The sequence below is a fragment of the Diadema antillarum genome, unplaced genomic scaffold (genome assembly GCF_040938485.1).
Source record: "Diadema antillarum isolate AM-2024a unplaced genomic scaffold, OU_Dant_1.0 seq00000810_RagTag, whole genome shotgun sequence".
Lineage (NCBI taxonomy): Eukaryota > Metazoa > Echinodermata > Echinoidea > Diadematoida > Diadematidae > Diadema > Diadema antillarum.
Genome location: NW_027271690.1, coordinates 1,876,683 through 2,005,000, shown reverse-complemented (window position 1 = coordinate 2,005,000; position 128,318 = coordinate 1,876,683). Strand labels below are relative to the sequence as shown.

Here is a 128,318-nt window from a genome sequence, read left to right as displayed (position 1 = left end):
TAGAGAAGTAAGTTCAATAAATGAGTTAAAGTTTCATACCCTGATCGGATTAATTCCCTGTCTTTTATCGTTGCGGAAGGTGACGTTGTATTTTTTGGTTGGGGGGGGGGGGGGGGGGGGGGCTACGGTTTGTAATCTATTTTTGATACTGCCGCCATCCAAACAACTGAAGAATTAACGCTGGATGAGCTTTAATAGGTTGCCTTTAAATAGTATCATACTGTACTTGTTATTAACATAACATAACATAACATGTTTTTCATTATAACTTGTTACAATGCGTGTGTGTGTGTGTGTGTGTGTTTGGGGCACATGGGGCAATATCCCTGAAAACCTCATACAAAATAATGAAACAAAAAAGATTTATCAATTTGCAGTTACCCAAGCACGCGGGCACACACACACACACACACACACACTCACACACACACACACACACAGATACACATCTAAAGTAATAAAGTATCTTGTTTTTTTTCTCGAAACAGAAAATGACGTTCTGTAAATTCATGTTGCTGCCTTCAATCCAGTCATAAATATCCAACTTCATCCATTCTGCAGCTGTTGATTTGGTGACCTGCTAAATTGCATTAAATTTTTGTTTTTTATATGGTCCCATGGAATGTCAATCCGTCAGTTCATTCTAGCCGTTCCTCCAAAATTTGTACTCCAGCTATTATAGACACCATGGTTACCTATGACTGCAGTGACTGTAGAAAAGCAGACTATTTTAAAGCTTGAGAAAAAGCGAACAATTCGTTCAAAAGTTATCCATTTTCAACAGAAAATAATGGTTTACATAAAGATAAATGTGCTGATCAAGAATATTGTTTTGACTCAATCGGGGAAAGATGTCACGAACACGAAAAGGCAGAGGATTGAGGGAACGTCACTATTTGTTACTCTGCTAACAAAACGAAAAAGAGCATAAATATGCACTCACACACACACGCACACACGCACAAACAAACACACACACACACACACACACACACACACACACACAAACAAACAAACATAAGCAAACAAGAAATAGAATCGCCTCTTCCTGGAAAGAGGTCGACACAACGTAGGTCAGTTACAAAGGAATGGATAAATGAATATTTTGAAGAAAAACATTGGAATCTTGTGAATTACACTTTTATCATAATTCCCTTCCCCAGGCCAAATACAACCTCGTCTGCCCTTGTCAGATTGTGTGATTATGTGGGGTGTATTTAAGTGACCAGATAATCGTTAAGACGTGTTTATTGCTTGTGATTCTTTGATATATCGTTACACTCTCGAAGTATAATTTGTTTCATGTTTACTTGCATTCGTTAAAGTTTCTGTATTGTCCTGACATTCCTTCATTTCATTTTTTTATCCTGTGAATTCTTAGGATAAATTTTGCTGCAAATCTACATTTTCGTCGTGCGCATGGCAGATTGTCGTTAGCGCGCTTCCGTGCGCATGGCAGATTGTTGTTAGAGCACTTCCGTGCGCATGGCAGAATGTTGTTAACCCTATGCGCACTCCCACACCCTAACGACAATCTGCCATGCGCACTCCCACACTGTAACGACAATCTGCCAGGCGCAGGGAAGCGCGCTAACGACAATCTGCCATGTGCACGACGATTTTCGTCTTGACTTGTACATTGTACTTTCGTTGTGACATATTTCTCAACGGTTAAAAAGTGATGACGCATTAGAAGATACTGCCCATGGTATGCATATTATTTTTCATTTGTTTTGAACTCAACTGAAAACCAACTATTATATTGACATCCAGCTTTCGTAATTTCTCTTGTTTGGCGAAGTTGTGTAGTTCATTATGGGCACGTCGTTGATCTCAGAGAAACATGTCCACAATACAGACAATTTTTTCCTTGAAGCCCTTTCTCCTGGCTTTGAAAAAGGCGTACCCTTCAGTTCATTATATGCTACTGATTTCAAACTATGCTATTAAACTTTGCAAAGATACATGCCGCCTATTCAATAGGGAGTTTTCGCAAGCACGACGCGGCCGGGATTTGAGCATACCATGTGCAAATTTGCATCTGCGCATGATCAAATCCGAGAAACGTCCCGTGGGGAACACTGGTGCGCGGGATTCAGCCGAAATAGCGTTCGGTCCCGACGCTGGGCATGAGTGAGCCAGTCAGCCAGCCAGCCAATCAGCGATCTTGTCCCCACGCCTCGTCCTGTACAGGAAAGCGAAACTGCTATGGTGACGGGAGTCCGAGTACGGGTACTTTCACAGTTGATTGCTTCCGCGTACTCTCGGTCTGTCCTTCGTGTAGCGAAAACTTCCTTATAGCTGATCAACGCCTTTCAAATCAGCAACAACACGTAATCTTCCATCAATACATTTTGTCTCGATACGGAACAATACGCCATGGCAAGCGATTGGTACAAAAGTGCCAATGTATTGAAAGCACCAAGATTACCACTCACGCAACCTTTTGGTAGAACTCGTCAACACATCATTACAGTGACGAGAGGGAGAGAAAAAAAAATCGATTTTGGTAGAACTGAATATATCACATCTCGTCATTTAGATCCATGGTGGTGGAAATTAGCGTAACAATTTAGGTGATAAAATGCTACGTTCAATCTGTTTTCAATATAAAACAGCAGAGAAGGCGTTCACGCATGATGGCGTGAACAAAACGGCTTAGGAACAGCATGTCACACTGCACGGCTTCTATTACAATCTTTTCATACTAATTTTGATAGCTGTACGTCGTGCCAATCATGACTTCGTGAAAATGAATTAGGGCTATTACAAATGAAGACAGTGTGTAATCATACGGTGCTTCAGCAATTCAGAAGGAATAACAATTAAGCTGAAAGATTGTAATACCTTTATATGTAATACATAATACCACTCGAAGGCCTACTTCAATTTGTACCATCATTTACAAGTGCTACCTCTACATGCATGTTTTAGTACTTATCGTCTTTCAGTGTACAGAACAAGGCAGATTTTTCTTTTGTTTTCAATTACACCCTTACGAAAAAGTCCTGTGGTACTCCTGTGGTAATTACCACAGGACGGTACCACAGGACAGTACCACAGGAAAGTACCACAGGACAGTACCACAGGACAGTACCACAGGAATTGTCCTGTGGTATTTTGGGACATACCACAGGACAGTACCACAGGAATTCCTGTGGTATTTTGGGACGTACCACAGGGCAGTACCACAGGAAAGTACCACAGGACCGGTACCACAGAACAGTACCACAGGACAGTACCACAGGAATTCCTGTGGTATTTTGGGACGTACCACAGGGCAGTACCACAGGACTAGTACCACAGAACAGTACCACAGGAACTGTCCTGTGGTATTTTGGGACAGTACCACAGGACAGTACCACAGGTCGATCATTACCACACAGCATTACCACAGGGCAGTACCACACAGCATTTCCATGGTACCACAGGAGAGTACCACACAGGATAGATCGAAAAAAAAAAATCTGGGAGACTTTTAGCCACATTTCAAGGAATATTCCTGATAGGTGAGTGATGGATTTTAGGACAAACATGGCCCTACTTAATAACCTGTCCTACTCCTAACATATAACCTCAAACGAGAGTCTAATGGCCAAGTGCCAATCTGGTCCTATAATAGATCTATATAGTCATATTCTATTCCTAGGTAGCCATCGACCCTATCAGTACATATATATATGGCCGTCTATCCGTAAAGCATTAAGGCATGGTTACTAACTCGATTATACTTTATTATCAAGATATGAAATTACACTTTCATAACAATATCTATGATATTGGGAATAACATAACATAATTAGACAATCTTTCATAAAGTTCAAAGTAAGTTCCATCATTAATACTTTGACTTTTTAAGTCATATATGTATTTTCTAAAATCTAGAGTGCTTTTTATGAATATTCATGAGCTTTGTAAAAATTTGTACCACAGGAGTACCACAGGAGTACCACAGGAGTACCACAGAAATCCTTATGAAATTTCTCATGCTTTACATCAGCACTTTCACTAAATAGGTAATACTGTAGGAGTATAGGACAGGATAAGTAATGGCAAATCAATCGTTATAATTCACAGCATAACTCATCTATCAATTAATTGAGGAATATTAATATGTGCTTTTTTGTTTGTATTTTTGTTATAAATTTCAGTTGATTCTGCCTTACAATTTTCCTGTGTGGTACTCCTGTGTGGTACTGCTGTTTGATATTCTCCTGATGTGATAGTCCTCTGGTATAAAATGTTAAGAAAAAAAAAAAAGAATATCCTGTAGCATTTTTCTGTGGTACTTACGAATTTAATTTGCTGTGTGGTACTTCTGTGTGGAATAGCACCATATTATGATTTTCATGTGGGATTTTGGACAGTTCCTGTGGTACTCTCCTGTGGTATACATCGAAAATTACCACAGGAATTCCTGTCGTACTGTCCTGTGGTACGTCCCAAAATTCCACAGGACAATTCGTGTGGTACTGTCCTGTGGTACGTCCCAAAATACCACAGGACAAGTCATGTGGTACTGTCCTGTGGTACTATCCTGTGGTACTTTCCTGTGGTACTGCCCTGTGGTACTGTCCTGTGGTACGTCCCAAAATACCACAGGACAAGTCGTGTGGTACTGTCCTGTGGTACTATCCTGAGGTACTGTCCTGTGGTACGTCCCAAAATACCACAGGACAAGTCGTGTGGTACTGTCCTGTGGTACTATCCTGTGGTACTGTCCTGTGGTACTGCCCTGTGGTACGTCCCAAAATACCACAGGACAAGTCGTGTGGTACTGTCCTGTGGTACTATCCTGTGGTACTTTCCTGTGGTACTGTCCTGTGGTACTGCCCTGTGGTATTGTCCTGTGGTACTGCCCTGTGGTACTGTCCTGTGGTACGTCCCAAAATACCACAGGACAAGTCGTGAGGTACTGTCCTGTGGTAATATCCTGTGATACTGTCCTGTGGTACTGTCCTGTGGTACTTTCCTGTGGTACTGCCCTGTGGTACTTTCCTGTGGTACTGCCCTGTGGTACTGTCCTGTGGTACGTCCCAAAATACCACAGGACGAGTCGTGTGGTACTGTCCTGTGGTACTATCCTGTGGTACTTTCCTGTGGTACTGTCCTGTGGTACTGCCCTGTGGTACGTCCCAAAATACCACAGGACAAGTCGTGTGGTACTGTCCTGTGGTACTATCCTGTGGTACTGTCCTGTGGTACTGTCCTGTGGTACTGCCCTCGTACTGCCCTGTGGTACGTCCCAAAATACCACAGGAGAAGTCGTGAGGTACTGTCCTGTGGTACTATCCTGTGGTACTGTCCTGTGGTACGTCCCAAAATACCACAGGACAATTCCTGTGGTACTGTCCTGTGGTACTATCCTGTGGTACTTTCCTGTGGTACTGTCCTGTGGAACTGCCCTGTGGTACTGTCCTGTGGTACGTCCTAAAATACCACAGAACAATTCGTGTGGTACTGTCCTGTGGTACTATCCTGTGGTACTTTCCTGTTGTACTCTCCTGTGGTACGTCCCAAAATACCACAGGACAATTCATGTGGTACTGTCCTGTGGTACTGCTGTGTGGTATACTTCCCAAAATACCACAGGACAATTTGTGTGTATACTGTCTTGTGGTACTGTCCTGTGGAACTTTCCTGTGGTAATGTCCTGTGGTACTGCCCTGTGGTACATCCCAGAGTACCACACGAGCCTGTGACACAGTACCACACAGTTCCTGTGTTAACATATATTTGTGTGGTACATTGTGTGGTACCAACCAGTACCACAGGGAGTACCACATGAGCCTGTAAAACAGTACCACACAGTTCCTGTGGTAACATTTATTTATGTGGTACATTGTGTGGTACTGACAAGTACTACAGGGAGTACCCTGCAAGCCTGTGGTACAGTACCACACAGTTCCTGTGGTAACATTACAAGTGTGTGGTACATTGTGTGGTACCGACAAGTACCACAGGGAGTACCACAGGACTTTTTTGTTAGGGGTGGGGTGCAGAGCTAGAGTGTGCCACACCCAGGGGGTGGGGTGCAGAGCTAGAGTGTGCCACACCCAGGGGGTGGGGTGCAGAGCTAGAGTGTGCCACACCCAGGGGGTGGGGTGCAGAGCTAGAGTGTGCCACACCCAGGGGGTGGGGTGCAGAGCTAGAGTGTGCCACACCCAGGGGGTGGGGTGCAGAGCTAGAGTGTGCCCGCGATCGTCGTCAACCCCGTCATCGTGATCGTTGTCGTTATTGTGATCGTCGTCGACGTTGTCGTCGTCATCGTGATTGTCAACGATGGCGTAATCGTGATCGTCATTATCGTCGTCACTGCCACTATTGCCTTTGTGATCGCCAACGACGTTGTCATCTTCGTAAGCACTATCCACATTGACCTCGTTTTCATCTTCATAATCATCGTCGTTATCGACGTCTTCATCATCATTATTGTCTTCATGGTCATTGACGTCGTCTTCGTGATTATCGACATCGTCATTGTCATCACTATTATCGCCTTCGTGATCATTATCGTCATCGACATCGCCTTCGTGGTCGGCATCGACATAATCATCTTCTTAATCATCATCGTCATCGACGTCGTCTTCGTGGTCGACATCGACATCGTCTTCGTAATCATCATCTTTGTGGTCGACATCGACATCGTCTTCGTAATCATCATCTTTGTGGTCGACACCGACATCATCATCTTCTTAATCATCATTGTCTTCGTGGTCGACATCGACATCATCATCTTTGTAATCATCATCGTCATCAACGTTGTCTTCATCATCTTTGTGATCTTCGCCATCATCGTCATCATCGTCGTCATCGTCGTCATTGTGATCATCATCATAGATATCATCCTCATTGGCGTCATCATGATCATCATTGTCGTTATGTCTTATATTTCAAAGATGGGAGTATACTCTGCATTACCACTTGCCCTCAAACTAGAGAAATTGACCTAAAAGAGTCAGCTACTTCAGATACCATATTATGTAATATATTTCGATGTGCTTTTATTTTCTCAATAATTCGCAAAAGTCAACCCTGTAGCAAAAATGTTGCCTTCTTTAACACATTGAAATGCACTGTATATTGTGTGAAAGCTAAAATATTGTTATCTCTTCCATTTTGAAAGAGATGCATGGGCGTCACCAGAGGGGGGGGTGCGTTGGGTGCGAATGCACCCCCTTCAGATTCTTTAAAAAAAAAGCTTCAGTCTGCAAGCGACCTCAACGCCGGACGCTAAATAATTATTCTTTTCTATTTTATTTTTAATTTTGCACCAGGGACATTAAAAAAATCGTGGGCAAAAACAATTCGCACCCCTAGTTCTGGCAGCACTGATTTTATACATATCTACTAGTATTCTATACAGTGTTTACTATGTATCGACCGTACTGTACATCCGTACGGTACGGAACACGTACACGTTTGCATGTACGTGTGCTACTTACAAGTATGTAGGGTCTATGTAGGTTACTTCTGACCAATCCATATTGCCAGCCCAAGAGCGAGCCCTAAATTAGCCTCATAAAAAAAAAGAATGGAGGGGCAAGCATATCATTTTGCCCCCCCCCCCTCGAGCCCCTCCATAATTCCAGAGACGAGAAGATTTTCTTACCTTTTATTTGACAGAAAAAAAAGTTGCCCCCATAAAAATATTGGAGGGGCAAGCATAATTATTATAATTTCGCACCCCCCCCCATAATTAATAATTCCCGAAATGAGAAGATTTTCTTGCTTTTGAAAGAAAAAAAAATGTTGCCCCCATAAGAAATATTGGAAGGCAATTGCACCATTTGCCCCACCCCACATGCTCATAATTCCCGCGATGAAAAGATTTTCTTGCTTTTTTGTTAGAAATCTGTCCAATTATTTCACCCAAATGCAGTGGCGTAACTACGGGGGAGGGGGGGGGGGGGAGGGGGGGAGGGGGGGGGGTAAGAAAATCATCTAAGGTAAGAAAATCTTCTATGATTTCTTTTAACCATGAAATAGGTGTATAGTGTGAAACATTGTTCAAAAAGCCCGGAGCCGACAAAAGATTGTGATTCAGCGTGATTCCTGGGGCCCGTTGCATAAAACTCCAACCAGATTTTTTTTCCGGTTGAAATCACAAAATTCCGGTTGGAAGCTCCCAACCAGAGTTTTTATGCAACGGATTTTTTACATTCTTAGGTTAGCAACCTTAAAAAATTCAGGTTGGGCAAATCCCAACCTGAATTTTCTAAGGTTGCTAAAAAAGTTTTATGCAATGGGACCCTGGTTGGCATCCTGCATAAAAGCAGTATGTGCGCAGTGTGTACTCAGAATATCCGAACGGCAAAAAGAGTCGCTACAATGTTGCACAATGTGATGTAGAATTTACACCTTTGTACCTTACGCTTCGTTATATCAAAGCTAGATCATTGATTTTGCAGTGTTGCTTTACATATATACTATAGTCTATATAAAAATGTCTTGCATTGCCAATAAAAAGACTTGACCTTTATGGGTTAATTCCTAACTTTTCCATGTATATAATACACACACACAAACAAACACTCACAATTAGGGGATGCTCTAAAGTGCAGATTTTGGACATCCTTCCCCCGCTTGGTCACTTCGACGCCACCTCGCTGGTTATACCTCCCCCAGTCACGAACATAAACCGACACCCTTGACTACCAGTGGCGGATCCAGGGGGGGGGGGGGGGGGGCACCGGGCGTTCCCCCCCCCTCACAATTTCCAAAGCGAAAAAATATAGCTTCAAATGGCAGTTTTTGTCCGCTCGCTCGCATTTAGTCGTATAATGCCATTGAAGTTGCTGCCAGTAATTGCCGGCAGTTGCACCCGGTGCGCCCCCCCCCCCCTCAATTTCCAAAGCAAAAAAATATAACTACAAACGGCAGTTTGGGGACTGTAAAATAACACAATTTTCAAGCTCGCTCGCTACCGCTCTCGCATTTAAATTCTCCTGATATTGCTGCCAGTAATTGCCAGCAGTTGCGCCCGGTGCTCCCCCCCTTAATTTCGAAAGCAAAAAAAGACATAGCTTCAAACGGCAGTTTTTGGACTGTAAAATGTCAAAATTTTCGAGCTCGCTCGCATTTAAAATCTTTATGCAATTCTTCTGATGTTACTGGCAGTAATTGTCAGCAGTTGCGCCCGGTGCGCCCCCCCCCCCTTAATTTCCAAAGCGAAAAAATATAGCTACAAACGGCATTTTTTTTTTTACTGTAAAATGTCAAAATTTTCAAGCTCGCTCTCTTCGCTCGCTCGCATTTAATCGTTATGCAATTCACCTGATGTTGCTGCCAGTAATTGCCGGGAGTTGCGCCCGGTGCGCGCCCCTTAATTTCCAAAGCGAAAAGATATGGCTAAGAACGGCAGTTTTTGGACTGTGAAATGTAAGATTTTCAAGCTCGCTCGCTCGCATTAATAATAATCGTTATGCTCTCCTGATATTGCTGCCAGTAATTGCCAGCAGTTGCGGTCGATGCGCCCCCCCCCCCTTAAATTCCAAAGCGAAAATATACAGCTAAAAACGGCAGTTTTTTTTTACTGTGATGTGTCAAAATTTTCCAGCTCGCTCGCTACGCTCGCTCGCATTTAATTGTTATGTCATTCTCCTGATGTTGCTGCCAGTTATTGCCGGCAGTTGCGCCCGGTGCGCCCCCCTTTATTTCCAAAGCGAAAAAAATATGTCTCCAAATGGCAGTTTTGGGACTGTAAAATGTCAAACTTTTCAAGCTCGCTCTCTTCGCTCGCTCGCATTTAATTGTTATGCCATTCACCCGATGTTGCTGCCAGTAATTACCAGCAGTTGCACCCGGCGGCCCCCCCCCCTTAATTTCCAAAGCATTAAAAAAAAAAAAAAAAAATGACTGTTTCAAGTCGATAAAACATGCAAAAAACTTGCATCAAATTATTTACTATTTACAACATCAAAATGCAAAAAGTGCTCACCGTGGGAGGGGGACACCCACATCCTCCCACTCGCTCACTCTTATCGCTCTTGCTTGGCCGCGTTCATGATATTTAGTGTAAATATTAAAACAGGAAGTTTATTTGGATGATACTATTTTACGGGCAAATTGTTCATTAATAATCTACATCAAAATTTACTGCTACCTTAAACAAGTGGGACTGTTTCAAGTCGATAAAACAAGCAAAACATGCATCAAATTGCACCATTTACAACATCAAAATGCAATTTCAGTTCTAAGAGTGGGAGGAGGGGGGGGGGGACAACAGGTACTTCTACATCCCCCCCCCCCCCCCCAAAGATAAAATCCTAGCTACGCCGGTGCCCTTTCCCCGCTTGGTTTCCCTCAAAAAACAGTAAAAGTCTAGGGATTGAGAGCTTCCTATCATATTCCAAATGTCTGTCCAAAAAATATCGTTACATTTTAGTGTCAAAACGCACCCCCCTTGAAAAAAAGCTGGTGACGCCCCTGAGATGATACAACCGTACGTGTGATTCTCATTCAATCAATGTGCTTCTCAATCATGAATTCAACCATTCTGCATATATCTTTTCATCTATCTCTCTTTGTATGAATATATGTACTGCTTTATGTTTCTCACTGACAGTTTAACGAGTTATTCTCTTCTTTCTTTCCAGGAAAACTTTAAAGGGATAGTACAGTTTTGGTGGAGATGAGAATTGGGTTTTTAACTTTTTGCGAGATACAAAGAATATGCTTATGATATAGTACAGAACATACCATTTTAAAAGGAATTCAAAGTTTATTTGACGAAAATCGGGTTTGGAATGACTGAAACATCAAAAAACAAAGTGAAACAAAGCGATCGTAATAAAGTGTGGGTCACACACTTTATTAGAATCGCTCTTTTTTGATATCTCAGCCATTTCAAAACCAATTTTCATCAAATAAACGTTGAATTCCTCATAGAATTACATGCTCTTTCACATTTTATAAGAGGTTTCTCATTATTTCACCGAAATATGTTAGAAACCTGAAATTAGGTCTCAACCATAACTGTACAATCCCTTTAACACAAGAAAAACAACACTCATAAGGACATGACGTTGAGGATGAACTCAGCCGTCTTGCTATAGTTGTTCTGGAGGAGGTTGGCAGTCCAGCATTGTCCAGTGGGACGCCATCATCAGCCAGCTTGGAGCACATCGTTGGCTGGTCTATCGGTCTATATTGACCTGGACCAGATTCCTGGGACACCAGTCTATCACCTCATACCTCTTCGGGTCTCTGTTTCCCCAAACATAAAAAAATACATTTCATGTAACAATTATTAAACAATCACAAAAGTGTGTATACTTTTTCTCTGCCAACTCTTGCATTCGGGGAGCATTTCTTTTTGCTTTGGGCTGTGCAAGACAACCAAATTACATACAAACTGGACTCATATTGTACATTGTTACAAATACAACGACAAAAAAGGTGTACATATATATTTCCTGAGCTACATCTTGTGTTCCTAGGCCCCATTTCTCTTTGAATTGGTCTTTGGAAAGCTGTCATAATGGATATACAAACTCTTTTCCAGGCCATTTATTTACAAAGAGAGCACGGCACATGGTTGATTGTGCTTTTTGCTCTCTCATATGCTTTGATTGAGTCATTCCACTCCTGATTGCACAAGATACAATACAGCTGATACAAATTCTACAAACCAAAAACAGAGAATGTACGACGTACAATGACAGAATACACACTGCCCATAATAAAGATAATAACAAAGCAATTTTTGTGAGTACCCACACCTCCCTTTCTTTCCGAAGTGTCAAACAGAGATAGAGCGGGCTAGAGTGTGCCACCCCCAGGGCGTGGGGCGCAATGCTGGTGCAGAGCTAGATCGTGCCACCCCCAGCTGGTGGGGTGCAGAGCTGGAGCGTGCAACCCCCAGGGGGTGGGGTGCAGAGCTAGAGCATGACACCCCCAGGGGGTGGGGTGCAGAGCTAGAGTGTGCCACACCCAGGGGGACCCAGGGGGTGGGGTGCAGAGCTAGAGTGTGCCACACCCAGGGGGACCCAGGGGGTGGGGTGCAGAGCTAGAGTGTGCCACACCCAGGGGGACCCAGGGGGTGGGGTGCAGAGCTAGAGTGTGCTACACCCAGGGGGACACAGGGGGTGGGGTGCAAAGCTAGAGTGTGCCACACCCAGGGGGTGGGTGCAGAGCTAGAGTGTGCCACACCCAGGGGGTGCGGTGCACCGATATCACCTCAATGCAACCTATGACGTTGTTTATTTAAATGAGTGAAACTCCTGACATCATTATGAATATCAAAATTAGTAATGTCATTCATTACCCCTTTCTCATTAATACTTCCTAATACGTTATTTTGTTTTTTTTTCTTTATTTCATTTCTCATTCATTTTCGTAATTTCTTTTTTATGTATCCTATATTCATGTTTCATAACTCATCTATCGTTTTCATATTTATATTATAGGTTTTCCCGGTCAATTTCATACTTTTGTCACTCAAATTCATTAATGTGCATTCAAATTCACGCAGCGCACGCACGCGAAAATATTGGGGCATTCAAATTCAGAATCCGAGCGATCAATTTCATTTATGAGCGTTCTATTTCGTTTTCGTGAAATCAAATTCACGATTGGGCATTCAATTTCAAAATGCGAGCACCGACTTTCCTACTCGTGCATTCAAATTCATACGATAGTCACGTGATAGTCCCAATGAGCTTGTTTGGAGCGTTCAAATTCATTTTTAGGCGATCAAGTTCCTACTTCGTGCAATCAATTTAACGAGGAAAATGAAGGAGACTTTTAATAAATAAAAAAGGGCCAACACAACCAATGAATGCTTGCATAATATAGTGTAATTAGGATTGTTTACATGTTCTACATTGTTCTCTGTTCATGTATTCTTTGTTTTTCATCTCAATGAATTTCAAATTGCAATGTCCAATCAGCAGTGCATCCAAACAACACAACGACTAGTAATCATATTTCTTGATGATACTGCATGCTGACAACGCCCCAACACCAACCATATAATGACAATTCATCAATTTAAGACAAACTGACACACAATGATCTCACATAGTCCCGCAAAATTAAATCAATAAGACAGCAATACATACACAACAGACAACACGTATAAAATGCTCATGTATCAGTTTCAATATAGTCGAAATTGTTTTTTTTTTCCTCGAAAGTGTCAACCAACTCTCCGTATCATGCTCGTCTGTAGGCCTATACAGTGCCTAATTTTTGTTTGCTTGTTTAATTTTCTATCAAAGAAGATGGCTGGATAACCCATATTCAGCTGCAAAAGCTGGTCTTCCATATGGGGTCCAGTTAGATGTTTTGCTCTTTGCGATGAATAAATGAAGTGGGATCTTTTACATGCATGAGTTGTGACTCTTTTACACGTGGGACCTCCATTTTATGTCCAATCCCAGGGAAATGTGCCTGTATATTCCTATTTGCTTAGCGCGAATCAAAATTGTCAATTAACAGGTGGACCTCTACTGCAAAATAAATAATCATCATAAATCCCAATATATTCAAAGCCAAGTGAGAAACACATGCATACACGGCCCCAAACTAACTAAAGTCAGGACTTCTTTTAAATTGAATGCAGTTATTTGGAACATGGTTGCCTATTCACGAATTTGAATGACCGACGAGATTCCGTCCCCAGCTTGACATGAATTTGAATGCTCTTTGATGAAATGCGTGCTCCTCTCATAAATTTGAATGCTCCGATAGTGAATTTGAATGCTCCGATAGTGAATTTGAATGTTCCGATAGTGAATTTGAATGCTCCGAGAGTGAATTTGAATGCTCCGAGAGTGAATTTGAATGCTCGGATAGTGAATTCGAATGATCGGATTTTGAATTTGATTGCTGCTTCAGTGCTGCGAGCGTGGAATGCCTGAAATCGAATGCTCGGAATAGGAACTTGAATGACAAAAGTATGAAATTGACCGGGAAAACCTATAGTAGAGGCTACTTTGTAATCCCGTGAGTTTTTTTTTTTTGTGTGACAGAATTGATTTCTTTTTTTTTTTTGGGGGGGGGGGGGCTAACTTTGTCAATTTTGGGGTGCTGAATTCAAAAGAAACTTTGTTTCCATTTTTCTGACCACGTCTTCAGCCGCCATTTTGAATGTCAAAATGGCCGGCATAGAAAACTGTATTTTTATCCATATCTCATTAGGTGAGCATTGTAAAAGCTTCAAATTTTGGTGCAAAATGCATGGTTGTGATGTCAGACACTCTGATATATCTTTTTCTGATATTGTGGATTGTTTTCATACAATTTGTAAGCTGCCATCTTGAATTTCAAAATGACCATCATAGCAAACAGTATTTTGAACCATATCTCATATAGTGAGCATTGTAGAAGCATCTTGATGTCAATTCATTCTCCGAAATGGCTCTATAAGCCATAAATTCAAAATGGCTGCCATAGCATTTTTACCCATATCTCAAGTTGCAATTACTCTAGGAGCATCAAATTTTCAGTAATGCACATGCTTGTGGTGTCCTTTCCAGCTTTCCAGTACAGCTGTTTCCTATTGTGGATCATTACATAGGCAACCATCTTGAAATTCAAGATGGTGGCCATAGAAAAGCATGTAATACTATGGTAAACGCCTAAATGAATATGCCAAAATTGTCCTAGTTAAACCGATTTTCAGGTCACGCAGAACGACAACCAAGCAAGAGTACACAGACCCAGGGGGTGGGGATGTAGAGCAAGAGTACACAGACCCAGGGGGTGGGGATGCAGAGCAAGAGTACACAGACCCAGGGTGGGGATGCAGAGCAAGAGTACACAGAACCAGGGGGTGGGGGTGCAGAACAAGAGTACACAGACCCAGGGGGTGGGGATGCAGAGCAAGAGTACACAGACCCAGGGGGTGGGGATGCAGAGCAAGAGTACACAGACCCAGGGGGTGGGGATGCAGAGCAAGAGTACACAGACCCAGGGGGTGGGGGTGCAGAACAAGAGTACACAGACCCAGGGGGTGGGGATGCAGAGCAAGAGTACACAGACCCAGGGGGTGGGGATGCAGAGCAAGAGTACACAGACCCAGACCCAGGGGGTGGGGATGCAGAGCAAGAGTACACAGACCCAGGGGGTGGGGATGCAAAGCAAGAGTACACAGACCCAGGGGGTGGGGATGCAGAGCAAGAGTACACAGACCCAAGGGGTGGGGATGCAGAGCAAGAGTACACAGATCCAGGGGGTGGGGAATTCCCGATGCCCAAGACGATTCTCCGATATTAACCTATGACGTCATTTATGGAAATGAGTGAAGCTCCTGATGACATCATGAATATCAAAATTAGTGACGTCATTCATTTTTACTTTCTCTCGTCAATACGTCCTATTATGTTATTTGTTTTTATTTCATTCCTTGTTCATATTCATATTTTTTATGTATCCTATATTCATGTTTCATAACTTAACTATCACTTTCATATTCATATTCCATATTCTATTGTCCTAAACAATACCCACAAGTTATGACACCCGAGACATACTAATACAAAATGTACTACTTCCCTTCCCACCAGCATCATTAAAACGGATCGATGCCCCTGGGATCATTGCTTTAATTGACTGAAATCAAGAATATTACAGGGGCGTCACCAGCTTTTTTTTTTTCAAGGGGGGTGCGTTTTGACGCTAAATGTAACGAGATTTTTTTGGACAGACGTTGGGTTGGAATATATAGGAAACTCTCAATCCCTATATTATAGACTTTTACTATTTTTTAGGGAAACCAAGCGGGGAAAGGGCACCGGCGTAGCTAGGATTTCATCTTGGGGGGGGGGGGGGGTGTTAGTAAGGGAGGGAGCGAGCAAGGGAGGTGTGGAAGTGCCTGTTGTCCCCTCCCTCCTCCCACCGTGATAACTTTTTGCATTTTGATGTTGTAAATGGTGCAATTTGATGCAGGCTTTTGGCGTGTTTTCATCGACTTGCAAACAGTCCCACTTGTTTAAGGTAGCAGTACATTTTGATGGAAATTGTTGTTGAACAATGTGCCTATAAACTATATCATTTCAATAAACTTCTTGTATTGATTCTTGCGCTGATATAATGAACGCGACCGAGCCCGAGCAAGCGGAGCGAGCGAGGGGGAGGGTGTGGGAGGGGGCCAACCCCCTCCCACGGTTAGAACTGAAATTGCGTTTTGATGTTCTAAATGGTGCAATTTGTTGCTTGTTTTATCGACTTGAAACAGTCCCACTTGTTTAAGGCAGCAGTATATTTTGATATAGATTATCATTGAACAATTTGCCTCTAAAATAGTATCATCCAAATAGACCTCCTGTTTTAACAACTTGTGTTTAATATTTACACTGAATATCATGAATGCGGCCAAGCAAGAGCGAGAGGAGTGAGCGAGGGGGAGGATGTGGGAGGGAGTGTCCCCCTCCCACGGTGAACCCCCCCCCCCCCTCCGTGGTTACGCCACTGCTTTTGGGTGAAACAATTGGACAGATTTCTAACAACAAAGCAAGAAAATCTTTTCATCGGGGGAATTATGATTATATGGGGTGGGGCAAATGGTGCGCTTGCCTTCCAATATTTATAATGGGGGCAACATTTTTGTTTTCTTTCAAAAGCAAGAAAATCTTCTCATTTCGGGAATTATTGATTATGGGGGGGGGGGCAAAATTATTATGCTTGCCCCTCCAATATTTTTATGGGGGCATTTTTTTTTCTGTCAAAAAAAAGGTAAAAAAATCTTCTCGTCTCTGGAATTATGGAGGGGGAGGGTTGGGCAAAATGATATGCTTGGCCCTCCATTTTTTTTTTTAATGAGACTAAGGCTCGCACTTGGGTTTGCAATATGGATTGGTCAGAAGTAACGTACATAGACCCTACATACTAGTACTTGTAAGTAGCACACGTACATCCAAACGTGTACGTGCTCCGTACCGTATACGGATGGTACGGTCGATAAATAGTAAACATTGTATAGAATACTAGTAGATATGTATAAAAGCAGTGCTGCCAGAACCAGGGGTGAGAATTGTTTTTGCCCACGATTTTTTTTTTTTTTTTTTTTGTCCCTGGTGTAAAATAATAAAAATAGAAAAGAATAATTATTTAGCGTCCGGCGTTGAGATCGCTCGCAGACTGAAGGTGTTTTTTTTTTTTTTTTTTTTTTTTTTTTTTTTTTTTTTTTTAAGATCTCAAGGGGGGTGCGTTCGCACCCAACGCACCCCCCCCCCCCCCCCCCGGTGACGCCCATGCTCCACAGACTGTAACTTGGCTTCAACAATTGAGGGACATTATTTAGCTGCTGCTGCCTCATAAGCAAGAAGAAGACATAGAAATTAGTCAATAAATGTAAAAACACCCAGCTGCCAAATTATTTTGCTTAAAACCTCTTCGTTCAAAAGTTATCTTATATCTTGAACAAGGAAAATAAGTTACTTTTTTGTTTTGTGGTAAAGCTAAGGTGGTTTAGGCAAAAAGTATCTAAACATATGAAAAACCTGTAATGTTCCCAGAGACAACTGTACAATATTAGTAATTCACATAAGGCTTCCAAGCTGAATCTTCATCAAGAGTAAACCTAGAATTGAGTTACTCTATAGTGGTAGGGGCATATAGGCCTATATAGTGTAATACTCCATTTCTTAGCTTGGAAATCAATCTATAAGATCGTGGTGAGGGACCAATTCAGATTTTCAATCTACTGTAATTTTGGATTGGTCCCTCATCTCAAATCTAAAGAATTGTGAAAGAGTTGCAGCACACCTACGATCGAAATAAGCGGACTGTTTTGTGGTCGTCATGTCTGGTTCCCGTGGATTGCCTAGTCTAGATTCTAGATATTAGTATTTTACAGGACTACCGTCAAACTGATTGCAACCCCTATACACAATTGTTGTGATATAAATTGTCCGAAAATTATTTAGTATGGATGGGTAAATAACGTGCTAGCTTATTTGATATCCTGTGGCGAGATCTGTGGAATCGGTGATCGAAAAAATAAATAAAAAAACATATAAAGTTCAGAACATAGAATAGCCTACTTATCGTGCCGAGCACTGTGAGCACTACACGCCGACCGCACAGTCTTGCGCGCACGTGGGTTCCACAACGTTCCATACATAATGCACTCATTGCATCACGACTGTGTGTGTGCATGCTGCTAGCTGTACTGTGTATATATGCAGTATGATCCTGCAGAGATACTTCGGAGTTCATGTAGGTGGAGTGTAAAGTGTTGAAGTACTACAACTCTGAATTACTTACATTTAATAAACAGTCAAAATGTCGTGGCTTTTTGGTATACGTAAAGATCAACCTCTTGCTGAGGCTCCTCAGTTACCCACTAATCCAGGTGAAGGTGCTCAAAGTGGAGAAGGGAAAGAAAATGACGGCAGACGTGGAGGCGCAGCTGGTGGAGGACAGGGAGGTGGAGGCAGTAGCTGGAGTAACTTCGACCCCACAGGCTTGGAGCGGGCTGCGAAGGCTGCCCGTGAGCTCGATAAATCAGGTACGTGCACTGATTCACACGTAACTAGACTTGCTCTACACATATGACTCTGAGCACAGCACAACTTCCCCAGCAGGCAGTTTTACTAATTTATCAACCGTTCAGCTATTAAAACCTTATAACACTATAATCATACTTGACAAAGACACCTTAAAATGGGATGAGGCTATGTTTGTTTGTTTGTTTGTTTGTTTTTCTCAATTCAAATGGACATCCAAAGCAAAGGCAGAGCTCCACAACAATAGAAGGTGTAGGCCTACCGACAGTGTATAATCATCTGCAGTCTTTGTCACTACTTAAATGTAATAAACTTACTACCACTCAAATGTGCAGTGACAGTGCAAACATGACAAATTGAGATCTATAAGTTAAATGACAACATAAATGCCTGGAAGTGAATTTAGTGATGATTGATTATGACTTGTGTGAAGATATGAACTTCAAAAGTTCTGTTTCTGGGAGACCTTAATGAAATATGTCAGTAATATAGGTCAGTCTGCTGCTCCAGCCTGAAGGAGCATTAAACTCTTTTTGCACATTAATAATAATCAGCCGTATTTTCTGCACCACAATTACCAATTCAGTGGTCATATTGACTTTCCTTAAATAAAAAGTTAAAGCAATTCCTTAGAGTATTTCAATTGTCATTATTAAGAAACAAATAATATACACGATGTAGTCTAGTAGGAGTCAGTAGGACCGGCTGTTCAGAATCAGATATGTTCTTATGAATATGTAGAAACAATTAAGAAACCCACAGGATAAGCTTTAATTTGAAGGGAATCTGGCTGTTCATAGATTATATATGAAAGTTCAAATGCTTTGGTTACCAAAAAATCCAGTACATTCTTTTTTCCTTGACTGGTAAAACGAATATAAAACAAAAGTTAGGCAATAAACAGGTCCTTTGTTTTAATGCTTCTTTCTTATTGAGCAGGGCCAAGGAGACCCGTATGTACTGTTATTGGTTTTTTTTTTCTTTTTCACTTGTATTTGATTCACAATGTAGCAAATGCAAAAGGAGCTCTTGATCTTGCAAAGATGCAGGAGCAGACCAAGCATATGGAACATCAAGTGAAAATAAAGGTGAGCTATACTGGTAGTTAAGCCTTTGAGTGCCATTGGCATGGAAAACCCCAACCATTATACACAGCATACAAAAGTCCCTGGCACACGAAGGGATACATAATCTTAGCTTGTCTTCCAAGAAGATAGCAGACAGAATGTAGATACGTAGTTGACATTTTCAACAGTTTTTACCCAAATTTAAGGGCCAGCCGCTACTGTGATTGTTGTAAAAGACATCGTTTGAACATATCACAAGAGGCCAGAGAAAGGTGAGTTGGGGATTTGCAACAATGCAGTTCACATGAAGCTACTTTGTACCTCACAAGCTGATCGTAGAAGAGATGAAAACCAGATTTTGAGTGTATGATCTACACTGAAGACCTTGGATTGGTTTATGTGTTTGTAGTAATGTACTTTCACCTGTAGGTTAACATGGATCCACTTTTCATGTAAGGAATCGGTATGATGCCTGAAATGAATATGTGGATGTTTTCAGCCTTAGCCTGGATAATTGTCTCCTCCCATACTGGAGATCATAAGAGTTGTATCTGCTACAACCCTAACAATTGTGTTCTTTGTATTACCTACTGATTTCAAAGGACCAGAACCCAAAGTTGCCAATGTAGGGTTTGAGAGGAACAAGGAAAAGCAAATGCCTGAAAGCTCATGCCAGAGTAGATAGATGTAGTGTGCTAGTACTAGAACTGGGTGAAATAAAAATAACAGTCTAGCAGAAATTAGGCTTAATATGTTTCAGAATTGAATGAAAAGCAACTGAAACATGTGTATGTATAATTTATTGGAAAATTGACAAGCTGTTAGATTTCAAATGGATTGATTATGGCGTGATTATTAGTTTTGACAAATGAAATGGAACGTGACATTATTTGGTATGGATTTTAGACAATAATGAGAGCATTGGTACTGCAGTGTCTATCCATGGAACCATTTGCAAACATTTTCTAGATGACTCTTCCAACTTCTCCCCTTCCTCTCTAATAGGAGTACGAGGGAGCGGTGGAGCAGATGAAGATTGAGCAGACAAGAGTCCAGCAGGATGAGAAGAGGAAGACTCTGGCCCAGGAGACCCAAGAGCATCAGAGGAGAGCCCAGTACCAGGACCAGCTGGCCAGGAAACGCTACGACGACCAGCTCGCCCAGCAGGTCTGTTGACAATTTAGAGAACCGTCCGCCGTGACTTCATGCTGGAAGAAATTTAATGGTGTTAATGATTGTCAAGATGATGATAATGTTGATTAGGCAGTGACAGGGATACTAACAATCATTATGCAGCATGACAGCCCCATTCTAACCCTTCTTCTATCAAGCTGCATACATGGGGCTCCTTCTAGCTGATACATTTCATATGATCTGATTAATTGGTGTCATTTTTAATACTTGTAAATTAACAGTCTATTCAGCATTTCTAAGAAGTTTTAGTCACATCTAATGATGGTCCTCTCCTCTTTAATTCAGCTGTAGGTACAGCGTAAGCACTGATGATACCCATTATTTGCACATATATGAAACAATAGTGATTAGAAGTAGAGATTATGTTTTCCATGCCCAGGACTAACAACTGATCTGGAACTTGACAGAAAATGTATATGAATGCTACAGAGGCTTATCATTATTTCACTGTTCCATTTTGAAAATTTCAGAAACGAATGAATGAGGAAAACCTGGCAAAGCAAGAAGACTCTGTGAAAAAGCAGGAGGCCATGCGGAGATGTGAGTACCAGTATTATAGTGCATTATGATGATCATCTGATGACACAGGATACTCATTTAAACTACAGTATTCCTGATATGAATCTATCATTGGTTTTAGGAGTCCTCTCTAATATCACTTTGTTTCCTTTCTGAATCACTTGAGTCAGATGTCATTGCAAGTGGAAGTAACATGCTCAGTTGGCTCATCTTCTCTTTTTATACCCCCGCCAAACGAAGTTTGAAGGGGGTATATAGGAATCAGCGGGCGGTCGGGCGGTCGGTCTGTTGCAAATCTTGCGTCGCGAACTACTTCCTCAGTTTTCAACCGATTCCCATAAAACTTGGCACAGATGTGTGCCTTGGGTTGTAGATGTGCAAGACATATTTTTTGACAGTACCCAAAAGTACGTTGCCATGGTAACGGCATATTATGGGCAAAAATGGGTACAAATCTTGCGTCGCGAACTCCTCCCACAGTTTTTGATCAATTTTTATGAAATTAGGTACAGATGTTCATCTGAATATGTTAATGTGCAAGACACATATTTCCGCAGTAGCAAAAAGTGCGTTGCCATGGTAACGGCATGTTATTGGTAAAATATAGGGCAAAATGCTTCATGGCAAAACTGCTTCATCAGTGTTCTTCCAATTCTCATGGAATTCATATTGAATGTTTGTCTTAGGATATAGGTCAGCATGACACATTTCTTGACAGTGACAAAAAGTATGTTGCCATGGTAACAGTTCACATATTATGAGCCAAAATGATGGAAAATTTTGTGTTGCAAACTACTTCCTCAGTTTTTGCCCAATTTCCATGAAACTTGGTACAGATGTGTGCCTTTGGTTGTAGATGTGCAAGACGCATTTTTTGACAGTACCCGAAAGTACGTTGCCATGGTAACGGCATATTAATGGCAGAAGATCAAGGAAAGATCTTGCGGATTGAACTACTTCCTCTGTATTCGACTGAAGCTCATGAAATGTGGCACACACATTGGTCTTGGTGGGAAGATGTGCAGACATATTTTTTGGACGTGTTGGAAGCTGCGTTGCCATGGTAATGGCATATTAAAGGGGCATAGTCCCGGTAGTGTAGATGGCGCTGTTGATGATACTGCCGAAGATTACCGAAGTAGAGCTGTCATCAAGAGTAAAGTGCGTAGGTGTTGCTAAGTAACGTTGCCTTTGTTGTCTTCTCTGCGCATCGCGCAGTCTGTAGTAATGCCAGGGTGCGTGCATATGTGCTTCTTATTATGACATCACAAAAGAAGTTTGCTAAAGCTGTCATCCCCCTCAGCCGAATCATGAGCCGAAGTGTGATCGGACCACTGACTACAGAGAATCGGACTTCTTCGGACTCGGGAAAGTGGGCCAAAGCGTAAGCGCCAAAAGAAGTCAATAGCGTAGGTCTCTATAGGAAACTTGCGCCGTGCGCCCGCGTACGCATTTGACTAAAACACAGGGACCATGCACCTTTAATGGCGGAAGATCAAGGAAAGATCTTGTGGATTGAACTACTTCCTCAGTTTTTGACAAAAGCTTATGAAATGTGGCACACACAATAGTCTTGGTGGGAAGATGTGCAAGACATATTTTTCGGACGTGTCGGAAGCTGCGTTGCCATGGTAACGGCATTTAAATGGCAGAAGATCAAGGAAAGATCATTCCTTGGGTAAGACTGTCGTCACGGGGCGGGGGCATTAATCACCTTAAGTGATATTTCTAGTTTTTTTCAATTTTACAATTTAGGCACAATGCAGGTGAAGTGGCTTGATAAAATGCTAGTTTGATTGGACCAAGAGTTCCTACTCACATTCTATACGTGCGGTCTGCTGAAGCTGAGGATCATTGCATTCCTTCCATATGTACATTAAAATGTTTCATTCAGTGCCTTGTGTGTATAATTCCATGTGTTTGTGTTCATATTTTTGTATTGTGTTATACAATGGTAAGATTCTTTCTTTGTGCATTTATTCATGCCCTCATTTTTCTTGCTATACCCAAATTAAAGTCTATTTATTCTTCTTCCCCCACCCCCCCCCCCCCCCCCCACCCCCAGCTACTATGGAATATGAGTCAGAGCTGAGGCTCAAGAATGACATGAAAAAGATTGAAGCAGAGCTGAGAGGCAAGGCTCAAGTCGAGAGAGAAAACAGAGATATCCGTAAGGAGCAGATCAGACTGGAGGCTGCAGAGTACAGGGAAACAGTCCTCCAATCCATCAAGTGAGAACATGATAATTTATTTTAGCCTCTTAAACTCTTGTATGCTTCTTCTTGAAATGTGTGAGAATATGACATTGTTTTTTTTTTTAATCAGTCTACCCGTGAGATTCCACACTTATCAACTTTCAGGTCATAACTTTATTAGATATAATGCCATATGTACCAGTATATTACTATGTGGATAAAAGTTCATCGATTGTCATTACATGTCATTTATCAGACTGAAAAGAAGTTTGTCCCTTCATATATTGTGTGATGAGATTGCATAAATGATGATTTACTTTTTGAAAATATACCATGTGAAGAAAGAATAAGATACCAATATCAAATGTAATGACTGGATTCTCAACTGTTGTGTTACTTCCGAACAGAACTGCTGGAAATATACTTGGCGAAGGTTTCAGAAGCTTTGTATCTGACTGGGATCGTGTCACTGCAACGGTAATGTAATGTTTATTGGCATAATGGCTCTCACTTTGTTTTAGTAGAATGTATTAGTGTGTCTCAAAGGTACGCATGTAGGCCTATTATCAAATCTTGAATAAATGCTAGACACATTGGGTAAACAGAGAAATACCACAGAGGGCTTTTTAAAGTTCTGACTAGATTTTAAAGGCATGTCTTTAAAGGGACTACAGTTCTGGTTGAGGTGAGGATTTAGCTTATAACGTTTTGAGAGATATTCAGAAACCACTCTATGAGATGTCAAAGAGCATACAATTCTAAGGGGAATCAAAAGTTTATTTGATGAAAATTGGTTTTGAAATGGCTGAGATATCCAAAAACAAGGTGAAACCAAGAGATCCTAACTAAAGACATGGCCTGTCGCCTTTTATTAGCTCACCTGAGCCGAAGGCTCAAGTGAGCTATTGCGATCGCTCTTCGTCCGGCGTCCGGCGTGCGTCGTGCGTCGTGCGTCGTCCGTCGTGCGTCGTCCGTCGTCCGTCCATCGTGCGTAAACTTTTTACATTTTAATCTTCTTCTTGAGAACCCCATGACCGATTTTCACCAAACTTGGCAGGTAGCATCTCTAGGGGGATAGGATCTCAATTTGTTCAAATGGGCACCATGGCCCACCTGGGGGGCCCCAGGGGGGCCCAAACACCCTAAAATTAAGGAATCTTTAAAAATCTTCTTCTCTAGAACTAGAAGTGATAGGGCTTAATTGATACGTTGAGTAAGTACATTGATGACTGTAGTTTCAAGTTTGTTCATGGGGGAATCAGGGGTGCCCCCCTTGGGACCCAGGGGAGGGGGGTGGGGAGGGGTCCTAATGGGGCCTAAATTGTACATTTTCATCTTCACTTTGAGATCGCCATATCTGATTTTCACCAAACTTGGTAGGTAGCATCCCTAGGGGGATAGGATCTCAATTTGTTCAAATGGGCACCATTGCCCACCTGGGGGGTCCCTAGGGGGCCAAACCCCCTAAACTTAAGGAACCTTTAAAAATCTTCTCTAGAACCAGAAGTGATAGGGCTTAGATGATACTCTGAGTAAGTACATTGATGACTGTAGTTTCAAGTTTGTTCATGGGGGAATCAGGGGTGCCCCCCTTGGGACCCAGGGGAGGGGGGGTGGGGAGGGGTCCTAATGGGGCCTAAATTGTACATTTTCATCTTCACTTTGAGATCGCCATGTCTGATTTTCACCAAACTTGGTAGGTAGCATCCCTAGGGGGATAGGATCTCAATTTGTTCAAATGGGCACCATTGCCCACCTGGGGGGTCCCTAGGGGGCCAAACCCCCTAAACTTAAGGAACCTTTAAAAATCTTCTCTAGAACCAGAAGTGATAGGGCTTAGATGATACTCTGAGTAAGTACATTGATGACTGTAGTTTCAAGTTTGTTCATGGGGGAATCAGGGGTGCCCCCCTTGGGACCCAGGGGAGGGGGTGGGGAGGGGTCCTAATGTGGCCTAAATTGTACATTTTCATCTTCACTTTGAGATCGCCATGTCTGATTTTCACCAAACCTGGTAGGTAGCATCCCTAGGGGGATAGGATCTCAATTTGTTCAAATGGGCTCCATTGCCCACCTGGGGGGTCCCTAGGGGGCCAAACCCCCTAAAATTAAGGAACCTTTAAAAATCTTCTCTAGAACCAGAAGTGATAGGGCTTAGATGATACTATGAGTTAGTACATTGATGACTGTAGTTTCAAGTTTGTTCATGGGGTTGGCGGAATCAGGAGTGCCCCCCCCCCCCCCCCCCTTAGGACCCAGGAGAGGGCTGGGGAGAAGTCCTACAATACAGTTGTAATGGAGCCTGAATTGTACATGTTCATCTTCTTCTTGAAAACCTCAAGATGAATTTTGACCAAACTTAGCAGGTAGCATCCCTAGGGGGATAGAATCTCAATTCCTTCAAATGGGCACCATGTCCCTCTTGGGGGGGGGGGGGGGGGGACTAGGGGGCCCTTCTGCTCTAGAACCAGAAATGATAAAGCAAAGTTAATACCATGAATTTGTACATTGATGACTTTAGTTCCAAGTTTGTTAATTGCAGATTCAGATCCAGGACTGCCTGCCCCCCCCCCCCTGACTTGAGGGGGGGGGGGGGGGGGAGAAGGATCCATATGCAGACCTAAAGTTTCCAATGTTCTCAGGTAAGAGTGTGCAAGAATGCATGGAAGGTGAAATTGCGATACTCAGGTGAGCGCGTGACCCGCGGGTCTCTTGTTATTATAGCTTTTTTGGAAATCTCAGCCATTTGAAAACCAGTTTTCATCAAATAAACATTGAATCCTTCTTAAAATTACATGCTCTTTCATATTTCATAAGAGGTTTCTCATTATCTCACTTAGGAATGTTATAAACCTGAATCCTCACCTCCACCAGTACTGTACAGTCCCTTTAAAATCTAAGTTGATCAAAAGTATAAAGTATCACACAGGATTTATTTTGAAAATATTCAGTACTTTGATATGATTTTTTTTTTAATGATGCCTCTTCACTTGCTATTGATTTTACATCTGTGCTAGTTTTTAAGCTTGTTATTTGTGGATCAATATTTGTGGCTAAAATGCAGTCAAAGAGAAAAGAGAGAAGTGTATGTTGTAAGTGCAATTTTTGTTTACATCATATAGGCTGCAGGAGTTACCTTGTTAGCACTTGGTGTGTACTCTGCCAAGATGGGAACTGGCGTGGCAGCAAGGTACATTGAGGCTAGGTTAGGCAAGCCTTCACTGGTCAGAGAGACATCAAGGCTAACACCGATTGAGGCTGTGCGGCATCCTATCCAAGTGGCCAAACGCCTGTTCAACAACCCAAAGGATGCCCTAGCTGGTGTGGTTTTAGAGGTGAGTATTAAGATGCTTAGCTGGCATACAAGTTAAGTGCTAGAGTGAGAGAAATATGCAGAGTTATTGTGTGTCAGTCTTGTCTGTAGTCTTTAGGCGTATCCCCTTCTTGTTTCTGCAGTTTCCATTTCCATAGTATGTCAATAAGACTGACATCCAAGGTATTACATATTTTGTGTGTGTTAGTGATACCTTCTTTTGGTGTAGTGTTTCCTCTATCTCAAACTATTTTGGTGTGTGTGTGTGTGTGTGTGTGTGTGTGTTTTTGGGGGAGGGGGGGTTGCAGTGATGTCATTCATTGTACCACACACATGGGTGTATCCAAGTTGAGGAGGTTCAACATAGCCATTCCTGAATGCTACAATGTATCTGCTGTTCAATTTGATATCACGACTCAACGTTGCCTTGGAGTCTCTATCTAGAGATGTACATATTGTATGGATATGCTCACCCAACTAAGCAATTTATCTTGTTGTGGACATGGTCACAGATTGATACTCATTTTCCGTGTTTGGACATAACGTCCTCCTGACAGCCCAAGCTGGAAGAGCGTCTACGAGAGATTGCCATCTCAACGAGGAACACCAAAGCCAACAAGGGAATGTACAGGAACATCCTCATGCATGGACCTCCAGGCACAGGCAAGACCTTGTTTGCTAAGGTAAGTGGCATATGATTCAGTTTTAACATTTTCCTTTACCTTTTCCTTAAGCTAGAGTGAAAATGAAGCTACACTTGCCTTTTTGCCATTTGCTTGTATTCAGTAAAGCACTTGGATCGCTTATTGTGTTTACAGTAGGCCTATGCTTTCCATTTGGTGGAACATTTTGGCTTTGAGTCATTATAAAGCTTGTTGAGCTCTGCCAAACAGCCATCCAATTCCACCGGTAAACCAATGGAATTCCCTGTATCCTGCTAACATGCAGTCCTATTGTTCCTTTGTTTTAGGTCTGATACAAAGGCAGTGGGTAAATATTTTTATGTTAGATGTTATTCTACCGAAGCACAAGATTAATTCATCAAATAGGAGAAACGTTCAGTATCTTGGTATACTTCTTGGCTTTACAGTTCATTTCTTATATTTGTTATGTAACAAAATTAATGTTGTTAAATAATATAATATGTTGCATAATGCATAATATATTTGTACATGTTTTTAATGCAACTATGGTTTATTTCTCAGAAACTGGCCATGCATTCTGGAATGGACTATGCCATTATGACCGGAGGTGATGTAGCACCAATGGGCAAGGAGGGAGTTAGTTCCATACATAAATTGTTTGACTGGGCCTCAACAAGTAGAAGAGGGTGAGTATAAAAGTGCAAGAAAACTATGCAGGTTCTCTAATGTACACTTCATGGATATTTCTTTTCCTGCAGCCAAGTAACAGGTGGTTTCATTTACATATTCCTTCCAATTAAGTTCCTTAGGCAAGAATTCACTTGGTTGTTGCTAGGTAGGGCAAGTCTCTGGCAAGCTTTCTGGTTAGGGACAACTTTTGTGAACAAACCATGCATAGAATACAAGTACGTTATTGAAATGGACTGTTGGTGGTCAGAAACTCTAGTCTCTTACTAGTCCCATATTTTTGGTATTTTGTATGCAGGGTCTATGGTGAAAGCACTACATAAGGGTCTTATCTCAGTCACTCATTCAAAGGGTATTTCATAAATGCAAGCTATTTTGTTATTGATAGGAAACAGTTTGCCCTCTGATTTACTCAGTATATTTGAGTGGACTCTCATTTGCCCTGAGTTGCTCAGAAATTGAACAAATATAAATAAGCATACCTATATTACTTTATACTAAATCCAAATATAGTGAATCCCAGGTAGAGGATAGCTTGTGTGCATATGAAAATATTGTAAACATGAAAACATGCAAGTGAGTAAATGTGCAAATGCATTTCATTTTCATACCTTTATTTTCAGGTTATTACTCTTTTGTGATGAAGCAGATGCATTTCTCAGGAGAAGAAACACTGTAAGTCACTATCTGACAAATTTTTATTGTCTTTCAGAAAACATTGCCAGTATAATGGGCATTTATCAGGCTACTTTGCCAGTTCTCGTGTAGCTTACCATGACTTGCCATGGTATATATCCATTGTCAGACCATTTCTTCATTTTAGTGATATTGATAATTCATACATCTATTCTTGAATGATAAATACAAGAAGATTTGGATGAATGAATTCACATGTCACATGTACATACTATATGTTGTTCAGTAACATTTGTGTGTCCACTGAAATAAAGTTATTATGCCTGTTTGAGACAGGATTGTGAAATGCTGAGATTCAGAGCCAAAGGTGATACAGTGTACATTCAGAGGATGAAAGTAGGCAGAATACTGATGCTGGAAAAAATCAAATACTGTAAAAGTGGTTATTTTCGTGCGACCAATTTTTCGCGCTTGGCCGGGTAAGAAGAGTTTCGCGTGTTTTTAAATCTGTGGAATCAAGACATCACGCACAGGACAGTATGGGAAGCAAAAATATTCGCGTGCTTTTATTTTCGTGCTAGTTTCTGGTTGCGCGAATTGCGCGAAAATTGCAACACCGCGAAAATTTCCACTTTTACAGTAGTGGGGGATTAAGATGCCATACATATCTGTTCAACTCTGAGGATAAAAGATAACACTGAGGGACATCAATCATATCATGTATGTCATGACAAACATCAATCTCTGTGTCACTTTGCTTGTAATGTTTGTATCCATGTCTGATGCTTGCTGTAATAATTGATAATGTAGTAGCTCATCTTTACTGCTTAAAAACACATCTTGGGAGAGTCCCAGACAAAAGATAGAAACAAATAGAAATCTCAATTGTTACCAGAGAAGATGAATTGAACACACATGAGGACATCAATTGGTTTATAATCTCTGTGTAGATTCAATATTTTGTCTGTAATGAAAGTCATTTAATGTCAGATTTTTTTTTTTCTACTGGTTACAGGAAATTATCAGTGAGGATCTTCGCAGCACTCTGAATGCCTTCCTGTACCGCACAGGTGAACAGTCCAACAAGTAAGTCAGCGTTCAATGTGTAAATGCACACACTGAGTATGTAAATGATAATCTATATCATAAATCTGTGTCAAATAGAATATGAAATATTAAAATGTTCAAATATGATACATGTACATATACTGCAGTATCCATATAAGTTAGTAAACAAAGACACAGTGGGTATTAAATATTTGTCTTTTTGTTTGTGGAAATTAATATATGTATAGACCTGTGTATACTTGTATTGTGGTGTATATGTAATGTGGGGCAATGAAAGTATCTAGAGCAGTGGTTATTGCATGGAACCTGTTTACAACAATCATGTGCTTAGGATGACCACATTTTGTGTTTCTCGTCGGCAGTTGCTGTAGACCGATTTGACTATATATGAGCCATCAATATATATTTTGCTTATATACATTTGCACCTGATCGACAAATTGCCCTTCTTTGACGTGAATAAGCACTAATCATTTTGTATTTAAGTAAGAGCTTACTTTGTTTGTTTTTAGTTTGTTGTTTTGTTTTCTGTATGATCTGTAAAACACCATGTTTGATTTGTTTGGAAACAGGTTCATGCTTGTGCTCGCCAGCAACCAGCCAGAGCAGTTTGACTGGGCCATCAATGACCGTCTGGATGAGATGGTGGAGTTTGACTTGCCCGGTGCTGAGGAGAGAGAGAGAATGGTCAGACTCTACTTTGACAAGTATGTCATCCAACCAGCATCGCAGGGCAGGAGGTAGGTGGCAATCTTGTTTCCTCCTCATAGGTGGTGGTCTGCATTTGCATCCCTCATGCCCATTGACTGAATAATATTTGTGAAGATATTATTGCTCATCTGAACAACATCAAAGTTTCCCACTGGGACTACACACTTTCTCTGAGAGAGTATCAATGTGATGTACTCGCACTCTTCCCACTGTATCACTGTCTATTCCAAAATACACTCTCCTTAAGAGGCGTGCTCTTATGCTTGCTGCAACCAAGATGGAAAGTTGTCTTCCTCTGTTTAAGTGTGCACTTAAGACCACAATTATTATTCTTTTAATCTTACGTAGGTAATGAATAGGGAGAGATTACCCTTGTAAAAGCAATACATGAATTTATGTTTTCTTCATTATGTACTAAATTTACAGTATGTATGTCAATGTTTTAGTTGTTGTTGTTGTTTTTTTTTTTGGGGGGGGGGGAGGGATGTTTTTGTGATGAGATAAAGTGTGAGCAGCAAGTCTTCATTCCATCATCGAAAGCAAAGTTGACAACAATATTTTCTGGTACCTTACAATATATGCTTGTTTATTATGTTGAGTCTTTAAATGGTATCATATCTGTGCATGACAATGACAATAGCTTCAGAGTTTTGGCTTTTACATTGAGTCAGTATAACGTTCTTAGCATTTATTGCTACTGGTGCCCTTTGTGGTGATGATGTATTCAGTTGTATTTTATTCACAAGTCTGTTGTAGCCCAGTAAGAAAAAATTGAATAAACAAATAAAGTAGATGAAAATTTATATTTCTCTCCCTTTTCAGGCGATTGAAGGTTGGCCAGTTTGACTTCAATGAGAAGTGTAGCCAGATTGCAGAGATGACGGAAGGTCTGTCAGGACGTGAGATCGCCAAGCTGGGGGTGGCCTGGCAGGTGGGTACCTCATCAAATCCTCCAACAACTGTAAAAGTGAAAATTTTTGTGATGTGGAAGTACCTGAATGTTTTTTGCTTCTCATATGTAATAATGTGTCAAATCTTTGATTTTGCGGAATTTTAACATGCTAAATTCATTTTATCTTGGCTGATTGTAATAAATCACTCACATGAAAACTTCCACATCCACGGTATCACATTTACAAAGTCAGTGAGGCAAAAATTTCTACGGAATTTGATTGCTTTGATGGGAGACATGAAATTTAAATGTGTATTTGTTGAAACACAAAAATTATGAATTAGATGGTCAATTTTATGGGCATAACAATCACGACATCACACCCACAAAGATGCAATGAGGGAAATGAAGATTTGACTCATGGAGATCTTAGTTAGTTTGAGTAACAAGGTATGTAATATGTAAATCATTATTTCGAAGATTTGCTCTCTGTAGGGGAGAAACTGAAGACTGAAAATCATATCTCTCTTCTTCTTGGTGTATATAAAGCATTACTTTAATTTACCAGTGCTGTATAAGCTTATACTCAGTATATGATGCATTTCAAGATTTTCATGATTTTCAATTTAGTGTATCTTGTGCTTTCCATGCTACTTTTCATTATCCTCCAGAAGGTTTGAAGGAAAAGCCATTAGCTGCCCCAAAATGTGACAAACTATTGGACAAAATTTATGTAGTAAAATGTCAGTGAGACAAACAATGCTTTTGTTGTCAGGGTATCTTGAAAGACATGATAGTAATTATTTGTAGCTCTTATCAGTGATCATGGTCTCTTCAGCTCTAAAGCAATGAAGAATAAAGAAATTATCATGATCAGTGACAGTATATCTTCAGTGACCACTTAAGGTAAAGGGCAATGGTGACCGAGATCAACAGGTGACCAAGAAATGAAGACTGAATACTTTGAGCACCCTCTGAAAAGAGACCCTAGATACTTAATAACAATTCTGCTTCTTTGTTTTATCTTCAGGCCAGCGCTTTTGCCTCCGAAGATGGCATCCTCACCAGTGAGATGATCGATGCTCGTGTCTCGGACGCTGTCAAGCAGCACCGGCAGAAACTTGACTGGCACAAGACAGAGGAGGAGAGATACGAGAAGCTGGAGAAGCTCCACAATGTTAAATGATTGCTAATTGGACAGAGGGTTTAGATAGAATGGAATCATTCAGTTTATAATGTGAGGTCTTCCCTTCCTTGCTCTCTACTTGCCTAAGGGGCTTTGGGACAGTGGGAGTAATTCAAGGGTTTAAAACCCACACAACATTATTGGAAACCTTTTCAAGAACTTGTGCCAGATGCTGCTGCTTTTTTTGCAATTACCTCAAGGGAGAGAGAATTTGGCATGGGCGTGAAAATGTGGCTCAGATATTCATCTAAGGGTAGAAAGACATGAAACTTGATATGTAACTGATGTAATGATTCTTTCACTATCTCCTACAGATATATGTCTGTTCAGTATATTTTATAAGTGCACATGGTGTCAGATAATTCTTCCCTTATACAAGTATATATACTTTTTTTACTTTGTATACTTCACGGCAGCCTGTAATGTATGGAAATGTGTTGTGGTTGAGACCTGCAATGACACAAAAATATCAAACAATTTTTCTTTAAATTTGTGGTACAGGCGACTCCCATTATGATGAAGTCCTCAGGAATGGCACATTTCTTTCTTTGTATCACAATTTTGTTATGTCCAAACAAATAAAGTGATAATAGAGATAATAATTTTGGGCCCTGAATCTTAGTTGTATCTGAAATTTTGTTATAACCGTGTGCGTTATAATGGGAGAGCATTATTTGTGATTCCATGTTATCAAAGGTGCCCAGAGCATTGGTTCATTCAGGATGGCCGTCCATTGAATTTATTGTTATGTTTTAATCACATTTTGTGTTAGTGTAGCATAAAATCGGACAATCCACCAGAAGAAAAATCCCGAAATAATCAAAAATTGTTCGGAAGGTATGGAATCTGTCTATGGTCAGTATTCAAAGCTGAAATTCCATGTTTTATGCATTTGTAATTGACATCGATATCTAACATGGTGCAGTATGTGAAGGAGAACAGGAGATTAATTAGATGTGTTTGGTTTTTTTTGACAATGCATATACTGTAAAACGAGGAATGTTCGTGTGCATTTTAATTTCGCAAATTTCGCGAGCGCCAAGATTCGCGAAATTAAAATGCACGCTAAATTTCTTGCTGACACTATATGCATCGAACGCATGGCAATTCGAGAAAATTTCATGCCACGAAGAAGGCCGTCGGCTCCAATTCGCGAAAATTTCGTGTCGCGAATATATCATGTTTTACAGTGTAGGCAAGAATAGGAAAATGGCCATTGTCACTTTTGAATTTTTTGTGTTCATACAATGACATCAAAGTTTCATTATCATGGTACATTGCTGAGGTATCGTAGGACACATTATCCTTCAGTGTTTGGGCAAGGGACAGTTCATGGCTGTAAAGTAAACATATTAAATACAATGTGTGACAAAGATATAACCCTTATCATGATGCAGTTGACATGATAATCTTCAAAATTTTTTTTTTTAAATTGAAATTCTCCCTTTTTTTAAGATTAAAGGGATGGTACAGCTGGTTGAGATGAGGCTTCAGGTTTCCAACGTTTTCTGATGATTTTTTTTTCTTTTCTTTTTTGAGATAATGAGAAACCTGTTATGAAATATGGAAGAACATCTAATTTTAAAAGGAAGTTTATTTGATGAAAATTGGTTTTGTAATGGCTGAGATATCCCACCCAAAGCGATCAAAATAAAAGGTGGGACCCATTTTTTATTAGGATCGCTTTGTTTTACTTTGTGTTGGATATCTCAGCCATTTCAAAATGGATTTTCATCATTTAAAGTTTGAATTCCTCTGAGAATTGTATGGTTGTTATATAGTTATAGTTAAAGCTGAATCCTCACCTCAACCAATACAATACCATCCCTTTAATTGTGAAGGCTATGCTGACCATTTACACCTTTTCGACAATCTTGCTTTGTTCACATAAGGGGAGACATACTGTTGCAAGTCTTCATACAAGCACAGTTTGTTCATGGAATCTGTTACCTTGAAATTGTTACATCATTGAGCAAACTTGTTTGTGTTGCAAAGAAAAGAATAAATTTCCAGATTATATCCTTTGCAAAATGGTGTATATATCTGTTAGCAGGCATTTATGGCTTCAGGGATGAGAAATCATGTGCAGTGGTAACATAGGTATGAATAAATCTCATGGAATGAAACACCTGATTTATGTGTATATTTACTTTGGTCTCCATAAAGCTATAATTTTCATAAATTTTTATGTTTTTATTCCCTAATATAGCAAAACATCTAAAAACAAAATTTTGTCACCCTCGAGGATGACTTCAAACAATTTCAACCATATTCACAAGGTCTTGGCCTGCTGACATACCAGCAAGCCAATGCTGGTTGAAAATGATATGTAATTCACTGCACTACGTACCAGTGACAGGACCAGCAGTGTATAGACGTCTTCGATAGTGTTGGTGAATGTCAGTGATTTTGTGTCTTTTTATGGTTGTGTTGTGGCAATAAATTTCTATAAGCCGATAATTTGAAGAATGGTACTTAAAAATGTACAATTAGTACTACAAAGTTTTTCGTGAGGAATTGATTCGGATGTTTATCTAGATATATTTTGGACACAGTGTACCACAATGTACAATACAATGTGTACCGATCTGTTCATGTTGTCTCTGGTCCAGAATTATGCAGCTATTAAAGTATTAGCAACCAAGAGGTATTCAACCTGACATTGAAACTCATAGAGCTCTTGGATTTTATTGTCACTTGTTGATGGTATGAGAAGCCTCGTATTGAAATAAAATACATTGATGAAGAGTCAATGTCTTTTGTTTGTTTGTTCTTCAGCAGAAAGCATGGTTCTCATCATTATAATGAAAAGATATTCATAAACTTATTTTGTTCATCTTTATATTGTCTCTTTTGTTGACTTCTATTCCTATTTCTATTCTATTTCTATATGATTTCTATTGATCCCATAGAAACAACCTGTGGCTTACAGTGGTCATATACAAATATTTGTACAATTTTGATAGGCCCCATAGACACCTGTTTGATACATTGTAGGTTCCAACATCATCTCTCCCAGTCCCTTTGACACCGACAGGATTTCTGTAGGTCCCCTATTGACCCCTAGGCTCACAGACTCCTCTAGAAAGTCTTTTTGTGTTTTCTGTATCACCATTTTCCACATTGAAAACAAAATTTATATTGGTTTCTATTGGACCATAGCCTATATGTTCTTTGGGATTTTTACCTAGGTCAGAGCACTTTCCCACCAATTGATCCACATTAGCTTTTATAAAACACTTACCGGTACCCATTACGCTGCCTGCAGTATATCCCCACAAATTCATCAGCCTGAAAAGTATGTGTGGTGATAATGATCTCTTCGAATAAGGCAATGCATATACAGTTACTTGGATGAAAAATAGTTCTATAGTAGTTTATGCAATGGATTTAGCTGAACTATGCTGTAAGTCCTACATATATAGCAAAAGGAAGAGAAAGAGATGTAGGCCCCCTATTATATATAGGTCTATGCAAAAAATTATTAGAGATTATATTTCATTTCCCCCAGTGTTTCTGTGTATGTGTGTACATTTGAGCATGAAACCAGGTAAAATAAGAAGTCGTATGATGTATTGTAATGGACATACCAACCAACATCAAGCTACACTATTTTGGAGCACATTCATTTGCCATTATATCTAATGACTATAGGCCTACCTATACATAATGAGCTATGATAGTACCTATAGACCGGTAACTAAATGTTTAGAATCTAGTTTACAATATACGTAATTGAACATGTAGGATCTTTGAACACTATACACCACAGTAAGTGGGTTACTACAAGGAAATATATTTAAACTCTTTTAAGGGGTATATTTGAGAATGATTGAAATGTAACCAAAAAAAAAAAAAAAAAAAAAAAATGCAGAACAATATCCAATACCATTGCCTGATAGCTTGTGTACTTTTTTCAAACTATGTACATAATATTTATATCAAATTTTTTCACAATTTGGAGCAATAAAAATCATGAAAACACAATCGTGCCTTAGGAAAATCATGGAAGGGGTGTGGAAATGCGGAGAAGCCATATAATTGCAGGAGTTCCGCTGTAAAGTTGAAATCCGAAAATATTATGACCAGACAGCGCCCGAGGGCGAGCGCACATGGATGCAGAGTTCTGTGGCTAGGGCTAGCATCCAGTTACTTCTGTGCCACGCAGCCATCCAAGCTAGCCGATCTTGACGCTGCACTTGAGTTGCGCGCGCTCGATGAATGCACAGCGCTAGCTACGGCACGTTGTACGTTCATCACACTCGGATTATTGCCTCTCTTCGTTCTTCAGATTCACTTCCGGTTTCGGCAAGGATACCTTCAACATGGCAGACTACGAACGAGTCATATGTGTGAAACCTGAAGTTCATGTGTTTCGGATTCCACCGAGAACAACAAATAGAGGATATAGGTGAGTGAAAAATAACCACCCACCGTTATCTGTTACACCCAGACGTGTGTTAGGTCGATGGTGTGTGTGACAGAAATTCAGTAGTTGGGCAATGCCCGAGGGAGAGAGAGAGAGGTTGAATAGAGCCAGTACAGAGGGGCGTGTGTGTAACGGACGGACCGGAGCTCGAGTTGGTGAAATGTACAATGTTGTATGTGGGTTACGTTGTCGGCCGAATCAATCAGTTCGGCGCCAGGCGGGTGACGTGAAGTGGACTGCAGCACTGCTGCACCGACTTGTACTGGTGCATGGTAGATCTAGATCTAAGCTAACTTATACCCCTTTCCCGCTGAAGAAAATCTTCCCCGGGGGCACCTGGGGGCACCCGGGGAACCCCGCAGTGTGAAAGGTCACTCGGTTGAAACCTAGGGGAAGCCTAGGTGAAACACCGATGAAATTTTGGGCAATTTTTACCCGAGAAGCGTCCTGGGTGAACACCGATAGTTCAACGGGAAATCACCCGGTGGTTCACCGAGAGCGCCCAGCGTGAAAGGTTGTCTCGGTGAAACACCGGGGAAAATATGCAGATTATGTCAAAGGTCATGTTTTGTTTCTGGTCATGCACACGTTTTCAGCTAGCTAGCGCACACTGGACCTCCCAAATCCACACGTACAGGGTACTAGTAATTCGTGTTTGTAAACATACACACTACGACACTATGTATGTCGTTTCGTGTGCAATGTGGCGTACACAGTGCGACGGCATTGTTTTGCATCGTGCTGTGCATTATTGTTTAATTAGCACGCCGTGTATACAAAGCTGATACTGTATAGGTTTACAGTGTACTTGATCGATTTGATGCTTCCTCCTTCTTCGTCTTCCTCTAGTGTCTAGCGCTTAACTCTTCCAGTAAAGTCTGATACAGTCCGCCTCTTGCTTGATTTTTTCGTATTTTGTGCTTTTCTCGTTAAGTACTGGGTTTACAGTGTGCAGGAGAAATCCGTTGACGTTTTGTGCTGTTGAAATTTGAGGGAATTTTGCAAATGGCTGGAGCGTGGACCAAAGACGAAGAGAGACTGTTAATTATGTAGCGAGGCAGCAGTAAACGAAGAACTGAGCGGGACGTCGGCTGACGCTGCCGCGTACGAGTCCCTCCTCCGAAAACTTGCTGAACATGGGATCGAAAAAACCAAATCGCAGATGCACAACAAACTTAAGTACATAAGATCACCCACGTTGCGAGCAGAAAACCCGTCTAGGGGAAAGTTTCACCGAGAGCAGTGTGAAACGACGGCACTGAAACTTTCACCGAGAGGTTCCACGGTGAATTCACCGGGGAACCTCTCGGTGGTTCACCGAGACGGGCAGCGGGAAAGGGGTATTAGTTACTTTAGGGGTCTAGTACTACTGTTCAGCATCTCGCATGCTGTGAGAAACGTGCAGTAAATACTGTGCTATGTCATTGCAGTGTACACTAGAAACCTACTTAACGTTAGATATTAAATTGGTGAATATATATAAAGCTTAAGAGAGCTTGACCGAAGTGAAAGATCAGTCTGTATCTGGTCTGGTCGTCGGGGATATGTTCCGCGGAGACTACATCTGGCTTCACGGGAAAGTCAAAAAATTATAAAAGACTCCTCTGGACAGACAGACTTTTCTGTCTAAAGTCCACAGAGAGCATTACTGCCATAAGTGCATTTAAGATATTCCTGGAAATAGATTTTTCTAGTTGTTTATAGGGTCTAACGTTAGACTATCTAATAGTTAGTAATATAACGTCAGATTATAGAAAGCTTGGCGCTAGAAACCTCTAACAGTTAGTGTACTTTCGCACCTCCTCGTCGCGCAATTGATCTCCAAACATGCACAAACTCACTCTAAATATCCAACACTAAAAAGCCACAAATATACCATCTGAGTGAAACTCAAGTCAAGTAGAAATGGAATTTTATCACTTTCATCACTAGTGTCTACATATGCACAACCCTGTCGCAGTACACAATTGTCGCAAAATCTTACTCTGGATTGTCTACGTCTAGAATGTAGAAAGTGTAGATCATACGTGTAGCATTAGATAGCCCGACCAGACGCCGTGCGAAGTTAACGTTGCAATACTTGTGTGTACAGCGACAGGGCTGTGCATTATAGTTAACGTGTAGAGTAAAAACCACCAGTTTTCAGACACTAAAGCTTTTCTGCAATATCTGTTCAACTCAGATACATACAAAATCATATTTACAACAATTTATGTTAAAGTATATTAAACTACTCTACATTATCGTCAATGTTGATGTTGTTAAAAACATCATAGAATTTCACAGGATCCCCCCAAATTATCACCTTGATAATCCGCCAGAATCTGTCCGGCCTCTCCAGAATCCGGACGCGTTCAATGTCAATGCACGTACAAGGCTGCTGAAAAATGTGCCGCGCCATACCTTGTTGGGGCAAAGTTGCATTGGGGACGTTGTGGGGCATGTTGGTGTCCGAATTCTGGCGTGTTGGCACTTGCATTCAACCTTTGTACATTTAGTCACTGCTTCGGCACGTACAGAGACTTTCTTTTCTTTTATGTTTTTGAGGATACCATCACACTCAGAGCTTGTGATATATACGAAAAATCTCGCAACAGAACGACGTATTTCTCGAATTTTAGCGCTTTTCGGCGAGCCTCATTCTTAACACAGGACTTAATTCGTGTGGGCTTTGGAAAAGTTGCGATGATTCTGCATTTTTAATGGTGAAATTTTGGAGTTTGGATGGATTTTTGAAGGTGACTACAAATGTAAGGGACTTTCCTGCTGTGAACAACTGTGCCAGTATGTGAAATGATGTGATATGCGTGTGCCATGAAAATAGAATTTGCTGGCTTGTGGTAAGTGTCTAGACTGGGAGGGTGGCCGAAAACTGGTGGTTTTACTCTATATCTACTTACTAGATTCTAGTATTGATGCGTACTGTCAGATTAGTGAATTATGGGCACTAGCTACTGGATTTTAGAGAGTGCAGGTTAGTGTCCAAGCATTAGCAGATTGACCAAACTTTGTCAAATTGCATGAAATACTTTGCAACATGTGTCAAATCACTCATTTGAACTTGACTCTCATTAGATTATGATGGAAAGTGTCAATCTTGGTTAAGGTTGCTGTATATGACTATGGAATGATCACACAGTTGCAGATGGTTGAAAGAATAAGTTAGTTCTCAAAATATGCCACTTATTATTAGTGACAAGGCAAGGTTTATATAGCAAACTGAAATTCACTTTTCCCATAATCCAATAAGGTTTGACAATGTAAATAGTTCTAGTTTTATATATAATATTATGTTGGAATATATTTTGTGCAATTTGATGCAGTTTGGTGCATTATCAGGAGGCTGTTGTTATCTGTTTGGCTACCTTGTGCCTTGTACCTTGTAAAAAAACCCGCACCAAGGTTCGACCTCCCAAGCCAAAATTTGACCACACGCAAAATCATAGGTTTGTACATGTAGCAGGACGGCGTTATTGTTAAATTATGGGCAGCTTGCTTTCGCTGATTTCCCTAATGACCTCCATGAATGGTTACTCAGGGCTGATGAGTGTGGATGCACTAATCAACTATATGTCTTTTGAGAATCATTGCACATTTAATTTGGTTTTGAATACTTCTAAACTGTTGGAAGTTACACAGTTTCTTTTGGGAGGTTGTTCTAGTGGGATAATGTGTCTGGGAAGAATGACTTTACCAGCTGGCTTGTGGAGGTGAAGTTTGATAACAGATCATAGTGTTCATCATGGGAATGTCGTTACCAAATTATTTTTCCAAGACAAATCTATACACTGTAGGTCCAAGTTGACTTTTATGTGGATGAGTTTGTAAATGCTGATGAGGCATAGATGTTGTCTGCTCTCCTCCAGTGGGATCCAAACAAGTGCAGTTATCATATTGGTTGGTGACACTGGATTCTCTGGCGGTATGATATTCCCTGTCACAAATTGGGCTGCTTGCCTCTGTACCATTTCTAACAATTTGGTACAAGACTGCATTTGTGCCAAATTTCATTGGTGCAGTTACATACCAATGTTTCTAACCCTGAAATCCTGCAAACATGAAAGCTGAAAGCCAGTAGTAGTAATCACAGGGTGATGAGCACTATTTTAGGTATGAAACTACATACAGGCATTGAAAGAGATATTTATGACAAAAGCAAAAACAAACAAACAGTAAAATGTGTGTCACCAAGGCATCAGTCGTTGCACATTCATTGTGGGATATATTGTCGTTGTTTGTTTGTTTTTTGACCATTTAGTGGTTCTTCTTTGCACCATTTCTGCCAGCATGGAACTTGACCAGTAGAGATCAACATTTTATTTGGGCAGGTATCAGCAATTAGGCAACCATGAATTAGTCGTGAATGGCTTAGATCACATGGAATTAGATTTGTTGGATCGGAGATGTCATGCTGTCTTGAAGCGTTTGAATTTGTGCTGTGAAGGAAGAGGCTAAAATATCACTTTATTCCACAAGAACCAGACAAAGAAATGAATTCTACTGCATCTAGATGTACATCATACGAGTCCGTAGATTAATTAGAGGGAATCATTGTAATCCTATAATACAGTCTTGTACCATGGTTATACCCTGTCCTTATCTTGCTAGTATCGTGCATACTACCAACATATTTTATATGATAGGCAGATAGTGTACAGTACGTTGTACATGTATGTCACAGACCAATTCATGCCCATTGCAGTATAATGAAATTCAGGGAGCTTTAGTGCTCATTGAGTTTGTGCTGTGCTTGTTGGAGAGAGGCTGTCCATCACAGAGTTGGGATCTGTAAATTGCAATGTGATTGTCTATTAGGATTGGAAACTTCAGTAGTTTTTCCTGTTTTTACTTCCAAGTTAAGTTTCTTCCATAAATGAAAGATAATTTTACAAACAATACTACAACAGTAACTGTTTGATTGAAAAAAATAAGATTGAGGTGAAACTTCAACTTGTTCAGACTGTATATTATTTCTTGTTTTGTTGATTCAGAACTGTTTTTCTATACAGGAAAAGATAACAACAAATCTTTTGCATTATTAACAAATAGACTTTTACTCTTTTTTTTTTTTTTTTTGAGGGGGGGGGGGGTTCCACAGAGTTTGGCGCTGAGTCATCATTTTTTATTGTTCCATCTAGTACAGTGCACTCCCGTTATAACGAACACGGTTATTCGTTATAACGAACGAACACGGTTATTCGTTATAACGAAGTAAATCTTCTGGTCCCAAAATTATCAGCATTAAAGTCTGTGATAAAAAACTCGCTTATAACGAACACGGTTATAGTGAAATTTCCTTTATAACGAAGTCTTTTCCGAGCGCCACAGACAAAGAAAAACAAAAGAAATGTGCTCCGTTATAACGAAATGCGAATTGCTTTTGAAAATACCTTGCGGAACAAGCATTTATAGCATCTCTGCATGGGTGAACGCTTCACACCACTGTGTGTTCGCTCTTCGTGTCACGCACAGTTTCTGAGGGGAACCTGCGTTTATTATTGTGATACAGTTATCCCATCACATTTCACATAGCTTTCCAGTGTATGATGAGTATTCAGTTAGCAGAATATGATATACAAATATACGTGGTTTCCTTGTTTTCGTTATATATTGTATTTGTTCGGTTATAATGAAATTTCGTTATAACGAAAGAAAACTGCCGGTCCCGAGTATTTCATTATAACAGGAGTGCACTGTATGAAATACACTGATCAACTTCTATGAAATGACTACCAATGTGCAGACATATTATACATTACACTGAAGTTTGAATATACATTTAGGCTGCTTGTTGGGCTCCAGTGGATTCATGCCACTTTTTTTTTTTGACAAAAATCATGCTACTAGGTAGCTGACATTAGAACTTGGTATTCTCAAAGTAGCTGATAAGGGAGCAGACAATTTTGAGGATTGTTTCCACCCTCACTACATTGTATCCACGAATTGTCTTTGCTGAAATTCTGTGTCAGAGAGATATTCAAAGTTGTTTTGAAAATACATGAGCAAAAAATTTGTACACTGAGCTTGTGTCAAAGCATAAAACTGCAGGAATTTTAGCGTGCGTTTACATGGAACTTTGCCACCATAAAACTTATTGATAATTTTCAAAGTTTTTTGTTGTTGTAAGTCTGTTCTGTAGTGTTTGTTAGATAAAACATACTATGAGTGAGTTATAAAAGTAAGCTAGAAAAGTTGCTAACTTTGATTTTTGTTCTTCCTCCTTTCTGTATGTTTTCTTTACAATCTTATAATATATTCATTTATCACTTTTTGTGTGAATTGGTAGTATCTCACTGTCTTCCACACTATGCATATTTGTCATGAATCTTTGCATGATTGGTTGAATAACCTCATATGGTCTGATTGTTCCATGCAAAATGGCAGCCAGTGGCAGATTTGAACAGAAGGAGAATTACGTTGTGAAATGCAGAGAAGAGTATTAATGTTCCACAGAAATCATGTGAATATAGTATTTAAATGATGCAGTTATGTCCACGTTAACCCGTTGAGGACAAGTCCCGAGTAAACTCGGGCAAGTGTTCATGGGAAATGCATGTTGTAGCAAAATCAGCCTGTCCTCAACGGGTTAAAGTATGCCTCATTGACACTGCCTTGCGTTTCGATGAGATGTTTGTTTTCCAGGTACAGCTGTATCTAGCAAGTAAGGAAGGGGAAATACACAGTGACACACACACACCACCACTGAAAAGAGAAATGAAAACATACTGTTCTGCTTCATGAGACATTTAGCTCTTGTATTTCCCATTTTGCCCTAACAGAGCAGCAGACTGGAAGTTGGATGCTCCAGACTGGACAGGAAGACTGCGGATTGTGACAAAAGGAAACAATGTGTTTATCAAACTCGAAGACAAAGCAGGTTAGTTTCTAGTTTATGAGTGGTAGGGCTGCAGAACAGCATTCTAATATTGCTACCAGGTACATGCAGAATGACACTGCCTTGTCTATACAGTATGTAAGTTTATGATCAGTTGAATCTCCTATTTTATCTAATGGGAGATGTATTAGCTGATTCATGAAAGCGTTGATACTGTGTTAGTTTTTATTGTGTAGGGTTGTCCTACAGCTTTTGTACTCTGGTCCCACTTTCAACTAGTTTGCAAGGTTCTGCTTCTGACACATCACATAATTGAATCAGTTCAAATGTAATCTCTCGCATAAGCATCAGGGACATGTGTATTTCTCTTTCACATCATTCTGCTATTTTTGACAGTCAAAAAAAAAAAATATATATATATATATATATATGTATAATATATATCCTCACTTATGGGAGTAAATGTCTCCTTCCTTTGTGACAGGGGAGTTGTTTGCTCAAGCTCCCATTGAGTCATATCCTGGAATTGAGGTGGAAGCAGTTCTCGACTCAAGCCGATACTTTGTGATTAGAATACAAGATGATTCCGGTGAGTTACTTTGTTTTTCTAAGTGCAAGGAATACATGCCAGATAAACACGACTGCATGCATGCAAAAAAAAACAACAACAACAAACAAACAAACAAACACACACACAAAAAAAAAAAATGTAAAGGGATTGTAATTCAGAAGTATAGATTGATGACCATGGTATGATCCTTGGATATTCTAGCAGAATAAATACTTCAATTCAATGAAATGTTCTCGTTTGAAGACTCATATTGTTTGTCATTACCATTAGATCTCTCAAGATTTTGGTTTGTATATCCCTTTTAGTTGATGAACTTACAAGATGATGTTTGTGTGGTTAAACTTTTATAACTGACAAAATGTACAAGAAGCTTTTTGTTCACATTCTGAAGTCATATATCCTCTCCTTTAGTACAGATGATTCACAGCATGTTCATTTCTGTGCTTTCCACACAAAGGTCGCAAAGCTTTCATCGGTATCGGTTTCCAAGATCGCGGGGATTCCTTTGACTTCAATGTAGCCCTTCAAGACCATTTCAAGTGAGTACATTGCATCCTAGTGTCTGTTAGTCCCAAATACCAAGGGAATTGTTGAGCCTTCATTAGTGATGTCTATCTCAATTTAATGAGAGAAAAAAATGAATTAGTACATCATGCATCAAAATGTATTGCAAATACCTGTTTTCATTGATTTTTATATTCTTGAAGGAGCAGCAAGCATAATATGTTAAAGAGTAATTCTATCTCAATGACATTGTTTTGATTATGAATATTTTATATTCGTATTTGTATATTCTTAATGTCCAATTTGTCTTTGTATTACTCATTGTATGTTGCAGATTGCTGAAACAGCAGAAAGAGTTAGAGAAAGAAGAGCAGGATGCTGCCAAAAACCCAGGACCAAAGCTGGATCTTGGCTTCAAAGAAGGTCAAACCATTACAATCAACATCGGAGTAAGTACACAAGCTGTGGATAGTCGGGATGGGGTAGTAGTTGCAAGTATGCTATATCTAAGACGTTCTGATGTGATCGCATACTCTTGAAGTGTTGTGTGATTTCTTTGTGTGCAAGGGAATGAGTATGTGAAATCATTTTTGGATACAAGGTGTTGTACTATGTGGTTGATGATAACTAAGACACTGGACAGAACCACAAGTACATGGATGTTTATGGTTAAAACATCGGAGCACAGGAGATGCAAGGATTTATTGTTTGACTGCCGGATCCAGTGTGTCCAAGTCGGACACATCACATTGTGAAACCATTTAGTGCAAATGCGCGATGAACAATGTAGTCCACGCCTATTAGGCCTATTCCACAACATCTCCCTTGTCTTTCCAACAACAACAACAACAACAAATAAATAAATAAATATATAGTGTGCTGGGAGATCACAACTGCATGTTATATAGCATACAAAGCTATGCCTCATTCAGATCTGTAAATAAACTGATGGTACATATAACCAGACATAAATGAATAGAATTCTTGCACTTCTAGAGATCCGAATCAAACAAGGTTGTAGAATTACCAATAATTTCCCTGGACTTTTGAAAGTACACATCTCTAGTAAATAATTTATAATCAAGGTGTTTTTGTTTTGGTCGCACTGCTTGCTAGTATTGATATTGAGAAGGTTTTTTGCTGACACGTCCGAAACGAGTGATGTAGGAACCATTGGTGTCTAAAGTCTGGCGATGTTGTACCTTACCTCCCACTTCCTCTAGTGGGGCATCACCCTCACTTTGCTCAGGGTCGTCTTTTTGCAGACTTGAGGTCGACAGAGGCATTTGCGGAACATCCCTCAAATGCACTCTGTTCCTCCTGAGCGTGTTGCCATTGGGAGTGGTGACTATGTATGATCTGGCATTGCATACGTCTGTCACCTTAGCAGGGATCCAGATGTGGGACACTTGATCCAATACTCGGACCCTCTGTCCAATCCGGAGAGGGTGTAGATCTTGCCTGCGTCCAGACAAGTCGAAGTCCTCTTTCATACGATTCCTGTGCTGTTCCAAATGCTCCTGGTTCTTCTGCCCTTTGTAGATGGTGTTAGAATCCAGGTTGGAAGTGAACTTAGGACCTGACGACCGAACATCAACTCCGCAGGCGAAGGAAGTGTATTATCGATTGGTGTACACCGAAAGTTTAGCAGAGCAGCAGCAGTGCTTTGTCTGGTTGCCGTAGTCTTCTTGATGATGCTTTTGACAGTGCATACTGTCCTTTCCACCAAGCCATTCGATTGTGGATATCTTGGCGAAGACATGCTTCTGCTGGAAGGCAGCTCCTGCAAACTGTGGACCATTGTCATAGAAATGAAGTGGCTATCCATCCTCTCCCTAGTGAAGGTGAATACAGTAATGGCTTGGGCCAAATCACCTTGTGTCATTGCTTTGTAACAGTTAGTTGCGATATCTCAGCCGCAAGGTAGGCATAGAGTTGATCTGTGCTAGCGCTAGTGCATATCAGTAGCGCTGGATTCCGTGTATGTACCTGCTGAGCTACAACACACAGTTTACGTACATGCAGCTTTGCACCCGGGCTATGCGTAGTTGCGTTGGGCGGTCAAAGTGTAAACTCGTTGCCAGAAAATGTCCATTTCCTCAAATTTTTGAGCTGTTTGATCCCACCCCTGCCACCATGTTGTACTTCGTGGTTGGCAATAACTACAAGACACTGGACATAACCACAAGTACAAGGATGTTTATGGTTAAAACATCGGAGCACAGGAGATGTAAGGCTTTATTGTTTGACTGCCGGATCCAGTGTGTCCAAGTCGGACACATCACATTGTGAAACCATTTACTTAGTAGTACAAATGCGCGATGAACAATGTAGTCCGCGCCTATTAGGCCTATTATACCACAACACAAGGGTTTTAAAAAATATTACTGTTTTTCAGCGCATGATTGATCTTCAATGCATGGTAGACAGCACATTGAAAATGGAGCATTAGTGCTCCACATTCAGCTGGTGGGTATTTCATGATGAGTTTTATTTTATTTTTTCCCCTTTGACACTGAATGGAACAGAACAAGCCTGCCAAATCAAGACCAAAGCCATCGGGTGGGGGTGGAGGCACACCTGTGTTACTACCACCACCCCCAGGGGCAGGGGCAAGGGTACCAGTCATTCCTCCTCCCAGCAGAGCAGCAGCCCAACCATCACAACCAGTACAGCCTCAGTCCAGTAATAACGTACCAGGTGAGCAGAAATTCTCTCCCTCAAACCCTCTGGCCACAATATTTTATAATGATTCATCTGCCAATAAGATACACCTGGAGCTACTACTGTACCAGAGTAGAGAGGTTCCATATTATACAGATGTAGACTGCTTTTTGGGGCATGGTTGATATTAGTTGCCAAAGGAATCTCAACTCCATGCTAAGACCCGAGGAGCTTGCTCCAAGAGTCATAGCATGGAGTTGAGATCCCGAGGGACAACTCATATCAACCATACCCTGAATAAAAGCAGTCTATATCTGTTTTATGTACTGAACAAAACTAAAATGAACGTGAACTTGGTCAATTGCGATTGCGCTAGCCAGTTCACACATCGTGATCATCAGCACAGTGATTGCGTTGTACGTAGGCAGTGACCACGTATGCTCATTTGATGAATGTGATAGACTGTGATGGCACAAGTAGAATTGTAGTACTGGCTGGCATATTTTCAGAGGACACTGGTAGCCCAATACCCTGGCCAGAGCAATGCTGCTACTGACTTTGACTTTGTGGTTAAAGTGCTATTGTTTTAATGAGTATGTCATTTAGCAAGGTCAGGCAATTGCTTATAATGCAATATTAAAGCTGTACGTGCATCAAGAGGTACAGAGCCTCATTACATGATGCACTCTACAGCAATGACAAATTGCAAAGATTGCTTCTTTTTATTTTATTTTTTATCAGCACAGCTTTATGACAGGCAATCAACCAAGACTGATTGCTAGGTAACTGCAGTAATTACTGTGTACAATGAATACACACCTCATCAGGAATGGGTTTTGCAACAAATTTGCCAGCTCTTTCAGTGGGTACACACTTTCTTTCGTTCTGCCCGGGCATACACCAGTACATGTGTACATAGTTATGTAGAATGCATGGGTATTGCACAGATTCATCTTAACCAAGCCCAAGAGAGCAGCCAAGGAATTATTTTCAGTGTGTAAAGATGGTGTACATTCATCATACCTACATGTGTGTAATGTGTTCAGTGAGCAGTAAGTAGAGTGAAGTATTTCAATTGGCTAGACCATAAGCATGTTAGTAGGCCCTACATATTGCTTCCTACACTGTCTTTTGATTGTTACCAGACTATTCCCTTCTAATCTCCCAGCAGGATTCGGTGCTTCCCAGGGCCAGCAGCAAGGAGCAAATTTATTAGGGGGCTTCAGCGCCCCACCCCCAGCTGCCCAGCAGCAGCAGCACACAAACACAGCCGGATCAGAGTGGGGCGAGTTCACAAGCGCACAGCAGTAAGCTCAGAAAGTTGTTCCCTTCTCCAAAGTCATAACATTAAAATCCATTTCACAGTAAGAATGAGAAACGCAATTGCAGATGCATCAGAAGGCATGTGAGCCTCAAATGCTGACGGGAAGGAAGGGAAATTTTCTCCCTCAAAAATGTTACTCTGAGTAGATGAAGGGCATCAAAAGCAAAAGAGGTGATACAGCATCATCAAATGAAAAGGAAGTGATTACCATAAAATGTCAGTAAACATCTTATCTGACTGTGATACCTGTTTATAGCTGTCTTATGATGAGATCTTTACAGCTTTTATTGTTTGATATTTAATGTGATATCACCAAGTTTGATTTCAAAGAAACAGAAATGTATTTGTGACACAGCTCAAGGTGTGCAAAAATGCCACGTTAGATATTCCCAAGGTTAATACTGCTCACTTGCACGCAAGTCAGGGAATGTGAACATTATTAGGAGTATTCCATAGACCCAATACCAAGTACCTAGAGATAAGAGTGTGACTGTGTGCACTGATGCTCATTTCTCTTTAAATTTGTAAGTGGATGCCATTTCATGTGCATGTCACATAGTAGTCCTTGATCTACTGAATGTCTGAAGCACTTACTAACCCGTTGAGGTGAGTCCCGAGTATACTCGGGCAGGTGTGAATGGGAAATGGGTGTTGTAGCAAAATCAGTCCGTCCTCAGCGGGTTAACTGTCCTTAAGTAGTGGATATCACTGCTTGTTATTTTGTTTTATTTGTCCAACTATTTTGATTCTCTCCCTCTTTTTTTCTCTGCACCAGGTCTGCAGATGGTGGTGGATGGGTCCAGTTCTAAACCAACTATATCTGTGTAGTGACCAAGTACATGTGATTTATATGGTATGACATATTGGATCTTTTTTCCATTATAAATGTGTGGTAGTCGAAGGGATAAAATTTATTTGTCTTTTTTGAACTTGTGTGGTAGAGGTGACTCAACTGACAGGCTAAAGTTTATTATTGATTCCAAACCCGATTTTCATCAAATAAACTTTGAATTCCTCTTAAGATGGTGTCGACGTTCCATGCGATGTATCGCTATCGCGAAAAGCTATCGCTGAGATGTTACATGACTTTTTTCTTTCAAATCTCTTGCATCTTTTGACACCAAATCTATGATGCCCGGATGCATGGTTCTGAAGTTGCACATAAATATATACATGCATGTCAGACCAAAAATTGCTCAAAAATGTGAATTCGTGTACAATTTCAATGCAAACTGTGGTTCAGGCAAATTTCATAAAAGCATGATTATTTTGGGTTTTTATTGATTAAAATCAATTAATAACATATTTTCTTTTTTGGAACAATGTCGCAGACAAATTTCATTGAAAAAATAATGGAAAACATCAAGTCGAAAAAACAGAAATACATAAAAAATTCAGAAAACAATAAAATACTTAAGAAATTTTTGCGATTACACAATTTTTTTTTCTCGTACATTTGCTAAGGACACTAAAAAGAAAATTTACACAAAAAATGTGCCTGTTTTGAGGTTTATTTAGTGATTTATACCTAATTGTCTGATTTCATACATCATTATGCATAAATTAGCATAATTTAGCATAAATGATGATTCTTCAAAAAATTTACGTCATGGTACTTTAGATTACGTCATAGGCAATGTGTGTGCCAATTTTCGTCGCGATCACGCAGTTGACGGCCGAGATCAGGAGCCCCATTTTATCAAAAGATGAAATTAATTTTAAGTCAAGATAATCAATGATTAACCTCTCAAATCAACCCTAAGTCCTTAAATCAACTTTAACTTCCTCCCCAATCAACTTTAAGTTTTCACAACTGCTCCAAATCCATGATAACTTTATAGTTTATTAAAAATCAACTATAAGTATAGACAGTCTAGGTAGACTCAATTGTAAGGCAATTTGCAGAAGAAAGATGAGTGTGACACTTTCCTAGTCTAGCTGGGGTCTTGTCACAAATGTTTGTCTGTTAACATTTAGTTACGTTTCTTTCATCTAGTTATGGTCTTTTTCTTGCATGAAATTCACGATCGGCATGCATTGCTTATGTGACTGCTGCACGCAAACACCTAGACAGCAGTCTCAATCCCACCCTGCGCGCTCGGCACCTCAGCCCGCCCGCCCATCAAGCCATCGCCAGCAAGGGCAAGTCTCCGAGCGCTGGAACTGCGTCTGTGTGCAATGCATATCTTGCCAAAGAATATGCGAGGAAACCAGTGATTTCTGACGCGCGTAGGCCTACGTAGAGCTAGTTCGTCAATAGATACTAATTAATAGTTTAGTAGGCCTATACAAAAAATAAAGAGTTTAATTCTATAGCACCTACTTCAACAGTAAGATCTATCTATATAACCAGTTAGGCCTATTAAAGGACAAGTTCACCTTCATAAACATAAGGATTGAGAGAATGTAGCAATATTAGTAGAACACATCATTGAAGGTTTTAGGAAAATCAGACAATCCGTTCAAAAGTTATGAATTTTTGAAGTTTTTGTGCAGTACCCGCTGGATGAGAAGACTACTGCAGTGTATGAATAACTTAGATGTCACATGCGTACAACAATATAAGGAAAATATAAAGAGAATTTCACAAAATTCCATCTTTTGAAAAAAGTACACATTCCCCTGACTTGTTACCGACAAATGTTATGGGTAATATTATTCCCCCTGCCTTTAGAAAGAGGCAAGTCAAGTGCTCTTTTATTATGTGAAAAAAATGAAAATATGTTGAATTTTCTTTTACATTTTCTTTATACTGTTGTACGCATATGACTCACAAGCTGTAGTAGTCTCCTCATCCAGCGGTTCCAACACAAAAATTAAAAAAATTCATAACTTTTGCATCGATTGTCCAATTTTCCTCAAACTTTTACTGATGTGTTCTACTAATATTGTTGCATTTTCTCAATCCTTATGTTTATGAAGGTGAACTTGTCCTTTAAAGTAACGTTACAGCGGGTCGTTTGTACTTACCATACACTGTAGACTAGAGCGTCTACTAGGTCTAGAATTCCGACATGTAGACTCGAGATCTATTTTTTACAAAGCCGATCTGCGCCGTAGATGTAAAAAAAAACCCATAATGCCTCCGGCACCACTTCGTGGCGGAGGCATAGAAAGCTAGTAACCACACTCTCACAAATTTCCATTATCCTACACGTAACACACAAGACTTGAAACAATGCATACACGACCTTCACCTTAGACAGTCCCACTGCAAAAATCCTCTGTGTCAGATTATATCCATCAATGACGTTAGATCTAAGATCCTACGTATGTGCAGGATCTTCACGGTTCTTGCGTACGCAGATTTTCGTTGAGCTCGAGATGTGCTAGATCTATCGACCTACTCAGTACTTTCGTCAATGCAACACAAAACGGCGTATTTTGCGGTTCTGTTGCAAACGTACTTCTAATTCAGCGGCTGTAGTGCTACACTGCATCGCACTAGCAGTCTACTCTTCCGTGGCCGTGGCAAACAATCATGTACATTCGTGTTTTGGTTTTTTGTTTTGCTTTATGTATTGTATTGTTTTTTAAGCAGACAGTGCCGGAAACCAGCCTCATCCTGTGTTTTTTATTTTTACTAAATCAATAATAAGTCATGGTGATCAGCTATAACTATAATCGACTATCAAGTCTCTTCGTAAAACGGGAACTTATAGTTGATTGAAAGTTGTAGCCGACTTTAAGTTGATCAAAGTTATCGTTGATTTCACAATCGACGCTAATAGAATGATGCTCATCAGCCATATTATTTCATAGATAATTGGACAATTCAAACTGTGAACATAACTATAGATAGTGTGCCATTTGTTACGACCAGGTATACTTCAGAATTTTTGCATGTGTGGGACTATCTCTCTCTAATGTAATATTTTTTCCTGTGATAGTTAAACATACACACATATAGAACTTTTTCTGTTTGCCGGGCTAAGTGTAGGTGAATGTGTGGTTTAATTTTGATGTTGTTTCCACTTCTTCGACTGTCCTCATTACCTGCACAGAGAGCCTGACTCAACAGGGAGTCCAAGTACTGAAGAGCGATGTTCAGCCGTCTCCCGTAGCAACAGTCGCTATACAACACGGAAGGCTGCTTAGTTGGATAAAAGCAGGACTGCCTCCTCTCCCTGTGGGTACTTTTCAGTGTTCTTTAAAAACTCATGTGAGTGGACATTCTTCATTTTCCTTTATTTTCCCCCATATTTTCTCGTGGAGGAAAAGACAGCACTGTGTGACAATGTTGCTTTAGTGATGTGACCTCATTACTGTAGGAATCTGGGAGCCAAAGAACCTGATAATGACCAGCAAGTATTGACCACGTAGACTTGAGCGACAATCTGGAGCTGGATGGGACCGAACGTAGCCTCGTTTCTTTTTCTTTTTTTTTGCGTTTCGCACATTTCTCTCCGCTGGATTTTGGTTGTCTTTTGTTCTAATTTTCAGTTTTGGACAGTTGTGTTCATTTCTCTCTGTGTAAAGTACATGGTAGTTGTGGGAGCATAGCTGAACTGTGCTAAATTCTGTTAATATGTTTCAATGTGTTTTCCTGTAAAATAGTGTTGCATATTCATGCAGACTCTAAGCTTTTTTTATTTTAATTAATGCAAGAATGAAATTCATATAATAATGATTTGTGAATGTAGTTCAGTTACAATAGGAAATTTATCCAATGTCAAGCTGCTTTCAGAGTATGTAATACGTATGAGAAGGGTTTTTGTTGGTTTTTATATCAAAATGTTTGAAAAGATATTCATTCAGAAGGTAGCATATCTTGAGGGAGGGGTTTGTTTATTATTTATTGATTAATTATCTCATGATAATTAAAAACAAATCAAAATCAAGTTGTCCTGTATGCTTGGGATCATGCAAGAATTTAGTAAAACCTGATTTTATCACTCCTGCTTAACCAGTGGGAGATAGTGTCATCAAGTGTAAAGAAACTTTTGAAATGAATTGGGAAGTAGTTTCATGTGTTTATTGTACACCAGATGTAGGGTAGGACCATGTTTTGTTTGATTACTATAAGTACTTTTTAAAACATTTGATGTATCAGACTGCCAATTAAAAAGAGACAGGCGAATTATAAGTTTACGAACATTATTTATTCATGCAGAATTTTTAGAAAACAATACAAAATCTCATCACTGTCCACCTCTTAGTAAAAGTAAATCCTCTGTTTATCATCACTGCTAGTGCATTAAAATATTCACAGTGGAGTGCAGAATGTTATGGTGAGAAAGAGGCTGTGTCGGTGAGTTGGATGTGTAGTATTGAAAATTGGTTACAGTAAGCCAGTTGGTAGTTCCACTTTACACATTAGCAGAAGAAGATCGTTTGTAACAACAGGCGTGTTGGTCTTCAAATTTACGGAGTAAGTCATCTGTAATGTGATGATTGCATGTTTGCTGGCATGTCATCCTTATAAATGGTGATTGCCAGCACATCCAGCTAACAGCAACAAAGTGGTCATTTACGACTAGTATTTGGCATTGATAATAGGAAAAGAACAGTTTTTTTTAATGCATTGAATGCAAATGATGAAATGGATGCTTTCAAAAGTGTAAATGGGCAGACGGTTCTGGTCACCTGGTTTATGCATGTTCATTCTTTGTTTGAACATGAATTCCAGAAATTAGACAAGCTTTATGCATTATGTCCTTTTGAAAATGAATGAATTGCCTAACCAACTGAGAAAAAAGGAGAAGGATTATTTGGAAAATACACGTATAGGCTAACTACAAACTGGCTTATTGGAGTGAATGAGTTCAGTATAAGGTGGGTTTGTCTGCCTGTCATGTTTGCTGGCCTCTAGATGCAGTGTCTGCTTGAAATGCATCAAACTGTGCATACTGAACAGTAAGATGGCATGCACAAAGCCACGTGAGCTGCTCTGAGATCCTCGAATCATTGTGCCCAAAAAAGTTTTCTCTCTTTTTAATGAGATTGTTAGACTCCTAGGCCAGTTCACTGGCCCCCATACACCCAGTGGGGATGCCACACAGCCAGTATTGTATGTTGGTGTTCTTACTGCTCTTAGTATATACAATCTTTGTAAATTTGCTACTGTGTCTGCCATCTGATAACAGACTTCACAAATAAACATAAAGTATACTCCAATATTGCACTGTGTGCATTGAATGCGCATGTTTATTTTTCTACACGTATGTTGCACCATTGTTTTACTGTTGATTTGTGTATGGAACCTTAAGCACAGCTCTATGCTCTTGGCTATATATGCTCTATATGCTATCATACAAATTATGAGTTATTACAGATATGACTACTTTATTCAGTGTTCATCTATATCAACCTGCTGCATATACAATGTACTACATGCCTTCTTGATTTAGATTGCAAACATGTTTGTAATTGTATTGAATGTGCCACAAAGGGTTGGTGTACATGTTCACAGATGAAATGACTGGAAAGGGCACATAAAAGTCTGTACAGTGAGTAGCATGTTTTTACTACACTGTTTTCATAGCATAGTCATTGCTTTTCTGTTTTCCAAATTATTGAATTCCTCACCAAGTGTAGGAAAGGCCTGTGGCAGATAGAATTAGAACCTGGCAAGAAGAATCCTCATCCGTGGTACATGTATTTCAAAGTTCCATGTGATTCCAGTTATTGGTGACATGTATCTTCACTGTAAGCTTATTCCATTTGTGTGCAGGGATGAAGACATTTAGTCTGAGAGGGAATATTGCTTCATGTTTGTGACACCGTAGGCCTTGCTCATATTGAGACATTTGATAAAGACCTATGTGTAGACTATAAGTATGCATCGAATCATCATGAAAGACATGTATGTTTTATCATTTTATGCTTCTGTCACACAGTGATTTATCCTCTTCATGTGGATTATATTTTAGTTTATGTATTTTGTGTCGTAATGATTAAACTTGAAAATTACATGTGAATGTTGAAGTATTGTTATAATATTTAGTTTAGTTAACTGACCATACACTGGTGAAGGAATGAAATTTGAGGTCATGAAGTCAGAGGTTGCTGGTCAAAGTTTTAGGCCAAACTTTCACCTTACAAGCAATAATTCAGAAAATTTTTGGTGAAATGTAATCATGTCATGTTTGCTTGCATGTAGAATTCAAAGAAGGCATTGTCTAGTCTAATGTGCCTATGCATAATAATTTTGCATCATGTCTTGCAACATTCTCTTCATTCAGTGATATTTATTGCACAGTGTAATGTTCTCATACAGACATGAGTGTATACACATGTACATATCTAAATCATGTCAGCTCTACAGTGTAGGTTCTTGCTGACATGGGTGTATGCCTACAGGCAGAGTTTTTTTTTTAAACATCAAATGAGCCTGATTAAACTTCATGAAATGATTGTTTTTGTAAGGTAGTATGCAGTACTGAAAATTAAAATGTGATTGTGTGGACATTCCTGACATATTTCCTATCATTAAGAATCTAAGCTGAAGGATCAAAATACAGTATAAGAGTTAGTTTAAACCTCTTGTGTTTGCTACAGCCACTCTTACACATTGAGTATTCACATCAATGTCAAATGAAATGCAAGTTTGATTTTATCATAACAGCCCCTTCCCCCCCCCCCCCCCCCCCCCACACACACACATGACTATTTGTCCTAACACAGTAATTTCCCCCCTCTGAATTGTAGTTGTTACATGGATATTTCTTTGTGAAGACAATAATTTGTTTGTGTCCACTTGTTTGTCTGAGATTGTTTTTAGTTGTATCATGAGAAGTTTGTCCCATTTATGCATTCTATAATTAAGAGTTGTTGAAATGGAGTCCATTAATGTGTCAAGATTTTCGTGTGTCACTGAATGTATCATTCAAACTTTAAAGGGATGGTACAGTATCGGTGGAGATGAGAATTGGGCTTTTGACTTTTTGACAAGAAAACACTTATGAAATAGTACAGTGCATACCATTTTAGGAGGAATTCAAATTTATTCGATGAAAATCGGGTTTGGAATGACTGAAACATCCAAAAACAAAGTAAAACAGAGCAACGTAATAAAGTGTGGGTCCCACACTTTACTAGAATCGCTCTGTTTTGGATATATCAGCCATTTCAAAACCAATTGTCATCAAATAAACATTGAATTCCTTGTGGAATTACACGCTCTTTCATATTTTACAAGAGGTTTCTCATTATCTCACAAAAAAATGTTAGAAACCTGAAAATAGGTCTCAACCAAAACAACTATACGATCCCTTTAAAGAGCACATGTCCTTTCCAGAGTGAAACCCACTTAACGTTGTAAAACATGGAATTGCGAATAAACCAAAGGTAAAACAAAGCGATCGTAATAAAGTGTGGGTCCCACACTTTACTAGAATCGCTCTGTTTTAGATATCTCAGCCATTTCAAAACCAATTGTCATCAAATGTTGAATTCCTTGTGGAATTACACGCTCTTTCGTATTTTACAAGAGGTCTCTCATCATCTCACCAAAAAATGTTAGAAACCTGAAATTAGGTCTCAACCAAAACAACTATACGATCCCTTTAAAGAGCACATGTCCTTTCCAGAGTGAAACCCACTTAACGTTGTAAAACATGGAATTGCGAATAAACCAAAATCCTTTATCAAGACATTTTGCCAGATAGAGTAGACTTGACAGATATTGATGAAGCTTGCCACTCAATATCATCTCCTTTGTTTTTAGGTTCCTAGGCCTGTAAAGATGAGCAACCAGTCCATGAGTGTATGTACAAATTATCTGTTAATTAGAAAGCATTCCATTATGTTGGTAAAAGTTTTTAAAAAAATGATTGTGTACCAGTATGCCACGTATTTTACAGGGTTTTTATTGTCCCAAATTGAATGAGCCGGGTGTATTTGCAAATTGAACAACACGCAAATATTATCAATCTCTGATCCCAACATAAATGCAAGATGCATGCATACATTTCTCCATCCACTCATGGTACTACTGTACATCCAGATTGCAAAATTGTTGAGAAGTCCTGATTTGTGAGAAATTAGACTCGCCAAATATATGGCATATACAGTATATCCGATTAGCAGAGGCACCTATTCCTTCAATATCTAAGAGCATCCCCTTGTATGTATTACTATATGAGAGGAAAAAAGTTGTTCAGATGACTTACATGCCTCTCCTTTAATGAAAACAACAATTGTTAGATTCTTGTCTTCTGTGACCTTAAGTAGACCTCCCAACCATTCTGAATTCTTAGGAAGAAATCTAAATTTCGACCTTTCCCAGCTTGTTTCAATAGGAGTTTCTTATTATTTCTTGATAATTTTACTACACACTCCTATGGGAACTGCTCTTTCTTTCCTACGTTTGAGCCAAATCATCCCTGTTGTTCAGTTTGGGAGGTTGGGAGGTCTGCCTTTAAGTATTCTGATACAGTTTCCTGTAGTGTATGGCCCATGTAGAAAACCCTCATTTCTGCCCATATTGAACAGGTTGTTCAAAAAGTAGATGGTGACCCTCCAAACTATGTTATTTCTACACTCTTGGCTCCCCATATTGCTGTCTTTCAATAGTACGTTATGTCTGACACACTGTAAAATTGTGGAAGCAAATTATACCACGCATGGATGATACAACTGTATTGACATATTACACAATACATGTGGTCACAATTCAGTAGAATCCCCTCATTGGCATAGATTATCATTTGTCTATTTTTAAATAGATTATACTGTTTTAGAGTCATTCATGTAACAAGATGTATTTTGTGTAGCATATTGATATGTTATGTATCTATAGTGTGATTTATTAGGCTTTCACCTTGCAGCATGCACATTATATGACTGTTGATTGTTTATTTGTGATGTGAATATCAGCTGACTGTGCCTGTGATATCTAACAATGACTGTTTAGATGTCATTGTTGTCCAAAGACATCAATTGGATTACCCTGTGTTACATAGTGATTACAAATTTGAATTTCTTATTTCCTGAAACAAAACAAAACAACAAAAAAAACAGAAAAAGAAGATGAGCAACATATTTTCCTTGTGGTAACATCGCTGGCTATCATCTACTTCATGGCATGCTCCTTTTCCGGGGTAACTAACCCCTTTTTTGCACATGATATCCTAATAGCAGAAGGTCGGGACACAGCAGGTTTTATTTTATGGTCCTTTTTTTTTTTCTTTTTACAATGTATCCTCAGTGTGCACAGTGGATGTAGTGCAGGAAATCTTTCTGAGATTTCTCAACATATTGTCGATGAAAGTAGAAATGTATTTTTCAACAACCAGAAGATATGACTATATATTCCTGTAATTCCAATCAGTTACAAATTATATAGTGTATCTGCACATTATCCATAATGTACTAGTACACGAATGGACAGATAGACGATAGATGTGCTGATAAAGTATATCTTTGTTTATGTTTTACCTTCGATGTATTTGAAGTATAAAGAATATTGATTATCGCCATTCCCTGATGTTCCTAAAGTGGATAGGTAATCTGTTCAAATAATTGTATATCTCATTTCATTTGTAGATGTACATTGCATATATTTTTTTTTTCTGCAGTTTGTTTTCCCCTTGATTACTGTGTTAGTGGAAAAAAGGTGAAACTGTGATATGAGGTGACTTAGATGAAAACATTAAACACAGACTGATTTTGTCACCACAAATGAGCCATTCACTCTCTAGCTGTATTTTCAAGGGTGAATATGTAGCAAATTTCCATGGCAATGTGGGCACGGGGACATTCACTTCAACAGTTATTCATTCTTGGATGAATTTGTTGGAACTCTGCAGTATAGTTCATGTCCATAGGTTTTGACATGTCCCATGTATGGCATATGATATGACAAGGTACTGTACAACCAGACATTTTCGCATGCATTTTAGTTTTGCAAATATCACAAAAGCCAAGTTTCACGAAATTAAAATACATGCAAAAGTTCTTGTGTACACCATAATGCATGGGATGCCAGTGGCAATTTGCGTAAAAGGCCATAGGCTCCAATTCGTGAAAATTTCACGCCGTGAATATTTCTTGCTTTACAGTGTTGTAGAGTATGAGTGAAGAAGGATATCAGATATATGTGTGTACTATTCAATATACACATGTCATGATGTATGATCCAACTACAAATTTTTATCAGAAAGTGAGAGATATGACATTATGACATTAAAATGTGATTTATGAGCATTTATGCAAGTTGTCTCCTCTAGTGTATGTGTGTTGTGTTGTGATGTAATAAGAATGTTCACCAATGACAGATTGTAGGTGTCACAGTTGTGGTAGTATAGATAGATATGGCAGAAATAGTACGGTATATATTAGACACCAGTACATGTAGCAGTTTTTCTACAGTCGGCTCTGCATATGTTGGAGCTGGCTTTGTCATATTTTTGCTGGAGTCAAAGTAAATGTTGAACCAACTTAAAAGCTGGTACGACATAGTAAAAGTGGAACATTGCCCAAGTCAAACTTATACTTGAGCTCTGATAGATAAGAGTGATTCACAGTTAGCTGTTAACGCAATCCTGCTGAAGATACAAAAATATATCATCAGCCTAAGTTGAAGTAAATTCTCTAAAAAATATGAAAAAAAAAAGATGTATGAAGAACACAATTTGATTTTTACCTGTACAGAGAGCTTATTAATCCAAGGTGCAGTAGATTCCATGTATGCAGAGTCGACTGTATATGCATAATGACGTCGCAGTTAAAGTGAAGAGTGATATAAGTGGTAATGAACATGTTTCGCCCAATCACTGAATATTTTTTTCCAGATATTATTATCTCTCCCTCTCTCTCTCTCTCATTCTCACTGGGATGCTGTCTTCAGCCTTTAGCAGGACAATTCTAACACAGGTTTATGTTTGAGTCTACATTGTTTTATTTAAACATAAAACATATCTACGAATATAAAATATTGTGGAATACGCGGTATGATATGATTCAAAAGGTCAGATTTCATACAAGTGTGTAAATACCTATTCCTCTTTAAACATCTGCATCAGAAAATGCACATAAAACTTTTTGTAAACTACCCCTAAATGCAATAGCCACAGTCCAACTACAAAATACAGTGAAAATGACATCAATCATAAAGTAAATACCAGTATTTCCAGCTGTGCTGATGCACAGAGTATCACGATATTCACTCTATGTGAATCCATTTCCATGCATTCGTCCTTCAGCGCAATTAGCTCTATGTTACACATCAATATTTTGTTTGTGGTCAAGAATAATTTCATATATAGATTGGAAATATACATTCAAGAATATTGCACACAAGAACCCACCCCTCCCCCTCCACACCAGAAAGAAGAAGAAGAAGAAGAAGAAGAAGAAGAAGAAGAAGAAGAAGAAGAAGAAGAAGAAGAAGAAGAAGAAGAAAAGAGAAAAAAAAGAAGAGGTTCCCCATTCTAGAGTAAAATGAGTTTCAGTTGTATCCATTTGCGTCAATTGTACAACCACCTGTGGCTACATCGGCGTTAAATGGTTTCTCGCTGAAAGACGGCAGTTTTGTTTTGTTTTTTGTTTTTTACATGAGAGTGTTCTTGCATCAGTTTATTCACATGAAGCGAGTAGCAGCAGCCAGAAGCAGTGAAAGCAGAACGGCTGGCAGGGGAGACGGGCGGCTCGCTGCACCGCTTCTTGACATCGCCGCCTCCTTTTCTGTGGTGTGGAAGGAAGTGATAGGAGAAAAAAAAGGGGATTTAGTGTGACTTCTTTATCAAAACGTGAGCAGCTTTAATTCATTAGAATTAGTCAGGTAATTAATCCTTCATTCAGTCATTTATCCATCCATAATCCATCATGATTCCGTCTTTATACAAGATATTACAAATTAGAAAATACTCTCTTTTTTTTCTAATCCACATTACACGAAAATGTGCTACGGATGATGTACAAAGTTACAAATGCCTTGTAGTGCTAAAACTAAAGGACTGGTGCACAATAATCATAATGCTGTTTTAGCTAAAGTGCTTAGATTTAAGAACATGAATACCTGGTACTCTTTGGCACTGTTAATATTTCTTTCTTCACTGGGCTTGATAGAAATGCATAAAATATAGAATTAGTCACTTAAATTACCTATGAACTTATAAAAGGAGAGGGAAAACTAAACAAGAACAGAACCACGATCACGAGGTCTCTGGTTAAATTGCCCTCGTGGCTGTGGCGGTTGTGCCCCCGGGCAACGTACTTTCTCCTTATTGCCGAGTCCCATGGTTGCCTATTCATTGCCTCTTTAGCAGCTTATAAACTGTGATATAATTCAAATTTAGTCAAATATATCATTCAAAATACTTACTGAGTCTTGCAATCATGAGTTTCCTTGGCTCGTTGGTCACTCTGTACATTGTCACCGTACCACTCTTCTTCCCACCAACCATCAGGTAGGCATTCTTGTCGATCGTCTTAGCCGGTGGGATGAATCTAGGACAGAAGCAAATAGGAGATAATTTACCGGTTTAAGCATACTTTATTTTTCCAACGAGGACTTGTATATACAATATATATAAAATCATGATAACTGGTATCCAGCAACGAAATGTTTCATTACGTGGAATCCACTTTGCATGAATAAGTGCTATATCGGGCAATTCTTGGGTAAGCTCTTATAGTAAGCTGGAACAACATTTGTTATTCAAAATTGTAGACTTTTGAATGGATTATCCGATTTTTGTCAAACTTCACTGATGTGTTCCACTAATATTGCCGCTTTCACTCAATCCATCATTGTAATATTTAGGTTTTATTCCCCTTCAAGAGAAGCACGATACTAGTACTGGATTGCCTTGATGACAACTCACTGCAGCGTGGCGGGATCCACGTCGCCAATCGTCTTGGCGTCCATCAGAATGCTGAACTCTGGCGTCGTGGGCGCATTGCGGTACACGGACTCGAAAGCGGGAGTGACGTTGTTGGCTCCGACGCTGAAGATGGCGATGACGCTGGGCCCATCGACACCGACGAAGACCAAATCGGTGCCGGCCACCTGACCGATGGCAAGGCTCTTGCATTCTGCACCCTGTGCAACATTGTGGAAAAAGGTTGTAACCAGTTATTGAGTATATTCTCTCACCCAATATGCTGAACTGTCGGTAAATTGCGTATTTATAGCGGCCACTGATGCCATTTTAGGGTTAAACAGAAAACATCCACACATAATCATCATCAATAACTTCAACAACGACAATTGCGTAATTTCCTAAGCACCTGTTGTTGGATTTTTTTTTTGTACAAGAAATATGTATAACTGTCGATAGTTATTGCTAATATTCATCAGACATGCTACGTGAATCTTACACAAATACATTCATACATGTGCTGCTTCTCTTTGGCTGTTATAGACAGGTTTGATTGTATAATTATGTATATATGTATATTTGTTTGTGTGCGTGTCTGTAGGGCCTACTAATGTCTGTTTACTAATTGCTAGAAGCATTATGCATTTTGTCGGCATATAATTTGAGTATACATTCCGTACTTTCGTGTTCCAAATAGCATGAGTACATAATAGTGATATGCTATTCGACCTGCTTTCTTCGGTCTCTTATTTTTCGCGACCTGTCAGCCAGCTTTGCCGTTGTAAAGCAACTTTTCTTCTTCTTCTTCTTCTTCTTCTTATTATTATTATTATTATTATTATTATTATTATTATTATTATCATTATTGTTATTATCACTATCATTATTATTCTTATTATTATCATCATTATTCTTATTATTATCATCATTATTGTTATTATTATTATTATTATTATTATTATTATTATCATTATTATTATTATCATTATTATTATTATCATTATATTATTATCATCATTATCATTATCATTATTATTATGATTGTTATCATTCGTCTAAATATAGAAGAGATGCATTGAACAGAAATCTATGAGAGGGAAAAGAAGCCGATTCGTACCAGTGACATGGAGGCCTTATCAGCCTGTGAGGCAGGCCCGTGGGACTGGGCGTCGGCAGTCTTGCTCTTGCTGTTGAACACGTCCGGGAAGGTCTCCTGTACGGCGGTGGCGATTATGTCGCCACTATCCCAGACAAATTCCAGATCGCTTGTTGTGCCGTTGAACTGAAGTCAAAAGATAATGTTTCGGGAAAATCGGGTTATCACGGATATGTCATGCCACGAGCTAATGATAATACATATGTAGCCTACGTATATCTGCTGGGCTGTCGATCGTGCATTTAAACAGAGTGGTTAATTCGTTAACTTTTGAAAATATCGCATCGTAATAATCGGAGCAGTCAGGCGGACGAAACTCACACTTTGATGGTCTTGGTCACTAAGCAAAACTATTCCAAGATAAATGTTGCTTGGAGATTCCCTCGTGAGCAATTATTATGTAGTAAGTGGTGGTTACAGGATCTCGGTGTCCATTTCACTGTCGATCAGTGCGTGATCTATGCTACTGATCTTTAATATTGAATTGTGAATATACGCTACAGTGTAACCCTGATTATTATCTCCCATACATTATCTGCGTTCATAGGAATGTTTTATACCTCGCTCCGACGCTCCCTTGAATGGGAATCAACAGCTACAGTCAAATGCCGATTTTCGTGCACCATTTCATAGGTAGATATATATCTTTTTTGTTGTGCCTCGTATCATACGCTATATACTCTTGAGAAATTTCATAATTATACCTCATAAGTTGCTTCAGACCTGTTATTCATTTCGTGCCATGATACTAACAACAGAACATGGTTTAATCACATAGATCTACATATTTTGAATGTTATACATATATTATCATTATAGTACTTGATATATATCATACATAATCATACGCTAAAAGATATATCATAATATATAATGTAATTGTAACATAATATGTATTTGACAAGATAAGCCAATAATTGAAAAATGATGGCGTTAGATTGGAATATGTATATCTTGTTACCTTGAAGAGGGAGATTCCTCTGGAACCAAAGAAGTGAAGACGGTTGATAGGTGACTGTGGGTTTGAGGGGTCTGACCTGCCGTCCACTTTGCTCACCATCAACTTGCCTAAGAGAAAAGAGAAATGATCACGAGCTGATGAATATTCCTCTGCGAAAATCGGTTGTTTCATATCTATTCTTTATCATAGTCTTTAATTTTATCCCAAGCAAAGAGCATGGCATGAATACAGAACTAATGGACAATAAGACACAATGTACTACAGCACCACCCTATCAAACATGAGAGCTGCTGTGTTGTCGAAAGTCTTGTTGCAAAGGACATTATCATAGGGTTCTTCCTTCAGAGTTTTTTTAAAGCAAAAACATACTTCTCTTTTTGAAGATTTGAGCTTCCGTTTACGGGAGACTTTTGAACAATGACATCGCTATACTTTATTCCATTTTCAAGAACAAATTGCTCATTTCATCTTGACTAAAGTAATTAGTTTAAAAGTGATTATGTACAACCTGAAAACTCCGTTTCTATATCTTACATCCGATTGTAATGAAACTTCTACCATTTTCTGTCTTTTTGCTTAGATACGTGATAGAAACGTAAAGCGGTTTGTGTTTCTACAGAATGCGGCAAACAATCACTCATTATGGTTTGCGGACTGCAAGGGAAACTTACCAAGTTTTGCTGGATCCTGGAGGTCAGCTTGGAGGGCGGCTGGCGCTGTGGTAGCAATGAAACAAATCATGAAATGATTTCATGATTATTAGTTCAGAAGAACGGACATATAAACTAGTAAGCATATAAATGCATTTGTTTTGCTTAAGTGTTTTTTTCCGTCATTGTCGTTGTTACCATTATAAGGAGTATCCCTTCCCCATATATTTCTTGGCATTTTTTTTTTTTTGGGGGGGGGGCAGAACAGTCGTGTACAACTTCCCTATTGTGATAATGATATCATTTTTATTCATGAGGCTTTACTATTAATGGAATTTTACATTTTAGTAACTCTGATATTACGGAGCCATGGGACTCAGGAATATAACTCTGCTCAGAGGCGTGAAAAATTACACAATATATTTGTGGTAGCCTTGCTTGTTATGAGAATGTGAAGTTAATCACCGTTTTCGAGATTTGCTCCGCGGATAGCATCGGACCAGGTGCGTCCCTCGAACGAGTATCGAGTCATGGCTCCTTGGTCGGCTGTCAGTAGGTACGTGTCCAGCGTGTTCCAGCCGGTCTTGCGCTCAAACGGCTCGATGGCGGCGGCCTGCCGAAGGCTGGAGATGTCGTAGCGGCCGAATGACGGTCCAGCTGAAACGAATCGAGAAAAAAAAATGTTGAGCTCGAGTATTTTCGTTCCACATTGATCTCTTTTCATGTACGCTGACTCATTAGAAATGATAGTACAAGTGTACTCCCGTTATAACGAACACGGTTATAACGATATTCCGGTTACAACGAAGTAAAAATTCAGGCCGCATTATTATCCGCTCTCTGTTTTTTATTGTTTATTTGTTCGGTTACAACGAATTTTCCATATAGCGAAAGAAAACTGCTGTTTCCGAGGACTTCGTTATAACGAGAGTCCACTGTATTAGTAACAAGTATTGACAAGCCTCGATAAACGCCGACTATAGCTCATCACGCACGGTCATGTGAAAATGGTAAAGCTAATAGATGATAAGGGCGCAAAGAGGTATGAAGTTGACTTAAACTACAGACGCTTGTGGTACGATAAATGTTCAATAGTTTCAATCGGCTATGTTCAATGTAAGCAATCGACAGAGTGACCTAAAGACTTACGTTGTGGAGCGTTGGTGGCGTCCAGATTGAGCTGAAACCATTCCTTAGTACGGAGAGAGTTGAATGCAGACACGGTCTCATTGCCATACTCCAGGTTGATCTGGACTATAGCGTTATTTTCCTGAACAAGAAAGATAAGAAAGGGGGAAATTCAAGAATTTGCTGTAACTACGCGGGAGTCTTAGTTTTCTCTCTGAATCTTACTGCATCATCTGCATCAACACTTGATTAAGATATTCATAAGCATCCGAACTGAATTTCCAACAAAATGAACGTTAAAGTCTTGCGATAGAAATGGTTGTTACGATATATTTTAACTGAATATTATGATACCTGTTATCATTATCAATAAAAATGCAATGGTGATGTCACTATCACATAATTATTACCATGGCAAGAATTTCGAATTCGCATCTTACCCTCAAGCTGACGTAGGCGCTGTTGTACGTGGGTCTCCTGTCACATAGTAGGGCTCCACTCCCTGGGAGAAAGTTGGTGTGCTGCTATCAAGTGAACCGTCATAGGGTGTTCGGACGAAGGACAGGTACGGGGCGAACTTTCTGCAAATTATGAACATACGAAGACCAATCGTTGGCTTTAGTAAGATGGCGTCATATTCTCTAAACGTAGAATTGGAAATTTATCTTTCTATAGTTAGTAACGTTAATGTTAACATAATTAGAAAACAATGTAAACCATTCTGGTTTAATCTGAGCATGTTCAGCCTGTGACAGTCCCCTTTGTATCTTAGTGTGATCAAAGTACGAAAGAATATTTGATTTCAAAACAAATGCGCCACTAGGGATACTTTGTCGTGTAACACAAAGTTGTGTTGAAACGAACACTGCGTAATAAAAACAGTGGATTTGGTCAAGTTTTGATCATCATTCAGTATAATCGAACCGAGGAGTTACGCGGAACTAAGAGATAAGAGCCATTTGAGAACATCGGCGAGGAATGAAACGTAGTGTTGCGGTCATGAAAATAAGCGTAACGTAAATAAGTGTTTTCATCGTGACGTCAGAGTTCTGTTCCCCATTGCCCGATAGACTAACTCTACCGCCGATTCCTCTAACACACATACACACGCACACTCACGCACACTCACACCTTTCTTTCTCTCTTTCGTGTGGAAATGATTTTCGCCGACGTCTTTCGTGGAAACTCACGCAAAAACGATTTATCCCTTACAAGGGTAATACATCACCTGCTTCAGTCACGTTACCCACATTTTTTTTTTCCGACACCATCACACGACATTATTGATGATTCGTCGAGATTAAAATTACTATAAATCTGTCATTGAACGTAGATACGAACTTCCACCCATCTTTTTTTCCCTTCCTGTCACTTCATTTATTCCAAAGGAGTCTTTCTGTGGAATGAATTTTACTCGGGCTGTTGGACACCTTCTCACTCCTTTGGTTCTTACAATATGGTGTTTCAAAAAAAACCCTAAAATTTAGACCATTTGAAAAAAAAAAATCGTTGTAATTGTTAAACAATATCAGGCTCTGACTTACGGATCATTGAATCGTGTGAAGTCAATGGTGCTGATCGTCATTCTGAATGGAGCGGCCGTACCACAGTTTTGGGGTACACCGGGACCCGCTGGTGGGCCATTTGGCGGTAACTGCTGGTTGCCGGAGTTGGGGTACAAACGAACAATGGAGACTGTTCCTTCAGGGTTGGTGAAAGTTCCGGCAGAGGCGTCACCTGCAGCTGTACCCTTGTTGGCGACGACGATGGTCGAGCAGTCATGGAAGAAGCGGAGGTGGACCGGATCACTTCCGACTGCAAAGGACGTAGTTTTATCAAGAAGTTGAACGAACAGAATGTAACACAATTAACACAACAAATAGGAAAGCACAACTTGCTCGTAATCTGTGGTATCTTTTCTTATTATAGTATATAACGTCTGATGACAGCGATGCGTTCCAAGTTGTATGTGTCAGAGATTCATTATTGGTGATCATCGTCATCATTAGCATACATTCGACTGGCATTTTTCCTGTAATCACTTCCACTGTCATCAAGATTTATTTCAACATTAATTATCAATATCTATTTCATATTAACATCCTCACCATAAAGATGTCATATCTCTACAGACATGCGCTATCCATTCACCTCCTGCTATCAGCATGATACGAAGTGACGGATATCCTGTATAGGCTTTCCTTCATTTATTGAAGTGAAAATACATAGTTTCCTTTGTTTTTATTTCCCCTCCTCTTCTTAATCTTTATAATCTATTTTTCTTACCTTGTGCTGAGCACAGCATGTTCCATTTCTTGGAGACTCGCCTATAACTGTCGTATATCGTCAGGGTTCCCGGATCAGTGATTGACGCACCGCGGGTCAGCCAGGCCACAAAGTATCCGCAGTGGGCAATGTTCGTGACTGCCCCACCTGTAGACTTGACCTTAGCCACGATGTCTGGACGCCGGAAGCGCGCGAAGTCGACAACCTGGACATGCTTGTCACCTGGGGAGATGATAAATGGGAAATGTGAATCTACTTTCCAAATTATCGTACTTCTTATATGGGAATGAGCATGTCTATCTCACTGCATCGCCAGTCTTTTTATACAAACAACCCCGCTCTTCAACCAGGGAGGTGTCTCTTCCCACCTCCCTGCTTTAACCCATTCTGTGTGAGAGACTATGGACAGTGTGTATACACAACTCTCTGCAATTGGTGTTTTGTGTCAATCTTTTCTCAAAGAGAACAAAAGGTTAGTCACTTTGTGCACTGACAAATATGCAGTGTTATATTGTTTCATGATATATGATTTGCAATTTCATAGAGGCTACTTTTATCAGTGTAGAATAACATCTGAATGACTGAAAGGCAACAGCAACAAAAGCAATCTATCCCACTTAGAACCATTGGAAATCAGAAACACATGTACAAGTAGGCCTATCATTAATGTTATTGTGCATATCAATTGCAATTTTTACGACTATGATGAATGAGTTATGACAGCAAGTTAACTTAGCAACCCCTTTGCTATTTTACAAACGCAAGGGAACAACACACTATACAGAGGAAAGGGGCCTTGCTTAAGAAGTACTAAGTTTTTCTTGTATTGCAAATAATGATAATACATAGAGCGTGATCAGAGGAGTGTTTCATCAATTTAGTCAGCGCTGACAAGTTGTCAGTCTCTGACAATTTCAGTAAAATCCTTGGCTTTGATTGGCAGAGAAGCTTTGGTCACTGACTGCTACTATGGTAATTGTCAGAGACTGACAACTTGTCAGCGCTGACAACTTTGATGAACAGTGCCCTGGTGTCTTCGCTGACCTCCCATTGCCTGCCTCATCTGCTATCCTTTTTTTTTCTCTTTTTTTTTTCCATTCGGCACAGATATTTTAAACTGACTGTCAGTGATTGAAAATTATTTTGTGCTCTTGAACTCTCTTGTCGAATGAACTTCCTGAAGACGTCGGATTTTGAAAACTTTTGTATTGTACGGTATTGTATTGTATTGTATTGTATTGTATTGTATTGTATTGTATTGTATTGTATTGTTTTGTTGCTTTTTTGGGGGGGGGGGGGATATTTAGTCACGTTACTGCCAAGTTAATGGAGCATTAACCAACAGCTTAAGAAAACCTGGGCAAGTTTCAGCTTGGTGCATGTCACGCTAAGTTCACAGTGTTTCCAAAACGTTAAATGTAACTCACTGAACACGAAAATGATACATAAACAACTCTCAGATCTCTCTTCATTCCTCAACTTCGTGAACGAGTTGAGATATGATGTCAGGTTCAATACAGTGTTTTACTACTCCTACAGCAATGTAATAGCCTTTGGAAGATTCATAGCTAGCTGACGGCTGACATGGGTTCAGAGATGGGTCATGTCTACTAGCTGCCTGGCAGCACTATATGGCTTTAAGACATTACATGTACCATGATTACTGGCATTAATCCTTCTCTATGGAGATCTTACTAGTCTCTAAGCATAACAACACCAACTGGGTATATCATTCACGGCTACTTTTATTTTGCCCACAGTATACAGTACACTCCGTGAAGTCAGCAGGGCGTTTCTTGCTGATTCGGGGGCACATCCTCTTACGTCATTGCCTTGCAGGGCGGCTTTTGATAACAGGAATCCGGTGATGAGTCTCATTAATCGATGTCGGCAGGCCGAGGTTTATTTTCAGGTCTTCATGAGATGTTTCCTCACTCCGTTTCCCAACTTAATAACTATTCGTGACTAGTTTCAAATGACTGGATAGATAATTTGATACCGAATTCCTCTTGACCGCGTGCAGTGTATAGATTTGACCTTTAAGAAAGGGGGGGGGGGGTTGTGCGATGTAATTTTCAAGGCTGCTTTCTTTCTTTGACTGGCTTCAGTAAAGTTCAATGCTGAAGTCTTATGGAAATGAAGACGAGATGAGCACTTTTAGCAACTTTTTTCCTTCTCTTTTGGATGAAATTCACAAAGAATAATCGGATAGGTAAATTTTGGCTTAAGATATATTAAATGTGGAGTGACCCCATTTCTCATGAACAGTTCAAATAAGTCGCCCCTAATACAGCTAGAATAAGGGTATCTTATGATAATGTGCTACGCTGCATTCTATTTGTAATTATTTTGCAATACTGACGGCATTCTCTTCACACAAAAGCGCTATTTTTGTATTTGTACATTTATCCCACTGATATTTTGTTCAATTTAAAAGCTCTTGAATTCAGTGTTTCATGATTTAAGATGGTGCAGTTATTACAACGGGAGTGGCGGATCCAGAGGGGGGCGCAAGACGTGCACGCCCCCCCCCTTTATTTATCGTTAAAAACAAGAGAAATAATAAGAAATAAAAAGACAAAAATGAAGTGAAACCCGGAAGTGGCACCAGAAATATTAGTTGCGCCCCCCTTTACAGAATTCTTGGATCCGCCCCTGCAAGAGGATTCACACAAAGTTGACATGCATGAAATACAGACGGGGCGAGAGAGGTCGAGCTCCGAATCACCAAAACATGATGAGTAACAATCAACATTGGTTTGGAGAGAAAACGACAAAGCGTTTAGACAATTATAATTAAAGTAACTTATTGTGGATGACAAACGTGAAATGACATATTAAGTTTGTCCTGAATATTTAGCGTAAATAAAAGCCAACCGAACCTAAAGTGACAAAACAGTAGAAGTTTTATTGTTAAAATCGCGCAAAGAAAAGAAACATAAGAAAGTTTTTTTTTCCTCTTGAAACACTAACTTTGGTCACAATCAAAATAAGAATATAGGCCTACCAGGTTTGGGTGTCGTCGTCTTATATTAGAAGTCTTAAGCTGAATTTCACATAAACCTGGACAACTTTTTTTTTGGATAAAAGGAGACTAAATCAGCAAGTGTGTGACGATATGTTATCCTTGTACGCAACGTAACTTGACTTGATTAAACCATGTGAAACTTTAAAACATCGTCGTCTTATATACATTTCTTATCTTATGTGAGAGTTTAAAGAAACTCTAACATTGCATCGTATACTTTTCTTTTACAAAATGTGAGCATAATTATGTATTCATAATATGCATAATTGCAGATATGAATATTCTATTTAGTAACAGATTTATTATTCATTTATTCATTTATTTGTTTATTTATTTATTTGCTTATCTATTCATCTTTTTTAACTGCACACAGTAACAGATGTCTTCTCCAAGCTCCTCATTCAAAAGTGATATCTAATCTAATACTGGAAGATAGTACCAGCCTCACGTATTAGCGAAAGGGATCTAGATGCCAAATCATCGGACAACCACCAGCACGATCTCTTCTATTTCTTGAAGGCATTATTTGTTAGAATGCGACAACAATCACTAAAATTCGGCGTATTCAAAGTTATTGCGAATGACTATGACGTCGTTTGACTTGTTCATGATGGGAATAATACCATTATATTATAGGAGTGCAAAACGCGACCATTATTAAAGGCATAATCCACGTTTCCTGGAGAGGAAAATGCATGTTATCACCAAACAAACCCCGACGGATATTGATCTTAATCACCTGTAACAAAGTTTTGCTCTTTCTCTCAAGCCCAGAACGGAGAGGGATCAGAAAGCTCCCTGTGTGGAGGGAGATGTTTTGATATTGCCATAGAATCTTGATTAGTGAGCACTTCCTTGCGGCGCATCCAATAAAGAACACAAAGTTTTGTGTTTGACATTTCGTGTTCAAAATAAATTCTCTCTTTTTGTTGAGAACTATCTAAATTAATAAACAAAACGTTTATATCCGGGTTCCTTTCATCTGTGATATTCTGTAAGCCTACAATGGGCAAAGTCTGCATATCATTATAGAATGTCGTTTCCTGTTGGACAGGACGTAAAAAGCGACGGGTACATGACGATTTAGCATTCAAATGTTCACGCGCAGGCAATGCCTTCACACACGAGTCATGAACTTGTGGTTAATTTCATTGATGTACCTAATTTCCAAAAATAGTTTCAATACTTGCCACGACTAAAAAAAAGAGGTCTAAATCAGGTGAATGGGTGGCCTTGTAGGGAGAAATAACCCTATTTTCAGAAACACAGACTGAATTAGGACTGTTTGATTACTCATTTTGGCGACATCTTATTAGCTTGTCGATTGACTGCTGTCACAAAAATAGGACATGAAATTTGAAGCTTGAATTGACTGACATACAAAGATTTACTTGCGGTGAGTTGATAAATGAGGATATCGTGGAAGTGTTTTCATTTGATCAAACACCATGATATTGACTATCTTTGAACCAAATTTTGACACGATGTATATGCCTACAAGGCTTGGTGAAATTTGACACATTATCATCTTTGAAAAAGGCGACATTAACAGTTTACTGAGGAGCAGTTCTATAGTGTTAGGATTTAAGGATAAAATCTAAAGCACGTTGTTCTATATACTAGTGTATTTTTATTCTGGATTGACCTTTACATGAGCTGGGGAAGGGGAGGAGGAAGGGAAGAGCAGGAGAGGGGTAGACAGCGGTCTAGGACGAGAGAGCCGAGTACGGGAAATGACACATCGCAGCGTGTAGCAGACTAAGGATGTCGAAACGACGCACAGGGACTATAGACACAAAGAACTCGAAACTTTGAGATGGGTTACGCCAACAGAGACAGAAATCAAAACCGAGAAGAAGAAGAAGAAGAAGAAGAAGAAGAAATATTAGTAGAAGAAGAGACAGACAGAAGAAAGTGTGAGAGAGAGAGAGAGAGAGAGAGAGAAAGAAAGAGAGAGAAAGACAGAAAGAGGGAGAAAGAGAATAGTCATATCGTATCTCTCTGATGAAACACTCATGTGGTGACAAGGGGTAACATTGCACTCCTGAAAGAAGAGTTTTCAAGAAGAAAGAAATGCGAAAACTTAATGGCATTACTAATGAGTTCAACAAAAATGAATATTATATAACTACAGAAAGAGAATGTTTATACAAAAGGGATGTATATCTTTATTAGCATGATAATTATGTTTGGTACATCTATATTTTTTTGTTGAAAATGAAAAGAAAAACAGCAACATGGAAGAAAAGGTGCGATGATTAGTCTACAAGGGTGAGGTTACCAAAGAGAATAGCACAAATAAGATCTAATTTTATATGACTATCAGAAGAAGAATCAGCATGGACATGAAACCAGAAAAAAAAATGTTAAGAATAAAGTAAAATGTTCGAATATATAATCAATAAAAATACTCGAGTCGTAGAATGGTTAAACGTGTTCTTTTTTTTTTTTTTTGATCTGCGCTGTATAGAGTTGAATTCAACTATCGATACGCTAATAGTAGTTTTTTTTCAAAGATATTTTTGCAGGTAAGGAGGTATAAGAACTGCATGTAAGTTTATTCCAGTCACGTTGTCATGAATATTCTAGTTTGATGTCGGATGCTACACAAGAAGATAGACTGAAACCCGAATCCAATGCTGCATAATTATGTAAACACATAAGTGTTTGTATAATACCTATACTTGGATTGCACCTAGACCTTTTTTAACTATCATGTTTCCAATATACCTTATATACTTTTGTGCTTTTTTTCTTAAATGATGAAACAAAACAAAACAAATCTGCTGATTGAGAAATGTTAAGAAATTGATAACGTTAATACACTATTTAGGAACAATCGTTATTGATACTGAGATGTTTGAAATAAGAACAATCAGAGTCAGTTTCGTTGAAATGTTTCCATACCATTGATTAATGTGCTGTGGTCTATTGTGTTTAGATCACAGACGATAAAAGCCAATAGAACACGTGTACTGCGTCCCCCACCCCTCCACTCCCCCCCCCCCCCCAGCATGATACACCTCACTGTCACGGGTACATGTTACACGTGAATGAAACCGCGAACATCTCACCACGTTAAAAGTCAGTTTCATGAAAAGTTTCCATAAAATCATTTAAATTTCCTAAAGCTAACAAACCCAATTTTAGATGCGAGCATGCAGTGGCGTTTATAAAACAGCTTAACAGCTGGAAATAACATTTATCTAGTCTACTTCAGAAATGTAATGCCTATATCTCGAAAATATTTATTAGATTATCGATATAGATTTATAGGAGATTAAAACACTATACAAGAGGCCTTTTTCATCCTCCGTCATTCCACAGTTATTAATACATTCACCGTTACTCATCAAAGAATTCAGGCCACAAAAAGCACTGTATCATATATTCAACTGATAAAATCTTAATGAATTGGGGTTGTTTGCAGCCAATGTGCTACCTTTAATTGTGCCCTCGTAGAGAGACGAAAGCACAGCCTTCCCCACGCCCGGATAGACTTAATTTAGCCAGGCAGCTGCTAACAATTTCCCATTCCAAAATTAGCCCCCCGAATTGGCACGCGGACCAACTTCAACAGAAAAAGAAAAATGTTATATGCTAGCCCGGTCAAATTTTTCATCTGGCAAGAGTAGATGTAAAACCATCCAAAAATTAGCAGCAATAATTGGGCTATTACTAATCAATAAACTCTATTAACACGAGATGAATGTCTTGGCATCGTCGCATATCGCACTGTATTTATTATCATCAATTCTTCAAATATTCAGTACTGATAATATACACGTTTTTTCCTCCTTATTCTCATATTTTCAATCTGTACATTTCCATTGCTATTGTTAGTAACCATTCCACTTCTGGACGGTTCCAGAAGTTCCAGCTTCATCCTGAGCTGCATGTATGTATATCTTGTTTAAATGTATATGTAGGTTCAAATCCCAGTCCTGATACTTGCGATGCACTTAGCACCATATTGCATTTCTTTTCTGGCAACCAATCCTCTTTCTCCTTTCTTTACTTTCGATGCCAGCTTCCTCGACGAGAAATACCATGGAAATTGGTAACCAGAGGCACCACAGTTTGATCAATATACCTTCTTGGTTTGAACACTTGAGAGTGACTTACCTGCAACGTATGCGTAGGAGGTAACTGGGTCGTAGACCACGCTGTTCACTGCACCTCCATCATAGACGTGAGTTGGTTCTGCTGCGTTGATATAGTCCGCAGGAACGTACTGGGTGGAGAGTTTCTGGAGAGTCCAAACGGCAAAGGCGCCGTGGATTGACAACAAGAAAACGGGTAAGATTCGCAAAAGTCCCATGGTTGGGGTGTACAAAGGGGCAAGAGTCCTTCAAGGAGAGATGGATGTACCTCACAAGCGGACTCCTTTGTAAGATGATGAAGTTGAAGAAGAGGCTCGCTAGAGAACGTGGATCAACCAAGGACGTCCACAAATGAAGAGGGTGTTTCAAGAGGGATCGATGAAGGCGGAGCGAAACTTCCCAAAAGACTCACGCGCATGCGCGGATGCTAGAATTAGTAAGAGTGCTCTGACGTATAGATCTCGTGGTATACCTTACAAAGCTCACGCCAAGATGACTAAAGGCAGTACAGAACACAGCCAGCCAACCAATTCTGACTGCTTTGACATCAAGCAAGTTAAATTGTGAAATAGGGCTTAATAATTCTGCTCTCTCCCTTGCCTTGAGCGGATGTGTGAAATAGAGTTAATTACCACAACACTGGTCAGTAAGGGGAATCGCTCATAATCACCCTCTGTGACGTAAAATGTGTTTCCTTATCTAAACACTAATAACACTCTCTCTAAGTTTTCTTTCCTTAAAAGTAGAATTCTTATTTTCAGGAGTAGCAATATGATATTTGCTGGGTTAAAATACCAACGACATTATTATCTTATCAATGATGCTTTAAGACCCTTAAGTTCTTTTTTTGTCGTGCAAATTTTTCTCCCAGGACATTAAACCATGGTAAATGCAAGAAGTCGGTAAGAAAAATAAAAGATTTTTGTTCGGTTTATCTATTTTTCAGAATCTCTTTCTTCAGAATGAAAGAAAAGAGGGGTAACAACAGCAGAGGCAGAATTAATTCATCTGTATGACATTTTATGTAAAGACGTTTAAAAAGTGTGTAGATCCTAAAACTGTCTACATTTCAGGACAAATTTCCTTTTTGCAGTTCCACTTTGCGCATGGGCAGAATAAAGTAAGAATAAAATGTTCTTGTTTAAAACTGACATGAACTGACATTAAGAACAACTGTGTTGATCACAATGTTAATTCAATTACATATTCACTGTTATCGTATATGTTTCTCCTCAAATAATAGATTGGAGTTTATGTTCAGTTTCATGTGTAGTTCATAGTGTGTCGTATATACTACATTAACAAAGGGTTCAAATTCCCCGAGAGTTAACGGAAGGGATACTGATGGTAAAAAATCCTATACTGATGAAACAATATTTGTGTTTTGTTTTCGTCAATTTATGATTTTATGTAATATGCCGTTCCCAAGTTATCCAAAGAATTGTGTACACCTTGTTACAGCACGATCCACGCTTTTGTTCGTTCCTTATACTTTGCTTTTGAATAATAAGGTCCATTAGAAAGAAAACAATGCGTATTCGTAAACCTTATTACAGTAAGACATGTAAGACGTGCAATCTAATGTAGGGAAGCTGCCTGCTCTTCGGACTGGATCGGGTTACTGCACAGACGCAATTCGTCATGTTCGTTCTGGCCAAAATGCGTATGGCGTCCAGATAATCGACTGTAATCTCAGTGAGTGCTAGTTGCGGTAAGCATGAGTGTGACACATGCAGTTTGTGGATGCACACTGACAGTGGTTGCCTGCCTTTGCCTCCTCCAATACGATAGAATACGTAGATACAATAATGCATCGCCAACTTATTACGACGCAAGATAAAAACAAACAAACAAACAAACTTATTACGATGCATGACTTGACAGTGATTCACAGAATTGACGAGATGTTGAATCAGGGCCTAGAGTTTGTGGTCTGTTCAGCACATAAGCATAGAGCACATCGAATACAAGTTTAATGTCAAACAGACTGACTGTTGATTTCCCAGGAACTATATGAAAATTTCAGCCCCAGCTACGATCAAAATCGCAGGCGTCGAAATCCTGGGAGGTTCCATAGCTATCCTGCGAAAAAGGAGACCTGCCAATATTTGATCGTATGATCCTTTAACACGTCACACTGTCTCATTAGAGATTTGAGAGGTATGATTACGACACTGACAGTAGCATGGTCCGTTTCCGCACAACAACATTAGGCGTGTGATGAATATGAATGTCGATAGCTTTCTACTATATGTATTGAGCTTGGCTCTGTTTGTTGTGATGTGAAACCAGTCTTGTGTAGTGTTATTAATTTTGTTATAGGTTGATTTTGCGTAATTGTTAAAACACTCTTAACAAGTATGAATCCAAATTATTATGATAAGTTCTTTTGTGTTGCTATCTATGACAGCGCCAAAATCTATCTTAATTAAAGGTTTCATTGAAGCTTAACTAAAGTAGGAACAAAAAGTGTATGCAAAGCAAATTCAAACTGTATGGTTGAAAGGAGTACTGTAAATGAACAACTCATTAATGACACTAATTATTGAGCAAGCTAAATCTGGTAGATCATGTTGATTGCTTTACTTTTTCTTTATTGATATGTTTACTCGTAAAGAAGAAGTTGTATATCGTTCATGCCTTACCATAAAAGTTTCGAGTGCTAATTTTTACGTACCGAACCGCAATTGGTTACGTATTCAATTTCATAAAGCTACAACATTGTTGATGACGACCATGCCCAAGACTTGTCCAACACAGCAACAAGCAAAACACGGAAACTTCATTCCGAAAACTTATTCATTTGATAATGGGCCTGATGATGGTGATTAAAAAGGATAGATTCTTGGCCCATGGTAAAATAATTTGTGAATTTGAATAGATTCGTAAGGTTTCTTAGTAATGATAGAGAGCGTTATTTTCGGCACTATGAATAGGTGACGATGCAGAGTCATCGAATACTAGTAAATGAGACAATAATGATGGGAACTCGTGTGATTATTACTGTCACCGCCCGTACATAACTTGCTTCCAAACACAGTAATTGAAGCAATACGCATTATGATTAAGCACAACACTGTCCACTGGTCATACACGCATATCTTTTATAGTGTATTGTGTTGCAAAAAGTCTGATACGCAGAAGAAATTCAGAACCTATTTTTCGCCTACGGGCTATGCTTGGGGATCATTGGCCGGATCAGGGGTAATCACACTTTTCCTCTTCGGTGTTAGGTTCTTTGTCCCCTTCCCATGTCGAGTTCACAGCGGATGTTGACACATGACATGTGTAAGCAAGCTCCCATTTACTTCTGGCATTGTAGTTAAGCCTGAACATTTTTTCTGTTAAGTTGGTGAAACAGAGAGACATGTTTTGTATGTGTATTATATATGGGTGTGTGTTTGTCTAATACTAGTATATAAGAGTCTACAATTCCACTTCTACAAATTAATTCGTTTTGACTAAAGTAAGATTGCGTAATGACATTCTTTGGACGACGAAGAGAAATGAAGACAATGGTAAGGATGAATGAGGGAAGGGGGCGAGAGGGAGATTTAGTCAAGCTACTGGTCGTGTATGATGATATTATGTGTAAGCTTGCTTGCTATTTGTAATCTCATCTAACCATGATAATTTGCCTTGAAGAGACCCGTCTGTAAAGTATGTTTTAACTACTGATTTCTCCAAATATTTTAAATTGAAATTGATAATCTTAACTCCTCATGTGTTGTTGTGTTTAACATTATATCAAAGCACACATTTAAATGAAACCATTCTAGATTAAAACACGCCTGATTTGCTATGTTTACTTTGCTATTTTTGCATGCTTCCAAACAAGGCTATTCATCCGAGTGAATGGTAACGACCGTTAAATAGAAACATGTCGAAAAGCGTCTGTTTTAATGGTTTACTGTTTACTGTAACTGTTCCCATCCAAAATGGAGTACACCAAGCGGTTAGATATTATCTTTTTCGACGGTTTAGCATTTCGATTGATTCTATTTCCTCCCCTATTTACTTCCCTTACTCTTTTTGAAAACACACACAAAACTTCTTTTTCAATGGCATTTTTTAATTCCATTCACATAATGTAAGAACAGTAATCTAAAATGCTATTTCTGTACAACATAACAAAATATGTGCATCATTTGGACACAATTAACAAAAATATCTTTCTGTCTTTTTCCCCCCACAGTTAAAGCATATAACAATCAAAGGTTGATAATGAAAACACCGAACATCTCATTTGTTTAAGTGATAACAACTGAAATGAAAATACACAGAAAACAATGAAATCATACTAAATGTAGTCCATTCCAGCCTCATCATCCCCTCTCCAGCTCTCCGCAGTTTTCCCCTCCTAACCCTGCATAGTGCCTCTTCGACTGTTCTATCCCCTTCCCCCTGTTCTTCCTCCCTTAGGTCTGTCAACTTCCCCTGAACACACACACACACACACACACACACACACACACACACACACACACACACACACACATACACGATACAGAGTAACACATACACATACATACGCACACAGCAGTAACACATACCCAGATGTACACATATCTTCTCCCATCTCAATCTCATGAAACAATTTTGACTTCTCTACACTAAAGGCAAACGTGACTAAGAGTCAGTTTCTTCTGTGGCATGAATAAGATGCACACAGGTCCAAAGTCATTAAGGTTGCCATTGGCAACCCGCTGTCTGGTCTGGGGCGAGGTTCCCTCGTGTTCTCGACTAATCTTGTCCCCCAGTCGACGCTAACCACATCGTCACATGGTCGATGGCCGAGTCGAAGGCTGCTGTTGTATCTTACTCAGCAATCGAGCCACAATGAGATAACGTGCTTCCCTTTTAGAAAGGTTCTTCTTCGTCATCATCTTGCCATAATCATATGCATAGAATGTAAACTTTACGGGATTCAGGCGTTGAACGCGAAGTACTCAACAACAAAAAAAGAAAGTAAACACTTTTTCAAGTTTATATTTTTCATAGACTTTTTGGCGAAATGTAAAGGTATTATATGCCATATGAAAGATAACTAAATTTGCTATCAACTTGGTAAGTCAATAAAAAGGGAAACTTTACCCATGAGTGAACACCTTTGTTTTTCTCCTCCAAGACACAAAAGTGAAAATTGCAAAAATGATCAAGTTGTCATTCTTGCGTAAATGCTCATCAATGTAACAATATGAACAAAAGACAAATTTAACACAATAAAGAATATGGATTCAGTTGCAAAAATATACCTATGATCTCTATATCTTTGAAGCCCAAAAGATCAATAAGGGCTAAAAATAATAGAGGAAAATGAAGAATATTCTGTCAAATCCAAATTCAAATGAAATGAGAGAAGAAGCAACATTGAAATGGTAGAATTTTGAATTGATTTCTCAAATTAGGAAAATTGTAAATTATATTTGGTTCCTGAATTTGTGTCATAAATTCTTGAATGACTAAAGTGAATTAATGAAATAAAGATATTCTGTTCATTTAAACATCTTTGTGCCCTTACTCCCTATGTCATTTGAAGTTTGAGTTGAGAGAAAATTCTTATCTTCTGCCCCTAAGTTTCCCACTTTGATTTTGTTTGAGGTTATAAAGAGATAAAGAGAACGCAAACTTATTTTTGCTATTTCATTCATGTCCCTTATTGTGTTAAACTGGTCTTTCGTTATCATTGTTATCTTAAAGGGCATTTCCAAATGAAAGACAATTTATGTCAATTTTTGCAATTTTTACTTTTGAGCCTTGGAGGACAAAAACAAATGTGTTCACTCATGCGCAAATGTTCCCTTTATATTGACCTAATAAGTTGATAGCCAATTAAATTACCTTTAATATGGTATATTTTACATTGATTTTCATCAAAATCCTCTATGAAAATTTTGAACTCGAAAAAGTGTTTACTTTATTTTTTTTTTTTTGCTGAGTGTATATTCGGTTTGATTACATTAAATCATACATATTAATTTTGACCATGATAACTGTAAAAGCTTGTCTCTATGAAGATAATTGATTTTAAGTTATCTAATCCCTTATTATGCTGGAGAGAAAATATAATTTCATATGAACTACATCAAGGATTATGAATCAAAACCGCTGTGTATCGCCCGCCGACGGCAGTGTTTTACTTTTTTTCGTGCCGATTTTCGCAGTCCTCTTCATTACTGATCTTGTTTAGACTGATTTATGCATGCATGGAACATAATATTAACTCACATTGAATAAACTTGACCAAAACTGTAGGGAAGGAAACATTTTGTGTTCATAGTCCTATTCATCAAATCATTATTTAGAACTGTTAGAAGAAAACTTCACTTGGATTTACCAGAAATAATTTTGCCCCATGTCTACATAATGTATGAGACATGTGCACTTTTCATGGAATACATTGAATCGTCGTTTTGACCATTCTGTTAGATAACAGAAACAAAAATTATGAATATTGTGTCTTTTTCGGACGTTTCCAAAATCATTTTCACAATCATGTGATTATGTCATTCATGCGAAAACTAAGCAGATCGCTAGGAAACTAGTTGATCACCATGAGTTTCACAAAATACACCACTGAGACATATAGCGTACCATGCGAGGGTTTCCAAAATATGAAATCGGCCTCGTCATACAACACTGGATAACAGGGGGGTCAGTCACAGCAGTGACGTAGGCTTTCCCCATCTCTCGGGTCACAGTGTAGGCGATGGCTATGATAGGCCCTGTCAGTCCTTGACGTTATCTGATGCATCGTCACATGAGCCACAGGCTTAGGTATAAGCTCCTGCCATTCCTTTCATCTTTCGTCCGTCGTCAACAAATTCACATTCTTATAACGGATCTATAGTCGAGTCTCATCTGAACTTTTAGGAGTCATTCTTATAGAGCACGTGTTTCAAAGTGTGTACCAAGGTACATAAGGTTAAAACGATTTGGATGGCAGGGCCCCCAAAGTTCCCTACAGGTCCAGAGTCTATCAAATCTCTAAAATCTTCTTCTCCAGTTCCAGGAGGAGTAGATTCACGTCATGTTGCATGTAGACACTGTTCGTCTTAAAGACTATACGTTTGGGTAATTGAAACAATTGGCGCTGTCATCTCATTTAAACATCAGACAAAGACCAACTTCGACAAGAGTCGTTATTAGGAACAGGAGACGCAGAATTGACCATGCAATTCCCCGCTAAGGCAATAGACCTTTGTGTGAAGACCTCTTATTTATGGGAAACTTTACACTTGTTCAAGGTGATGCCACGGATGGCCCATTTTGGCCGCAAGAAAACTTACGTAATATCATTGTTTTCCAGAAATACAATGATCATATTATTATTCAGTAGGGATCACTGGTACGCATTATTGGGGATGTAGGAACATGCTAGTAGTCCGTAAGGAGGCACTAGGGCAGGGTTCCACTGGAAGTACGAGAGCACTATAAATCTTTTTCTCTTGATCCTACAGTAGTGCAAGTGAATTGTAGTTCGTGTATAGGTAGGTTGTGAAGAAGAATAATTCATGTAATTGCCCGTAGAGTCCGAAGACTTGGTTTTTCGTTTAGCTTATGACGCACCACAGGGTGGTAATAGCGACGTTAAACTTCTTGGCGTCAAGTCTCTCTTAGGGCTCTTGTCAATAATGGAATATTTTTCCCCTATGAAACTACTAAGCAGGGATCCTTAACACTCTTTTTGAATAGAAAGGATTCAGTTCGACGTAACTATTAAGGCTTCATTTCATTTCATTTCATTTCATTTTATTTCAACACGGTAATAAAAGGAAACTTGCTCAGCCATCTGCTGTTATTCTGCAAGTCCGTGCATGTATACAATATAACAGAACGAAACGTAGATTCAGTAACAGCGTATAGCAATGATTGAAATAAGAACAAAAAAGAGAAAAAAATCACGAAGAAAAAGAAAAGGCTTGTTGATACATCATTATTTTGATAAACAATCATAAGTGTTTTTCCTTTCATCGTCCATGCCGTCATTGTTATCGGCGTCGGCAGCATGTTATAAAAAGCCCGTGATTTAGCAAGGGGCTCCCATTCATATGAAACCTAAAATTATACTATCATATCCGCTTAATGTATTTTTTGATAATTCGAGCGCCTATGTGGCCTATAGTCAAATATGTCAATTTGTATTTTCATTTAAACACGTTATGTATGTGGTACACTCTATCAAATTAATAAAAAACATAGTTACAGAACAGCAGAGTCGGTAAGAATGTAAATCGCACAGTTATATTCAATTTTCATAACTTTGTTATTTTTAACATTCAAGAAACATATTATGAGCACACTTGGGTATCATGGAAATAGACGATTCTCGTTAGTAACAAAAATCCATACATTATCTTTAAAACAAATTTTAAGGGGCCATAATATTTTATGGGTGTGAGAATAATATTATTGTTATTATATACAATTCCAACAGAAGTGTTTGCAATTGTACGTTTCTTGTATTATTGTCTAAGACGACTGTATTTTTCATGTATTGTACTTATCGTTTATTTGTGGTTAAATATATTAGAGGAGATTTGAAGTATTTGTGTGTTAATATCGTTCTTAAAATGACAATAAACAATGGTTAAATCCGTTTTTTCTGAATGGGTAGGGAGAACAAGACTAGGGTGCTCCCTTAAGCTCCATGTGCCCTTGATTTTCGCAATGTCATATTACTATGTTTGAAGCATTTTCTTTTTATGGGGAGGGGGGGGGTTAATAATCTATGATAACATTTTGTCACATTTTATGTACTTCCAATAGTATGATTTGTATGGTAATAACGGGCACACGTTGAAAATCTCGGGGGGGGGGGGGGGGTCCTACTGCCCCTTCGTGCGTATGGCCTGTTAAATGAAATATGGCAGCCTATTTTCTCGTTAGCTTTTTCGCTCTCAGTGATATGGTTTTTCCTGTTCATATTCCACCTGATACGTGACTGACGAATTCTTTGTCTCGAAATAAAGAACGAAATAAAAACATAGCTTCATACAGAACTGCTTGTACTGTAGAAAGTGTCCTCGGTAATTATCACTGAGTCGTTTGCGTATCATCAGGGAGGTGAGAAGAAAAACCTGTCTCACCTCCCTGGTATCATCTCGTACAAGATTGATTGCTCATGATACGCAGAACTTTCAAAGAAAGGGAAAATCCCGTTCATTCTGCGCCACGACAAGTGAGGGCAGCAAACTGGGTTTGTCACTGGTTTGTGTGCTCACGTACGTTACGACGTGACCACGACTACTGTACAAAATTGTACTCGACTCGACTCGAGCGATACAAACCAAGTTGAGTATCCTGCATGTAATATACATGTACGCATACACACGGCATGCACGATTCAGAATCTGCATCCATCACAAGCTAGCCAGCCAGCTGCACAGCACAGCTCCGAATAGACAGAAAGATCCGTCTGTCCGGAGGACTCTTTTGTATTTTGCCATTAACGCCGTCCTCCGTGAAGCCAGACGCAGTCTCCGCGGAACATTCCCCGACGGACAGATACAGACCGATCTTTCGGTCAAAGCTCCGAAGTGACTACACGCAGATTTTAGCCATGTTTCGCTTAAAAGTGCTGCATAAGGGTCTCGTAAAAGTAGATTCAAGACGGAGCCACTTGTGAGTTACCGGGTATGTTATTTTCAAATGCTTTTAAGTGTGCTGTACTCAGTGGTATTTTAAACTTATGTTTTACAAGCAGTCCTTCCCTGGACCTCTCTCAGTCTCACAGCTCAGCCGGCCGCGGCCTGACCAGATCCAGACGCCAGACGCCGAGCTGAAAGGGTACGGCGTCGCGAAGCGACAGCGTCGTTTCCCTTCCCCACTGTACAGGGGAAACTCGGTATAACGAACACTGCTATAACGAGATATCGGTTATAACGAGGAAATTTTCCCGGTCCCAAATTTCCTTCCACACAAGTCTATGTAAAATGCTACTCTTATAGCGAGATCGGCTATAACGAAATAACTGCTATAACGAGATAAATTTTGTGACTTCCAGACAAAGAAAAACGTAGTCAATCAAACCTGCTATAGCGAGGTAAAGCAAAATGCCTTCGGTAAGGCTTTACTTCGCCTGTGATCTTCCAAGATTGTAAAGCTTGATGCGCCAAAAACTGTCTTGTACACACATAATCATTTTCTTCAGTGCACTCCAGCTAGCACTGCATGTTGTACGTGTAAGTGTGTGTGTGCGTGCACACTGATACATGCAGAAAATGTGGTGGGACGGCCATATGTATACATGACATCATCATGATGTTTAGCAGGTGCGAGGCAATCTGATGCTGTGATTGGCCTTCTACGTAGGGAATTCCCCATCTTCACACACACGCAGTCATAATGTACATACAGAATGTGTCACATACACACACAGCATTGTGCAGACCATATTCAAGCTTTCCACACAACACACACCTATAAGATAACCACATACCAATCCACAGGCGATCTTGATACAATCGCAAGCTATATAAATTTACAAATTCAAACATCTACAATTAATAAGAAACACATTCTTGATATTGGATTTCCTTGGCGAAAAACATCTTCTTACCCATAAAGGTGAGTAATTCCCTCACACACAATATCAAGTTATCAGTATTGATTGAAATATAATGGGTAGTCCCATATGTGCAAATTAATGTCTTTATGTTGGATATGCCTTCTTTTATGCCTACTGATATAACGAGATATCGGCTATAACGAGGAAAATGACTCGGTCCCGACCATCTCGTTATATCGAGTTTCCACTGTATAGAATTTTGTAGACAGAAAAATCCATCTGTCCGGAGGAGTCTTTTATAATTTTGTTGGTAATCATACCGACCGATCTTCTTCGGTCAAAGAGTTCTGCAACTTGAAGCGTACGGGGCAGGGCCTTGGGATCAGCTTCAAAGAATAAAAGCTGGAACAAGCATTGCCAGAACATCAGACACACAGAGCAAGCAAGACATTAGGGCTTCTCCACAGAACATTATCACCATGCACCAAGGGAGTAAAGGCCAGAGCCTATACCCGTACCGCACTTCATGACTTGTCCGGCCCCAACAAGAATATGCATCAGAGGCCTGGAAACCACACACAGCTACAATATAGTAAACTCTCTTGAGCAGGTGCAGAAAACTGCTGCTCGGTTTGTACATGGAGACTACAGGTATTCAACATCTTCGATCCTCAAAGCTGGTCTCAGCTCTTGGTTGGGATAGTCTCCACACACGACGCCTCCTTGCACAGTGCACCCTCTTTCATAAGATACACTACTGTCAACTTCTACGTTTGCCATATGTGATTTTCCCAGCTACCTACATAGGAAGGCTCAAGTACATAATCCCAACGGCGACCATAGATGTGTTCTAATTTTCCTTTTTTCCCCGAGCTGTTAGAACCTGGAACCATCTGCCAGGACCTGTGGTCACAATTACCAACCCATTAACATTCAGAGAGGCTGCTCTTCTAGTCATCCGAGTGATGCAGCCTCCTGTTGGGTCACACATGCTCTAAGAAAATAGGCATGATTTTTTACTAGCACTCTATGCACCATCACTTTTATTGTACATCAGTGACATTTAAAATCATCCTGTTCACCATGTCACCTCTCACTGACGCACGACACTTCTACCATCCCGGGATAGTTTCAAGGAACTGCTGAAAGGGATTACTACTTCAAGGCTCAAGCTGTTTATACGGCATTCATTGTTCATGCCATCACTCTAATCAGTACTATTGCGAGTCATATTTAGCGTTAGTTGGTGTCATGGAACTCTGTCATGTCATGAGACCAGTTCTGGTAGAGTACTACTGGCAGATGACTATTTTCTGTTTTCTGTACGACTATAAAAAGGGGCCTACCCATTTTGCACTTATATATTCCCACCAATCACCTGACGTGGTGTCATGTCACATGTATTAATTACTAGACACTAAATGAACCTGATGCTGATGATTGATTTTTGGTCACTGGACTCTATATAATGGATCTTATAGACTACTATTATATCATTATTTTGATTACATCTCATACTCCTATGTAGACTATACTGTGGGTGTGGTATACTGTTTTTCTATATTCCTCACAGTGTTTGGCAGTCAAAATCTAGGTCTAATTGTAACAGAATGTTCTGTCAAAAGTATTCCCATCAGTTCCTGATTTGTGGGCAACCATCGTGGCCATGATCAGTGATTAATAAAATGAATGCTTCTGTCCCATATCATTTCTTTCGCCAGCGTAGCCATTCCAGATAGTAGAGAGACACAATGTCTGTGCAGCCAGGAACGTACATCGATCATGACAACTGGCACAAGACTCCAGTTGGTAGGGAGTACTTTGCCAGTATTCTCAGGCATGGAAAACGAAGAACATTCGGTGAGTATACCGACTCATGAAACCTCTGATATATATTCAATCAGTAGCAGTGGCAGATCCAGAGGGGGCGCACTGGACACGTTCCCCCTTTCATTTTTTGTTAAAACAAAAGAAAAAAATGAAATGAAACCCTTAAGTAGCACCAAAAATATGTTTGATTGCACCCCCCCCCCCCTTTACCCTCTACAAAATTTTTGGATCTGCCCCTGAGTAGCACTATTTAGAAAGTGGAAGAGTTTGCTCAGTGGAAAACCTGTCTCATACAATTTAGACACTCTAGGTATCTGGATTCATGTCTCTGCTTGTGCTGGTAATTCCTAAGGAACTACAACCTGTAGCTCTTCTCTCCAAACAGAAGCAAGACAGTCTGTTCATAAAAGTGTTGTAAATGACATGAATGCCCATGGGAGAAGCTACAAGCCTAACTTGTAGCAGATAATTGTTCACTTCTTACTGAAGAGCAATGTGATTACACAGTGAAGTGGGCAATTTAAAGGCACAGATTGGAAACAATATGTACATCTTGTATTAAGTTAAGTGTTTGAGGTTTGTCCCTGGCAAACAATATTAGCTATAGTACAACACATGAATCCAAAAGCAGAAGGGAACATTGACATGACAAGTCAAGTATAAATTTGCAATTCTGATAGAGCTATGTCTCATTCTTTAGTAATCTTGATTGAATTAAGCGCCATTTGATTTTAAACATTTTCTTAACTGTGAAATGTAAGACAAAGAGTCACAAAAGGCTCACATTAATCTGTTTTTCACAAGATTATTGAACCTCTTCTTTTTTCTTGAAGGTTGCATGGAGAGTCCAATGCCAGCCACACACTTGGCTGGGCCACAGATCATCAAATATAAACTGTGCTTGGTTGGTAAGACTGCAGTGGGCAAGAGCAGTACCGTGGCCAAGCTGTCCGGCCAGTCCGTCCCCATGACTCATTCTGAGACTCCTGGTAAGAGCTTCTTTTATCTTTCCTATTTGGGTATTATGTTAATATAAAAATTATATATTTTTTTGTCCAAGCTTCTATGTGGGTTCAATCTGTGAATATACTTTTTTGTCGAGCCCACCGGAGGTGCGGGGAGACTAAGGGATCGCCTGCGGCGTCTGTCTGTCCGTCCATCGTCTGTCCGTTGTCCGTCTGTCCGTCCGTCTGTCCGTTGTCCGTCCTTAATGCAACAAACTTGAATAACTCTCTACTGAGGACTTCAATTTCAGTCAAACTTGGAGGGAAGAGTGGTTATACAAAGTTACACGTTTTGTTAAAAATGAAGGTCACCTCAGGGTCAAAGGTCACAGGTAGGGGTCAATGAACTTTAGGGCCCAATGTTAAGTTTTTACGCCGCGTTTCGATTATGGCTGATAACTTTTGATCCCTATGTCCATTTGTTACCAAACTTGGATGGTAAATGTCCCTTGGGGAGTTGAAGGTCACCACAAGGTCAAAGGTCAGAGGCGGGGTCAATGAACTTCCGGGAGTTAGAAAAATCTTAATTTCTTTTACGTGAATGGGCGAGACACATTTTGGCACTTGCTTTGTGTTGATCATCCGAACAAATAAATTTCTACAAGGCAAAATCATATACATGTAAAATGGTGTCATTGATATTATAGGTATGTTTGTGTCAAATGATGGTGGTGCAAACCAATTGGCAATATGTTATTTCCCCATTACCCCCTGTTGATGGAATCATACCTGTATCTACAGTGCAGTCACTCTACTGCATTTTCAAGTGTGCACACACTACAATCCAAGGACCAAATAATAGTGATACATTCCAAACAGCCACTGATGGAAATTGTGTTACATCATACTCACTTTCTGCAGTACCCATTTGTTTTTGAATGCCTGAATCATGACCATTTCTAAAGCTGTCACACTCTGCATATCTCTGGTTTCCTGTTTTAGTGGATTTTATTTAGATGTTGCTGTGTTTTGTTTTATTTTGTTTGTTTGAATATCTCTCAGTCTAACAGGCACTTGTCTTGCTTTAATGCAAAATGTTTTCAAGCTGTGTACATCTGTATATATATATTTGGAAATTGGGAAAGAGCTGTAGTAGATGCTGTGTGTTTGTATGGTATATATATGCCATTGGCAAATCTCTTCTTTTGGTTACAGAAGAATAGAGAGATATGTTATATAAGAAAGGAAGTGAACTGACTTGAACAGCTTGATCTCATGCCATGCTGAAAATATATAGTTTCCTATCATTGCTTTGACAGGCATAGTGACCACTACTGCTTACTGGCCAGCATTTCTGAAGAGCTCTGGAAAACCTATCATGTTTCGTCTTCAGTTCTGGGATGCCGGAGAGAGTGTCAAAAGAAAGTTTGATCATATACAGCCAGTAAGTGTGATGTCAGTGTATGTGAACTTTGTATTGGAGGCGTCTGAGTTTGCTAAATACCCATAGAAGAAATGTGCAGCCCTTTGGTGTCTGTAAACAGGGAGGTGTTAAGCTTGAATGGTATTGCTGCTGAAAGCATTCTGTTTGGGGAGAATTTTTGATATATTCATCTGTTTTATTGAAGAAATTTACCCTGTACTCTGCACATTATTTTAAATGTTTGTAAGGACCATGACTTAAATCTGTACAAATAAAGCCTGCCAAGATATCTGGTATATTTTTTACATGTAAACTGCAAGCCAGGTTATCAGTAGCACAATGACATATCTTCCTGCGTAAAGTAGTATTGCTGAATGTGATTATTTTTTCTTTTTATGAAATAACCAAACTGCATCCATTAAATAGAATGACACAACATTTGCTCCTGGTCTTATTTTCTCCAAGGACTTAGGATTAGGGTTAGGGTTGTGACAGAGTTTTAGGGTAGTTTGATGTGAGGATTAGGTTTAGGGTTAGGGTATTGTTTGTTGGTAGGTATTATATTTGGGTTAGCCTGCAGATATTTCACGGGAGCAATTGTGGCAGGAGCAAATGCCATGGAACCACTCAATAATGGACCTGCAATTCTAGAAGACAATGTAGATTAGCATATCTTGGACAAGTTGATGTATGAGGAGCAAGAACTGAAGAATTCAGCTAGAATCTACAAGTTCCTCTACATGGCAGTACTTGATTACTGGAAGTATTCCATGAATGTCATTACATTTTTCTGACTGATGAAGACATCGTTTTGTGTGTTCAAATATAAAAAGATTTATCTTCTTAGACTCAAACCATGCCCTGAATGCTCGAATAAGTTGTCTTATCAAGCCTCATTGCATACTCTTTCCATTGCTGCACTGCAATGTCAGCCTTGCTTATATCAAAGGCATAATTAACCATTTGCAGATGAAACAAAAACCCAGTATTAGTGCTTTAAAATAGTTCTAAAAATGTGAATTAGGGATAGAAACAACCAATGTAAAAATTTGAATCCATATAATCTATGTTAAGTGTTTTGAAATACACAAAATGTGAACAGTAGTTATAATTTGTAATTAAAATGTTTCCAGACTAAATCATCTACAGTTATGGTTTAATAAGAAAAATACTGATATCTTCTTATATTTTAGGCCTTATTTTGAACATTTTATATGGTGTTTTGTGATATAACTGACATACACATGCATCACATGTGATATCTTGAAATTTTTTAAAATCACTGCTCCCTAAGGTAAACAGGACCTTTAAGTTATGTTGATGTAGAACATGCATTTGCTGCCATCAAAAATGTGAATGCTTCGTAATGTTTTTAACCTAATTTCTACCTTTCTCAAATCATTCTCAGGCATGTAGGGAAGGAGCACATGCCACCATATACCTGTTTTCCTTTGTGGACCGGTCAAGTTTTGAGGATCTTGGTAACCAGCTGAAGAAGGCATCATCATCAGGCAATGAGGACACGCCCCTTCGTGTGGTCATCGGCACCAAGTACGACCAGTACAACAGGAGTGAGATCACATCGCGGGAGCTGCATGACTTCCAGGAGCAGTGGAAGGTGCCCGTCCTCAGACTAAAGAATGTTGTGAAGCCCACAGAAAGCAATGCTCTGCTCTCTGGGGACTCCAATGCAGAGATCGATGACATTGCACCTGTCATGAACACGCTGGTCGAGTACCTGTGGGTCCATGAGCAGGTGCTGGCAGGGAACATTAGGTATGGCTCGGTGTCACAGTCCAGACACCCACTACCGGGTGTTTCTAGAGACAGTGCAATAGGTAGTGAAGGTGCCAATGACAGTGAAGATGATGAAGCAACATATGTATGACCAAGGCAGATGGATCCCTAGTGCAATGGACTGAAGGGCTGGTCATTGTGCTCGTAGCATGAGCTTCATATTCGCTGTGTTGTTATCATTGTATAATCACTGTGATGTTACATTGTGGCCATATGGAGCTGTGCTGTTGTCACTCTTGTTTGACATTGTTGCTACCAGCGACAGCACATATGCTCCTGCAACAATTACTCTGGTCTTATTTCTTTTTTCCAAGGACTTAGGGTTATGTTTTTGGCTGGAATTTATGTTTGGCTGGGGGCAAATGTCATGGAACCGTTGCTACCATGTACATGTATGTGATGTATAGGCAGTTACATGTGTAAGTGTCCACTGAAATCTTTCACTGTATGCACATGCATTGTATCAGCAATTCTACCCTTAAATTTCTCACTAGGAAGCTATAAACAATGCCTTTGTGAAAAACACAAGTTGGTTAAAGTTTCCATGCTCACACCACTTTGATGTGGTGTAAGCTAAACTGAGCATACAATATTATAAGCTGTGTCCTGGTTATACTCGTGGTTATACACAATGTACTTACAGTTTTGTAATGATGTAAAGGACAATGTTCCATTTGGAATAGGTTGTTTCATGTCATTTTGCATGAATGTGCCAAATGAGCATATATATGTGACCCCCTACAACAAAAGGATCCGAAAGTCGCTGAGGGCTGAGCCAAGAAAATCGAGTTTGAAGTCAGGTCATCAAAACCAGTCAAAACCATTAGATTTCCGTTTTTGACATAATTTTGTAGCCTGATTTTTTGTTTAATATCTGCTGAAATTTCAAATCTGAATGATCAAAGGAAAGGCGTTTTCCTGGGCCATGATTTTCCAACTTACAACGGGACAGAAATGTGTCTGAAAATTTTGATTTTACGCCGCAGATAAACTTTGAAGGCGGTTTTCTTGAAATGCTGATTTCCTAGCCCACTTGACATGCTCTCATAAAATCATCGGTATCTCCGCAACCGAGTACTTTTATGAGTCCTTTTATAGATTGAATGAAAGCGGAAGTGTAAGGGAAAAGTGTCATGTCATTTTCAGACGATCGACCTCCCCCGACTTTCAGATCCTTTTGTTGTAACGGGTCACATATGCTTTGCTGCACATTCTTCTATATGTCTCATTTTTGCTTTCTTTTGATAATGCAGTTAAGTTAAAGCAAACTTAATGAAACATGAGTGATTACAATTTGTGCTGAGGTTAATTTGAGTCTATACCCTTCATTGGAAGTAAATAATTACCAGAAAAGCGGTTGAGATTAAGACTACAGGATAACATTTGTGTTTTGCCGTAGTTATCAAATGTTGTTTAATATCAAAGACACAAGGTACTATACCGTTATCATCAATGCATGTTGTATATGAATGGTGCACAACAACTTTTTCATATTAACAGTTGTTCTTTTTGTGCTCTGTTATTCTCATGTGAAAAAAAAAACAAACAAACACAGAAATTATATTTAGATATGGAGACAGAGTGGTAGTGCAAGACAGTGGGACAAAGAGATGATGGAAATATGGTAGAATAGTGCATTTTTAAAAGTAACATTTAGTTTTTGTTGATTATTTTGTTTTCTTTCTGTGAAGTGCTGGTTAGTGATGTTTTTGTTTATACAGCACATTTAATTTTTCTGGTCACCCCCATCAAAAAATCAAATGCTCACACCCTCCTCAAATAAAAGAAAAAAGAAAAAAAAGCAATTGAAATATTACACAACCACACTCAAGTTATTGTTTTTTCTGTCTTAGAGCTTCTAAAGCTGTGTTGAATTATATGTTTAAAGCAAACTCTTTTTCACCTTGTTTTTTAACAAGATAAGCAAATTGATGTAACAGTAGTTTTCACAACATTCACTGCTATACAAATAATGAATGTTTATGAGTGCAATGGACAGAATATTTCACAAGGTGAAAATACTGATCCATTCAATGAGGTGCAGCCAAGTTGAATAGATCAATGATTTCATCTTTCACTGAATGAAATATTTTATCCATTGCATGAATGAAAAACATGTATTATTTGTTTTATATAACACCTTAAATAGATCCTTGTCATTTGATGTTTTATGAATTCAGAAACAAAGGAGAATATGCAAGATCAGAGATCGATGGAGTGCTGAGCACTCATTGTCAATATACTTGATCACATGCACACTGCAAATGCATGTGTTTTACGTACCTAGTACGTAGTGTGCCAGGCTCTCAGCGTGCGTGCAAATGGAGCAAATTTCATGGGTCCAAGATTGCATGGTAAATAGAGCCACAATTGCAGGAATGACGACTTAATAGTAAAATGAGACAAATGATCGATGTCAAACAACCATTCAAATGACAATTAGGCTCTATTTAGGTGTTTAATGTGACACCATTCAGACACCACAATCACCCCAATCGGACATGCACCACCACTTAAGTGACAAACAAGATACATATGCTCATTTGTGTTCACTGTTGTTTCATAATAACTTTCAATTTCTGTTGGGCTACATGGCAACAGCCATGTTGCTTATTGCTAGCTGCCATTTTTCTGACCACTGACGAAGATAATGGACCAAAAGCTGTGAAGTATAAAACTGGGAATTCAAACAGCAATGTCCTCGTATTTGTTCATCACTTCATATCTATCAATCAATCAATCAATCAATCTATTTCTTTCTCCATCTATCTATCTATTTATTTATCTATCTATCTATCTATCTATCTATCTATCTATCTATCTATCTATCTATATCAGTTATTTGTAGTCCATGTGTTGGTCAAATGATATATATATAAAAATAGAACAAAACTCAAGAAATGCATCATGCTGTCAATACCAGCAATTTATTTGATACATCTCTTTAGTTCTTTTCTAATAAGATTTTCAGATATATCTTATAGATTATATACACTATATATCATGTGTGTATATGTATATATATATGCATGTATATATATACCGGTATACGAAGACCTGAATATAGGAACAACCCAAGTCCAATTTTTGGCCAAATTCAGTTTGACATGGGAAATTGTAGCTTATGCATGGACTAATCTTGTGTATAAATGATATATCCTAATTACCCCCGGAAGTGCCTGAAATGAATGAGTTAAATCGTATATGAATGTAAGAATGAAGGACTTGGGTCATTCTTACATTCATATTATAGCGCCCTCTCTCATCCTTCTCTCATCTCTATAGCAGAATACCATGTATATGAATCAAAGAACGACCCAAGTCCATCACACAAAATGGCCTCGCCACAATTAATGTAAATGTTAATTGTCATAATGATATATGTTCTAATTCTCATATACAATGTTGCCTTCCCATCACAGTTAAATAGAAATCATTGGACAAATAAAAAAGATATGACTTTTTTTAAGTTTACTTGAAATGGTCTTCCATGGACTTGGGTCGTTTTTATATTCAGATACTTATATATATATATATATATATATATATATATATATATATATATATATATATATATATATATATATTTGTGTATATATATATGTATATATATATATATATATATATATATGTATGAAGAGTTTGTTTGCCAAACCGATAAGTCCATATTTGCCAAATGCAGATATGTGCGATTAAAGGTCAAGAAAAATACAGAGAATAATAAGAAAAATTTTGCTTCTTTTGACTATAACTTCAAAAATGTACCTTTATATGTAGTGACCAATGTATCATTTAAAAGGTATTATTTGGTATTTTGTGACAGACCATACTTCAAAATCTTCAAAAATGGACTTATCGATTTTTGCAAACAAACTCTTCATATATAATGTATAAACATATACATATACATATATATATATATGTATATATATATATATGTATATATATATATGTATATATATATATATATATATATATATATATATATACACGCACACATACCTTATCTGTTGCTTCTGTGTATAAGTATGTTTTCTAGCATCAACACCCTTACGTTCTTAGTGTTGAAATAATCCAATGAAAGTGTTTCATCTTCCTGGCCTTCATTATTCTCAAGTGGAATAATAGTACATAAAACGTAATAGTAAAATTAATGACTGTTAATAAGTCTCATCTATTTGTTCCCATTAGTCCAAATCTTGGGTCCTTGATAGAAAAGCCAGCATGACGTCAAAATGACAAAACTCAACATTTTAGTATCATCTTCATACTGTCAGGTTGTTGGTATTCATTTTTTTTTTTTTTTTTTTGCGCAATCTATCACATCTTCTCACTCTTTTCGCGCGGAGGTTGAATTCAACGTGGAAGAATCGTAGCTACTGATTTCGATATCTCTTCATAGACGATAGAGTTACGCATGCGTTACAGAGACTCAACGCAAGAGGGCGATCTGACACATTAACCTTTGTGACCCATTCATTTCGTACTCGTTTCGTGACCGTACGTTGTACGTTTTCAACTTTCGATTTGGCCTATATCAGTATAAAACATAACAGCGAAAACCAAGGCTCCGTGATCTCGATCACTCTTCTGTTGAACTTGCCCGACTGGTATCCTGTCTGGCTGTTCTTGGTAAGACAATTGATTTAGTAGTGAAACGTTTGATGCCTTTATTTAGATAGAATACATGAAAATATGGTGTAACGTTAAAGCAACAGTCAACTTTGTGGAAAGGCTACGATTACGAATCAACGATCTGTTTCCATTGCATGGGCATGGCATTACACTTACAGGAGAGGGCACGTGTGGGACCGTTGGCGTGCTTTTTGCATTGTATTTGTAATCCCAAAAATGCCAAAAGCATGCCAACGCTTTTAACATACCACGGGTTATTCTTGGCATGTTTATAGCATTCTAAAAGTGTTGACGATATCAAATGGGCCATAAATACAGATTTCATAGTCTATAGATTACTTTACTTAGCTTAGAAGTTAGAGGACAATGTCAATAACTTAATATTATAAGTGAGCATGGACATACACTGTGTAGGTCTATATGTGTGGTGGTGAGTGAGGTGAGGTGAGTGAGTGTGATGAGTGATGATTCACTGTGTCTGTAAACGTTAACGTTGCCCTGATTTCGGTAGTGTTTGTGTTTGGTGTTAGTTTTTATATAAATTTTAGGTTCTAGTGCCATGGCAATGCATTAGACGCTAACGTTTGATCTATGATCTCTTTGACCGAAAGATCGGTCTGTATCTGTCCGTCAGGCAGGGTATGTTCCGCGGAGACTGCGTCTGGCTTCACGGATCCCCTCTTCAAGTCAATGATTCCGGCTCCTGTGTGGAGCAGTCGCGCACAGATCAAACGTTACGATAAACCAAATTTCAGACAGCTTTTTTACATTCAAACAAGTTTGACATGACATGACACATTATGCAGCAATATTTGGGGTAAATTTCTCACATTGTGCAATCGAAATACTCGCAGTAACTGGGTTATAACGCAGAAACTTTATCCATATCGCAACATCGCCGTTTGCTAGCTGTAAGTCGCCATTTTGAATCTGTAAGCCAATCACATGCTAAATCACGTGCAATCACGTGTTAAAGTAAAAAAACACGTAGAAATTACCTCGCATGTGATTGGCTAATAGATTCATACTGTATGTTTCTGCAGTTTGAACGTGACGACGCGACGGGCGGGTTGATGTGTGTTTTACGTTGAAAATTCTACCAAAATGTTGGATTATTCATTAATCTGGTGAGTGTAGTGTATTCTTGAAAAGTTGATTTCATTATACAAGCTTAAATTTGCCGACCTAGGGCCGTAAATTAGACGCAATCGAGAAGGGTGAGGTACCTCACCCAATTTTCCATAGAGACAGTGGTTAAGAACATCCACACAGCAATGGGTACTGATACCTTCCGTCTGTCTACGGAGGACAGCGTTAATGGCAAAATATAAAAGACTCCTCCGGACAGACGGATCTTTCTGTCTATGATCTCTAGACTAACGTTAGACCTAGATCTAGTGACATGACAGTGAATTATGTAATGAGAATTTTGTGATTGTAACACAATTTGTATGTAAATTAATTGAATATACATTGTTGAACGCACTGAAGATACAGTTAGGGTACCAGTTTTCGACACTTTAGCACATTTCCTTGTTTACCATCAATACTGCACCGATTTACCTCGGAATTTCGATATGAAGTTTAGCTACTAAGGCCAATTATAATATGCCTTGAACGAATTCCCATTTGAATGCACTCGTGTTCAATTTTTAAGCGATTCCGTCATGCCGACGCTGGCATCAGATTTCGACACCCAGCATCATTTTTCGACACAATCACAGCGCGCATCACGCATAAATCACATGGCGCGTACAGTACGCGTACACTGCATTGTGGACGCAAACCAGCAGTCATACATGTACCAGCGGAAGAACTTGTTGTTTCCTCTAAAACGTGTCATAATATGGGAATGTCGAAATCTGATGCCACATTCTCAAAGCCAACTCTTTCTACAAGTTTGCTCATTTATCACGAATTCAGCCATGAAATTACTAAAGACGATTATGAAATCAAACATTAGGATTTGGCAAACAAACTGGTACTAAAGTAAGATAACCGGCATGGGTGAATTTCATATTACGGTGATGTATACAAAATGCGTCATATTGTTTTGAACCCCTAAAAATGGCTGACATCAACATTTCTGCTGACACTGTGTTGCTTTTCTCCTAAATATTCTACCGTCGGATTATGATGACAAGTGACAAACGGTGTTTATATAAGACTAGAAATGTGATTGATAACTTGGCCAGTTGTTGAAGTCAGACGTTTGTATTGAGTATAAAATTTAATAAGGATTATATGCTGGGTGTCGAAATCTGGGTCCTGTCGAAAACTGGTGCACTAACGGTACATTGATATTGTAACTCAGGAACAATGGAATTGTGCAATTTTGCACTTTACGGCCCTATATTATCGGTACCTCATTCACCGTATGCCAAGGTGATTTCCCATGAGCCACCACACTGAGCAGCTGGCGAGCTTCTCTAACAGTAACACTGTACAGACTGACGAATCGGGATAAGATTTTTATATATATATATTTTTTTTTTTTGAGGGGGGGGGGGCACATACCGGTAATAATTTTACCAAGGCAGCGAGTGGACATATGTCTTCTGCAATAAGATAATTAGTGATCCCCTGCTTAAGATATAACGCCAAATTAATTCATTTAAAATCATGATTGAAGCATAGAGCAGAGTTTACCACTCATTGTTTGTGTTCTGTTGCATTATGTGCCAATGCTCTTTCGCGCCATGTTGCGCCGCGCAGGGAAGGGTATTAGAGCCACCATGTGGCATACCATAAGTGCTTTCATCTCCATGCACACACACGTTGACGCACTGCGTCCCAACGAGAAATCTCACACACGTGCTCACGGTACAGTGCCGGAAAACATGCTGTGGAACCCGTGGTGCCTGATAGGTACTTAAATTCACACGCACTGCTCGATTAGGGTAAAATCTTGCAGCGATGATATAGGGCCATAAAGTGCACATTTGCTGTAAGTTGTTAGTGATGATTAGACACTAGATTCTAATTGTTAGAATTTAGCTCATCTATGCGTTTATTCAATTTCTGCCAGCCCCAATGAATTATTTATTACTTCTCCAGCTAGACAGAAGGCACCCCTCTTCAAAAAACAGGTCAGTGAGGAATGGCTGAAACTCTTTGTTTGATTCTGATGAAATCAGAGCAACTTGTAAGTTTGCATTATCTTTGTATGGCTTTATTTCCTAATGCAGAAGCGGCACCCTTCATTTGTGTGGGTGGTGGGAGAAGATAAATGACGTAGAACCCTGAAGAGAAATGCCAAGCTCAGAGAAACACGCACGAAAGGACAAACACAAACAAGAGGAGGGTGATTGGCGAGTGAAGACACTCGACGAGATACGGCAGGAGAAGAAGAAGAAGAAGGAGGAGGAAGAGAAGAAGAGTCGAGAGTCATCTAAAGAGATGGAGGCAGGAGAGAGGAGGCCAAGAAGACATTCTTCAGGAGATGAAAGGTTGGTATACCAGTATATTCTACTTACATTTGCATATATATGGCTTCTTAAATGTCCTTCCTAATACAGTGCACTCCTATTATAACAAAAACAGCTATGATGAAATTTTATTGCTACAACGTAAAAATTTAGGTCCCGATATTGCCTATTCAGTGCACTCCCGTTAAGCAATCATGGTTATAACGAAATCCCGGTTACAACAACGTAAATACTCAGGCAGCAACATTATTCACAGTATGTTTTGTTTTGTTTTGTTGTTCATTTGTTCCGTTATAACAAAATTTTGATATTATGAAAGAAAACTGCCGGTCACAATGACTTTGTTATAACATAAGTCCACTGTATATATTCATATATCGGTGCTCTATTTGTGAAAAAGCTATAATGGAATTTTGATGTAAAGAAAGAAAACTGCTAGTCCAAAGAGTCGCCTGAGCTAATATTTGTGTAGAATCAAAGTAATCGCTGCCTGCAATGTCAGTGAACAGTATAATGTGTTGATATCTTTCAGTTAAATCAGTTGTCATGAATTCAGTCAGCTGATACTGCTCTCTACAAGAAACCTCACATACAACACACCCACTCACATAAGCCCATACAAACACGCAATCACATTAATACAAGCCCCATTGGTCTGATACCTTGACATATGAGGCAAGTTCAAGCTGCAGTGTGAGAGAAAAATGCGTAATTCTTTGAGTGCAGATTGTCATTTGCAAGTCAAATGCTTAGCCTGTATGCATTTGATAAATTTTCTGCAGTAAATTGACATTAAAGTATTCTGTTCACATCTTCAAGTAACGGAATTCATAGAGATGTCAGTGAAGTTTCTAGAGTTTATGGTGGACTGATTCTAATCTTCCCTTTATTAGATTATACGAATGGTAAACTGAATCATTTTTTTTTTCTGAAAAAGGAAAGAGATCCTTATTTGCTCCACCATGTGGAAATTGAGATTTGACAATAAGGACTACATTGTATTTATGCATGACTAAATCTCTTCAACTTCATTTCTGGGACGAACACTGTGCTAGGGCTTTCTATAGCTCAGTTGGTCGAGCACCAGGCCAGCAGTTCAGAGTCTCGGATTTGAATCCAGATGGAATCCCATTTTTTTTTTGCTCAATTTTTCACGAATATTATTTTTCTTGAATCCACATGAAGGTTGGATGATGATGAAGATGACATGTTGAACATCCAGCCGCCTCAGGCCAAGGCTAGCTCCCACCGTGACCCCAAACACAGGAAGGAGGAGAAGAGGAAACACGGCCGTTCACACAGCAGGGATCATGACAGGAAGAGGAGTGAGTTCACACTAGTCACTCACCTCTGCACACGTTACAGATCATTCCTTTCAACACATACTCTCCAGATAGTGATGTGTCATTGGATTTTGCAGGAGATTGACTCCACATTGTGAAAAAACAAAACAACTACAATCTCTGTCAGGTAGAAATACTGTAGTCATCAACTCTATTAACATTGGATATAAATAGAAATGTGGGCGTCAACGTAGTATTGCATGAGGCATTACATAAGCTGTATGAATACATGTAGCAAAGTTAAATAGGATAGCATCTTTAGCATGATGTCATGTAATAAGAAAAAGATGTTAGATTCCAGTCAGTATCCATAATCAGCTTGTGTAGCACCAAATGTTTGGAAGTCAGTGAGTAAGTTTTTTTTTTTTTTCCTATCTTTCTTTCTCTGTCTCTCTCATTGCTCCTTGTTCCACCTCTTTCTGCCTTTCTCTCTTTTCACACTCTTACATCATGCATTTGTTGTCCCCGCCGAACGAGTTCGAGCAGGGGACTATGAAACGGGCTCCGTACGTGTGTGTGTCTGTGTGTCCGTGTGTCCGTGTGTCCGTGTGTCCGTCTGTCCGTCTGTCCGTCTGTCCGTGCGTCCGTGTGTGATCAAAATGTTCAAAATGCTACTCCTTCGCCATTTCTAACCCGATTTTGATTCTGTTTGCTTTATATGATAGCACTACATGGGAGCTTTGAAACTTCTATACAGAATTTCAGTTGTGACCTTTGACCTTGACCTTTGACCTATATTGTACATTTTGCTTCAAAATGCTACTCCTTCGCCATTTCTAACCCGATTTTGATTCCGTTTGCTTTATATGATGGCACTAGGTGAGGGCTTCAAAACTTCTACACAGAATTTTTACCTTTGACTTCTTTGACCTTTGACCTTGATTTTTGACCTATATTGTACATTGCCTACAAAATGCTACTCCTTCGCCATTTCTAACCCGATTTCGATTCCGTTTGCTTTATGTGATGGCACGAGGTGAGGGCTTCAAAACTTCTACACAGAATTTTGACCTTTGACTTCTTTGACCTTTGACCTTGATTTTTGACCTATATTTTACATTTTGCTACAAAATGCTACTCCTTCGCCATTTGTTACCCGATTTCAATTCCGTTTGCTTTAAGTGATGGCACTAAGTGAGGGCTTCAAAATTTGTACACAGAATTTTGACCTTTGACTTCTTTGACCTTTGACCTTGATTTTTGACCTGTATTGTACATTTTGCTACCAAATGCTACTCCTTCGCCATTTCTAACCCGATTTCGATTCCGTTTGCTTTATGTGATGGCACTAGGTGAGGGCTTCAAAACTTCTACATAGAATTTTGACCCTTGACTTCTTTCACCTTTGACCTTGATCTTTTTACCTATATTGTACATTTTGCTACTAAATGCTACTTCCGGCGGGGACATATTTTACGCACCGCGTAATTTCTACTTTTCCTTGTTTTGTTTTGTGTTTATGTACTTGTTTGTTTGTGTGTTGTTGGTTTTTTTTTTATGGGGGAGGGGTAATTATAGTTTCTCCAGAGTGGTTCCAAAAGCAGGCAAACAAACATGGATTAGACATAACACAATTTGTGGTGCTGCATTAGATGATGTTATGATGAAAAGATCCTGTTATACTTCAAGTATTTGAGAGGATATTATGAGATTTGGTTAGCAAAGATCCTTTGTTCCAAACAAGTTTAGGAGTCTGTTTCTCCTAAATACTGAGAAAAATGTCAGCAAAAATTGTTCTTACACTGCTGGGTATACATTGGTATCTTTTTCATCAGGGAAAAGGTCACGATCAACAGACAAGAGCAAGTCTAGGAGTAAAGACAGCGAGAGAGATAGAGACCGTGAGCGGGACCGGGACAAGGGTCGAGAGAGGGACGGCAGGGACAGCCGGGACCGGATGAAGAAGACTCGCAAGGACGACCACGATGACGGCAGACAGGCTGGGGGCCCCGTGGGACGAGGCCACCACGAAGACACGAGGCACGTGATGAGCGGGGGCGCTGTTGCATCTCAGGAGGACCTCAGGCAAACAATTCTGGAGCGGAGGGACCCAGTTGGGAGCGGTGACAAGTATCAGAGAGACATGGAAAGGAGAGGCAGGGATGGAAAGAGAGAAGGGTAAATTTATTTAGTATTACTTTAATTTTTCTTTTATATACAGCATGCATTTTACCAACTCTTATCTGTGTAGGGAAATTCCCTTGATGTAGAAAATACTTGTGATCAGAAGAGCATGTATCAAACTATCCACATGTGTGGGTTTTTTGTTTTGTTTTGTTTTGTTTTTTTTTGGGGGGGGGGGGAAGGGAGGACATATAAAATGGGTTAAAAAATGTAGCCTATCCGAAGTGTTGAAATGAATCATGAATACATGTTTTATTTTTATGCTTATGCAAAAAGTGCACAACAAAATAGCATAATGCACTCTCACTGATGTCACAATGTACATGCTCTAGCAGAACACACTGAATCAGTTACGAGCTTGTGCTCATTCACTTCTGTAATGTTTACAGTTTCTAAGTTTGTGTTCAGTACATCTGGAACATTTCTTCAAACATCTTGGCCTTTGAGCAAGCTCTGCATATAGCTGACTGGTATTCACCATAAGGTTAATGAAAAATAGTTCATAGACCCATACTATAGAACAAATAATGCTCAGGTTGAGATTATGATATTCAATAATGGAGATACAGTGCACTCTCACCCATGCATTGTTTGTACTGTAACCACTCGTGTGTAAGGCACACCATTTTTGTCCTGAAAAATATCAAGTTTGAGGTACGCCTTATACATGAATGCAAGTACATTCGTCCTTGTTTGTTTGTTTGTTTGTTTACCTGATGTCCAAAGTTGGGGTGTGCCTTATTCACGAGTGTTTACCGTATACTATTACTATACCACTATTGAAGAAGCATTATGGGTTTAAATGCTGTCTGTTCCAGGGAGAGGACTGAGAAGCCTAAGGAGCATTCCTCAGAGAGACCCAGGAGGGAAGAAAGACACCGAGACAGGGAGAGAGAGAGGAGGGAGAAGGAGGAGAAGAGGGAGAGGAGTAAGGGCAGCTCCAGGCATGAGGGACACAAGAGCAGGAGCAGATCAAGGAGAGAGGAGCTTACGGAAGAGAAGAGAGATGGTAAGTTGAGATGTGGTACTAGCAGCAGCAACTGTAGAAATGAGTAGTAGTAGTAGTAGTAGTAGTAGTAGAAAAGGTAGTAGTCTAGTAGCAAAAGTGGGTTCTATGCAGAAGCAAGAGCAGCTGTGATAGTAGTAGTAATAGACATGGTAGTAGTAGTAGTAGTATTGGTAGATGTAGTAAGAGTAGAAGTGGTAGTAGGAGTAGTAGATGTAGTAGTAATGATAGCAGTTTTAGTAGAAGCAGTATTGAAATATAACATGGGAAGAATAAAATGAAGGTGAAATAATTGCAATAGTAGTAAAATGAATAACAACAGTGAATAATAATTGTAATGTTATTGTGTGTGTGTGTGTGTGTGTGTGTGTTTGTAATAGTAGTAGGTTAATTCCTGTGGCACTTTTTTTTTTCTCACTGTCAAAGGTCAAAGACCTAGCAGCAAGGAGAGGAGTAGTGGAGGCAGTCGCCATGACGACAGTCACCGTGACTCCAAGCACAAAAAAGGGCTTGAGGAACATCATAGTTCAAGCCGAGAAAGAAGTCCACACAGATCTTCTCGAGAAGGTGTGTAGACTCTTTCTCCTTCATGCTGAATTTTGATTCTTAATCTGCGTAGATCAGTGTGTTGCAATGTATATGTTTGTAATGATACTACTTGATATCCCATCGCAAGTGTGGGGCAATTATGAAAATGTTTTTTTTTTTTTTTTTTTTTGGGGGGGGGGGGAGATGATAAGATTATACCCTCTCAAAATGAGGCGTGAGCCAACATTCATATTTTACACAAACCTCAAACTAATTCTGGTAGCTTGGGTTTGTTGAAGTTCAAGCCCTACTTTGCCTTTCAATTTTTAATGTAATATGTATCATGTGTCTTTTTTTTCTTTTTTTTTGGTCACATTCTTTATGGGTAAAGTGCACAAACTATGGATTTGTTTCTGTTGTTATAGCACATGATTTGGATATAAACAAAAATGTGTAAGAGGTTTATATATAAGTAGTATGATTATCGTAATGCACATGAAGGTGCATATTCTTTTTGTCCTTCATACTCCAATACTTTCCCCTTTCATTTATGCAGAGAAATTAAAGAGAGAGGAGAGAAGGAAGGGCGAGGGCAGGGATTCCGATCACGACTCCGACTACAGGAGATCCAAGTCGTCATCCAAGTCATCGTCGAGGTCGGGCGAGAGAGATGAAGAGGCCCAGAGGGAGATTGACACCAGGAAAGAGATGATGGAAGATGAGGAGGAGCACGAGGAGCATGAGGAGCATGAGGAACAAGAAGGGCAGGATGAGAGGAAAGAGGAGCAGGGTGAAAGCGAGGAGAACGCATCATCGTCGTCAGAGGAGGAGGGATCAGAAGAGGAGGAGTCTTCAGGTAAGGCGTGGCAAAACGTTATCGGCATATTGCATCCCTTATCTTAGCATGATATGGTGACTGCAAGCTCTTTGTCTTATGACCTTGTCTTCTTTTTGAGGGCATTTATAGATATGGACTGGTATTTCCCTGCCCCTATTACTAAGCATGCTGTAATTGGTCTCATTGAGTGCATGGCTTGCAGGCTGGGATTAAATGTTCAGGCCTTTGACCACCGCATCCCAAACTACCTCTGTCCAGGTTGACCTGCTCAAGACCTTGGACATGGTATCTTCCCCTCACACAGGGTCCCTGTTAAGACTGCCAAGACCCAAGTGCCAAATATCATGTCCTGCAACCTACAATGTATGTCCCTGTGGCCAATGATTGTCTGCAGATTAGGAGTGAAATTTAGGCAGTGAGATAAAATTGCAGCAAAAGAAGATAAAACCATTATGATTTCAAGTGAATTCTTATGCTAATGCTAATGGAAGGATTTAGAGGTGAAAGTTTTCAAGGTTTGTGCATTGATGAGATTGAAACGTGATTTCAAATGTACACCAAGGCATGTAAAGCCTTGTGGTCCTGTGGTGAAGTAGAGTGCAGAAATAGTCACTTCTGAAACTACAGTCATTGAGACTTCATGTGCCTGTTAGAAAGTTTTATGATTGATTGATATGGGCATATTTACCCCTCTTGATATTGAGTCCCTCAAACAACAACTCAAAGGGACAGAAAAAATGGTGTCTTTTTAGACACCTTTTTTCTTGATGTATATTGTATTGAATTCGAAAAAAAGCATGATGTTATTTGAAATATGTTGTAATATGTGTATAGATGAAAGAGAATAATAAATATCCCAGTGAGGGGAAAAAAACAAAAAAAACAACAACTCAAAGGGACACAGACACTTGGCCACATGGCCTATGCATTTTCCCCTTTAAAAACAAACAAACAAACAAACAAATAAACAAACAAACAAACAAACAAACAAACAAACAAACAAACAAACAAACAAACAAACAAACAAACAAACCACCAAACAAACAAACAAACCACCAAACACACACATTTCACCTTCTGTAACAAATTCAGTGCTACAGCCCCCTCCTGCACATTCCTAATACGGCTATAATTGTCCCTTGTGTTGATAAACAAACAGAAGCCGAGTCTGAGTCAGAGGAAGAAGAAGAGGAGGAAGAGGGTGAGGAGAAGATGGAGCAAGCCTCAAGCTCTGGGGAGGAAGAGGAGGAGGAGGAGGAAGAGGAGGAGGAATCATCCGATGAAGAAGGAGAAGCATCTGAGAAGGATGATAGTGAAATGGAGGTCAGTATACGAAGTTTTAAATGGGACCTCCAGATGATTTTCAGACTTTTACATTTGAACAACTATAAATGAGTTAAACTGAGTATGGAGTTTCAGAATTTATTGTGATTGGGATGAGGAATGAGAATGTTTTCATAATTTACAACAAATTGCAATGAACAGGGATGATGACATGGCAGCCTCGCCGTAAGAATGCATGAGTTGGGGCTCAAGGAAACAGAACAAAAGAATAAGGCATGCATAGATTCTTCACAGGTGAACTTGTTACGCAGGCGGTATTGTAATGGAATTACACTGCTACATTTCTGAAATATGTGAGGCTCTGATGTCATCAACACTGTTCAGTGTAATTTGTTTAAGATTTTCAGTTTATTGGTTTCTCAGCTCAAAGACAACAATAAATCCTACGAATCTATACATGGAGCTGTCGATTTATGTACTACATGATGTGAAATTATGAAAATTGTCTGGAATGCCCTTTTAAGGCAATATCCTGTTGCATACAGACACCACAAAGACTGATTTTCGGTGTCCATGTTCCTGTTTGTAGAACTTTGAGTGTTCAGTTGCTAACCTGGCAGATGTTGCTCACAAATCCTGCTTTTTGCAATACACAATGTGATACAGCTGCATATGTTATGATGCCTCCTAACTTCCTTCCCAACTCCAGTATTGAAACATGCAAACGTTAGCATTAAAAACAAACTGTGTTTATTTTTTGTGTAGTATTGAAAATTGTTTGACCAAAGGGTTAGTTCTGTGCAAACTTGTAGTATGACATTGTTTCAATACTGCAACACTGCTTTCTACTGAGCAAAAATATTATTTTACCCTTATCACCGTCATTCCAAACCTGGATGTTACATGCACCATTCATCCTGTGGTGCTTTTGGTCCCATTATCATGCAAAGCTGTCAAGTCTCTCTGGTTCTGCAGGGGGTTCCTTGAGTAATGATATCATTTATAACTGGAGAAGAGAATAAAAAAGCCTCATTGATTCAGAAAATGTTTTCAATTATGTATCTCCTTGATTACTCTTTAGAACCTCCCTGAATTTGCTGTGTGAATGCTGGTCACCTTTGCACATTGCAAGATTAGAAGCTTTGTAGATAGAATCCCTGAACCAGCAATTGCTATGAAATAATGTTAAGGTCCCCCCCCCAAAAAAAAAAACAAAAACAAAAACAAAAACAAAAACAAAAACAAAACAAACAAACAAAACTGTCTGTCCCTCTATCTCTCTATTTCTGTATGTTTGTCTCTAGGAAGGAGAACACAAGGATAGTGAGGAAGAGGAAGAAGAAGAAGAAGTTGAAGAAGAAGAGAGTGAAGAGGAGAAGTCTGAATCAGATGACTCCGAGTCTGCATCAGAGTCTGGCTCAGGTAACCTTTGACCCTTTTGGGACTTTGTTAACATGAAGTGTTGGTCTATATTCACAGGGTGCGTTATGTTGTTATATCCTGTGTTGGTTTTCTCTTTATATGTGGATGTTTGTGTTCTCTTGCATTCAAATATTGAAGGAAAATCAAGTTTGTTTGTTTGCTTGCTATTTTTTTCTCATAGTTTTTCTCAACTCTTTAGCATTCATTAGCCATGGTAAATGTCTAATCTTACGCTCATTATGTGCTCATAGTTGTTTTGTTTTTCGAGCTTTAGGTTTAGTAGAGAATGGTAGTTCATGTGCAAAACTGATCCAACTACATAAGAAACCAAACAACTCTCCATTCTGTTCATTTTCAGGACATTTTTCAGACAAATAACTAGTGCTACCTGTACAAAGAGTAGATGGATCAGTTTACATCATGGTGTTATGCCTCCTGTCACCATCTATTAAAGCCAGAGGAGTTTGGTGACCTTGATGTGATTTTGTTGACATGGATATAAGAGAGGTGCACTCACCATCTTAATAGTGCACCATCTGGAGTACACTAAAAAAAGTGCCTTCTTTCTTGTAGATTGCTGTAAATTATGGATTAGTATTAAGTTCAGTTGTATATCCGTTTTATCAGTCCATTGTGAAGATGTATAAATAAAATGTAAGCCAATCTGTACCTTTACAGAGGAGGAAAGTGAGAAGTCTGGAGAGGAAGGGGTCAGTCATCCTGAGCCAAAGGCAGAGGTCCCAAAAGTCAAGGAAGAGAAGCCGGAAGACATCCGTGAAGTGTGTAAGTCCACAAATCCTCTCCTTTGCTTCATAGGCCACCTTCTCCTTATCTCTCTAGCCCCTGATTATGGCCATGGTCACACTCTCATTGATTACTTCACCACTTATGTTGACCGTGAGGTGTGTATGCATGCATGGATATGTGTGTAGGTGTAGTATATGCAGACACATATACTTTACTTTGCGTGGTTCATATAATGCCTGTTTCACCCTGCACTGTACTTCAACATGTAGAAATCTGAAGTCATTGTTTGTCCATAGTGTGCAAAATATTATGAATGTTACTGCTTCTTTGTGTTAGTACAGACTGACTTCAAAAATATACCAACAACAGTGCTTGAGGTGGTGATAGGTAATCCAATGCATTGAATTCTTATTTGTAAGTATTTGTAAAATAATTTCACAGTGAACACAAGAAGCTGAGTTATCTGTAGTCATAACTAAAGTAGCATCTCTTGACCTGCAATGATTTTTTTTTTTTGCATGTTAGAGAGACTACCTTAAAGGAGTCGTAAATTATATGAATGAACGAATTAATGAATGAATGGATGACAGACAGACAGACAGCCAGATAGACAGACAAAGCTGCATGTAATGCCTCAGCTACAGAGGCCAAAGACTTGGCCACAAGGTCTAAGACAAGCAAATGAGGATATTTTCTGTGAATTGTAGGGTTCTGTATGCTATTAACCTTTCCTGTGTTTCATTCCCCACTTAGCACAATTTGAAATGTTTTAGCAGGACTTCTTTGTTTAATATACCCCCCCCCCCCCCAATCAATGTCCCTGGTTGCTCCTTTTGTTCAGCACACACCAACATGCCTGTGCACTATGTTTAGCAACCTGTACACGCTCTCATTATTACAAGATTTTCTGATACACTGTCGATTTCAATCTCACAGATGCCAAGCAGGCCAAGTCCAAGTTTGATGACTCCCCCAGCCCTCTTGGCGGTGGAACCGTCAAGGTGGAAGAACCTTCCGACATGCTCAGCGACACCGAGTACCTCCAGGACTCGCCCCCGGCTTCACCCATGGAGCTGGAGGAGAAGCTACCCCCGTACTTCCCTGCCATCCAGGGGTGCCGCAATGTGGAGGAGTTCCAGTGTCTCAACAGGATAGCTGAGGGCACCTATGGAGTGGTGTACAGGGCCAAGGAGAAGAAGAAGAGTGAGTGTTTCACTGAAATACAGGTCTTGGATCTTAGCCTTGGCTAAAGACACACCTTAAGTTCTAGAATAGGCTGTACACCTCAGTTTTAAGTTCTGTAGGTCAACAGCATTAAAAAGAGATATCAAATGAAACATATTGTATTAGTAAATTTCTGTAGGAGTTGAGGTGCTGTAGATACAGCATGATGGAACCCTAGTGTGTTCACTCTCTATGTGTATTGACCATTGTCACAATTGTGCAGTAGAGTAAACATAAACAGACAAAGTAGTGGATTGATGTGATTTAACCAACAGAATATTGTTTTTAAGGATAGTTTGAAAGAGCATGTCAGTAGATATGAAACAAATGGAAAGATTGGGAGTATTTCTATTCTAGAACTCTCAGATAAGCTCTGAAAACAAAATCTTTACTACAATTTGTCACTTGTTGTGGGTGTGAATGTTTGTGAAAGTCCTGTCAACAAGCTGTTAAATTATAAGGAAAATCCTGACACCTAAATGTCAGTCCAGTGGCCTGTGACTGGGCCTGGTTTGTTTGATATCAGAATAGTTACTGATGATAGAATGTTGAAATCATACATCAAAATTTTACGCTCATTTTATTTTGTTTTGTTTTGTTTTGTTTTGTTTTGTTTTGTGTTGTGTTGTTTTGTTTTGACATTGCCTGTAGTATAAAGTCATAACTGCAAGCACTCTTTGCTCTGTCACTGATCTCCATTCAATATGTACTTTGATGAACAGATGAGATTGTGGCACTAAAGAGGTTAAAGATGGAGAAGGAGAAGGAGGGCTTCCCCATCACCTCACTGAGAGAAATCAGCACACTACTCAAGGCTCAGCACAGGAACATTGTCACAGTCAGGGTAAGGTGGCACACTCCTTTACACCAAGCTTTTAGGTTGAGAACTCTTTCTGTGGGTAATGGAGCTGAGATTGTACTCGAAATTAAGAAATATGTGTTTAGTGTGATAAATATGACTTCTTCCAAAGCATTGTGCACAGAATTGCTTCATAGTAACTTCTCAAGTACTATTAAACAAATGGGAATATTTCTTTCTACTGTAATCCACAATTGTGTCAAGAGGGGTCTGATATTCATCTGCCAAACTATGTTACGTATTTGCAGAAGGGATCAAAAAAAAAAAAATAAGTAAAGCACCCCTAAGACTATTTTTGCTTTATTCCTGCATTGGATATATGAAGCTTCATGTTATATTGTATATGGCATGCTTGTATATCCAGTACCTTGAACAATGAGTCTCAAGGTATTTGGAGAGCATGTACATAATCATGACAGCATTGAAGACATGCTTTAGCTGTTGTCCTTGTTTTGTGATTTCAGTAAATGTTGTTTTAACTTTCTGCTCCGTATCAAAATTTGCTTGTCAAACATCAAATCTTGTGCATTGGTGCCATGTACATGTACAAATCGCAGTTTGCAAGTAATGCTGGCAGGGTTCAGAAGAAAAAGTTGTAAACCAAATGACTTTAATACAGCACCTTATATGTGACCCGCTACAACAAAAGGATCCGACAGTCGGGGAGGACAATTTTCTGAAAATGGCATGACATTATTCCCTAACTCTTCTACTCTAATTTCATATATAGCAAAACTCATAAAAATACTCGGTTGCGGAGATATTGATGATTTTATTAGCGCATGTCAAGTGGTTGAGGAAATCAGAGTTTCGAGAAAAACACCTTGAAAGTTTTCCTTCTGACGCTAACATGATCAAGGGGAGGAGAGACAGTCTTCACTGCTTGACAATAGAAGGTATGCTCCTAGCGACCTCTGCGATGTTCATTCAAGCTTAGCGCCAGCGGTCTAGGCACAACCAATTAGTAATCAGGATGCTATGCACTGACCAATAAGATCACTCCCTCGTTGCTAGGGGCGGAGTCTAGTTGCGGCGCTAAATCCAAATCTTTGGACACGTTTCTGTTACGTTCAAAGTCGAAAAATCATGGCCCAGAAAAACGTTAATTTGTTGCCTATCGTTTGGTCATTTAGCTGCGAAATTTAGGCAGATGATAGACAAAACATTAGACTACAAAATTATGCCAAAAACAGAAATCCGATTGTTTTGACGAATTTTGATGATGTGACTTCACATTCGATTTTCTCGGCTCAGCCGTCAGTGACTTTAGGATCCTTTTGTTGTAGCAGGTCACATATGATTAAATTGCATTATATTGGTCTTGTAAAGCAAATATTTCAGTAGTATTTGCAAAGAAGTTAGGCCCGACATAAGAATGTTGCCAGTGTATTAAACTTCACATATGATCACATATGTAAATGAGATGAAATGATGTTGTCATAGTCCACTGATTGTCCATTTGCTCAATGCTGGCTTACAAATCTATCCTAAATTCAAGAGAAAGAAATCATGTGCTTTATGTCAAATTATTCTGGAGTTGTACATAGATGGTAGTGATTACTATGTACAGGGGAGGTATAACAGTTTGCTGAATCATATAGAAGAAGAATAAGTTTCAATTACTTTAGGTAAACACAAGTGGGATAATTTTGGGCAATAGCATCATAACCTGTCAAGTTTGTATATGTGTGATTATTACTGATGTCAATGTTCAGCAAGAACATCAAGAACATATAAAACTTCAAATAACTTTTCTAATTTTTTTTAAATGTCTCAATCAAACCAAACAGTTCTGTTTGTTTGATTTTCCACTTATTATAGTCACTTTAGATACAGAGTGGACTTTACTATTGAAGTATCTGCCATCTAGATTTTGCATTGTGTTTGATTTACACATCTCAGGAAATTGTTGTGGGAAGTAACATGGACAAGATCTACATCGTCATGGATTATGTTGAGCATGATCTGAAGAGCTTGATGGAGACAATGAAGCAACCGTTTACTATCGGTGAGTTCTTCATGGGTTGTGTAGCTTGATTTAAGAAGGGGTTCAAGTTGACAGTAAGGTTTGGCTGAAAAACCCATGTTTCTCTTTCTTATGAGGATGATACTAACATGTCAATTTTTAGGGGTCTTTCTTCATGGGAGCAGGCTTGGCAACAAAACACTTACTTGATTGGAAGAAAAATGCTGGCCATCTTGAATGGTTGTTACCACACCAGAGCCAAGGGCTCAAGTGATTTAAAGGATTATCCTGGGATATATTGGGATATGCACACCCAGCAGTTTTTGAATGGTACATTTGTTTCACATTGTAGACTGGAAGCAGGATCCCCAAGCAATGCTCAAGAGATCTACTGTAATGTTAGAGATAATGTCCTATCCAGCTCAAGCAGGATGACATCATTTCTTTACTCTTCCATTTTCAGAGCCTTGTTTGTAAAATTTCATTTTTTCGAGTCTGTTTTTGTGAACCCTTCTTTTTCACAGATCCTTTCAAGTTTTATATGTGTATGTCAACCATTCAAGTATTTTTTAAAATCTTTTCTTCTTCTGTTTAATTTTCAGGTAAAATTCTTATGGCCCTTTTATTGACCCTCAATTTTTTTAAAGCTCTTTCTCAGTCTATAGACTACTTCAATTCTAAATGATGTTGTTATATCACATGTTTCAATAGAAGCCTGCAGACAGTCAATGTTAATCACATGATTTTACATGATAGGTGAAACCAAATGCCTGATGCTGCAGCTCCTTCGTGGAGTACACCATCTCCATGACAACTGGATTCTTCACCGTGATCTCAAGACGTCCAACCTGCTCCTCAACCACCAGGGCTGTCTGAAGATTGGCGACTTCGGTCTGGCGAGAGAGTACGGCTCGCCAATCAAACCCTACACCTCCATTGTAGTCACCCTGTGGTACAGGGCACCTGAACTGCTTCTTGGCACAAAGGTAAAACCTTCACTTTTTTTTTTTTTAACTTGGGTGTTTTCAGTCTTCTTTTGTACCAAAATAAAGACCTTGAATGTGATGCAGACAATATGGCCATTATTATATTCCTCTGGAAGTTCTTTTAACTTGATGAATATTTGTCCAGATTGTGTTCCCTTCTGTGCAACATTTTGTAGGAGGTTTCTATCATGTCATGTAAAGGGGTCATGCATGGTGTGCTTTGAAATATCAAATAACATCAAATGAAAAACATTGCATTCAATCTCCATTTTCCTTTTTCTTTGGCTCCTAGTACAGTAGAAATGAATGATTAATACAATGTATATGCAAAGTAATATATTCATTTCGTTTCCCCTTACAAGTAGTTAAGTGATTTATATGCTGTCACAACATCTTTAGATATTTCAAGGTACAGACAGCAAATGCTTGAGAATTGTCAAGGGGGATGCTGATGGCATGCATTTAAGTGTCACGCATTATTCATTCTGTGATTGAGATCATATGATGTCTTGTTTGTGTTGTTCCACTTTTCTTTAAAAATGTATATAAAACAGAAAAATAACAGGAAGAGTTTAAAACTGAAATGTGTATAATTGATTTCTGCTTGACCTTTTCCATTGTTACAGGTTTATTCCACCCCAATAGATATGTGGTCAGTCGGCTGTATTTTTGCGGAATTCCTGACAATGAAACCCATCTTCAATGGACGTTCAGAGATTGACCAACTGAACAGGATATTCAAGGTAACTGTGAATGTATCTGTATGGACAGTTCTATCAAACAAACAATAGCACATACATACATGCATACAAATAAGAGCAAAGCTTTTAAATATGTATCTCATGGCATTACAGAGCTGAGAATGTTCAGGGTGAGAAGGAGCATCAAGCAGTAACAGACTTCCTTAAGAAAAATAAATGAAATAAAAAGGAAATGGCAGTAATTTTGTCTTGGTACAATGTGTGTAATTGGTACATGTAAAGCAATATAATGTGGTGGTGCCATTTAGGAAAATGTTTTGCTGTTTCTCCAGTTGAAAAAAAAATATGGATATATATACTTGAAGATATAACACTCAACTCAAAAGCCCATGTTTCACGTTTCAATGGTAACTTCCATTTCGAGGATCAAATTGCTGTTCAAGATTTGTGCTGCGCAAAGGAGAGCATCTGTGTTATGATATTTTGAACTTTTGGTAGTGGTTTTAGCCATATTCTTGAATAAAGGCAGTCTACCAGCTTTGTTGTCGATACAGTATCATGAAGCCTTTTTTTTTATTAACACAGTAGCAGTTTTATCTTCCATTTCATTCTATTCCCTAGCAGAACAGATGCATCTCCAATTGCCCTTTTCTTTAGATAAGTGTAGACCCCCAACCCATGTGAAATGACCAGAATGACATTCCAGGAAAATTATCACAGTATTGACTTGGAATTTCTTAGCAAGTGTGCTTGACATGTTATTATTTATACTAGGTGCTCAAAATTGAAACATTTTAGTAACCCTTTCTGTATTGCACATCAAGTTATGTTTTATCTAAAAATGTAATCATGTAGTAAACCATAGAAGTCAGTTAATCGGTAGAAGTGTCACAACATGACAGAGGTGGCAATATGTAAATATACTTGTTATTATTCACATTATCAATATTATCTGTATCATAGTTATAAAAGTGATTCCTTTTTCTATCATTTTCTGTAAAGGAACTGGGCACACCCAGTGAGAAAATCTGGCCAGGTTACAATGAGCTTCCAGCCGTCAAGAAGACCACCTTTGCCACACATCCCTACAATAACCTCCGTGGGAGGTTTGGCACCTACCTTACAGACATGGGCTTTGAACTACTCAACAGGTACTGAGGAACTAAATGTTGTGGCACAGCGTAGTACCCTACAATCACTATTCAATAGTAGTCCTGTTTTTTAGATGGTGGCTGTAGATTGGGAGGATATTGGTAGTTAGCATTTGATAAAGATAATATATTCATGAAGCTCACATATTTAACGTTCTTCAAGTTATGTTGAGTTGTCTAAAGTGATCATAAAGCTATGCTGTACAAAGAACTGGTAGTGATACTGAATTTTTTTTAAGCAAACAAGAATGATGTTGGCAAATAGTAAATCTCCCACCGTTAAATAAAAAAAAGAACAACAAATGATGTGTTTGCAGAAGTCTTGTGAGATGTGATGACATCAAGAAATCCAGTTCAATGAGGTATTTTCAGTGTGAAAAGAAAGGACATGAAATTAAAAAGTACTAATAACTGTGTCATACCAAGTTTTGTGGATTGGCAAGTTCACATTTTGATTTGATAAGGAGGTATATTCATTCTATAATTGATGCTGCCTTTGAGAACTGTACATGATTATTTCTTTTATGTGTTTTGTCATAGAACAACAATATTTCCTGTTTTTCTCATCATAACTTGTTTATCTTTCTTTTCTTGAACTAAAACAAAAGATTCCTCACCTATGATCCCGTTCGTCGCATCACAGCGGAGGACGCACTGAAAAGTAGCTACTTCAATGAGTCTCCTCAACCAATCAGTGAATCCATGTTCCCCACCTGGCCAGCAAAGAGTGAGAACGCACGGACAAACAAACCCAGAAGTCCACAGGCCCCAGAGGGTGGACAACAGTTTGCCAAACTTGTGAGTCAGATATACCTTTTTTGAACCTTTGCATGTAGTTCACCATTCCTGCATCATCATGTATACATGGGACTACATGCAGTTGATATGTTCACTAGACATACTTTCCTTTGCAAAATAGGGTAAACATCCATACTTTACCACTACTGGTACACCTGAAAGTCTACTTTTAGTACATTCATACTAAAAAATTAATAACAAAGTCCTGTTGAATGAAATGATGGTGCATCACATTTTCATGTGCAAGAATTTGGTTCAAGACTTCGGACTGAAAACAGACAAAACCAGTATAAAGGTTCCTGCTGTCAAGTACTGGTAGCAGCTGGCTGTTCTCATATGTAATTTAAGGGGAAGTCCAGACGACTTTCATAATTTCACACTATGTATTACATACATCAACAGCTCCATGTGTAGATTTGCGGAATTTATTGTGATTCTTGAGCAGAGAAACTATTACTCTGAAAAACCTAACACAAATTACACTTATCAAGAACGATGACATAGGACGCTCATATATTTCAGAAATGTAGCGATGTAATTCTATTATTACAATATTGCTAGTTTAACAAGTTCGCCTGTGTGGAATTTATGCATGCTTTCTTCTTTTGTTCTGCGTTCTTATGAATCCACTCATGCATTCTTATGGTGAAGCTGCCATGTTATCCTCCTTGTTCGTTGTGAACTGTTATAAGTTTTGAAAATATTCCTGTTCCTTGTCCCAATCACTATAAATTCTGAAACTCTATACCCAGTATAACCAATTGATAGTTGTTCAAATGTTAAAGTCTGAAAATAATCTGGAGTTTTCCTTTAAAGTTGCTGGTCTATCTTTCTTACTCTCCTGTAGTTTCAGTGCAAGATTTACTTTAATTTGTAGATGAAAGCATGAACATTATATTGTCCTTTTCACTGAACACTGTACAGGAGCGAGAAGAGGAGGACTCAGGGTTTCACATGTCTCTGCCAACCCATGGTAGCTCTGCCCAGACCTCAGGATTTAGTCTAAAATTTTGAAGACCGCCAGCAGTCTTCAATCAACGTGGTTGAGCACTGTGAATTTTGCTTGGGGAAAGCAGTTTGGCATACTGCCTGGATATGAGGAGGAATGCACTGGACACAAATTAACAGTACTTTTTGTGATCTGTACAGACTGGAACTTGTCCCCTATGCAGTGACCAGAATTCGCCAGCAGCGTGACATTTTACCAGCAAGAGTACATTTTGCATTTCACTTTAACCTACAATGTACTGTTTCCTCATCCTTTGAACGCTTCGCATGAAACCTGCTGTGCTGCAATGATTGCGCAATGCATTGTTACGGAGTGGGTTCTATTATGCCTGTTGGCAAACAATGCAGGCCATCACAACATACTGCTTTACATACAAGTCACAAGAAGGGTCAAATCTTGGATGTTAATGCCTGGTCTATACATGAATATTTGGATGCAGCAGAAGTTGCTGTGCTGACAACATGATATCTCGCTGTGTCTACATATGACCGATACATCCAATACCCTTATTATGGGGCAAATATGTAATGTGTTTCAATGATAAAAAACAAAGAATCAGAAAAGCAACTTGATATTAACCCATGTTATGTTCTTTTGTATGATTTGACAGAACTGTTAAACCATAAATAAGACATAGGGCCAAAGTAAAGGCTTGTATATTTTGTGTACAGAAGAACAAATCAGGTTTCCAGCCACAAGAGGTAAATACCGTTTTTGCCTCTGAGGTTGGATGATCCACATTGCATAGGTATTTGTGAAGATGTTACATATACATCTATCGATCAATATATCATAGGTATTCTTGATGATGGCAACATTTAGAAATGAAAAGCCCAGAGCCCGTTCCTCTCACTTAAAGCTTGCATTTTATGTTGTGAAAGACTAACAAGTGGTGTTCCCTACTGGATTTACATGTAATTTCTAACTTTCTGTCACTGTTTTGTGTGCAAAAGTTAAGTTATGCCTTTACAATTTTGTCATTTAGTACTAGTCATATGAAAGAAAAACAACTATAGATTTGTCATATAATTTACATCAAAGCAAAGCTTGGCATTTTCTCTACAACTTTACTCACTATAATGTACGGCTTAACAGAAATCTATAGAAGTGACATTGATTTTAAAAAACAATAATATTTTCCCAAAGCATTACATTGTTGGTGTCTCAGAATGATGTGGCCCACAGGAGGTTTCCACCATGGCACCTAAAGAGTTTGGAAGTGAAAAAGTTCTTAAAGGTCCAGTTTACCTTTGGGAGTAGTGATTTCAAAAATTTTCAAGATATCACATTTGATGCATATGTGTAGGTCTGTTATATCAAAAAACATCCTACCATATGAAATTTTTGCAATAAAGGCTAAAATATGAGGAGATATCAGTGTTTTTCTCAATAAACCGTAACTGTAGACGGTTTAATCTGGAAACATTTTTATTATAACTATTGTTCACATTTTGTGCGTTTAACAACACTTAACATGGATTATACGGAGTCAAATTTTTACAGTGGTTGTTTCTAGCCCTTACTCACATTTTAGAACTATTTTGAAGCACTAATGCTGGGTTTTTGTTTTATCTGCAAATGGTAAATTATGCCTTTAATGCTATGAATGTGTGTGCCCCATAATATGGGTAAGTTACTTTGATATCAATAATGGTTTAAGGTAAGATGGTAACAATAAATCATCAGTGCATTATAAATTTGAATCCTATTTGCCTAAAACAACCACTTGGTCGGGTAAGTCACACTTGGATGGAACAAATCTGCATTAATTGCAACTGATTGACAAATTGCCCTACATCGACGTAAATAAGCACTGAATTGATCAGAGTTTTAGTAGTAGCCATGATAAAAAATCATGGGTGCACATACTTGAGCAGGATTCGAACCTACAACCTCCTGATCACTGAAAATCTGCATTAATGTTCTCAATTTATGCAATGCTTGATCTCTGTAACCCCTCCAATGTATATTTGAACATTGTAATATAAAGTATATTTGAGCATTGTTGAGAGTAGAAGTTGTGCAGATGTGTGCAAGCCTTGAGGTGTAGAACACAACCAGGAAGTCAAGGAATGTGTGAATGTGAAAGAGTGCTGGTTTGGCTGAAAATAAGGCCAAAACAAAGCATGCTAGAAGTATGATGTTGGCAGATTCCCGCTAACGCAAATGTTCAACATCAGTTGCCTACAAACTTCAAGACTTGACCATGTTCCATGAAAAAAAAAATAGTACAGTATTTCAGATCTCAACTATAGTGGAAAATAAAAATGAAGGTAATATGTCTGTAATATATCTTCCATTCAGAACATACCAGAGACTTATTTGTTAGAATGAATTCAGTTGCATTTCCATTGTTCCATTACAATGCCTGTGACTTTAGTTTTTTCATCTTTATCTGGAAGGACAGCTGGAAAAGAAGTTGTCTTTGCCTTCTTTTTCTTCCATGATATGGATGGACATTTGACACAGGGAGAAATATAGACACAAGTGTCCCAACATCTTAATGTAGCATGAAAAATAAATGGGTATTCTAAATAAATAACTTTTTTTTTTCTAAGATCGTATTATCCCACAAGAGAGTGATTTTGTAGAAGGTAGTACAGGTAGTTCAGGAATTTAATGTCTCTTGAAACGTATTGTTTTTCTAGTCCCTTTGCAACACATTCCAAGTATGTATGCTCACTGAGAAGAACCCAATAATGGGGGAGGGAACAGTTGCCAGGGCCTTGTTGCATAAAAGTTGAGATTGAACAAAAGTCAGAAAATTGAGCATAAGCATCTGAGTTCACTCAATCTGATTGGCTGATTCCTTACGTATGTTTCATTTTCTGACTTATGTTTGAGTCCTTCTTTTTATGCAACAGATCCCATATCGGATTTGGTATTTGATAATACATGTACATAATTCTTTTGACTTCATCTATGAGATTTTCTTTCCCCTCTCGGATTCACTTTGAGATGCTGACCTATCTTTGTGTAATATACGTGATGTATTTTGTTGTGTGCCTTGTTTGGTAGGGTGTATGTGTTTCCTGTGAAAGGAAGTGCATATGAAGAATGAAAAAGGAGTTGAACATGTAAGAAGAAACATTTTCAATAAATACAATCACTTGCAGATACACGAGAAATTGTGTATGACTGTGACACTCCTTATTTCTTGTGCACTACAGAATTATGTCTCTAATATCATTTTTTTTTCTCCATTTCTGTGTGAAATTTATCCTAACCTGAAAAGTTATGCATTTTACTGAAGTTCTCAAGATATTATGATAGCAGGATTAGAGCACCAATTTTCCAGGGTCCAATTTTTTATGCCTCCGCCAACGAAGTGGCCGGAGGCATTATGTTTTCGGGTCGTCCGTCCGTCCGTCCGTCCGTACGTCCATCCCGTTTTGTTTTTGTCGATATCTCAAGAACCGTGAGGTGGTTTTGCATCAAACTTGGTATGAGGGTATATCCTGGGGGGATGATACTTTGTTTGGATTTTAGGGTCACGGGGTCGAAGGTCAAAGGTCACAGGTTATTTTGTGAAAAAAAGGTTGAAATTTCATGTTTTTCTCCATATCTCGCAAATGGTTCAAGGTATCTCCATAGAACTTAGTATATATGCATGTACCGATGGGCAGTGATTATCTAGGGAAGTTTGGGGTCATGGGTCAAAGGTCATGGGTCAAAGGTCAAGGTCAACTCCTCAAAATATCACTACTTACCTTTATTTATGCAATGCCTGAAGGATTTTTTTCCCTTGATGTATGCATGTATAACCCAATATATATTCTGTGGGAAGTTTCTTGCCAAAAGGTCAAAGGTCAAAAGGTCAAAGGTCAAGTGAAAGTGCTAAATTGCACTTCTTCCTCCATATCTCAAAAGTAACTCAAGGTATTATCATGAAACTTACATATTTATGCACGTTCTACCTAACAGTGATTCTCTTTGGAACTGTGAGGTCAAAGGTCAAAGACCAGGTTTACATAATACTATTTTACCATTTGATACTGAAATTATACTTTTTCTCAGTACCTTGAAAATTACTCAATGCATAAACTTATAAAAGGGTCAAAAGTCATGTAAAAATCATCAGTTCCCCCAAATACCTGCACTCTGATTTAATCATTCATCCAATTGAACCTAGTTCTAGGAAAGTGAACATTCAGCACATTTGTGGCAAACCTGTCATTTTAATATTTTGCCAATTGTGTGAAACTGTCATCACACATTGTCAAGACATTGTACTATAGACCTATTAGGAGAACCATGCATTATGGCGGAGGCATACACCAGTCGCCGTAGCGACATTTCTAGTTTTAGGTTTATGTTGGTTTTTATTTTTCAGGAGATTGCAATGGATTCTGAAATAATGTGTCAAAATCTGAGTTTATTCTCTCTTCTGATTTCTGTAATGAAAGTTTGTAAATTTCTCTTGATATATTCTATCCCATGATTGTTACTAGAGTCAAGTTTTGCTTTAGACTGCCCACAATGTCTTGTATTGAGAGCAGGGAGTTTGGTGGCTTGACATCCATTTTTAGTGGCCCTATAGGCCACTGGGCCACTGATAATGTTGAGCCCTGCCTAAAAGATCCCTGTGTGCTTGGACACCCTTCAGTCGACAAACAAACAAACAAACAAAAACATAAAGAAGAAAGATTGGAAAAAGAAACAAAAGTGAAAAATAAGATAAAGACTCAACTAAGGAGGAAAAAAAATATAAAAAATAAAAAAAAAAAAAAAAAAAATATAACAAATAAAGACAGAATAAACTGACCAGAAAGAATATAAATTATTATTTGTTACAAACTCAAAAGGCTGCATCACTTCGGTGATCTCTCGCATTTATCCCCAAGTTGAATTATCCTTCGGGTTTATGCCAGGTTCAAGTGTGTGCGTGTGTGTTACACACAAACACACTGCTATAGCTTCTGACCACCCGAGCATTGAGAATTAAGGGTTTCTGGGACGAACACTGTACTAGGGCTTTCTATAGCTCAGTCGGTAGAGCACCGGTCTAGCAATCCGGAGGTCTCGGGTTCGAATCCCGATGGAATCCCATTTTCTTTGCTCACTTTTCCACTAAGATTGAACTGGTTAAATTACAAAAGTAAATCTGATAGGGCTGAAATAAATTCACACAAATGTGCCGAATTGACAAAGAATTGGACACTTTAGCCTCCTGGATATTGTGTTAGCGATCAGAATCAGATGATTATTACTTGAGTGTTCAAAAATATTTTGCAACTTTTTCATCTAACAAAAATGATTATGATAATTTGAAGAACTTTAAAGCCCAAATAACAGATTTTTCTCCACCTTTAAAAAGGCCAACAGTAAAATGTAATTATTATGTTAAAAAGACACACCAAACCACCAAATGTGATATATATAGCAACATTTGGTTATGTGAAGGCCAGCAACCTAAAAGACTAATTATATACCGGTACATTTTGTTGACAAGCTTGCAAATCAAATCCTTTCCATAGTGAGATATAGGCTGAAATAAAAAGAACAAAATCAAACATTTGTAGCAGTTTTTTTTTTTTTTTCTAAATCGATGTCAGTCAACTGACTTTCAACATTTCTTCACATGTTTGAATCAAGAATAAGTTATGTGTGATCTAGGACAATATAGCTATTAATGATTTTAAATTCAAAACTGAATTTCACAGGCAAATGTTAATCAGAATTCAAAAGTCAGGTAAACAGAGCAGTATAGAAGTCTCACCACAACCAAACTTCTGCTGAGGCAGTTCGTAGATAATCTAAAATTCACACATTTTTCATTGAATGATAAATGTATTAGTCACAACCACGTGCAAATCAGCATAGGGAGATGATGTCACTGGTTTATCATAAGGTCGTGTATACAATAATAAGAGAATATTAGGGCATATTTTATCGGTCATTATTCAGCAATGTCGACTCTTGCCCTTTAGAAGCCGTCATTGTTTGGCTGGTCTATTGCAACACAACTCTTTTCATTGTTTTTGTTTTCTCCAAAAATAGATTTCAGTCAATAGGACTACAACGAAGGTTTACATCACAGGTTAGTGGAAGATGCGTGTGATGATGACATCACCACCCCATCTATGAATTTGCATGTGAATGCAATTAAATAGACTACAAATCAGCTGTCGATCTTCTGTTACATGTGACAGCTCAAAACTTCATAGCTTTTTCCTTTAAATCCTACTACCGACTTCTATGCAAACTACAATCACTGTTTTATATTTATATATTTCGAAAAGCTAACTTGAACATGATTGTTACATCATATAGCGTACACCTTTTAGGCCTATTGTGTTTATTAAAAGACACTTGAATCACCTCTCGATGTCATTAGCCCTCCTCTGAGGAATGCTACCAACGTTACAGTTGTAAAGCAGACCTATTCCCAAAGAGCTTAAAACCGAGTACCGGGTATAATGGTAGTGAGCAAAAAATATATACAATTGTATCTTTGTCCGTTACCCATAGAGATATCATCCCTACTCAGCTACTGTACAATTAAAAAAATGTACTTTCTATCGTTTTTTTTAAACTACATTGTACTCAGTAAGCGCCATCTGCGGTGGATGAGGCGCCGCGCATCAGGTGATCAGCGGTCGCGGTCACTAGCGGCGATCCCGAGCGAGCGAGTGAAATGACTGCATGATGTTATTTTGGTTTTGATGCAACTGCCCATGTCCAGTGTCGGCGCACGGCGCAGTGACTCATTCATTCTGTGTTGTGGTGTTTCCAGTATTTTGAACGGAAGCACGAAGTCTAACTAGTGTCTAGACCTAGCCGTCATATTTGCATTGTTGCAGAATTGGTTGCGCCGCATTCACATCTGAGAGCTCGACAGTTGTTGATCTACAAGAACAAGGTAAGTGTTGATGAATTTTATTTTATCTGTTCAGTCATCATCAACATTTGGCAATATAAAATAGATGTCTACCAGACTAAAATATACGGTAAATTTACGCGATAACGTTACACAGCCCGGTTGCAGTCGCTGTATAAACAGCGGCTGTTCGGACTGCAATAATATCAATAACAATCATTAACATTACATTTTCTCTCTTTACAATGTAACAATGTGTATCACTTGTACTACAGATCCGTATTAACATAACGATGTTAGGTATTCTACAGACAGTAATTTACAACATACACTGTATTAAAATGGCCAGTAACCAAGGATTCTATGCATACATGTAAATTTACTAGATCCGAATCCGGTCAAAATGTCCCCGGGTCCCATAAATGATAAGGCAGATCCAACAAATTACAGACCGATATATCACTGACATCAGTCTGCTGTAAAATCCTGGAACACATAATTTAACAGTTAGTATGGTTGAGGCGAGGGGTCTAGCATTAGATATCGCGCACGAAAATTTGTGATGCTCTTATTATTGAAATTATTCCACAATCGTACCTGAATTTCTCAATAAATATCACGAAAATGCAGAAAAATCACCTCCCAGAATCTCCTGATGATACGATGACGGAGTAGTGCGCTGTCGCCGTTTGTATGTCGGACTTAATTTTATGCGTTCAATTTCTTGGGGTATGTAAAGGTCGCGCAGCTGCCCTATGTAGTTTCATGCGTGAAAGTGTCTGCCCCTCTGCGGCTGTAACGTGCTTCGGCTTTCGTAGAATACAACGATCGATCGAACAAATTACGAATTCTATCGGCTACGAACGAGACAAGCGAGACGACACGTCTAGGCTACAACATCCTTAAAACAGATTTTAGGCTAAGGTAGGTAAATGACAAGGTAAAAAATTTGAAATTTAGTGAAAAATTTGTCCGAAAAAATTTGAAATTTAACGAAAATTTGTTCGAAATCAAAATTTCTTACCTGCTTCCTTCTCATGTTTAACGGTTGTCAGGTATGTTTATTTCATGGGCATATCGGCAAATTTTGCGCTTAGTGCTACGCGTAATGTTGCTTGCTATACGCAGTTTCGCTATGCGCGACCATTAAGTCCCTGCGCGAGATCTAGTACCCTTAAATCCTATATATAGTCATGTTATAAATCATCTTGAGGACCATAATGTTTTATCTAATTACCAACACGGATTTAGATCCAAAAGATCCTGTGAAACCCAACTGATTCCCACCATCCAAAGCATCTCGGATGCCTGTGATAACCCAAGTGTCAAGCAAGTGGATGCTTATAAATTGCTATCTTACTGGATTTCGCTAGACCATTTGACACCGTGCCACACCGTAGATTATTGAAGAAGATCACCCACTATGGAATCACAGGGAGTCTGCACAAGTGGATATTTGCATTTCTTACAAAACGACAGCAATCAGTAGTTATCGAAGGGGCCAAGTCCAGTCCTGCTCAGGTAACTTCAGGTGTCCCACAGGGGACAGTCCTTGAACCCCTATTATTCTTAATATACATCAATGACCTTCCATCTGGAATTGAGTCCAAAGTATGTCTCTATGCCGATGACTGCATTCTATACCATGAAATCCGTTCACCATCAGATGGTGCTGTTCTCCAAAACAACCTCCAGCAGTGCTTGGAAAGTGGGCTAAAACGTGGCTAATGTCATTCAAATTGCCAAAATGCCAGATGATCCACTTCACAAAAAGGCGTACCATTATCCCAACTACATATACACTCTATGGTCATCGCCTTGCTGAGGTGTGACAACACAAGTATTTGGGAATGACCCTGTCATCGGACTTAAAATGGAATACACATATTGACAACATCACCAACAAAGCAAGCAGTATGCTCGGATTTCTATGGCGTAACCTCCATAGAGCCCCTCCTAATGTCAAAGTGCATGCATATAAGAGTTTAGTCCGCCCTCACCTGGAGTACCAATGTACTGTAGCCCTGTTTGGGACCCGCACACTTTGAGGCTTATCCAAAAAGTAGAGGCCATACAAAGGAAAGCTGCCCGCTTCAATCATAACCAACTACGGTATTACAATTATGGAAGCTCCGTAACAACCATGCTCCAGAATATCAAACTACCTACACTGGAACATAGGCGTCACATGAACAGTATTATATCCATGCATAAAATAATCTATGGCCTGGTTGATTTGCCCTTCGAAACCACTTAGAAGGACCAGGAGATGGGAGCCTCTTCAGATCAAGCTCCCTACTTCCAGAACTGATCTCCATCTACATTCATTCTTCCCAAGAACCACAAGATACTGGAATGCCTTACCACAAGCAATAACCAATATAGCTGATCCATGTTTATTTAAAGATACATTGTTCAATCACTTTGAGTAATGTCCCTCCTACCATGACCTATGAACCAAAGTTGAGTGTTGCTCGACCAGGGCTGATCAATGTACACCATCAAGATCAAGATCAAGAACCCTCTCTTTAAACGTTAGAGACTAGATTCTAAATACAGCTGGAAAAGAAACTTCTCCATCTTGCATGCCACCCGGCGAATAAATCTCAGGATTCACAGTAAACGTTTACGAAACTACACCAATAATTGCAACATAGACATCTAATTGGCTCTGAGTCAATACCGGGAAGATCAAATATCAAAGAGAATGAAAAAAAAAAGAACTGTTTTGCTGACAGTCATTGACACAGCAGTTGAAGTGAATTTGTTGTCTATTGCAGCATTTGCAATGTGTGTGTTCATTATAGTACTTCAAGATGTATTTTGTGTACAATTGTGTGTGTGTGTGTGTGTGTGTCTTCTGAAAAATTTAAAAGCAACACAAAGACTGCCACTGTTCATTGTATCAAAATTTGGTGATCAAGTATCAAACTTGAAGTTGTTATTTTGTGTTTTAACTTCGTGTCAGGACTTG

The 128,318-nt window shown here is 39.1% G+C and overlaps 6 protein-coding genes across 7 annotated transcripts in view; 4 read left to right on the top strand and 2 right to left on the bottom strand.

The window, feature by feature from the left end:
• The window catches only part of LOC139739684 (uncharacterized), an 88,285-nt gene extending 78,323 nt beyond the window's left edge, over positions 1-9,962 (bottom strand). The window contains exons 1-2 of the mRNA XM_071650294.1: positions 9,941-9,962; positions 6,200-6,529 (exon numbers count right to left, since the gene is read on the bottom strand). Coding sequence (XP_071506395.1) covers positions 6,200-6,529; positions 9,941-9,962 — 352 coding nt within the window. The remainder of the gene's footprint in view (positions 1-6,199; positions 6,530-9,940) is intronic.
• An 8,226-nt stretch (positions 9,963-18,188) lies between these two features.
• LOC139739661 (ATPase family AAA domain-containing protein 3-B-like) lies at positions 18,189-34,255 on the top strand. Its single transcript, XM_071650274.1, has 14 exons — positions 18,189-18,457; positions 19,467-19,543; positions 20,528-20,689; positions 21,187-21,256; positions 23,301-23,466; positions 23,838-23,907; positions 26,553-26,765; positions 27,301-27,426; positions 27,949-28,073; positions 28,698-28,749; positions 29,726-29,796; positions 30,350-30,517; positions 31,311-31,419; positions 32,411-34,255. Exons 1-14 carry the CDS (start codon positions 18,232-18,234, stop codon positions 32,564-32,566), a joined length of 1,791 nt encoding a protein of 596 aa, XP_071506375.1. The 5' UTR covers positions 18,189-18,231; the 3' UTR covers positions 32,567-34,255.
• Positions 34,256-36,880: 2,625 nt separating this feature from the next.
• LOC139739660 (adaptin ear-binding coat-associated protein 1-like) lies at positions 36,881-56,465 on the top strand. Of its 2 annotated transcripts, none has more exons than XM_071650273.1 (9): positions 36,881-36,977; positions 43,775-43,872; positions 44,315-44,419; positions 44,859-44,940; positions 45,240-45,354; positions 47,434-47,605; positions 48,741-48,876; positions 49,669-49,746; positions 52,898-56,465. In XM_071650273.1, the coding sequence occupies exons 1-8, from the start codon at positions 36,892-36,894 to the stop codon at positions 49,700-49,702; spliced, it is 828 nt and encodes a 275-aa protein (XP_071506374.1). In that variant the 5' UTR covers positions 36,881-36,891; the 3' UTR covers positions 49,703-49,746; positions 52,898-56,465. The 2 variants fall into 2 exon arrangements, with proteins under 2 accessions (XP_071506374.1, XP_071506373.1); XM_071650272.1 differs by having other exon boundaries at positions 48,738-48,876.
• A 4,951-nt stretch (positions 56,466-61,416) lies between these two features.
• Positions 61,417-76,189, bottom strand: LOC139739683 (mesenchyme-specific cell surface glycoprotein-like). The gene is made up of 12 exons (XM_071650293.1): positions 75,994-76,189; positions 68,841-69,062; positions 68,099-68,369; positions 67,039-67,135; positions 66,576-66,696; positions 65,892-66,083; positions 65,448-65,492; positions 64,777-64,883; positions 63,777-63,941; positions 62,663-62,880; positions 62,161-62,285; positions 61,417-61,520 (listed from the first exon to the last, which is right to left on the bottom strand). Exons 1-12 carry the CDS (start codon positions 76,187-76,189, stop codon positions 61,417-61,419), a joined length of 1,863 nt encoding a protein of 620 aa, XP_071506394.1.
• Positions 76,190-88,208: 12,019 nt separating this feature from the next.
• Positions 88,209-92,594, top strand: LOC139739659 (ciliogenesis and planar polarity effector 2-like). The gene is made up of 4 exons (XM_071650270.1): positions 88,209-88,341; positions 89,145-89,300; positions 90,575-90,699; positions 92,087-92,594. The coding sequence occupies exons 1-4, from the start codon at positions 88,233-88,235 to the stop codon at positions 92,564-92,566; spliced, it is 870 nt and encodes a 289-aa protein (XP_071506371.1). The 5' UTR covers positions 88,209-88,232; the 3' UTR covers positions 92,567-92,594.
• A 4,418-nt stretch (positions 92,595-97,012) lies between these two features.
• LOC139739657 (uncharacterized) lies at positions 97,013-119,033 on the top strand. Its single transcript, XM_071650268.1, has 18 exons — positions 97,013-97,107; positions 100,299-100,559; positions 101,724-101,863; positions 103,657-103,999; positions 104,824-105,014; positions 105,438-105,578; positions 106,096-106,395; positions 107,561-107,700; positions 108,966-109,083; positions 109,762-109,866; positions 110,767-111,033; positions 111,777-111,898; positions 113,816-113,921; positions 114,636-114,865; positions 115,492-115,608; positions 116,569-116,717; positions 117,326-117,515; positions 118,440-119,033. Exons 2-18 carry the CDS (start codon positions 100,363-100,365, stop codon positions 118,527-118,529), a joined length of 2,946 nt encoding a protein of 981 aa, XP_071506369.1. The 5' UTR covers positions 97,013-97,107; positions 100,299-100,362; the 3' UTR covers positions 118,530-119,033.
• The last annotated feature ends 9,285 nt before the right edge of the window (positions 119,034-128,318 follow it).

Excerpts from the sequence above, each read along its gene's own strand:
- LOC139739659 (XM_071650270.1), top strand. The coding sequence starts at position 88,233 with ATGTCTGTGCAGCCAGGAACGTACATCGATCATGACAACTGGCACAAG. Across the intron at positions 88,342-89,144 it reads TGGAAAACGAAGAACATTCG|GTTGCATGGAGAGTCCAATG; the intron begins GTGAGTATACCG and ends TTTTTCTTGAAG. Across the intron at positions 90,700-92,086 it reads AGTTTGATCATATACAGCCA|GCATGTAGGGAAGGAGCACA; the intron begins GTAAGTGTGATG and ends AATCATTCTCAG.
- LOC139739657 (XM_071650268.1), top strand. The coding sequence starts at position 100,363 with ATGCCAAGCTCAGAGAAACACGCACGAAAGGACAAACACAAACAAGAG. Across the intron at positions 111,034-111,776 it reads GGCCAAGGAGAAGAAGAAGA|ATGAGATTGTGGCACTAAAG; the intron begins GTGAGTGTTTCA and ends TTTGATGAACAG. Across the intron at positions 111,899-113,815 it reads GGAACATTGTCACAGTCAGG|GAAATTGTTGTGGGAAGTAA; the intron begins GTAAGGTGGCAC and ends TACACATCTCAG.
- LOC139739661 (XM_071650274.1), top strand. The coding sequence starts at position 18,232 with ATGTCGTGGCTTTTTGGTATACGTAAAGATCAACCTCTTGCTGAGGCT. Across the intron at positions 20,690-21,186 it reads ACGACCAGCTCGCCCAGCAG|AAACGAATGAATGAGGAAAA; the intron begins GTCTGTTGACAA and ends TGAAAATTTCAG. Across the intron at positions 23,908-26,552 it reads GGGATCGTGTCACTGCAACG|GCTGCAGGAGTTACCTTGTT; the intron begins GTAATGTAATGT and ends TACATCATATAG.
- LOC139739683 (XM_071650293.1), bottom strand. The coding sequence starts at position 76,189 with ATGGGACTTTTGCGAATCTTACCCGTTTTCTTGTTGTCAATCCACGGC. Across the intron at positions 68,370-68,840 it reads CATGCTGTGCTCAGCACAAG|TCGGAAGTGATCCGGTCCAC; the intron begins GTAAGAAAAATA and ends CGTCCTTTGCAG. Across the intron at positions 67,136-68,098 it reads TTCACACGATTCAATGATCC|AAAGTTCGCCCCGTACCTGT; the intron begins GTAAGTCAGAGC and ends CATAATTTGCAG.
- LOC139739660 (XM_071650272.1), top strand. The coding sequence starts at position 36,892 with ATGGCAGACTACGAACGAGTCATATGTGTGAAACCTGAAGTTCATGTG. Across the intron at positions 43,873-44,314 it reads CAAACTCGAAGACAAAGCAG|GGGAGTTGTTTGCTCAAGCT; the intron begins GTTAGTTTCTAG and ends CCTTTGTGACAG. Across the intron at positions 44,420-44,858 it reads TAGAATACAAGATGATTCCG|GTCGCAAAGCTTTCATCGGT; the intron begins GTGAGTTACTTT and ends TTCCACACAAAG.